Source organism: Triturus cristatus, chromosome 11 (assembly GCF_964204655.1).
Source record: "Triturus cristatus chromosome 11, aTriCri1.1, whole genome shotgun sequence".
NCBI lineage: Eukaryota > Metazoa > Chordata > Amphibia > Caudata > Salamandridae > Triturus > Triturus cristatus.
In genome coordinates, this window is record NC_140594.1 from 123,236,392 (window position 1) to 123,380,570 (window position 144,179).

Consider the following 144,179-nt stretch of genomic DNA (forward strand, 5'->3'; position numbering starts at 1 on the left):
ATGCATACATTTCTTTACTTTTTATTAACCAGCAGGTACAAAGAATATCATTAAAAAAACTAATTCACTACACTTCCCAAGAACCACTGGGAATAGGTATCCATACCCACCACTGTCCAATTTAAACAGTCCCATGTGTGTGTATATGTGACTTACTAGTAAATAAAATATGCCAATCATGGATAACCAATCAGAATTACAGTTTCATCAGAGAGCAGCACCAACTGGAACTTTAGCAGTGATAAAGTGCCCAGAGTACCAAAATCAGCAAAAACGAAGTACAATACACAGTCAAAAAATACAGGCGGTAGAGGCAAAAAAAAAAGATAGGGGAACCAGGCCTAGGATGCCAGGACTAAAACACATCCACTAACTTACTCATAGCTATACCAACATGTACTAACTCACCTTTATAGTCACTGAGACGAGCACATACTCTTCTATACAACCTCTCACAGACCCATTCACTCACATACTCACATTCAGCTACTCGCACACCCACCCACTCACCTATAGAGCCACTTACACACCCATTCCTGCACCCATACTATCACTCATGTACCCTGTTACTGACCTATAGACACTTATGTACCTGCTCAGTCACCCAATCAGCTACTTATGCACCCTCTCATTCACCATTTACAGCCACTGACACACCCACTCGCTCACCCATACAAAAACTCCCACAGCCAACCATGTATAGTCTCTCACATACCCTCTCACTCTTCTTTACACCACTGACACACCCACTCGAGTCACTCCCACAGCCACTTACCTTAGTATATATGTTTAACAATCAGCAACTTTTAGAAAACATTAAGAATCACTGGATGATGTCATCAATGAGGTCATTAGTGAGGTCACTGACCAAGTAATGAGTGATGTAATATGCGAGGTCAAAAGCAGCACATTGCTGGGCTCAAGTCATAGTTAGCTCAGCTAACTAGAACTGCTGAATTTTTATGGTTTGTACGAGTGTAATGCAAGCCTAACTATACCGTCCCTGTAACCTTGTTTTTTCTGTGTATATATATATGTACACTCCGTCACTCCTCGGCTTTCCTGCAAAGACGGAGACGGACCACGATGTCGTGCTTAAAAGATTTTTTTTATTGCCTTGCTCAGTCCTGACGCGTCTCAGCTCGGGGTGAGCCTTGATCACATGACACGGAGGTAAGCTTTTCACGCACTTTTAAAGTGACACTGCAATATGGGAAACATCACATGGTGACATAACATGGATAGACATAGGGAAGAGGTGTGGCGCCAGGGCGACCGACTCCGGAATCTGGGGATCACGGTTCGATCGCCGGCGGAAGATTAGCCCAGCACCATGTGTCTCTGGGCAATAGCTTGCTTAATCTTCCGAAGGCCCCCAGCGCCTAGAGACCCTTACGGGTGATTGTTCGCGCTTTACAATTGTGGATTATTATTATTATAGTAGAAACACTTCGATTTTTATCATCTTAAGTTTTTCCCAAAAGTTAGTGTATAATCTGATAAATGGCCACAATTGTGTACATTAGAATTATTGCTAAATGCTCCATTAATCAAATTAATTAACACGTTTTTCAATTTTTTGGCCTGACATGGATGCTGTAAAAGATTCAATCATACATCTGCTGCTGTTGTTGTTAGTATATCGGTTTCCACGTCTGTCATGATGTGTGCAATCTACTGTGTATTTATAAACCATAAATACACCATTAACAAGTGCTTATGAACTGTGATTACAAGGGCAAATGTGTTTTTTAAAATATATATATCTCCAAACCATGACCTCACACAAGAAAGATCCGAGCACACACAGGCCGGGGAGATCGACAGCTTTAATGAACAAGCATGGCACGTTTTGGCGTAAATGCCTTTATCAAATGCTCTAAAACAACCAGCGTTGCAAGTGTTGACTCTCTTAAACGGCACTGGCTGCGCTGTGATAGGCGGAGACCCAAAGGTAGGCGTTGCAGAGCCCCCCATCACAGCACTCCCGAGTTCGTGGGTGTGGGCGCCTCAGGTAAGTACCTCTTCCCCAGGTGGGTGGGGCTCACTGTTCCCCACACTTGTGACGATGACCCAAGTACCGCGCTGTCAGTCTCACATGCCCAACATCCTACCGCTTCTCTCCCCCCTTGTAGTCCGGACTGGAGTCAGTACCAACCAGTGTTGTTGCAGTCTCTCACCACGGGCTACGTCATTCCGGTCTTCTCCAAGAATGTTGAAAGTCCACCAAAATGCCACTCAGCCTGCCGCACTGCTTGTAGGATGGGCGCTCGAAGTGCTGCGTGGCCGCACACCAATGTCCAAACCATGACCTCCCACAAGAAAGATCCGAGCACACACAGGCATGGGAGACCGGCAGCTTTAATGAACGAGCATGACGTAAATGTGTGTGCGTGCACGCGCAGACCCCCCCCCCCCCCAAACGTTGCTTACTTCAGTTCTTGGAAAAACAAGCCACACTCTCAAATTACTTTCAATCAATCAGTAAAATTTGTATAGCGCGCTACTCACCCGTAAGGGTCTCAAGGCGCTGGGGGGGGGGGGGGGGGGGGGGGGGGTCGCTACTGCTCGAACAACCAGGTCTTGAGTTGTTTCCTGAAGGAGAGATGGTCCAGGGTCAGCCGTAGGTGAGTGGGGAGGGAGTTCTATGTCTTGGCTGCCAGGTAGGAGAAGGATCTTCCTCCAATGGTGGATTTCCGGAATCGTGGGACGGCGGCGAGGGCGAGGCTGGCGGATCGGAGCTGGCGGGTGGGTGTGTAGAATGTGAGGCGGCTGTTGAGGTACTTCGGGCCCATGTCGTGGAGAGCCTTGTGTGCATGGGTGAGGAGTCTGAACGTGATCCTCTTGTCGACGTGTAGCCAGTGCAGGTCCTTCAGGTGGGCCGAGATGTGGCTGCGGCGAGGGGTGTCCAGGATGAGTCGCGCTGAGGCGTTCTGAATGCGCTGGAGTCTCTTCCGGAGTTTGGCTGTGGTTCCAGCGCAGAGGGTGTTCCCGTAGTCCAGACGGCTGGTGACGAGGGCCTGGGTGACCGTCTTCCTGGTTTCGGTGGGGATCCACCGGAAGATCTTTCGGAGCATGCGCAGGGTGTTGAAGCAGGATGACAAGACGGCGTTCACTTGCTTGGTCATCGTGAGGGGGGAGTCCAGGATGAAGCCCAAGTTGCGTGCGTGGTCCGTTGGTTTGGGGGCGGTGCCCAGGGCAGGGGGCCACCAGGAGTCGTCCCAGGCGGAGGGAGATGGTCCGAGGATGAGGACTTCCGTCTTGTCTGAGTTCAGTTTCAGACGGCTGATCTTCATCCATTCTGCGACGTCTTTCATTCCTTCCTGGAGGTTGGCTTTGGCGGTGGTGGGGTCGTTGGTGAGGGAGAGGATCAGCTGGGTGTCGTCGGCGTAGGAGATGATGTTGAGGTTGTGTTGGCGTGTAATGGCTGCGAGGGGGCTCATGTAGACGTTGAAGAGGGTGGGGCTGAGTGAGGATCCTTGCGGAACGCCGCAGATGACTTCGGTGGCCGCGGATCGGAACGGGGGGAGGCGGACTCTCTGGGTTCTTCCGTCGAGGAACGAGATGATCCACTCCAGTGCCGCTCCTTCGATTCCGGTGTTGCTGAGGCGCTGTATCAGGGTGCGGTGGCATACGGTGTCAAAGGCTGCTGAGAGGTCCAGGAGGATGAGGGCAGCAGTTTCCCCGTTGTCGAGCAGGGACCTGATGTCGTCGGTGGCTGCGATGAGGGCGGTCTCGGTGCTGTGGTTTGCTCGGAAACCGGACTGTAAGGGGTCGAGGGATCCGTTGGTCTCGAGGAAGGCGGAGAGTTGTCTGTTGACGGTCTTCTCGATGACTTTGGCAGGAAAAGGGAGGAGTGAGATCGGGCGGAAGTTCTTGAGGTCCGTGGTGGGTTTCTTCAGGAGGGCGCTCAGCTCGGCATGTTTCCAGCTCTCCGGGAAGGTGGGGGATGCGAAGGAGCTGTTGATGATGTCCCGGAGTTGGGGTGCGATGATGGGAGTCGGCTTTGTTGAAGATGTGGTGTGGGCAGGGGTCGGTTGGGGAGCCGGAGTGGATAGTGTTCATCGTTCGAGTGGTGTCTTCGGTGCTGACTGAGGTCCAGGTGCAGTATTCTTTACTCTGCAAAAGCAGGAACAAAATATGGATGCTAAACTCTTCCCCCAAAATACTGGGCAGTCGTTTAGAAAATGTCCTACCCACTCTAATTCACCCTGACCAATCGGCCTTCAGGATACTGCACTTTAAGCGAGAAAGTGCAGAAAAAAAAAAAACATATCCCAGCAGCCCTTTTCTCACTAGATGCGGAGAAGGCCTTCGACCGCGTTGATTGGTCGTCCTTAAACCGCATGCTACACCAATTTAGTTTAACAAATCCTTCATAGGAATGGTGCAGTCCAATTATCACTCCCCCAGATCCCGAGTCCTGGTAAACTGAGAAGCCTCAGACTCTTTTCAACTCTCGCGGGGTACGAGACAGGGCTGCCTCCTAACCCCCTATGCTCTTCACTCTCTGTATCAAACCACTGGCAGCGTGGGTAAGGGCGAATCCAAGGGGTCATGTTTGGCACAGACGAACATAAAATGTAGCTTTTTGTGGACGATGTTCTGCTACCCATTACCGACCCACTGGTTTTGCTGCCGGCTATCAGGGGGAACTCAGCCCTTTTGAAAGGGACGCAGGATTCAAAGTAAATCTGTCTAAATCCTTCTCCCTCAACCTCACGCTGCCCCAAAAAATAATGGCTACAGTCGAGGAGACTTCCCCCTTTTGCTGTGTATGCAAAGAAAACACTTACCTGGGCATCAAAATCACCCTCAAACTCAGACCTTTATAAGGCTAACTACCCCTCCACCCCCTTTACTGGGACAGCTTAAATCTGACTTTAAAAAATGGGGATCTACATTTATTACTTGGATAGGCAGAACAAATGCAATTAAGATGAATGTCCTACCCCGTCACCTTTACCGCTTTCAGGACCTTCCGATTAATGTCGATAAAGAAATGTTCTCACAATTGAAGAAGAGGACAACTACATTTATTTGGAAGGGACAAAGGACTCGCTTATCCTAGCGGTTACTGATTAGACCATGCCGGGGGGGGGCGGCTGGCCCTTCAAGATTTCCTCGGGTATTACAAAGCTATCCAACAAAGGGGGCTGGCTGAGTGGTCACTCAAAGCCTCAGAGAAACACTGGCTCCATATGGACCAGCGGGCAGAACCATATGGGACGTCCCATGGAAGCAGAAGCAGGACAGACCGTCTAATGTATACCTCGGCACCCCCACAGCCACCACTCTTCAAGTATGGGATAATGTCACCAGGATGTTGCCTCCGAAGACCTTTCCATCCCCCTACACCCCCATTCATTTGAACCCAGCTTTCCCACCAGCATTTTTGGAGGGTTCCTTCGTTAAATGGAGGGTAGGTGGATGCCTCATGATATCCGATCTCTTCAAGCGGGGAGAACTGCTTACTTTTGCAGAGTGCGCAGGCCTTTTTAAATTACCACCCATAGAAGAATATCATTCTTTACAGCTCAAACACTGGGTGCAACAACCCCAGGTGCGGCTGGCCGTGACCAGACCTGCTCCCAATTGAGAAATTTGTCCAATCGGGCACTACATCTAAAGGCTGCATATCATATCTGTACGCTCTCATTTTAACAGTTGGTCCCCGGCCGGCTCCACGACACTGAAGATTTTGGGACACTATGCGGTCCAACCCCATAGGGGGGAAACAGTGGGGCTAGTTGTACAAAGATATAACCAAATATAACTGTTCCATGTTCTTAAGAGAAGCTCATTATAAAATTCTGTACAAATGGTATCTACACCCCCAGAAATTACACACTATATTCCCTAACATTTCAGATCAATGTTGGCGGGTTGTGGGCTGCTGGGAGACTTCCGTCATATCTGCTTGGATTGTCCCTCTATCCAAACTTTCTGGAAATAAATACTCTCTAAAATTAAACTTATTCTGGCATACCCAATCCCAAACACCATAGAAAACACTCTCCTGGGGGACCGGGACCGCAGTCTGAAATACCTAACCCCAGGGGACAGTTCCATTATGTGGCTATGCTTGGGAACAGTCAAGATGGCAATAGCCGCAGCATGGGGGAAAAAAAAAAAAAAAAGAGGCCCCTCCCTCATACAGTGGCATGCCCAACCGAGGTAGGCGAATGACGGACATAGTAGAGGAAACGCGGAGGGGCTTTGACTATGTCTGGAATCCCTTGGTGAGTTATCTGTCTGAAGGGCTGCCCCTGTTTTCCTGTAGACCCAGACTGCGAGCCCTCCACCTCTTTCAGATATAACAGATTGGGCGTCACCCTTGGCTCTCCTGGTGGTTGAGGCACCTTGAAACCAACAATGCCTCCGGCGGGATGAGACGCACTATCCCGCCAGGGTTTGGCATGGGAGACTCTTGAATGTGGCATGCCCGGATGGCGGTATCCGCCCTGTAACACCCCAGTCTCAGTTGGATCATTAGCACAAGCCACCACGGAATGGTTTAAGTGTTTCTGTTTTGTTTCCAAGTTATGTGGCTTTTATGGGCTCTCGAGCACAAACTGCAGGTGCAACCTGAAACATGTAAGCTTTGTAATTGAAGCGTCGTAGTGACAGACCTATCATAGCAGAGAAATGCTTCAAGACAAATGAGGTATGCTGAGAACTTGTGATCATGCTGCGTTTCCTTTGCGACATCTGTATCTCTTGGCATATGAACTGTGCTCGGTGGAGCTACAATTGAGTAGTTTTCTAAAACCAATAAAAGGATTTTGACATAAAATATTGTCCCCACACTGACACCCTGGGATGAATCCCGATTAGTCCAGATCTTGCATTAGTGGCCCTCGTAAGGTCATCATTATTCCTGTAAATATTTTAGCATCTAGACTGAACATAAAGATTGGGCAATACGAACCACACTGGGAGGAATTTTGCCTGGCTTGGAAATCTGTTATTGCAGCATCCAGTCATGAATACACCAGCGCTACCATCTCTCCAAAGGTGTAAACAATATAGCAACCAGAGTGACCAGTGATCTACAGATTTTAAAAAAAAGGCAGAGGTGCAGCTGTCTGGACCTGGTGCTTAACCCAGTTTCAATCAGTGTACAGTTCTGGCCACTCCTCCACTGCGGTTTCGTCTTTCAAGGCCTCAGCTGGTGATTGGATTTTTAATTTTTTGGCCATGATAGCATTCTAGGTACTCCTCCATTGGACTGCCCCCATTATACATGTTTTGGTACATGTCCCGAAAGAACTCAGCTATATTCTGCCCCATCCTCCCTGATCTCACAAACCCGCTCCATGACAGCTTTTAGCTTTGCGGCCAATGGCCTCACTTATCTGTTGCCCGACACAGAATTTTGTTTGTGTTTTGAAAAGAGCATATTCCGCCTAGTCTACATCTAGTCCTTGCACTTGGGATCGGACCACCATGACCTTGTACCAGAATTTCTTTCTTAAAGTGTGGTATAATGAAGAGATGCCTTGTTGTGGATGGCGTCTGATGGCGGATGGCCATAGACTGAAAGTGCCAAAAAGGCCAGTAGTAGCAGCAGCAAAATATTACAGCAGAGCAGCAGTTAATCAAACCAGCGAGTGTCTGCACTGTCTGTTATGGGGCCAAGCTGCACCTGGTTCACACGAAATGGAGACTGAGAGGGCTGTGCAGCTCCAGGATACTAGCAGTAACAAACACCCTTGCTTTACAGGTTAGGGATCAGGCTAGATTTGTGATCAATCTTGCTGCAGTGCGCCTTTAGCTACACCTGAGGGACCTCATGGGTAGAAGAGGGGAGTAAGTGTGGTGGCTGGAATAGAAGACAGTAGAGAGAGGACCACAACAGCAGTGGTGAATGAGAGGATTGGTCTCAATGACGGGTGGTGGTTTAATGTGGAGCACAAATCCCATGATTTGTTCCGCAGCTGTCAAACTCACCCTTGCATTTATTTTCCTTTGCAGTGTGAACGGTTATTTGCTTTGCCTGACATGCCCCCTCTCATGCACCTATCCATTTTCTTTTCATTAAGTACAAGCTAAGCATGATTAGTTAATACATACACATGAAAAATATGCTTTGATTTTAATTTGTGAAGATGCATTGTACTCATTTATAAACTACTCATTTACAATAGGTTAAACCTGCAACAAGATTTTCGTTGGCTGAGCTATCTTAGCTTTCTAGACCATACCCTTTGCCACAGACACTTTTACGATCAATGACAATGAAAGGTGGTAACAGTCACAAGAGTCTACAAGCTTTCATTGAATGGAGTATGAGGTGGACTTCCAAAAATCTGTTCCAAAACAAATGCACTGTGCAGGAAACAAAAAGCAAACATGCATCAGCAAGTTACATCTGATTTTCATTCCGACAGAGTATAATTTTGAAAGTTTGTGAGAATTTGCTAAAAAGCTATTAAAACAGACTCGGCCTCACCAGCCTCTGGCACGAGCCACACAAAATAAAATAAGAATCCCAAAATTAGACCATGTGAGTAACTGAACGAAATAGAGAACATTTTGTTTTGCAGATTTACTGAAATTGATGAATACAGATGTTATGACAGAATGTCCCAACAGTAGATGGCAAGTAATGTTGACAGTTTGTTGCCAAAGCTATTCCTCCCACCTAAGCAAGTTTATTGCCAAGCCTGGCTTCTGCTAGAGTCTCTGGCATGCAAAAACAAGAAGGTGATGATAACTTATTTCTTCACAATCTGAATGACATCTTCGTCTTCCATAGTATGATCTTTCCCAACCTTCTGTGGGTTATGTTTCACGGATGACCCCCACACCAGGGCACTGAAGGAGAAGAGGAGATTCAATCAAAATTGACATACATCCCACAAAAGTCAACTCATTAACTTATTTCTAAATCCGCTATGTAGACTCACCTACTACACACCTCCCTGTAAACATAAAATCTCCTGCATTTCAGAAGCAACCTTCCATACCCAAAGCCAGCTTCTGAGCAGCAGTACACAGTTCATCACAAAAAGTTATTTGCTTACATTCGTTCAGTACATATATACCAACATACCACAAAGCAGACTGGTCCAATGTTGATCTCAGATAAAAGACTCAATTGTTAAGTAAATATTTCCCACTTGGATTATAAACATCTGTAATTCAATGGCAAGCTACCCTTGGGGGAATGTGCGCCCTTTACAAATGCACATTAGGTTATTAAATATATGTACACGTACCACATGTGGACAGCAGAAAATCTGGCATGTCAACGTGGATTAAGAAATGGACTAATTATGTCAGAATACTATCTCATCACAATATTGGCGCATAAGCCCACAACGACGTGCATGTTTTTTGCACACGGTTTATGGGTAGATAGTAATACATACCAGTTTAACAAGCCACAGTCTAGTAAATCATCTCTGTTCGCCTATTTTACCATCTTATCATTACCAGTTTGCCATCACCAATCATTTAGTCTGGCTGAAAACTCAGTGAAGCATGGTACCACAATCATTGCAGAAGTCAACTATGGTTTTGTAGCCCTTTCTTCCCACTTGACGTGGTTCCAAGGCCCTTTCAAGGAGGTCAGAAAATGGCTACTGCAATTTCCTTGTAAGGTTGGCTGAAGTTAGTGAGGGATTGAAAATGTCAAGCCAATCTCTCGATACTCCAGGCCGAACACCAAAAATACAAAAAACATATCTTCAGAGAAAAATCCTCCTTTATCTGAGAACAACTGGACTGGTCCAAGAACAGTCCCAAAGAACTATTTATCATCATCAAGCAGCAAACCTCCTCTTTCCCTTAACATGCCATTAACAAATCAACCAAACGCAGTGAAGAATTTGCTAACTTTTTCTCTGAAAAAGTATCCAGTATTGAATTCTCTTGAGCCTCCCTCCCCGCTATCCTGCACTAAGAAGTTGTTCACAAAATACTTGGGCAAACATGAAGCAGACTTCGCAAATCTCAGACCCTCTCTCTGCGACACTTGTAATAAAGATCAGTCACATCATCTGTCCTCAATGGACCAAAATCATCATCTCCTCCCCATCAAGCGGCTCCATTCCGGCTTCCCTCAAACTCAGCCAAGTAACTCCCACCCCTAACAAAAAAGAAAGAAAAGAAAGAAAAAAAGAAAAAAAAAAAAAGACACCGACCCGAATGACCTTATTAACTACAGATCCATAACTAACCTCCCTCTCCTCGCAAAAACCATTGAAAAATGTGTGCTTGCACAACTCGACACCCAAATTTGTAAAATTCAACTTGCATGACACCTTCCAGTCGGGTTTCAGGAAAGGTTGCAGCACAGAAACTGCTATATTAAACGTCAGATCTACAAAGATCACTGGACGAAAAACAGGCATGCCTCCTAGTCCTCCTGATTTATCAGCCGCCTTTGAAACCATCAACCATGACATCCTCCTAAACACCCTCTCAAAGAGAGCAGGCATCAAAAGAACTGTCCTTCAGTGGTTCGCCCCTTTCCTAACCTAAACAAGGGCACACAGCTAATCAAATTCATCAATAAAATTTGGAATGCAAGCCAGTCTCATGAGGTGTCTCGCATGGGTCAACCCTGTCCCCTGCCCTATTAAACCTCTTGCAGTGAACCTGATACAAGCTATAATTGACCATCACCTTTTTACCGATGATACCCAACTACAAGAACATCTCGTCAGTCAGACATCCAGCACCAAATAGCAATCTACACACAGTTCACAGCCTTCTCCTGATTCTGCCTAAATCCAAGAAAGGGAACTTGCGCGCCAGCTCCTTCTCCAGGAATACGCCAGAATCTGAACCGCCCTACCTCAAGACTGGAGCGAAAATCTTTACCCAACTTCAAGACAAAATTTAAACTCCTACTCCTCAACAAATATTTGAACCCACCCTCCTAAAGCTTCCGACTCATCCATGCTGCCAACCACAAACATTAAAGACTAAGCCTCATTACCTATATGGCTTGGGACATCCATGGACACGCCTGAACTATTTCGCCCATCCGATCTACTGCACGCCATAGCCCACTGTATCTACCTCAAAAATGCCTTCATTTTTTGCTTACATACTGCCATTGTGTCCTTATACCTACCAAAATATGTACTGTTACTATACAATGTTAAAACATTATCTATATTTATAAACTGTTTCTACCTCAAAAACGTATCTGCTACAGATCCTAAACCTTTCTTGTGTTCCGTTTACATACTGCTATTTTGCTTTCATGTGTACCCTAATTATGTAAACCACTTAGAAATATACTATGCAACACTGAAGCGCTCTGATGTCTTCAGGTCCAGTTCGCACTATATAAAACTCTACAAATAAAATAAAAGTTTTAGATAAATATCGCAAACAAATCTATTGGATATAATAGTAATATAGCACAATTTCACAGAGTGGAAATGGTGCACAAGTATATTTAAAGAACATGCTTTTAAGTAAGAATAGGTGTAATCAACATCAGTAAAATAATTCTGTCAGGTTCCATCTTACAAGTGTTCAGCCTTACATGCGCACACAAACCCTCACAGGCACACTCAAAACATACTTGCATGAAATGCAGAATCCCTTCCACTCAAGTGCGCACACAAATACTTACTATTTAAAGTCTTTCATGAGACTTTTGTGGATCTTTGTGCAAAAGTCCTCCACGGTGGTCCTGGAGGATGGCAACACCACTGGTGAAGAATAGTCTGGTAATTGACCCTTGGGTTTTGTGTAGCTGAAACAAAGACATTTGGTCATTCTCACAGAATAGTTTTCAGTTCATTGTAAGTTAATTATTGCCCTGATCCTGGATTTCAATTCAAGACCGGAGGCTACTATTATGCAATAAACGTTTATCGCTGCCCCAACATGCAGCCCTTTAAAGAACATACAGTACATCATGAATAAAAACATTCCAAATAAGAACTTTCAAAACAGCATATGTGTAGGAAAGGAGGATCTGCTTTCATGGTCACCCCCACTTTATGCTGGTGTCATGTTTTGCTGTCTAGTCTGACTGGGATGCTGCTAATCAGGACCCCAGACTCTGTGCTTCTTCCCTAAATTGGACATTGTAAGTACTTAGGTACACTCCAGATTGGCTACTAATGTACCCTGATAAGTCTCTACTATATGGTACTAAGGTAGCCAGGGCATAGGTACATCAGGGGTTGCCCATGGGCTGAAGCATGAGTTTTGCTACCCATGGGAGACCACTCAAATTTGGACTACAGGGGAGACCACTCAAATTTGAACTATAGGGCTGCTATTGCAGCTTGTGTAAGCTGGCGCTTCCTTATATCTGATGTCACTGCACTTAAAACCTAAAAGTCACCCCTAAGGCAGGCCTTTCAATCCTGAAGGCAGGGTGCTTGATTCTAAGTGTGAGGTGGCCCTTCATGAGCAGGACATCCCTACAACCTTCGGAATCCATTCTCCCGGGTTGTAAGTGCATCATCCATTAAGATACAGAGTGGCCATGCGTCATTTTGCGATGACCATCTCTAAATACGCTGTAAGGAACCATGTCGTGTTTGGTATCAAACAATCTCTTCCGGGAGGCCCTCAGTGCTCCCGGTACCAGTCTTCTAGACCCGGACAGCAAGCTATGGCTGCTGCCGACCAGAGACACGATTCTCCCCTCCTTCTGCTGAGCCAAGCTTGAGCAGAGGAAGGCAGGACAATAGGTATGCTGTCACAGGGAGGTGTGACCACCTCCCAGATGGGACTTAGTGTATTGGGACAGGGTGGTCCAGCGCCACTCAGACTGCTTGAAGGGCACATTTGGTGCCCCCTTTGCATACTCCTTTCCAAACCAGTTCAGGGAGCTGTTGGCTCCCACTCTGGTGCGAAATAGGACAAAGGACATGAGAGTATCCTTCCAACTGCCCAGCCCTTCCTCTGGGAGGGACCCCTGAATCGTTCCAACCCTTTCCTTAGGGTACTTAAGGGCTTACCTGTGGGTGTGTCCCTAGATCCGTCATGGGACAAGAATCAGATCATATACCACTTCAACCGTCTGGGCACGCTGAACCTTGCTGGACTTTGCATTGGGAACAGAGACTGCAACTGGGAAGACTACTGTGGCTCCTGTTCTCATCGTCCTGCAAATCTGCTGCAACATCTGTCCCCGTGCTCTATACAGGTTCTTCACAAGGCCTGTGGACATCCAAGTCACATGAAGGAATCTCCCTTGGAGTGAAGGAGTCACTCCCTTGCATCAGCAGGGACCGCAACGCAGCTGACTGGTCTGCAGATCCTGGGCTTCCATGGACTTCGAAAGGTGCAACACAGGTGGTGGTTCTGCAATTCCTGAGGCCTGCACGGTCTTCACACTGAGTTTGAGGTCAGTATCCCTCGTCGGAACCGCAGGAACATGAACCCCTGTGCACCGTGTCGACTTTGCGCTGCCAAGGCTGGTTGACTCTCACCTTCAGAAATCTTCTGGCTCAAAGAAGCTCCAACCTCGAGCATCTCCTCCAGCCAAGATCTTTGCCTGCATTGCATCCTTTGCACCGTGGGCCTGCATCCTTTGGTGAGCTGCTCGAGGTCCTTTTGCGACTCCTATGCCTTCGGCCCGAGGATCTTCTTTGGCTCTAGTGGGCTTCCCTGCTTGCTCGGGGCCTGCTCTGACTTACCTGCTCATGGCGAGTCCCTTGGACCTTGCTGGTCCCGACACTGAACATTTTTCCTCACCTACGTTGATTGCCATTGCCAAGGCTTGTTGGTGCCCCTGCCGGACACTGACCCCATGGCTCTTGACATCCGACATGGAACAGCTCGTGCACGGCTCCTTGTCCTCCTCTGTGTGGCCTGGTCCGTACAGCTGCAACTTCAAGGACACAGTCAACTCACCTACATCCCAGACATCGGTGGGCATTGGTCTTCTGCGCCTCCTAGTCACTCCTGAGTGGCAGACTGTCCCCTCTGCTTGCAAGTACCTATCACCTTGAATCCACCTTTGGGTTCCATCAGACACTTTCACCTTCTTCGCCAGCGGCATCTTTTCCAAAATCCTCCATTGTGGTCTACGGCGGTTTCCAACATCATTTCACACCTATGCACCTGGCTTCCCTGGTGTAGGTTCCTGGGGTATCCATGGGTGGGGTGACTCTCCAACCTTCCATCTTCCACAGGATTTCTTTGGGGTCTGTTGGAAAGGGTCCTTCTTTTAAACTGCAAACTTGGGTGGTTCCTTGGGTCCCCGGCTCTTCTACGTCCATTCTTGACTTAGGTTGTGGTTCACATTCCACTATTTTAGTATATGGTTTGGTCTCCCCATTTGGGCCACTGTGTATTCTGTGCTACCTATGTATTCTATTGACAAAGTATTGTGTTTATATCTCTGGGTAGGAGATAAAATATTACATCAGCGAGTGTTAAAATATACCTATTTCACTTAACCTATACCATAAAACAAGCTGCTTTACACTCCTTCTGGACTAAGCCTGAAGGCTGCTCTCCACAGCTACCACTTAGAGAGCTTTCTAAGACCACTAAAATCACAAGAAGGGTTGTCTGGATTAGTGCAAGGTACTACACATACGTAAGTGAGCACTACATTCTATATACCTTCCTCTAACAACACTGACCACCCACCATTCGGGGGGAATGGTGGGTGGTCAGTGTCCTTCTCCACTGACTCCCCCCTTTATCTTATTGCTCAAACACTAACCAACAGACTGCAAACTCTCAGCTATGACAACCGCACATTTACGTCTCAAAGAGGATGTCTACGCCCTAAACTCCAGGACTCACCCCAATCTTACTGATTCATTTCGCCCTTGCTCCCATTACCTTTCCCATCACATCCGTTGGCACACTATCCCCCTCTGCAATCAAACTCACAGACCATTCAGTGCCGCTAGCTACCTCTACACTTCTGACCTTACGAACCTACTTAACTCCTACCTTTCTAAGCCTTTAATTACTGGTCTCCCTCTCCCCTACTCCAACATCCCAGTGATTATGGGCATTAACAGAACACCTTCCTCTCCCATCTCTCCTCGACCTCCAGCACAACCTACCGCCATCCACTCTTGCAAAACTGCCAATGTGCCGGTGATTATGGGCATTAACAGAATCCCTTCTTCTCCCATCCTCCTCGACCCCCAGCTCAACTTGCCTCCATCCACTCTTGTTAATGACCATCCCAATCCCCTTTCTTGCATGCTTGTTAATTGCCGTTGGGCAGTCCGACATGCTATGGAAATATCTGAAACCATTCTCAGTGAGTCTATCGACATCGCCTTCATGAGAGAAACCTTGCTCAATGAACACTCGATGGCTATCCTGGACTTACTTCGCCCTCCGGCTACACCATCATTAGGAAAGACAGACCCGACAGAATAGGGGGTGGACTAGCTATAATCTAAAAAATGAACTTCAAATCACTCTAAAAAACTCGGATCACTCAACTTTTGAATACCTTGGCGTTGAGCTCACCACTTCAGCGTTCTCCTCCGATTAGACTACACAACACCTGGTGAACCTCTTCTCTTTGCTGATGAATTTTCTGACCTTCTTTCACACTCCTCCCTTTCTGTCTCGAAAAATCTTTTCCTAGGAGACTTCAACATCCAGTGGAATATTCTCGAGGATCCCACTGTCAAGCGCCTCTACAACCTCCTAGAGAATCATGACCCGAAGCAACTTTGTCACAAACCTACCCATATCAAAGGGGCCACACTCGATGCCATAATTTCCAACACTGACTTGACCAGCCTTTCCAACATCATCCCTTCAGACTGGTCTGACCATCACCTCATCCTGTTTAAGATTGCTTCCAATGCCCCATTACCCCCTACTATTAATACCAAACACTGGAAGTGGACCAGAAACCTCAAATAAATCCCCCCGCTGTACTTGAATCTAAACTCCAAGCACAACTTTATCCCCCCCCCCCCCTCTCTCTCCCAAAATGCCAATGAATTAACAGATCACTTTAATAAGACCATTAGCGACGTCCTGGACCAAACTGCCCCTCTTAAACTTAAGCATCAAAGGAAAATTCAGTCCAAATCTTGGTTCAACCCGGAACTCAATCTCGAAAGACGACAACTTAGACTGGCTGAAAGAACATGGAGACCACACCCCTCTTCCGGTCATCTTGCTCTCCTCAGATCGGCTAGATCAGTTTACAAGAAACACTTTTTCACTGAAAAGGCAACCTTTTTCCGAGCCCAACTTGAGCGTACTAAAAATCGGCCCGGACATCTGTTTAACATTGTTAGAAAACAAACTTCATCCGCCCCTCCTGAGTTGATGGCCTCAACGGAGAGATGCGAGTAAATTGCTAACTTCCTCTCGGCCAAAATCGCCAAAATTGACCAATCCTTCCATCGGTTATGACCAGCTCCCCATATGCCCTTAACGTTACCAATGAGACGCCCCCCCTTACTAACTCCACCCCAACCACTTAATCCACCCACCACAAATTCCCCAGATGATAACCCTTCCAACTTACTGGCATAATTTCCGTCCTATGACGGAGCTCGAAGTGTTCAATATCATTTCTAAACTTAAGCCAACCTAGCATACCAAAGATCCTCTCCCTTCTAACCTTGCTCACAAACTTAATCACATCATTGCCCCATCTTGGATGAATATAATCAACTCCTACCCCGCCACTGGTTGCGTCCCTAACTCCCTTCAACTCGGTCAAATCACCCCTATTCTGAAAAACCCTACTGCCGATCCCAACGATCTCAAAAATCTCCGCCCTATCTCTAACCTCCCTCTTCTTTTTAAAGCCCTCAAAAATGTGCATTGCTCCAATTGGAGAAACACATAGGCAATTTCAATTTACTTGACTTCCTTCAATCCGGCTTCAGAAAAGGTTGCAGTACTGAAACCGCTATGCTAAACAACGTGGATGACATTCAATGTTACCTCGATAATGGAGAGTCCTGCCTTCTTATACTCCTTGACCCATCCGCAGTCTTTGATACTGTTAACCATTCTTCCTTATACTGCGCTTGGGGGGGGGGGGGGGGGGGGGGGCTTGGGGTAAAAATGAGCGCACGTCGCCCCGAATAGCGCTGTGGATAGACGATATTTACTGGCCTAGCCTGAGGAGGAGATTGCGGGTCTTAGAAGAAGGACAAGAAGAAGGACAAGCTGCACACACCGATGCCACCGCAGTAGGAGGGCGAGTGTAACGTTCGTCACAACCACACCTGAGGGACAGGGGCTTATGGCTGCCTGCCGTACAGACGAGGACGCATCCCAGTGACCCGGTCATTGCCCGGAGGCGGACTGTCACGCAGAGGCAGTCACTAGTAGTGTGCAACACAGTGATGAACTGGGGGTGTCACTGAGTTCCGCCAGAGGTGAGGTTGGACCCTCAACACCGCGCCTGCGTGGCAGTCGGTGTCACTTACAATGTATCCTGAAGGGATGCGACAGGACTCTGTCGGAGTGAAAGGCCAAGGGAGCATAACAGAAGACACCTTCTGGCTGGTGCTGGAGATTGGCTTGGTTGTGGGAGGTGCGCGCAACTGAGGCGAGGAGCGCTGTAGCGGCCCCCTTCAAGATCCTCCAGGAACAAAGGAGCATACGCGTCCGTTGTGACAATATGGGTCGCCCTAGGACCAAACAAACTGATGCAGCATCTATGGAAGACGCACACCTCGCACCTAGTAATGAACTCTCCAACAGTTCAGACAACAAAGTGGTGCCTCCCACAGGGAGCGATCAGCGCGGTGCCAAATTCAATGCAATTTTGAAAGAAATACGGGACTCCCGTGCCGTGATTGAAGCACAAATGGGGACACTATCCACTAATCTAAACTTGCTGCAAGCAGACCGTAAAAAACTAACGGACAGAGTGAAATCAAATAAATTAGCCCTGGATGATTTGATCCCGCAAGAAACCATGCACACCTCTCAGCTCGAACAATTTCAACGCCAATTGAAGGACTTACAAGACAGGGTGGATGACGCAGAAGGGAGATCCCGACGAAATGTCCGAATTCTTGGAATTCCGAAGCGCAGCGAAGGGCCTAACCCCACCCAGTTCATGGAAAACTGATTACGAGATGACGTACCGAAGGAGGGGCGAACGTCCCTCTACAGTGTGGAAAGAGCGCACCGAGTGCCCCCTAGACTGCCTCATCCGGGTGCTCCGCCAAGGTAACTGATAGCACGCATCCTGAACTATAAAGATCGCGACACGATCTTGCGGGCCGCTAGGGAGAATGCTCCTATACGCTTTGAGAACAAAATGATTTCCCTGTATCCAGATTTTGCTCTAGTGGTTCAGAAAGCCAGAGCCACCTTCCAGGAGGTAAAGAGGAACTTATGGGCATGCAATCTGAAGAATGCATTGCTTTTCCCGACCCAACTGAAAATTATATACGGGCAGAAATCCATCTTTTTCGACAACTCTGAAGAAGCGGCGGTTTGGCTAGAGATAACATTTACACCAGCGGCCTAACGGACCTCACTTCCGTCAAGTCAAATGCGTCGAACTCCCTCGTAGAGGGATGCCGGGATCCACATGGTGGAGAACAGACAAGTCATGGAAGCTACTGACACTGGCCCAACTCCGGAACAAATTACGAACAGTCAAAACGATGCTCTTTTAACGGCAGCGGCGCTGGCTGCCCATGATGCCCAAACTGCAACGACCTTGACGCAGTCCTCTGAATCGGAGGCTAGCTTGACATTGTTTCCGTCGATCACTGCACAAATTGCCAGAGACGACTAGAACTGTGTTTCGGGAATGTTCAGGAGTGGTAATGTATATGATATTCCGCAATATGCTCTATTGCTGATGGATATTTTGAGAGGGTCTAGTCACTACGAGCTGTAAAGGGGAAAGTATCGGCATATTAAGTTCATTTTTCTAATGTGCAGTGTAATGCCCGTTTGGAATAGGGCAGTTGCTGCCTCCTCCCCCCTAGCGACTGAACTATGGCATTTTTGGTTTACAGTTCATGTTGAATTTTTTTCCAGGTTTGGTCCTCTGCTGTTATATGGGGGAACCTAGTATTGGGGGGTTTAGTTAGTTATACACACTCGGCCTTCACACACATGGCACCTAAATAGGCTCAATAATTCACCTGCTGTGTGGAGATTATACCTCCTGCTTCCAAATGGCATCACATAACAAGTATACATACTGCACCTGGAACATAAGGGGCATGGGATCGATCCACAAGAGACACCATATTCTGGCACAGCTGAATAGAAGGAGAATTGATATAGCTTTCCTTCAGGAGACTCACCTTAATCATGACAAAGCGTCTAAGTTACAGAAGAAGTGGAGGGGGCAATTGTTTTCCATGTCCTAGTCTGCATTTGCTCGAGGGGCAGCGATCTGGGTTCGAAATAATATCCCCTTTAAGTTATTGGAGCAAAAAGTGGACCTATATGGAACATATGTATTGCTCCATGGCTTATTGGATGGGGCACACAGTTTTTGGGAGTATATATGCCCCGAATAGCGACCAAGATAGATATTTGGAAGCTCTTAGCGTGGTACTGACGGACTGGTCTGAGTACCACTGGGTGTTAGGGGGTGATTTTAATACAGTACTGGACATTGATCTGGACAGATCGCACCCCCCGTTGCGTGCATCCGAATGTAAAAAACAAGCAGAAGCGCTTAGGGGCTGGGCGGAGGGTACTACACAACGCATGGCGAGTGAAAAACCTGAGACATAAAGAATACTCCTTTTATTCCCCACCACACCGACTACATACACGCATAGACAGATTTTTCTGCACTTGGGCTTTAATGGGTTCTGTTAGCAAAGTGCTGCACATGGGCAAGACATTATCAGATCATAACCCGGAAGAGTTAATCCTCCAATGGGGTAAGATCCCAACCCCAATACTGACCTGGAAGTTACAACCCCTATTGCTGGAAGACCAGGTCTTCCGTAGCACGCTATTAGAGGAGATTGTTAATTATTTTTCCGAGAATAAAGGAACTGCTAGTACCTGTCAGCTGGAATGGGACGCCTTCAAAACAGTTTTAAGGGGAGTAGCAATTGGCACGAAAACGGGAGTCAGACTCGCTCTTATAGAACAGATCACGGAGATTGAAGGTAAACTGCATACACTAGAAGGGGAGGCAGCAGGAACAAATTTGCAATTGACGCAATTACAGGAGGCCAACATACAATATGCTGAGCTTCTGGAGGAACTGCGCACAGTAGATTATCGACTCTGCACGCAGAGACAACACACACAAGCAGATAGAGCAGGACCCCTACTGGCACAGTTGGTTAAAAATGCTCCCTCACCATCCCCTATTTTAGAAATCCATACTGAGGGTAATATAGTTAACACACAACTGAAAATCAACACTGCATTTAAGGACTACTATGCGCACTTATACAGGCAACCAGTAGGCCATAGCGACACAGACTTTGATACCTTCTTTGATGGGTTGCAATTGTCACAGCTTATACAACAGCATAGAGATGAACTAGCACAGCCGGTGACTGGAATGGAAATCCAACAGGCGATCAAGGCTTTACTGCGCAATAAAACCCCTGGCAACGACTGAATACCTGTCGAATTTTATGCGGTATACGCTGATTTGCTGGTGCCTCATTTACAGTGCCCGTATCACGAGTCGCTGGAAACAGGTATGCTCCCCTCCACTACTTTGCAGGCGACCGTGGTTTCACTATTCAAGCCTGGACGAGACAGCTCTGACATGTCGGGATATAGGCCCTTATCACTACTCAATTCGGACTATAAAATCTTAAGTAAGTTGTTGGCATATCAACTCTGCCAGCTTATCCCAAAACTGATACATACTGATCAATGCGGGTTCGTGCCAGGAAGGAGTACGGAATTTAACATCAGACGGTTGCATCAAATTATGTCCGGTACTCTCGGTATGGGGACAACAGAGGGTTGCATTTCACTCGACCTGCGACAGGCGTTCGACTCACTGCACTGGGATTACATGTTTTACGCCCTCTCTAGGTTTGGTTTACCAGCAGAATATATTAAATGGGTAAGATTATTATATACGAACACCACAACGCGTGCACGTACAGGACAGCATATCTCCCAACCGTACACTGCGGCTAGAGGTACCAGGCAAGGATGCCCGATTGTCGCCATTATTGTTTATCTTGGCACTGGAACCCCTTTTGCATAGACTCCGCTCCCTAATGGGGTGCAAGTGAATAGTGAGAGGTCACACAACACATTGTCTTTATGCAGATGACCTCATTTTAAATATGAAAGACACTGATATGAATTTCGAGCCTCTGCCCTCAACTTTTGCTCTTTTTCAGGAGTTTACTGGCCTCTCGATAAATGCCACCAAATCATATGCATATTTTTTCTACGACCCCACGCGTACTGGCCAGTTACATTTTAGTCAATGGAAGTTCAACATAGCGCCGGATACCTTTCGGTATTTGGGAATACAGATCTATCGAGATACAACTGATTTGTTAGATGGCAATCTGACTCGTGCGGTAAATGCTCTCAAGCCCCAGTTTAAGTTCTGGACCTCACTGCCTCTATCAGTGGCAGGGTGGGTCACCATAACCAAGATGGTGTTACTGCCACAACTGCTTTATTATTTCACCAATCTACCTATACTTGTACCAACGGGGATTTTTAAATTGCTGAATTCTTTAATGAGAGCTGATTTGGGGCACAGGACGCAGACGAATTGGCCTACTGAAGCTACAATTAAGTACAAAACAAGGAAGACTGGGGGTGCCGAACTTGAGGGCATACTGTTACGCTAGTCAGCTGCAATGGCTGGTGTATTGGTTAGCAGGTCGTAATTTGCAGGAATTAGATATGTCAAAATCGGGAATGGGACCGCGGAGATATCCACAGGCTCCTATTGCCCAGGGCCAAGATTCCACCATCGACACCACACCTATTACGAATAGCAATAACATATTGGAGACACGCCTTGAGATACACAAAGCGAACACCACCATATGCTCCTACCATCCCACTGCTGGGTATTCCCACACAGACAGGTGTAGTTACTAATCGTACCCTGCGGGCATGGGCTGACACGGGAATTACTACAATAGGGGCGGTTCGGATGGTGTCCTAATGTCACACGAAGCCTTCGTGCGTGAGCATGGAGCTTCCGATAGAATATTCCTATTACATGCAAGTATCTCTAGATTTATTCGGGATACATGGACCCAAGGGGGCATCGAACCTGCTACAAACACGTTACTTACTATGCAATACCTGATGGGACATGGGGCACACCTGACCAAATGGCTGTCTCAGGGTATCCATGACGTAGCGGCGATCTCGTTGCAACCACTCCGTGACAAATGGGTAAGAGACGTGGGCCGTGAATTTACAGACAAAGAATGGGACACCATAATAGGTTATACCAAGAAGGTGTCTCGTAATCCCAAATTTAAATTCATCCAATTGATGCTGCTACACAGAGCCTATCTGACCCCACGTAGACTATGCACCATATTTGCGGGAACGAGGGACACCTGCCCGCGATGTCACACACCCAACGTGGGGCTGATACACATGGTATGGGACTGCCCGAGATTAGGGCATTACTGGACGTCTGTATGTCAGATATTGAAGGACACTGCACCAGTGTGCAATAATGATTCAATGGAATATTGTATATTGGGCCTGGGGCCGCATGGGAAGAAGGGTAATCCAACACATAAGTTCTCTAACCTTGCGCTTCTCCTAGCTAAAAGGAACATTACAACACGTTGGAAAGCCACTAGGGCGCCATCCTTACAGGACTGGCATGCGGAAATGGTCAGATGGGGAAGAGCAAAAGTGGCTGAACTACAAAGAGAAGAGCATAGGGGTTTGCGAAAAACACCAATATCTATGGCTTGGAACACACTGATGGAGGAATATGCTGCGATTGACATACTATCATACTGAGAGAGCACAGTTGCACCTAGCCGGGCCCCGGATTAAAAGCGGTGATCACACATGTCAACAATGTCAGTGCTTTCAATCACAGAGAGAAATGGGGTGCAAACAGGAATGCATACGGAGAAACTGTGTACGCAGGAACATGATATGGGCATGTGAATATACTATTAATGGGAAGTGTTGGCTGGGTTCGCGGGAGGGTCGGGGAAGTTTGTTCTTATAAGTTAGTTATAAAATGAGAAGATTTGATTTTGGAAATTTAAAATGTTATACAATGGCTGATTTCTGTTGGTTGAGCGGGAGTCGTAAGACTGCACATTGTTTTAAAGCCATGTACCCACTCTATTGTACTCAAGAAATGAAACCATGTTAATTGCGCACTGTATAAGATCCTCCGAGATACTGTTGGGATCCGGTGTATAACTGATGTAAATGCACAAGACATGTGATGTACGAATAGAATGCTAACTTTGCCTTTTTCTTATATGGGTAACTGATGTACAAAATCAATTAAAAGAAAATTATTAAAACTAAATAAATAAAGTGGACTTTGAGCAAATGCAAGCATAGATATATGTATTTATAAAAATGTATGTTTGTAGGTGGCCCCACCAGTATTATTCTGTGGTCCAATGTGTGCACTCCCTAAAAGTTATCACTGACTGTCTTATCAATAATTTGAGCAATGAACCTATGGAAATGTCACTGTTCTAAAATGTACATCAATCATGGCAACAGAGTGCAGCACACCTTCCTGAAGGTGACCGAACTCCAATTACGAATCAAGTGCCCCCAGGACCTCATAAATGCGAAACGCAGCGGAAAGACCAGCGGGTCTTATTAACCCAGGCAAGCACAAAGGCATTATCTCGGTTACCTGTGCACCTTAACGGGGTTCCCAGCATTAAAAAATGTACATGCAAAAACTGTAAACAAAATGTGGTCCCACTGCCTCCAATTAAAATGCTCTGCGAGATGTAGGACTGAAACACTGTTAAGGATTGAATAATAAATCTCCAATGGAGGCAGTTGTGGTATCATGGAAATGTACAGTAAACCTAAGCTTTTGAGAAATGGCCTTCTAATAAACATGATTCCAGGTGCGCACGCTTACATATATCTATGAACAGAAGTGCGACTATCCCAATTGGCTTAGCCAGTAGGAGACAATCGTTACAGACAGCTTAAAAAAAAAAAAACAAAAAAAAAAAAAAAGGAAACTGTCGATACTTCCCTCAATGAAAATAGGTTTATGAGTTTTTTTGAGAGGAACATAAGTCATCCCTGAAGGAGGTGGTAGAAGCCATTCTCAGTAAGAGGAAACTGGATTCTCCTACTGAGGATTCTTTGGTTCTCTCAGGGGGAGGATACTCCTTTGGTTAGGGAAAGGAGGTAAGATCTCAAAAAAGACCAAACACATGACTAGTGAAGTTCTTTCCGTGGGCAGCCTGATCGCTTCAAAGGAGTGAGAACAATCTTTGGGTAGCCTGAGTGCTATAGATGACCCTGGTGTCCTTAGCGGCACAATTAGTAAGAGCAGCCATGTTGGTGCAATTAGTATGGGTGTCCCTCGCTGCACAAAAAGAATGAGTGACCTTCATGTCACAAGAGACTGCAGTTTCGAAACCGATAATGAGGAATACCCATTTGGAATGGAGTTTGAGGAAGAGGCTGACATATGTTTAATCCACTAGAGGCCTTAATTAATGATTTCCTCGATGAGGACCTGGACCAGCCTTCTAGTTCAAAGGCAATTAAAGACCCTTCGTGTGTGGAGAAGTTCAATCCTACCTGCATTACACACCTGAGGGTCAGAGTGGTGGCCTCTGGATCATGTAACGTCTTATCAAGTTTTGGATTTGCTAGTACCTTGATAAGGAGCCATGTAATCTAATGAGAGCTGAGTGTCCCAGGACATTTCTAGGTAGCATGTCAGGAATGACGCCTAATTTAGATCCAGAGTTGTTGACCTTCCTGTTTAAGACAGGGCGAGACTCTAGAAAGGTCTATGAGTGATGCCTTAAGTAGGATAAAGATAGAGTTTTAGACACTCTGGGACCACTGGCCAGAATACTGGATTTGACAGAGGAGGCCTCCTTTAAGGGCGTCCCTGTGGATGCGGAACTTCTCCGTGGCTATAGCCAACGGGCATCAGGCCTCCTCCGGAATGCCAATGCTGGATTAACTGCAGAGTTTAGGAGGGTTATTCTAATGAGAATAAACCCAAAGTTGGGACACCTTGCCAACCAGGAGACCCAAGGGGACCCGAATGGTCTACTCTTCGGAGAGAATTATATCAAGACACTAGGAAAATATATCTCAACTTTTCTGCCTTCAATAAGCACAATCTGATATGAGAAGCATGTTCAGCAATTGTGGCCATCAAAGGTCCCAGTACTACCAGCGGGGTTACGGAAGGAGTTTCCACGTGAACAGCAGTTTTACCGCAAAGAGGTCACTCGCATCGCTCACGAGGCAGCAGGGGCAGATTCCATGGATCCCAGGAGGAACTTTCCTTACATATAAATTGTTTGGAAAGGTTGGCCAGTTTGTACACTTTGATGAGCTTCAGAGCCACGCTAAAAAACAGTGCTGTATTGACCCAAACGGATAATTTTACAGCAGTATTTTATATCAATCGTTTAGTGGGTGCAAGATCAAAGCAACTTGCGGACCTGGCCAAAAAGATTTGATATTTCTGTTGGGAGTCAGACGATTCTATTGAAAACAGAGTTTATTCCTGGTCATCAGAACAAACTAGCAGATTCGAACTTGAGGTTTCTAAGGGATTTCAACGACTGGAAGCTGAATCCAGTGTTTTTCAAGTATTCTGTGGGGTCTGTTTCAGGTGGATCCATTTGTTAGACAGACCTTTCAGAGATCGTTATTACAGTTGGAGGACAGACACAAAGGCTTTTGCAGTGGATGTTTTGCTTCAGGTTTGGAATGAAGAGAATTGTTATGCGTTTCTTCCATTTGCGCTAATATAGAGGGTATTACTAAAGGTACGGAGGGAGCGATGCAGCATCGTCTTGGTTACTCAGTTTTGGAACACACAGGTGTGGTTTCCGGGAGTAATGGAGTTGGCATTAGAAATTCCATGATTGATTCCAGTGAATTCAGACCTTTTGGTAGGACAAAAAGGGGAAGAGCATTCTCTTGTGTTAGAAGGAAACATGAACCTTCTCCTATAGAGGATTTCATGAGATCTGGCAGATACTCAGGCCTTTTAGGAGAGGCTGAGAGCCTACTGTATACTCATGGGCACCAGGAACAAAAGAGAGATATAATATACAGGCGTATGGAGAAAGTGGTGTAGTTGGTACCTGGAACGGAATTTGGATCCTATGAAGGCTCGAGGTAGATCAAGCAAATGTCTGCACAGAATTGTTCAAATCAAGCCTCTCCTATAAAAAACTGTTAACTGTCACATGTCTGGTATGTCAGCAGGACATTCTCTAGTGAATGACTGCTATTGGCAGTGATACTTTGATCTGCAAGGTAATTAAGGGAGTAAGACATAGGCGTCCTCCTAGGGCTGGGTATGATTAATTATGGATCACTGGTTTTATTTTTGACCTGTTTGTCTCTTGGCCAGATAATTCCTATCTTTCAAGAAGACAGTTATTACTGGAGTTGGAGACTTTACTCTGTCTAATATCTTTTAGAAGAGTCTTGGATGTTAAGGCGTTTGAGGTCTGCAATAGGTCTTATTTTCTGGATGGGATTCACTTAGAGTTATGGAAGAGTATGGAAGATAACCAAAGCAATGTCTGGAAACATCTTTACCCCTCTATCACTTACTGTAGGAACCGGTGTGTTGTGAATTGCATGAAAGTTTACAAACTAAAAATGCTCGAGTTCAGACGAGATGGTGAGGATCAGTTATTGATTTCTTTTAGCAAACCCTATATAGCAGTATCTACAGCTACTATTTCAAGATGGGCCAAGAGTAGTGATGTCCAAAGCAGGGGTATTTTTGTCTAAATTCAGCGAACACTTCTCATGGTGCAACAGCCAGTAAAGTGTTCTGGGCAGGAAGTTCACTTGCACATATATTGAAAGCGGCAGACTGGTTGAGTGCTTCCACTTTTGCAAGCTTTTACTCTATGCTGTCGAGCATGTGAGCAGTGTGGCTCAGGGAAGCTTTAAAAACAATCATAATGGTAGCCTCCAGTCTTGTAATAAAATGGCGATTCTCCAATTACCATACAGAGAAACTCCCGATTTCATTAACGACAATGGAGGCTTGTCCGCGATTGTAGGACACAAGACTGAACGAAGGCGGCGAGTTAGCGAATTGGAGGCGGAGATACTGCACCTCGAGCGCGGGGTTTCGCATACCCCTACCCATGAGACCCAACAAATACTTAATGTCAAGAGACAGGACTATAGGCAACTGCTCTTGGAAGATGCCAACCAACGCGCCCTAGCTGCCCGGCACAGAATATATGAGCTGGGTGAACGCACCGGTAAATTGTTGGCATGGCTGGAACGTAAGGAATTGGCTGCGTGGTGGGTGGGCACTATCAAAAGGTCCGATGGTGAGCTAATCACGGACCCTCAACACATTGCCGAAACGTTTGCAAACTACTATGAGCAAATATATACTCCACCGCAGAACTCGCAGGCACGATGGGCGGCAGACCCCCTTGCCACTATTGACATGCGCTGTGTTTCCCAGCAAGATAAGGAGGCTCTGGAGGTGGACATTTCAATTGAGGAGATTCAAAAAGCCATTCGAGATGTCCGGTCTGGCAAGGCCATGGGCCCCAACGGACTCCCGATAGAACTCATGAAATCGATGGCTCTGAAGCTGGCGTCCCACTTGCTGAATTTATACAATGAGTGCTACGAGACTGGCGTCCTCCTACCCGACATCCGTACCGCCACCATAGTTGTTATCCGCAAACCCGGTAAACCAGAGGACGAGTGTGCATCATACCGACCCATTTCCTTGATCACAGTCGAGGCCAAGATTCTGGCCAATCGTCTGCTTCCATATCTCACTGCACTGATCCACCCGGACCAGTCGGGATTCATGCCAGGTCGTAATTCTGCTCGTAATCTGCGCCGTGTGCACGGGGCACTGGGCCGTGCTGCAACACTTCAAGAAGATGCACTCCTGCTTGCGCTCGATCCCAAAATGGCGTTTGATACGGTGGCGTGGGAGTATCTCTTCGCTGTCCTGGCCAGTGTGGGGGTTGGGTCCCCGGTTGATAGGGTGGATCCGACTGCTATACAACTCGCCTACGGCCCATGTGTCAGTAAACAATCACCGTTCGAGCTCCTTCTCCCTAGGCCGAGGCACGAGACAGGGCTGTCCACTGTCGCCGCTCCTTTTTGCCTTGGCACTTGAGCCACTCGCGGTCTGGATCCGGAGTGACCCTGAAATCAGGGGACTTAAATGGACGGCAGACCATGAAGACCGTATTTCTTTATATGCGGACGATATTTTGTTGAACCTGGCTTCCCCGGCGCGCTCGGTCCGTCAGGTACTCCATATTTTTAATATATTTGGGGCCCACTCGGGATACCAGATCAACTGGTCCAAATCGGGTTGTTGTGGGATACAGGGCCGCCGCGTATCGCCATGCAAAAACTGACAATGGGCTGGTACGACGGTGGGATCGGACTGCCGGACTTACGCCTTTACTACCAGGCAACACAGTTGATCGCAGTCAACCAGTGGGTGTTCGGGTCTCATGATGATCCTAGCTTCCGTACTGACCGCTGGCTTTTGGGGAAGGGAGGTTATAATAGGGCATTGTACTCAAGCCCCAAAAATTTGGGCCTGACTGGCCCCACGGCCCGGACGGTGGAAATATGGCACATGCTTCAGGGGCGCATGGGTTGGTATGGGCGGCTGCCAAAGGCCACCCCACTCTGGGAGCCGGATTGTCTGGGGAGACTGAGCACCTGCGCTGGTTTCGATAAATGGGACGTTATAGGTATCTCTACGGTGGGGGATGTATGGATTAAAGGCAAGAAGGCGTCCTTCACGGAGCTTCAGCTTAAATACCAGCTCACACCCTCAGAGTATTATCGATATCTTCAAATTAGCCATGCTATCGACGGCGCCCTCCCCGGTGGTGCACCCCTTCCAGACTCCTCTCCTTTGGAGGACAGACTGTTGCTGGACCCAATGGACCGCAGGGCCATCTCCTTGAGGTATAAAAAGTTGGTTAATAATCGTACTGATCCAATGCGGAAATTACGAGCCAGGTGGGAGACGGATTTGGGAGACATGGCTGACAAGGATTGGGTTGAAGCACTAGCTTCCCCTCGGGAGGTAGCAATACCGATGCGACTCCGCCTGGTTCAGCTCAAAGTGCTGCACCGTGTGTATTTTGATGCCGCACTGTTGTGTAAATTGGGAAGACGACCGGACGCGCTCTGCCTACGACAATGTCACCAGACTGGTACATTTCTACATATTCTATGGGCTTGCCCACTAATTCAGCAGTACTGGATAGAAGTCACCCGACAGATGGCGAGGTCCGTAGGTAAGCCCATCGCCCCCTCTCCTCAGCTCTGCCTCCTTAATGTGTGGGACGATATGGACCTTACCCAGGCGGAGCAGGAGTGGTCGGCGGTGGGATGGGCCATTGCTAAAAGGAATATTGCCCAGAAGTGGGGGGTAGCCACCATGCCGCTGCTGCGCGGGTGGGCCAATGATATGGATATAGCTATGGTGGCGGAGAAAACGGTCTACAAGAGTCGAGGCTGCCCTGGGAAGTGGGACCACAAGTGGGGCCGATGGAATAAGTATCGAGGGGACATCTGTATTTCTCCAATGGTGGAACTCAGAAGGGAGAGACAGGCTATCCTGGATAAAATGGGGACAAGTGCGGTGACCTGAACTCTTAACCTCTTCTGTGCCCATGACGAGATAGTCTCGTCATGGAGCACGGTCGCGCTGTGCCCATGACGAGACTATCTAGTCATGAAACCCACCCGCGTGGGAAACGCCCGGCACAGGAGGGGGAAAGGGCGTGGCACCGAAGGGGTTAAAGCCATCACTCGTATACTGAGTGCGGGGGGCCCCCTGATCCCAACATGTATATGTAACCACCTTTGCAATATGTTACTGACTGGTTTGTTTCAATGCTTACTGCCCTGGGGGTATCGCTTGTCGTCTCCAATGCCTGAATGTATACTTTGCCTGTGTAGGTGCCGATTAAGTGTCATGGATGCTGCTATGTTGTGGATTTTGTTCTCAATAAAAATGTTATAAAAAAATAATAATAATAAATTTAAAAAAAGACAATGGAGGCTAACTGTTATAACCTGTTGTGTTGTGTGCATCTTCCTCATTGCTACTCATATGTGCCCAACCACCACACCCATGCATTACTTTACAATGATTAAGTTGTAAGAGTTTTTGTGGATTATGCATTAATATTGCTTATGCGGATTATTAATCTTGTCCCTCACAGAGGTAATGAATATTTACTTGCATTCTTTCCTATTGGTATCACTTGATTTTTTTCCCCCAGAGAATTCTTTGCTGTGAGATTTTCACTAACCAAGCCAAGTGCAATTTTTGGAAATTTCCAGAACAAAGCAAAGTGGGATTTGTTGTTTTATTGAATCACAGCTTTAAGTGGAAGATACTTAGTTACCATGGAGCTATATGCAGGGGCATAACAAAGGCTCCCGCAGTGCAAGGGGGTGGGGCAGGCTAACCCATAGTGGAGGGGGGCCCCCTCAGCCCCTACTGATCTGAGTGTGAGGGGCCCCTTCAGCATATCTTGCAGGGAAGCCCCTCACGTTTTGTTAAGCCACTGGTTATATGCTTTTATTCACAATGTAGTGTATGTTCCTAAAAGAGCTGCATGTTGGGGCAGCATTAAAAGGTTATTGAATAATGTTAGCCTCCGAGGCCTTTAATGACATCAAGATTCTCTCTGTATGGTAATTGGAGACTCGCCATTCTCTTTCCACAAACCACTAACAGCTGCATGCCAGCTGTAACAATGCCAGACTGCGGGAGGCAAACCCCAGAGGATAGGAGTAGCCCGCAGATCTTAGCCAGTAGCCAGTCCCTCTCCTTTTTATAGACTTTTTTCAGACCCTGGTTTGGTACTGCAAGCCCAGGGCAAGCCTCATGTTGGCTCAACCAGTAAAAAACTTTCTATGCCAAGGTAAGTTATGAAGGCTTAGGCCGTGTCTAGTTTAAGTATTATAGTAATGTCAATTCATATCCAACCCTCCCGGTCCCAACTAATGTTAATATCATAACAGTTCAAACAGGCTGCACAACACCACCCTTAAACAGCTTGAGAATCCTATACTCACGAAGGACAGATACGTTACATATCCATCACCCAGTACTGTTCAAGTCCACAGAAAAACTACCAATCACCACTTGAACAGGCATGGAATAACTTAAGACATCCATCACATACCACTGGCCAACAGGGGACTCTAATTTAGTCCAGCACACTTGGCCCAAATAGCTACATACTAGGAAGGCTTCTTGACATCTCACACAATCATATGAGACAATAATAACAAAGTTAATCCCATAAGCTCTTCCCACCTCACCTTCCCCCCAACCAATGTCTGCTCGGGACCATAAACTGTAAACTAAAGATCTCAGAATGGACAACTGTACAGTAACTTACTCTGCATCAAGGGACATGCGGAGCTGCTTAAAGGTGAAAGGTTACAGAAAACCGTAAACTCTCACACTTCTTATATCACACTGCTTAGGGCTATGTCCTATAACACAATATCTTCACCTCAGTGGTCATCACACATGACATGGGGCACTTTCCACATAGGGTCAAAACTTAAACCGTACACAGTGTAGCCTGTTACTCATGTAGGCAAGTGCTTCAGCAACCCATCGAGGATAGAAACCATAATATAAATGTTACAATAACTTCACGCTACCAAACACTGAGATGGTGAGTCATAGGGGATTGTGTTGAAACTCATGAATAAATCAATTATTGATGGATTAATGATTTGGGCACCATGAAGGAAGGTGACCAATTGCCAATAACATTTTAATTCGATGTTTCAAGTGTCACCAAAAATCTTGACCAGGGGTGCTGGATGACATCCATTGGATAATTAGGAAGTGCTGAGACCCAAGAGCCTCGAAACAGCAGCATCTGATCAAGTATTTCAGTAACCTGGACAAAGCTACCATGTCTTTCACTCAACCATCTGAACAGAGCCAGAGTGAGACGTTCATTGATAGTCTGTGTTGGACTTGGCCCTTATTGTCCTAAAATTTTTCGCTTTTCCCCCTTGCCTTTTTACTGACATGGTGTGTCTGAACTGAAAATAATAAATGTTGTGCAATGGTTTACGCACCTTTATTTCCACCATTATAGAAATGCACCTTTGTAAAATGTCACTTTTAAAATGGACGCCATTTCTGTCTGCTTGTGCCGCCTGCCTGAGGTGGGTTGGCGGTCTAGTGTTTGAAGTGACAAGGTGCTCTACACTTCCCCCACAGTGACAGCTGAGGCTGGAACTGCCAGGGACCTTCTAGAAGCTTCCAGCCCTTTCTCGTAGTTGGGAGGAGGGGTGTATATGTAGAGCAGTAGAGATGACATGTGCTCAGACTGAACGTGGACTTGATTGAGAGGGGACACTCTGCCAGGTGGTACCGCCGCAAGGGCCTGTGTGCTGGCCCCTGAGCCCATCTGTACCCCTCTGCTGTCCACAGGGCCAGTGAGAACCTTTGCTGGAGTGAAGACTGCTATGTCAGGAGGAGAGCCACTTTATGGGAGATAACTGCTTCTAGGAGCTGCTGTCCTGTACTGATGAGTGCCCACTGTCTGCTGATCTTGCCCAGCCTGGCCTGCCTGCTCTGCTGCCCTAGCGCCTCGTGAGCGCTATACATTGACTGCCTGTATTCCCAGGAGGTGAGGAGTGTGGGCACTACTTCCTTGTGTGGAACTCTGGATCCTCGCCAGCTCCCTAGCGCCTGGGAGGCACTACTTTCCTGATTGCCAGAGGAGGAGCGGACGCCTGCAGCGTGGTGCTGTCATAGCGCTATATCTCCATCCCTAAAGAGAGGAGGAGCGTGGATCCTGCAGCTGACGTCTGATGAGGGAGCCCCCCTGCATGTTTCCCTAGCACCTCGTGGGCGCTATATGTTGAGTGACTGGGCTCTTCCTGCTGCCTAGCGCCTTGTGAGGACTGCAGCGCTATCCAAGCCCCTAAGAACTTTCCTGCCACCCAGCGTGGGCGCTACTCCCTCTGGTGGGACCCTGGGACTGTGAGCCATCTAGCGCCTCGTGAGTGCTGCTTCCAGCCCCTGCCCAGGAGAAGGTGCGTGGGTCCTGCAGCGCTGTGCTGCCAGAGTGCTATATTTGCATTGACTGTGCTCTGCTTGCTGTCTAGCGCCTCGTGAAGTGCTACAACTGTTTTCCAGCCCCCAGGACTCTTAGTCCTGCATCCCACGGACAGCGTTGCATTTATTTTGCACAACTGCCCCGCTGGACAGTGGGCAGCTGCCACGAGGGGCATATGGTTTGGGACGCATGGTGGGTTATACACCTAGGTGGTATTCCCATGACGCACTACGGATGTTTGGCATGATGTGTTTTCTGCACCATGTATGCTGATAAAATGCATAATGTGCTTTCACGCCTAAGGAAATACCCCAGGCACCTGTTTAGGCCTGCTCTGACTTACGCTAATATTATACCCACTGTTAATGGGATTTTTGCCTAATGTTTTTATTCTATGCCTGATGCCTTACACTGTTGGTAGGCCTGATGTTCACATTGAGGAGAGGTCCAAGGTACTTGTGTGGGTATGAAGTATAATGTGCTTATATGCATAATGTTATGCCCAAGGTTATGTTATGCCCAATGTGACGGATACCTCATGACTGATGCCTAATGATTTTGCTTTTATGCCTCAGGAGTTTAGGCCCAAGGTGACGTAAGCTGGTAGGCTGCATAATTGTGTTTCTATGGCTAAGAGTTATTTCTAGGTTTTTGCCTGAGCCAAGGTGGGTACGCCTAATGCTTTCATATTGATGATGCCTCTGTGCTCACATGCGTATGCCCTATGCTAATGTCTCTATGCCTAATGTTTTTCCCTAATGCCTACGGGGATCTTCCAACCCAGCAAGGTGGGAGAGGTGCTGAATAGCCCAGCTAGGTCCCAGGGAAGTGAGAGGGTTGTAGGGCCTCACGTCCTATCTACAGGAAGGAGTGAGACGGGGAGTTGTCCTGAGGTGCCCCAACCGCAGTCTCAGGGCCTGGAGAGTTCCATAAGGGAGCCCCAGGTTGGGAGCCTAGGCTGTCCAGATGTGCCGTCCAGTGAAGGGGATCCCCTAGTGTCAGGAGAACCAGGGGCGTCTGTAATCAGAGCTCCAGAGGTTTGGGGGTCTGCTCAGTCACAGGGTTTAGATCTTGGGCTGGGATGCCAGGTTCAGGGGCTGCCTGACCTGGAGGGAGGGGCACTTGTAATCAAAGTCCCTACCGGTTTGACTTCCAGGGGTACTTCTCCAGGTGGGAGGGTGCGGAACTCTGGGAGGGGGTGCAGAGGGAGGAAGGTCTTGCCTCTGGCACCGGCTCAGCCACAGGGCTTAGATCCTGGGTTGGGAGGCCAGGGACAGGTACTGCCTGACCTGGCGGGTGGGACATCTGTAAGCAGTGTCCCCCCAGAATTATCTTCCAGGGGTACTACTCCAGTTGGGAGGGTGCGGAACTCTGGGAGGGGGTGCAGAGGGAGGTCTCGCCTCTGGCACCGGTGCAGCTTAAGGGTTTAGACCCTAGGTTGGTGAATCAGTTGCAGGGTCAAGGCTCTGGACTGGGGAGAGAGTGGTGGTCTGAGGGTCCCTCGCATGGGAGGTGGGTGAGGAACCCAAGAAGGAGATGTAGGGGGAGGAGAGCCTCGCCCCTGATGGCTGGTCAGCCTGAGGGTGCGGACCCCAGGGACCAGTGGCAGTTTGGAACTGCAAGGAGGAGAAGGAGAGTGGCCAACGGGTACTACGGGCCTGGGGCTACTGCCCCCCACTCTGTGAGACCGCAAAGGCAAGAGACATCTGGATGGCCTAGGGGCCGGTCCTGGCCGCACCCGACTAGAGAGTGCCAGTGGGGTGACTTAGTTGGTCAAGGGAGGTTTGAGAGAGGGAACCATTGAGTTCCAGAGTGGCGGAGAACCTGCGGGTGCCCCTGCAGTTGCGGGCCTGCGCCCACGTTTTCTCGCCCCAAGCAGGGAAGCCCATCAAGGCATTGAACGGCCTATCCTGGCTTTTGGCTGGGAGGGGGTGGTGTTGGACTTGGCCCTTATTGTCCTAAAATTTTTCGCTTTTCCCCCCTAGCCTTTTTACTGACATGGTGTGTCTGAACTGAAAATAATAAATGTTGTGCAATGGTGTACGCACCTTTATTTCCACCATTGTAGAAATGCACCTTTGTAAAATGTCACTTTTAAAATGGACGCCATTTCTGTCTGCTTGTGCCGCCTTCCTGAGGTGGGTTGGGGGTCTAGTGTTTGAAGTGACAAGGTGCTCTACACTCCCCCCACAGTGACAGTTGAGGCTGGAACTGCCAGGGACCTTCTAGAAGCTTCCAGCCCTTTCTGGTAGTTGGGAGGAGGGGTGTATAGGTAGTGCAGTAGAGATGCTATGTGCTCAGACTGAACGTGGACTTGATTGAGAGGGGACACTCTGCCAGGTGGTACCGCCGCAAGGGCCTGTGTGCTGGCCCCTGAGCCCATTTGTTTCCCTCTACTGTCCACAGGGCCACTGAGAGACTCTGCTGGAGTGGAGACTGCTGTGCTAGCAGGATTGCCATCGTAATGGAGGATGACTGTTCTTGCCTTGCATTAACTGTCTCCTGGCCCCTAGCGCCTCGTAAGCGCTACATTTCAAGTGACTGGGCTCCTCCTGCTGTCTAACGCCTTCTGAGGGCTGCAGCGCTATCCCAGCCCCGATGGACTTTCCTGCTTCTTAGCGCCTCGTGGGCACTATTGTCTACATTGCCAGAGAAGAGGAGCACTGTCTGTTGTCCCTGGAGCTGTTGGGCCTCTCTAGCGCCTAGGGAGCGCTGCCTCAAGCACCTGCCCAAGAGAAGAAGGTGCGTGGGACCTGCTGCGCATGCTGCCAGGGAGAGCTGGTTATTGTCAATGCAGCGCTGTGCTGCCAGAGCGCTACTTTATTCTGGGGGTCCCTGGACTTGGGAGGACCCTAGCGCCTCGTGAGCGCTACAGCTGTGACCCAGAAGGAGGTGAGGAGCGTGGGCGCGACTTTCCTGTGTGCTGCATTTTAACCCCCCCCCCCCCCGGAGAAGGCCTTTGGGACTCCCCACGTTATTGCCAGAGAGAACCCTGCAGCCAACGAAGAAGCGGGAGCAGTGCGTGCTCCATTCCGGCTGCCCCCATCGCCTGCCAGCAGGATGGGGCCTATCGGGGCACAGTGCCGGTGCCCAGAGATTGCGCAAGGACTCCAGAGAGCCCGGTGAGTAGGTCTCAGTCCCAGCTTGGTGGGGGTGGTGTCGGGGCACATTGTCGGTGCTTGCCTCCCCCGGGTGCCGCTCTGAGGGCACCTTGGTGCCCGTGCTGACCTTACAGCAGCCCCGTCTGACAGCGGGCAGCTGCAACCTTGGGGAGCACTGTGAATTTCAGGGGTCCCGGAGTTGGGCTCCCAACTGCGCAGTGGTGCCAGTGCTTGTTTTTGGGCCTGACTCCCAGCTGCCCTGCGAGTGCGCAGGCAGCTGCAACGTATTGGGGGGCATTGTACTCCTCCGGAGAAGAGAGAGAGGAGTGAGAGACACTCCTGTCCTGCCCCAGCGCTTTGCTTTTTCTATTTTTGCAGCCGGCCCTGACTTTGCGGGACATAGGGCATTTGAGCCCCGGAGGGAGGCCAGTTGGCCTGGGGCCAGTTTCAGAGTGTTGTGCCCCCGATTGGGGTGAACAGTGTTTATGCTGGCGGGGCCTATTGCCCCATATGATTTATTGCATAATATTGTTGCCAATGCTAACCTGTTTAGGCCTAATGCAATTATGCCCATAAGGTTGATGCCTAATGTATTTCTCCCAATGCATTGATGCCAATAAGGTTTTTGGCATGCCCACTGCTGATGGTGTTTATGCAAATGTGTTGATGCTTACTGATAATGCCTCATGCTTCAAGCCTCATTTTAATATGACTATGCCTGATGCCTTACACTGTTGGTAGGCCTAATGCTCACATGTTTATGCCCACAGGTTTATGCCGAGTGATAATGCTTTTCTTTCCCTAATGCCTGCACTGCTGGTTTTATGAATACTGGGCCTATGACTCATGCATCATGCATTTATGCTCATGACGATGTCTCATGTGATGCTTTATGTTTATGCTTAAGGCTAGTTGCACTGTGGCTAAGTGCCTGATCTGGCCAGGAGGTACTGGCTGCTTTACGTTTATTACTGAGACTCGCATTTATTCTACCTGTGCTTGTGATGACTCTGGCAGCGGACCGATTGGCGCTGCCCTGTAAATAATCCCCATGTAAAGTACTACCCAGTGCCAGTTGGCACAATGTATATGCACCTGTGATGGTTCTACAAGGTGTTCTTGTGAGAAAGTGCCATCTTTCTTGCATGGTATGCCCCCACTTTTTGCTGAATTGATGAATGTACTTTGACTGAGTGTGCCCTGGACTCCTGCCAATCAGGTGCCCAGGGCCTATGTTCCTTCCCTAAAACAAACAAAACCCAAATTGGCAAACCCTGGCCACATGTCAGCCCCTGGTAAATGGTACCCTAGGTACCAAGGGCCTTGTGACCAGGGAAGGCCTCTAAGGGCTGCAGCACTCATTGTGCCACCATTAGAGGCCCTGTACCCTTACACACACACACTGCCTTTGCAGGCTGAGTGTTTGGGTGCAAGACAAAAACAAAGTCGACATGACACATCCCTATGTGCCATGCCCATCACCTACACTGCCATGGCATACATCAGCCACCCCTCTAGCTGGGTGCCTTATGCCAATGGTGTGGGCGCAGGAGCCCTGTGCCCCTACAGTACCCAGGTCCATTCCTATGCACTGTAAGTACAGTGCTGCCATTTAAGAGTACATGGTGCCGAGAGCTCGTCAAACACGAACTCCACAGCACCATAATGGCAACACTGAAGACTGAGAAGTTTGGTATCAAACTTCTCAGCACATTAAACCCACACTGATGCCAGTGTGGGATTTAATGTACCAAGCACCCCAGAGGGCATCTTAGAGATGCCCCCTTAAACCTAACCTACAATCCACGTCAGCTCAGATGCTGCCTAGGCTGCCACACAGCAGACATGTTGCTGGACCCCTGGGTGGGAGAGCCCCTGCTCTCCTGGGCCTGCAACAATGCACATCCTGGGCGAGGTGCTAAATCTCCTCCCCCAGGATGGGCAGGGGGAAGCTTCAAAGGCATGCCGCCTCTGTGAGCTTCCCCAGGCCACTGCAACCCCCCACTCTGGCGGGAAGCTTTGCCCGGAAACCCCAAATAAGGACAGGGGACGTGCCAGCCTGCCAACCCCACCCCTCAGGTGGGGGAGGCGAGGTGAAGCACATCTCTGGGCTCTCGCCATCTTGAAGATGGGAAGCCCTACCCTATCAGGACTAGGCTACTGCCCGCTTCCCACAGGAGAGGCGCAGGATAGGGGGTGTACCCACCCCAGGACAGGGACCCATTGGTCCCTGCCCTTCACCTACCTGTAACACCCCTAAATCCAGTATTTAGGGACACCCTGAACCTTCCTTCCCCAGATTCTAAACTACAAAGAAGAGCAAGAAGAAAGAAGACCTGCCCTGCAGCTGCTAAGAAGAGGAAGACACCAACTGCTTTGGCCCCAGCCCTACCAGCCTGTCGACCCTCGAACCTGCTCCTGCTCCAACCCGGCATCTCTTGTGGCCAGCAACCTCACAAACCCCGGAGGACCTGGCTACCTTTTGGCTCTAAGCCCCTGGGACTCTCATGAGTAGAGGCTCTACTCAATACCTACCTCTAATCCCTGGCAGCAGCCTGGAACCGCGAACCCAGCACACTCTGCACCAGCCAAGCCTGGCCACTGCCGGCGTGAACAAAGACCACGAGGACGACCCCACGGCGACTGTGACCCTGAATCCGGCACGCAAGGACCTCCTTCGACAGTCCTGAAGAAGCCTGCAGCCTCAGAAGAAGGTGCCCCCCTACTGCGATCAACAGAGGGTAAGATTTCCCAACACCAAAAGGCACCCCTGCACGCGGCGCCCCACGGCCCCCTGTGCCCAATCCAAGGGTACCTACCTATCCTCCAACTACCCAACTTACCTCTCGAAGTGATGGTGGCACCTGAAGAATCCTCGTCTCCGAGCTTGCAGTCTTTCTAAACCGGAAATTTCCCATTGAAATCAATTGAGCGCCCGAAGGCCCAAAAGCACCCTGCACCCAGCCGCCCGAGTGGCCCTGGCAGTGCAACCTCTACACCTACCTACTTCCCCACTTGCCCTGAGTAAGTGACCAGGAGCCCAGCTCCCACAGCCGCGTGGCTTGCCAGTTAGCAGCCACCAACAAAGGCCCCCCTATCCCTCATAGGATAACATTGGGCCTAACTCTCTCTGCACCCGGCCGCCCTAGAGTCGCTGAGGGTGAACCAACTGTACCTACCTGACCCTGGGGGACCCCTGAGTCTATGCCCAGAACCTCAACTCTGCCAGTCGAGTACTTACCTTTAAACCGATAACTTTATTTTCCTCATAGGGTAACATTGAGTGGCTTTTTCCTGAAATTTCTTCTAAGTGTGGACTTTTCAAATCTTAAAATATTCACCAAAAATCAGCCGAGTAACGAAAACGAAATTACTCACCTTCTCTTAGGTGAGCTCCCAGTGCTGGATCTTGGTGCCCAGCACTGACTCTGAAAAATACTTACAACTGTACTTACCCGTAACCAAATTTTCTTCGATAGGAAATCATTGACTGTTTTTCTGTGAAATTTCTTCTAAGTGTCAATTTCTGCAATCTTTAAATATTCTTTAAAAATCGTATAATATCTGAGACCGTAATTACTTACCTGTTTTGGATAAAGGTCCCAGTACTGAGTCTAGGCACCCAGTACTGGATTACAAAAGTAACGAGAACATACTGTACCTGCAACTTGAATTTTCTTCCATAGGGAATCATTGACTGTTTTCTTTGAAATATTTTCTAAGTGCCAACTTTTAAAATAGCTAAATATTGTTTAAAAATCATTACAGTAATTAAGTCGACTTTCATCACTTGATTCTAAGTACTGACCCAGGACTGAATCTAGGATCCAGTCCTGGAATTCCAAAAGTAATCCTAAAAAAACTTGAAATTTCCATTGAGCTCAATGCATTGTTGTGTTTAAAATAGAGTTGCCTATTGCAACCACTTGTAACTGTTTACAAAAGTCAATTGCATATTGCAAAAGTATTTATATAAAACATCTCATTCTGAGAAAGTATATTTTAAATCCAATTGCTGGTTCTAAAATAAAACAAGCATATATTTTTTATATATAAACCATTGGCATAGAGTTCAGTTATTGAGTGTGTGAGACCATTTGCTGACCGAGTGTGTACAACAAATGCTTTACACTGTCCTCTGATACTGCCTTACTGCTCGACCAAGCTACCACTTTAGAGAGTAAGGTTATATCTAACTTTAGCCTCTGTCAAACCCTGGGGGACTGTGGACTCTGTACCCCCTGTACCTATTAAGGAACAGTATATACAGAGCCACTTTCTCACAGTTCTGCATAATACACATGCCGTTTTTCTCACCTAAACTGGTGTGGTCTCTTTTTGTAGTGTGCCTCGTGTGTCGCCTGTGTGTGCTGCGTGGATGCTTAACACATTTCCTCAGGAGTTTGGCCCACCCGCTCTGCACCACGCTACCCCGTTTCTAACAGTCTGCAAGTGTTAGAAAATCAAGACTATGCAAGTAGATTTATTCATCTCTCAAAAGTTCTGACCACTAGCTTCAAAAACTCCAAATGGTTTAGGAAAAACATCTGCAGGGAAAGTGATAAAACATCACACTGAAAAGGGAAGCCAGGTTGGCATAGCAATCATCCATGTTCCAGGCCCTAGAGAAAAATAATATTTTCTTTGTCCTAACAAAAAAAAAAAAACTGCCACTGAATCCTCATGTTGTGCTTGCTGGTATAGGTCCTTTTGGAGACTCCCTACTCTGGTAGTCATTTACATGTGTGGTCTGCAAAAGGAGATACAGCTGTATGTACAGTTATCTCAGCCAAAATTCCTCTGCCATTCGGTGCACATAGACTGACACTCTGTACCACTTACATTCGCACCAGACGAAGGTAGTCCCATATCTTCTCCAGTAAGTCATCAAAATTCCAGCGGTGGTGAGCAGAGATGGGCACACAGTGTGGCACCTTGTAGATTATGTCCAGCTCCTCCAGGGAGATTTGATCAATCTTATTCAGCACATAAATACAGGGGATGTAAACTCTGCAAACACAAAAACCAAACAAGTTCATCAGTAGCTTATGAAATCATGGGGGAAGGGAGGAAGAAAGGTGAAAATATAAGGGCAGCATTGCATGGGTATTGAATGTGTCAGAAATGCTGAAACAATGTGAGAATGCAGAAAAGGAGACTAACAAAAGCTACACCTGAAGATCCAATGAACTGACACTAGTCGGCAAAAGCTATAAAGCTGCAAAAAACAAAGGAAAAATACATTTCAAAGAAAAAGTTGCTATATAGCAAACTTCTGTTGACAAAGATTTCTAACATGTCTATTTTCTTTAAGGATTTCTGTGAGAGTTACATCTCTTTCCGGCTACCTAAGAACACTACGATTACAGGCGGACGCAGTGCCTCCACAGTAAGCCCTGCTTAGAGTAGGTGAGGATGTGGGACTGTAGTGTTGTGCCATAACAGTGATCCAGTTTAGGAAATATACCAGTGGGTGGGGAGGGAGGCAGCCCAACATACAGATCCAGTTAAATCAATTAAATGAACCAGTGACAAGTCTGGACTGGGAACCATTCCTCAGCCCTGTAAACACCATGCCCAAAACTTGTGTGTCCAAGTAATTGGGATACACAGTGCCTGCAAATACATCAATAACTAGTGCACATTAATTTTGACAGAGCAGCCAGGCTGACATGAAAGACTAAACGGTACAAAGAAATCGCAAAGGCGGACATGGCACATTCTCATGATCAAAGAAAAAGCCTTTACACAAGGTCCACGCAATACTGAAATGTCTCTCAAGGATACAGTGAATCAGGGAACTGCTCCTGTAGAAACAAGCTTAAAGAAACTGCATTCAGAACATAGGGTGCTAGACATTTCCAAGCAGCTTTTTTTTTCTTTTTTTAACATGGTCACTGGTAACTGCCAATGCCATTCCATCTGACTACCTAATCGCAAGGAGTGATCGCACAGAAGGACGTGGTGGAGGAGTTGCAATTATCTATAAAAACTCACTCTCCTGCTCCCTACTCCCTAAATTGGCTTTGGAGAACTCGCAAAGCATGAGTTTTCTTCTTAAAACCTCCCCACAGTCATCTATCGCTGGGGTTCTGATTTACCGGCCACCGGGGCCGGCTAATGGTTTTTTAGAAGTTCTGCAGCCTGCCATCTCTCCCCTGGTTACTAAATATGAACACTGTTTAATTTTAGGGGACTTTAACATCCACATGGATGCGCCTCTCAACCCGGAGTCAATTGAACTGTTAGATTCCTTAAATATGCTTCATCTTTCTCCTTATGTGACCCATTCCACACATGACAAGGGTCACATATTAGACCAAGTTTTTTCTAATAAATCGATTGAAATGGATGCTCCCTCCCCCGTAGCTTGGTCCGATCATTACCTACTGACTTTTAGCATTAAAGATTCTTCCGCTACAACAGCCAAGTCTTATACACCCACGCACCAGTAGTTTCAGATCTTTTAAATCAATGACCACGGCGGCCGTAGGAACCTTTCTGAAATTACATCCCCCCCTCATTTAATGACAATCTGGCTGCTGACGTATCTTCTTTTGACAACTGGCTCGAATCTTGTGTGAATAATTTGGCCCCTTCCCAAATTCGTGTTGCTAACAGAGGTAGACCTACCGCACCATGGTTTACGGCTGACCTTAGGAAAATCAAAAGCCATTGTAAACATCTTGAAAGGACATGGCGACAGGGCTATGACTCCTGTGCAAAGCAAACTCATAAAAATGCATTAAAAGCATATTACTGCAAAATTCGCACAGCCAAAATGTCTTTCCTTAACCAAAAAATTGAGCAAGCTGGTAACAAATGTGGCGAACTTTTCAAAGTAGTGAAAGATTTTACTTCTCCTAATGTCATAAAAAACCCTTTTTCCCCTACCAAAGCTTGGACTGATGAGATTGCTTTATTTTTTTTCAATAAAATTTCTGTTATACAAGCCTCTTTTGATGCAACAAGCTCCAACTATGACACAAAGCTGGATCGGCTGCTCCAACAACCTCCCCCCACTATAAACCACCTAACACATCTCCCTGCCATTCCGTTGGAGAAATCTCTACATCTCTCCGCGCCCTGAAATCTGGCTCCCCTACCGATCCCTGTCCTGCAAAAATCTGGTATCGATTGCTGAGATAATCAACCCTGCTGTCAACAAGATATTGAATCTCTCACTTTCTATGGGGACTGTCCCGGAGCAATGGAAGCTGGGTAAAATTCTTTGTTGAAAAAACCCTCCGCTGACCCCTTGATAGCGAGTAATTATAGACCCATCTCACTGCTCCCTGTCTTATCCAAAACTTTAGAGAAGTATGTCAATCACATCCTCGGAGATTTCTTAGAATCCAACAACATCCTACACTCTAGCCAGTCTGGCTTCCGTGCTAATTTTAGCACTGAAACCGCTCTCCTTGAGGCCTCTGAATTAATTAAAGTCACTCTGGATAAGGGCGGACGAGCAGTGCTGGTCCTACTCGACTTATCTGCAGCTTTCGATACCGTACCCCATGACCTTCTCTTAGATCGTCTTTGGAGGTGCGGTATCGGGCACCTTGCCTTGCAGTGGTTTCGGGCCTATCTCACCGACAGCAAACTGTTTGGTCCCCTCCTTTTGAGGCCCGCATTCAAGCTATGATTGTTGGAGTCCCTCAGGGCTCCATCCTGAGCCCTACACTTTTTAATGTGTTTGTGGCTCTTCTGGCAACGTTGGTTGAATCATTCGGCGCCAGTATCGTCTCTTATGCAGACGATACTCAACTGCTATTTACATGTGCCAGAGATGAAGTCCTTGATGGGAATAATATTAAGCTCTGCATTTCAGCAGTCTTCAGTTGGTTTAACACCAATCACCTGAAATGCAATTCAGATAAATCTGAAATGATTTTCTTCGGCGGAGCGCCTGATGGAAATTGGCGTGACTGGTGGCCATCTAACATGCCCCCGCCCACCAATCTGGCTACCACGGTAAAGAACCTGGGGGTTAAATTGGACAGTAAACTCTCCATGAATGCCCAGGTCCAATCGGTGGTAGGCACATGCTTCGGTTTACTCAGGATGTTACAGAACTTTCTTCCCCTGCTTTCTCAATCTCACAGAAGGATAGTCGTGCAGGCCTTGAACCGGTCTCGTCTCGACTAGGTCAATGTTCTATATCTGGGTCTACCGGAATTTCTTCTTAATCGTCTCCAGGTGGCTCAGAATGCTGCTGCGCGGGCGATTTTTCTTGCTGACTGACGCACACATACTCTCCCCCCCCCCCCCCCCCCTTCTGAGAACACTACATTGGTTGCCAATACATAAAAGAATTTTCTTCAAGGCTCTGGTCCTTGCCTTTAAGGCTTCTCATAATATCGGCGCACCCTATTTAAGAGCTCGCTGTTTACACTACGTGCCTACACGTTTGTTGCGGTCCTCTTCTGCTCATCTGTTTCATACGCCCAGGTTCTATCTTTCACGACAGGGTGGCCACTCCTTTCAGGTTCTGGTATCTTCATTATGGAATAAACTCCCTATTGATCTGCGCCAGGAAAAGGATCTTCTGTGCTTCCGCCGCAAATTAAAGGCAATGCTGTTTTAATATTCTCTGTGGCCATTTCTTCAGCTGAATTGGTTTTGAGTTACGGGTCCTATGTCTAGCACCGGGACACTCCTGGGAGTAGCCGTGCGCTCAACAAATACCTAGTAACATAACAACTGCAAAGCACAAGCAGGCAGGCATACTAGGGTCTTGGTCACACACACACACACAAATGACTTGTGACACTACAGAAGCGGTAGGTACTGTCCAAAACAAGGAACCAAATATATAAAGGGCTGACACTTAATCTGTAACAAACAACTAGGTCTTAAGTTTTCTGAATACTTCCTGACCATAATTGAGAAAGTGAATTCTGCAAAAGGGAGACTTGCAATCTAAAAGCGGTCCATCCCACTTTTAGTATGGTAGGATAACACCATGGGGAAAGAACGCACTATTTTTCTTGGATTATATTTGCCAACATTTTCTCCTAGAAAAGTAGTGTTGAATCAATAAAAATCCAATGCAAGGGAAAGGCAGATTTAAAAAGCACTCTTATGGACTGGACCATACCTATGTCAATCAGACCACGATGGAAATGGGTTGTCCAGGTCAACGGTTTTACCTTCAGACTTGGTATCCAACTTCTGGGAAAGCTTGGCTGGCTTGTGGGCACCAGGTCTCTCTCAAGCCAGGTCTCCTGCATGGTCTAGTCTTAAGTCAGCTGGGCCCTCTTGAAGAGTCCTGCTTTTTGTATCCCTGAAACAGGTGAACAGGAGATCAATCACTTGACCCTTGGAGAACAGTTCCAGTGCTTCTGTGCCAGCAGGATTCCGTAATCCGAGAGTCCTTGTGCAAATCCTCTTACAAAAGAAGTCAGGATCCTTCATCCAGCAGGACCTTCTTCAGGTGGGGTCTTTCCAGCTCCATGAATGTTCAGAGGAGGTAGTGATGCTTGAGGTGCCAGATTTATTCTGTGCACTAGTCAGTGAGAGAAGAAATCTAGCACTGAATCCGAAGTATTTACTCACAGACGAACCACTTCCTTTTGCACTTCATCTTTGCCTTACAGTAAAATTATCCATGATCCCCTGCTTCAACATGTCAGGTCCCAGCTGTTAGCAGTCCAGCCTGTCCCGCACTTCATGGGCACTCCCCTGACAAGGTCAAATTGGTCTTCCCTTCTTCATCAGCTGGAGCCGGAGTGTCAAGGTAAGTCCAGTGGATTAGTAGGAGAATCGATTCCGGTCATCCCAAACTCAAAAGGAGCAAGTGCTAAAGCTGACCTTTGATCTGTTTACTGTTCCTGCCCAATCCCAGCTAGGTAATCCCTGTTAAGTGGTCATCAGTTAACACCCACTGGACTCCGAGACAAGACAGTGTTCTGAGCCAGGAATGTTAAATCTCAAGAATAGGCATAATGACTGTTAAATGGCCATTATATATGATTGGGGCTGGGCAGGGGGAAACGGATGTTAATCCTCCATCAGCCAGTAAAGTAATCAACTTGCCCCAGCTGGATGATACAAATGCCAGAATCTAATTTGGAGCACAGCCACAGAAAAATGATAAATCCTGAAGTGCCAGAAAGAGTGTTTATATGTAGAAAGCAATGCCAGATCTGTATTACCAAGGTACTGGTGGTCAGTGTAGTCTTAAAACCAAACTAAGGCTAAACTACTGTTTGGTGTACATATCACACAGCGTACAATACAGTAAAGCACATACCCTTTACAGTACATCACTACAGATGTACATACTCTGAATGCTCACTGTGGGCGCATAAATATGATATTTTCTTTATTTTTTTTCTCGGAGTTTAATATAGCGCAAACTTTACCCGAAGGTGTCAGAGCTGTACATGAGCACCAGTTGCACTACAGACGGACACATTTTATTGAACAAATGTTTCCCCTGTTGTGTCTTCTCCATGATTTCATGAGCCATGCTGCTGTACAAACTCTGGCTTTGGCACATAGGCCGGACAAGGGTAAAAGTCAGAGAACTGCTCGAGTTTGTTAAGCTTCCCCTATGCTTTCAAGAACTGAAGGAGCATGTAGATAAGAAAGATAACTGCAGATGTTGAAACCACACCTGTCCTCACACCGTGAGAATGTATTCATGATCTGCTAATATTCCGGTTTGATATTGTATAAGACTAAAACTTATGAAAACACCACTGTCTGCCCACACGTCTGATTTAGCCATTTCAATGTATGTCAATGTAGTTCAAGCAGTATATAAAGATTGTGCCAGGTCTGTTTGTCAGAGGATACTTGGTAACCAATAGCTTTGCGTCTCTCCGGCTTAAGCTTAAATAAATATATCTCCACAGCTTTGACTGCAGTCTCTCATTTAACAGATAAGTGTACCTAATTTGTGCGTTCACACAACTCATACTAAAAGGCTTCCCAGGTCATCACTGATCTATGAAGGGCCTCCTCTGCAACACGCTACCAGTGCACAGATACCAGGCTGAGTTAGAAGGTAGCCTCACTAGCTCAGTCCACACGCGTGTACGCGTTTTCACATGCAACCAGTGCGGAGCCTCTAACATAAGCAGACCTTTATCTTGAAAGGTTGACACTAGCATTTAGCACTCAATCCATTTTGACAGAGCTAGAGAGAATGGAACTTGTGAGACTCACTGATGGGTGAAGTCCACACACACAGATTAAATGGTTTGGAAACCCTTTCACACAAATAATTATAGGGAAAATACAGAACCTTGTATTAGGGTACAAGACATCTGTGGAATATGCAACTGAGAAAATAAACAAAAGATTTTGAATTATCACCCTTTAATTAAAAGAGAACTCAATCGTAAACATTTAATTATTTTTCACACAAATTACAATAAAAAAATGTAAATACTGTTCCAGTGTACATTTCTAAGTAGTACGTATGCAAAGAGTCTAGTTTCATGATTTTACTTTTTTCATCTTTCCGCAACATTTTATGGGATGTACTACGTTATGGAGCACTCTTTTCTTTTCTAAACCGTGCATCCTGGTGGTAACAGACTCTCTACATACCTGTTCCCTTCAACCACATCTATGAGGTCATCAGCAGTGGCATCACTCCGTAGGGTAACATCAGCATTATGAATTTTATACTCTGCTAGAATGCTCTTCACGGTCTCATTATCCAACTCCGACTGAGTACACTGTGGGTTTCAAAAATAGAAAAGGTTACCAAATTTACAGCTGATGGGGGAGGCACGGGGATGAGGGAGCCATGCTATGCCTCGTAAAAAAAAGTGCTTACCAACCACACACACACATTCTTGACCATGGATGGAGGATTTCCTTAAAAAATTAACATCTGTAAACATTTCAGCCCTCAAGAAGAGGCTTAAATCACTGGTAATGGTTTGCGTTACACCGCAAAAACACATATTGGACACATTTATTCGACTAACCAAAAACTGTATGCTAAAGAAATATTTGTGGTGAGAAGCTTATCAACTGGATCATCTTGCAAAAACATATTTGGCTGTTGAACTATACAATGCTAGCCTTTAATTCCTTTAATTTTAATCTAGGCTTATGATCCAGAGGCTACACCCATATGGAGAAGATCAGACACAAGCACAGAACCCAAAACTGAGCAAAGAAAGTATGCATTTACCACAATGGAGACTGCTTAACACCTCCCTCCCCCCAAACCTACCGTAACATTAATGCTCCTTTCTACTAAGTGCAGTGGCGAAAATTCCCTTCACAAGACATAAGATTGCAAGTACACATTCAGGAAATAGGAGCAATATCACATTTAGTAATTAAGTGTCTAGGCCCTGCCTGCGGAGGAAGCAGAACCAGGCACTGAAGGGTGATCCTAGGGGGTCCTGCTGCAGGAATCGGGGCAAAGTCACTAGGAGTCAGAGTGAGCACTAAATCAGAGCAAAAAAACACAGGACATGTAGGTTCCTGCAGGGACCAACCCGCTAAGAGGGGCCCGCCTCCCACATGAGACTATGGACCGAAACAGGAGAGAAGGGGCTTGATGTATGGCAGGGCCACCAGTATTATGCGGCTGCAGCTTTTTTCCTCATAATTAAGAATTTGCCGTATTTGCCACATAATCTTTCATCTGCTGCATAATCTGCTGAATGTATACCCCCCCTCCTCTCCCAAAAAATATTCTAGCTTAAATGGATCAAAAGTTACTAATAACGCAGTGACCTGTTCACAAGCAGAGGAAGGCTCTTTGCAACAGTTAACTAGTCATCTTTAATTTTCTTATTTCTGTATTTTCTTGTTGAACTGATACTAATGATGTGAAATATTCGCACAGACAGTATTGCCATGTGTAACAATGACAAAATAATTACTCAATACTATCGAAACAATTTGCCGCATAATTTAGTCAACCCTGGTGAACAATTTGGTGCTTCCCTGCTGCTTAATTCCAGTAGCTCTAGTGTATGGCCAGAGGGAAAGCTAACTCAAACAGAAAGCCTGACCACAGTAGGTAGAGAAAACCCCCCACCGAACTTCCCATGTTATGGAGGCGCACTGTCTCCCGCTAAAAATCTGTCACATCTGAGACAAGTGTATTTTTTGTTTATTACCAGGTAATATAGTTTCAAGTTTTGAAATGTTAGTTGTACAGGGGGATAGGATGTGGAATGGGAGGGCACATGCATGTTTATGGAGCTGGAACTACCATACCAAGAGCACTGACCAAGTGACTGTTCTTAGGGTGAGTGTAAGGAAACCAGAAATACAAGATGTACTCCTCAATACAAAACGCTCCCAGCACATGCAGGAATTGGTGGGAATAGCTTTCTTTCAGGAGACACAGCGAACTAGACAGAACATGCCAACCTGGCTAAGAAATGGAGAGGAGAGACAATCATTCCCCCAATTCAAGGGGAGGGTGATAAAGGGTATTTTCCTGGCCTCCCATGTTATGTCACTTGTGCTGACAGATAAATAAGACAGATATATCCATGCGTCTGCTCAAACATACAACAACCACCACTGACAATACCAATAGACCTGGCTTTAAATTAATATTGTCCGGTTATGTGAAGCATTACAAGTAAACAGCATTGGAATAGATCTGTATTTATGTGGAAGCAAAGAACTAGAGAAAAATATTGGGGGTAGTCAGGTGATAGTTGCACTGGAAAGCCAGACCCTAAAACACTTGTGGGTTAATGAATGCCCTCCTCTGATCTGTGATGCTGCTGGAGAAAAACAATGTAAATTATCTAGCTACTTACAACACTTTAATAGCATTCTAATGTCATGTGTGAGCACATGTCATGTGAATTTTCACGTTAAGGCAGCTGCATAATTAAACAAAATGATCACAGCTTTGCAGAAGACAACCACTTTATTTGTGGAAGCACACAACCCCTGCCCAATCAAATCATTTACTCCTGGCTCTCAAAATGAGAGCGGAGCCAAAACCCCGCTTTAGTGAGCCTCACATAATTGTCTGCTGCTCTGTCAAGCCAGATCATGAAAACTGAATGCCGGGGTAGACAACCCAATAGTATGGGTGGGCGACTTCAACAATGCAATATCTGGAAACTCATGTAGACAACCAGCCCGGATGGGAAAGACTTCTAGATCGACAGCATGTCTTAAAGACTTAATAGAAACAATGGATCTAGCCGATATATGGAGGGAACAACATCCACAAGACGAAGAATTCACATTCTGTTCACCCTCGTACATCTCTTATACTAGGACTAACTATGTATTTATGTCAAAGAATCAGCTGAGGGATGTTCAGACACCTACTACTTGGACATATTACTATCAGATCACTGGCTACATTGCCAACTAGAGAAACATCAGATCCGAGCCTCCACATGGTTTGTGAGAGTGGAAGCACTATCAGACAAGACATTTTGCGAAAACATGACCAATTCTGAGTAGGCGGACAAAAAACTGGAATAAAGCCTTAACTAGTTCACTAGAGTGGAACACATTGAAATCAACCTATAGACCATAGGAGAACACAGGAAGGGTGCATAATTCCACAGTTGAAAGTTAATAAAGCATTCCACGTCAACTTAGAAATTCTATACAAACAAATTAATGTGATGGCCCACAAAAGTTGAGTCCTACCGGACGAAACAAACTTTTCCTAACAGTAGAACAATGACAACACCAGATTCCCTCAATCAATCATAGGATTTGTAAAGCATGGCTAATCACCCGGGAGGGTATCCTGGTACTGAGAAAATGGCAGTTGCCAAAAGATCAGTTGAACAGCCAGGTCTTGAGTGCCTTCCTGAATTCCTGGAGAGGTAGTGGTCCAGAGGTGCAGCGGAGGGTCGTTCAGGATTTCGTTGCGAGTAAGTCCTCCACTATTGCTCTGGCAAATGTGAGGGGTGTGAGCAAGGGATAGGGATGCAGATCGCATGTGTCTAGAGGGTTGGTGAAAGTTCATGCGGTAGTTGATGTAGACTGGACTTTGGTTGTGCAGGGCCTTGTAGGTGTGGATAACCATCTTGAATTGGCATCTCTTCTGTACAGGGGAGCCAGTGGAGTTTCCTGAGGTCAGGTCTGTTTGGGGAGGTTGAGGAGGAGTCTGGCCACTGAGTTCTGAATAGTCTGAAGTCTCCTAAGGAGGTGGATGGGGATTTCTGTGTAGTGTGTTGCCATAGTCCAGATGGCTGGTAATTAGGGCCTGGGTGACGGTGCTTCTGGTGTTAATGGGGAGCCACTTGAAGATCTTCCGTAGCATGCTAAGTGTGTGAAAGCAAACAGAGGACAATGCATTGATCTGGGATTTCATGGTTAGCTTGCTGTCTAGTATCATGCTGAGGTTTCTTGAATGGTTAGTCGGTGTGAGTTGGGGCTCCTAATTCCACTGGTGACCACAAGTCATTTCACGGGGTGGGGTTGTTGAGAACAACAGCACTTCCATTTTGTCCTGGTTGAGTTTCAGGAAGTTTTTATCCAGTCAGCGACGCTTGTAATACATCTGCGGAAGTTAGCCCTTGTTGTGGAGGGGTCTCATCTAATTAGGATACGAAGTTTAATACGTGGACTCGGACTATGTTGGCCAGGAGTCATGTAGGTGATGTTGGAGAGTGGGGTGAGGAAAGCAGCAAATTAGGTCTTTGGGCTTGCAGGTGAATGGTTGAAGACAGACTCTCTGGTTTCTTCCGGTAAGGAAGGAGGCGATCCACTTGAGGGAGTTGCCTTGAATTACAATGTGATGTAGCCTCTTGCTCAGGCTGTGGTGGGATACGGCGTTGAATGCTGCAGAGACGTAGGAGGATCAGAGCCGCCGTTTCTTTTTAGTCGAGGAGAGTTCTGATGTTGCCAGTGGCTGCATTCAAGGTGGTTTGAGTGTTGTGGTTGTAGCAGAATCCGGTTTGGGAGGTGTGAGAAGATGAATGTTCTCCAGGTATTGCGTGAGATGGTGATTGATGGCCTTTTCCAGGACTTTGGCGGGGAAGGTAAGCAAGGAGGTGGGCCTATAGTTTTTTAGGTTACTGGGGTCGGCAATAGGTTTCTTGAGAAGGGGTTTTACTTCTGCATGTTTACATCTTTCAGGGAAAGAGGCTAAGATGAGGGAGGCGTTGAAGAGGGTGGCAAACTCTCTGCTGATCCTGTTGCTTCCAAGGTTGAAGATGTAAAAATGTGGTGCAGACAGGAGTCCAAGGGGGCTCCGCAGTGGACAGAGTTCAAGATGGCTGTGGTGTCCTGTGGGGCGAGCTGGTACCAGTTGGTGCGTAGGAGGTCCGGGTGGCTCCTGTTGGTGCGTGGTGGAAGAAGTCCGAGGTGGTGGGCTGGGGTTTGAAGCTTTTGTAGATGGTGGAGATCTTGTCCTGGAAGAAGTCTGCCAATTTGTCACTAAGCTCTTGTGATGCTGTTTTCAGTGGTGGTGGGGTTGGAGAACTGACTATCTTGAAGAGTTATTTGCTATGGTTGGAGCTGGCTTTAATGCAGCCTGCAAGGCTGTCCTTTTTAGTTTCTCTCAGAAGCCAGTGGTAGTGATTGAGAGCAGTCTTAAAGGTGGTCCGGTCTGTGGGATCCTTGCAAGTGCGCCATTTCTTTCTAGTTGCTTACAATCTGGTTTCGCAGCTCTCAGATCTTTGTTGTACCATCTGACCTGTTTGGTGGAGTGGATCTCCTGCATCTGCTGGGACTGATGGGGAGCAATGATATCGGCAGTGTCAGTGATCCGGGTGGATCCTGCTAACTAAAGAGGAACTGGCAGCCGCACTATAATAAATGAAGATGGGGAAAACTCCAGGCCTAGACAGCAGTAGAGTGGGGCATCCTTCAAGGAACAATGACCGAAGCATCAATAGCTGTAGTCCTTAACCAAACGGCCCTCAAGACTGTCAATCACATAGGCCACTCTCGATCACTATAGACACCAAGATACTCAGCAGCGTGCTAGCCAACTGAATATTAACAGTAGTCTCAGACCGGATACATCCCCATCTTTTGAGATTCACTCCAAAACGCTGCATAATGTACAATCTATGGACTAGCGCACATGCAGTATTCCCAAGAGCATATAAAGGGTGAATAAGCGATAGTCGCCGTTGATAATAAGGCCTTTGATAGAATAGGCTCAGAGCTTCCTCTTCAGAGGAATAGAAAAAAGAAATTTCACCAAGCTTATACGAGTAAAACGTATATAATGAACCTAAACCAGTGTGTTAAAAAACATAAAAAGGTAAGTAAATATCACAGCTGGACACTGGACCTTTGTCCACTGTCACTATTGTTGTTCCCTCTAGTAATGGAGCCACCATCACAAGCCTCTAGAAACAGTCTGCGTGACTAGGATATTCAGACAGGGGGCATTACTTGCCTAATTTTGTAATTTGCGGATGATACCTTACTAGCTTTAAGGAACCCAATAACTGTGGCGCCAAGAACTCTGCAGCTAATGAAAGAATTCAGTGCAGTTTCTGGCCTGCACATAAATTTGAATTAATACAGATTATTCCCATTAGGGTGAAGATCACAAGAGGTAAAAATCACCCTGGGTCTACAATCGTGGGACATAGCGATAAAGGACTTTGGAATAAAAGTAACTCGAACCCCAGAAAAAAGGTATACCTAAATGTTGACAGGGTAGACATGAATACAAGACATCAGCAGGACTTGAAAAGTCATAAAAAAGGCTACCAGACCTGCAAGTCCAGTCACTTGAGAGAATCTTTTCAACCCAACTGTAATGCACTTGACCCATACACTAGTCTCAAATGGTGTGATCCTAGGCAAATATTTTATTTCACCGACTCGCCTTTTTATTCATCATCATATACAAGAGCACCTTTAAATTTGTAAGTTCAGCATGTCTGCTGTACAAAAGCTCTTTTGTGTGATTTAATATACTAAACCTTTGCACCATGGATATTCAAAATATAGCCCACATGATCCCGGACTTGCCTCTTAGTTCACTAATAGCATTGTCAGGGGGGGGGGGGGGGTATTCGAGAAGGTTTCTCAGTTTATATTTCAAAACTCACTTTTAATAAATATTAGTATAACATGATGTGATAACACTGATGTACAGAAAGACTTTCAATGAAATAGAAACAAACTTTCCCACTCGAATGCAGTTTTACTGATAAATGACATCTGTGAAAATAGGGTTTCAGCAAATTTGCACATTCTCAAAGTATTTAGATTTTTATTTATCCTATTAAAATCTTTGTTTCTATCACACTTCAGAATTTCAAAAACATGCTTCCCTAATTAAATATATTTATTTTTATATATTTGTACAATTAATTTACAAGCTATTTAAATAATTTAAAAGCTATTTAAATACTGTGTGCCGAGCATGATTGAAAGTTCACTTTAAAAAAGCCTGCAACTCTGCTGCAAGAGAAAGATAAGTAAACACCAGTCTCCAGGGTAAAATAAGCAGCAATTTGTTAGAAGACATAAGTAGTCATTTTAACTAATCCTTGAATGCACAGCAAATCTGACAAGATAAAAACAAGATTTAAAGACCGGTTTATTGCTTATTCAGTTGAACAGAACACCTGTTCTTTACCAGCTCAAACTCTCTCGCCAGACTGGGCAAGTAGGCCTTAAAACAGTTCACACTGAAAAAATATGACTTGCCATAGTAAGTGGGCGCATATATTTCTCGAGGCCTGATCAGATAGAAGAAAGTCGTTTTCCAGCTTGAAGGATTTTCTAGATTCACATGCGGCACATTATTCTGCCATCTAGAGGTTGGGTGTACAATAGTCCTTTGTAGTCCCTCTTTCTTTTTTTTTGCGTGGGCGTGGTTGATTCTCCAACCACTTGGTGCTATGTCATCCTTGAGAGATGTCAGACATATACCCCGGAAGCGTTGACATAGTTGCCATTGCCAGATTCATATTTTGCCCTTCTTGCAGACCTTGATCTGTTAATTTCCTCAGCTTTTGTGTTTTTTTTTGTATTGGTTAGCATATACACCTCCCTTGGTAGAGGCGGATAGGTCGCATGTGAATCCAGAAAAATTCAAGCTGAAAACCTATTCCTACTAGTAAAATAACTATTTTGTTTTGCTGTGTGCATCTTTTCTGGATTCACAAGCTGTGCATTGATTATATAGCGGTATTCTGTTTCATGGGTTGGCTGGCTTCTCTGTAGTACTTGTTTTCAAACATTTTTTTAGTACTCTTTAGCCCACTGGTGCCTCCTTGTTGGCTTGGATGTCCACACAGTAATGTTTTGTGAAAGAGTGTACAGACAACCATGTGGCTGCAGCACAAATATCTTCCAGCGCCACCCTTCCTAGGAAGGGCAGGGGTGCTCTCTTTTTCTTGTCGAGTGTGCCTGTGGTTTCTCCTTTATGGTTACACCTGCTGCCTTGTGGCAAGTGTTGGATTGTCTGGACTATCCATCTTACAATAATATTAGGGACCATGTTTGCCCCGGTTCGTATAGGTAAAACAATTGTTCTTTCAAGATAATACACTATTGCTGGTCTTGCATCTAATGTGTATAGCTACTGTTCTGCCCGTGTCTTTGTATGTTGGCAAAAGGCTAGCAGGTGGATGGACCAAATGACAATGCAACCCCGATATCATTTTTGGTATGACCCTTGGATTTGTTTGCATTACCATCTTGTCATACATACAGAACTTGGACTATGATTGCTTCAGGACTGTAGACAAGATTACAATCTTCCTACCATTAAAGACAGTAATGCCAACTGTGATTTTATGTTTCTCAACTCTTTTTGTAAGCAGGTATTGCTCCCATGTCTCACTGTGTATGCCTGCATCATCCTCGCATCCTGGGTAAATGTTAGGTTGATATATACAGAGTTCTATTTTACCACGATTTGGAGCACGTTCTGTGCTGTACATTAGTCTTATCAATAACTAGATCTTAACAGTCATTTCAAGCCCCTTTCTCTCAAACTTACAGTGGCGGTGAGGTTGACGCCTCCTTTGTCCTTCTTCTTGAAACCAATGTTTGGAGGTTGCTTGTTCAGACGTATTCCAAAACCCTCAAGTTCATTCTCAATTATCTTCTTGTGTCCTAGTGGCTTTAGTACATCCAGTACAATGAGAATCAGGTTACATGTGCGGGCAACTGTGGAAAGAAACGGGAAGTAACAGATCGAGGAGATGAAGTGGGAGCAATGATAAAGAAGCTGACAGAACACCAATACCTCGCCTGAAAAATCATACCACGATGCCCTACAATCACTAATATTTAAGTCACATGTCAGCATCTCAAATCCCCCAGACACTATTTTGACCAAGAAAATCTGAGGTGGATTGACCCTTGAGTCTAGAAAATGCTAAGCTAGCGTTGAGCTGCATTGAAAAATTCTCACTTTGATTCAATTACTGAAAATGCATAGGCTAGTTGGTACCTCAACACAAGAGAAAGTAACATCAACTGCTTCTAAGTGCAAGAGGCCACAAACAAAAGGCAAGTGAAAAAGATGTCCATTGTACAATTCAAGAACGATTGCCCAATGTATTATTTAATTAAATACAAGTGTCTACATGTTGACTTGCAGGCACTTTGTATGCAGTAAGTCTACTCTGGATTTTAGCACATGCTGTTAGAAGCAATTTATACCCCAACCTGTGTGGCTGTTTTTTTGTACCAGACGGCCAAAAAGACCACAAAGAAAATAGGGGGTATCTGCCAAGTAGAGAGTCCCCAGACATAGCCGAAAGGCTTCTTTGAACAGGGATGTTTCCATATAGGGCTAGAACTACTACGCACAGGTGGTGCTGGACATCTGGATTTTAGATAATCTAATGGTATGGTCCAGACTCCAAACATCTTGATGTTTTCTTGCACACTGGTTTCTCTTTAATTTAGTTGGTACACTGATCTTGGACATGCAGTAGTGAGAAGGGATGAACCTTCTGAATCCGCCAAGTGCTCAGGCCCCATAGGATTTGAATGTCAAGCAAACAATGATGCACTTGACTCTCCACTCCACTGGGATCCATTTGGGTACCCTCATGGCAGGAGTTAAAGGATTCATGATCGTTAGGATAAGGCAAAGCACTGAACCCCAATTTTGTATCAGTCAGCGCAGCTATAGGTCCTTTTGTGAGATACACCTTGTTAAATAATACATGCAGGACAGGGCCACTGCTCTGTAGTCCAATCAGTGGCATGCCCCCAACTTGTGGAATCTATCAGAGCATCATGAACTGTGGTTTAGTACTACTTACCAACCAATGATTTTAAAGAGAAATGCTGAAGTGAGAAAAGAACCAAAATGAGTAGTTCTTTTGGGCACAGTATTTGGACTGCTTGTGACGCCTGAGGTCAACTCAAATGGTATCACGTTTCTGTTATGTTGTACCGACTAGGGACATTTCACATCCTCCGGTGTATTATAGTATCCTCAGCATACATTTGGAATTGAAGTGGATGTCAGAGCAAATCCACCAGCGAACTCGAGGATGTTGAATAGTTGAGAGGGCAGGGTCTCATCCTGGAGTACCCTGTAGGTGTCTATCTTTATTGGGAACAATGACGATCCAAGTAGACTGGTTAGAAATGAACAAAATAACTGATTCCTCAAACCCACTTAGGAGTAAGACTAGGAGACCTCATGGTCCACCGTATGGCAGGCTGTGGCTAGATTGAGAAAAGTTTGCCCATCGACATGTGGTAAAGGGCCTTCTCTTGTAATAGCCAAAGTAACCTCAGCTAACCTGTACCCTTTATTGGCAGTTATAAAGTAGTTGGCATGCCTTAAATTCTTTAAGGCTTCTGAGAAAATTCCCTGGGTGATTTTGCTGGCAAGGGAATGTTTGTGACAGGCAACATTTAGATGGGGGTCCCGGACATTTCTTTAGCACAGGAGTAACTATGTAATGCCCTAGTGCCTGAGGGGGGGGGGGGGGTAGGGAACAGTTGCTTCAGCAAGATTGGAGATTTCCGTCTTCGTCTGGCCTGAATAACCTAAGAGGTGATCATGAACTAACACTGTCAATGAAGTCATGATCTAGGGTAGATTGGGCACCGATTTTCATCTGCCCAGAAGCATTCTCAAATTTCAATATTTTTGTTTTTCAATAAACTTGGCTTGTCAAATAGAGAGGGGGCGCCACCATTAAGAGTATTGGTGATGCTAGTGTGCAGGCTAGAAAAGAGAAAATAGACATTGGCATCCTCTGGTGGTGGGGCACTTACAGTTTTATAGCTTGGAATCTCATGTGCACTGTGAGTCAGTCTAGGACAGAAACAGAGAAATGCTTCCTGGGCATTTCAATACCTATTAGGAAGCAACCCAACTAAACCCGTGCTTCGAGAGCAGCCGCAGGGGCTAGCACCTTTTCAGAAGAGATCAGGCCCAAGCATGACCTGCATTGTGTACTGGGCCACTGACTGATTGCTTGAAGCCAAAGAATCAAAGTTGCATGGGACAAACTGTGGATTTATCATCTAGTATATCTACCTACAAGTCATAGTCTTTCATAGGAATGACAATATAGAATGGGCTTGGTGCCCAAATTAAACCTGGATATCTACTCCAGGAACTGACATTTGTCAATGTGATAAAGTGCACCCTGAGATATATCATAAGCATTCAGTAAGTCTGAGTCCGGGGTGCCCAGGAACTCAGTCCTTTAGATGATCACAAAACTCAGTGGCAACTTACAATATCCTTTTAATGTACAATGGTTGCATTTTCTTGGTGACTATCAAACATACGTTCGCTTACTCGGTACCAGTTCTTTGGATAGCTGTAACTGGGTATTTTCAAGGAGAGCCTGCATCTTAAAATACCAGGTCTTCCTGTGTGAAAAGCAGCAGATGAGTTCACAGTGTTCTTAAGTTATTCTGGGTTGAGTCTTAGTTCAGAGCAAGACAGTGAATCCCCTTAAGGGTGAGGCCTGGTCTAGACTCGCCATTAGACCCTTAATGACTTGAGCTTGTGGCAGCCTCTCAGAACATTGTAGATTCTTTTTATTTGCCACCACAACAGTTCTGTTTCTTAAGGGGCCCCTGATAAAGTGGATACACTGTGACGGAATAACCTGACTTACAGTTTCCCGCATAACTGACATCTCCACATAACACTCAACATGCCTAAAATCTCACATCTTGAAAGTGGCTTGCAATCACTATTATTACATGGACTGTATGTGATAGTATAGGTATCAAAAGCATCCATGTTCAGTGAGAGAATGCTACATCTAAAGCTCAAGGTTAGAATTAAATGAATGGAAACTCTTCTCACCAGCAATGACTTGTCTGCCTCTGCCTTTTCCATCTTTGGCACCTTCAATGATCCCTGGCAGATCAAGAAGCTGGATACATTGGGAAGAAAATTGGGAAAATTCAGTCAGGGCAATGAAATAGTCTCGAAATAATGGCGAGCAAGCATCAAAAAATAAATGATCTTGGGCCAAACCTTTATCACCACCTTATCGAAGCATGCACTAAGCAGAATTCCACCTCAAAGTCTGGGAAGTATGCACCAACAAATGACCAGGTCGCAAACAGCTGTGCAAGGCAGACAGCCAAGCCAGTGAGCACATCCAGTCCTGCTTGCTTGCAATTTTTGATGGCTGCTGGATTCCAATTTAACTTGGACCACAAGTGCTACACATCTTAACTATATAATGGCCCATTTCTTGAGCCTATAGTATATACCTATTTCAACTGGTTCACCTCCCAGTTGTGGCACATCCTAGAAATCCTTGCTCCTAGAGGCCACAGCACCCATCATGTGGATCACAAACTTAAGAGGAGTCCTTACTGTCATCCACGAGCACACTAGTAAGCAAGTGAGATACAACCTAATAGAGCTACTCATGCCACTTACCACTCTAACCCAGACCGCCACTTGCCATCTCATTTACATGTCTTCTGGCCAGAACAAGAAATTAATTGGCTAGTTCTCTTATCTCCTCACTACCTCATCTATCGAGAATGCCTACACAAACTAACTGGGCGACTTAACCCTCCCAGATAAAGCAACGTTGGGGAAGAAATTACTAAGGCCACATTCTGCGCCAAGTCTTCTCAACTCTAAACAATTCAATGCAAACAACCCACATCCTTGCACTGAAAGAAATACCTTGACATACCTATCTCCCTGCTCAAAGTCGAACCAACAAACCAAGGTCAACCGAGAAGTGAACACCAAATCATCAAATCCTTTTACAGCCATGCCACTAAGTCTGACGTGTACATCTTTCTAAAGGACTACAAACATTTTTCTGGGAAAAAACACACTCCAACTAAAAAACACAAGTGCAAGCTAAAATCTTCATCAACCTGGTACTCCAAAGACCTCGCCGGCAACAAATGCTATTCATGCCAACAGGAATGAAAAATAGAAAAGAAAACAGAAACTCAATTTCCTCACTCCATTGAAATCCCTCTGCGCAACACGAGGACCACGTCGCACAAAGCAAAGCACTATAACTACCCCATCAATAAAGCTGCCAACAAAAGCGCAATTCTTTTTAAGACAATCAAGCAATGCATCAACCCATTGGCAGACACTCCTATCCCTCACTCTACAAACAAGTGCAATTCCATCAAAAATACCATGAGTGAAAAAATACAGAAGAGCCAACAGAACCTCAACACCACCACGTCTGCTTCTCCTCTTGGACCCATCTCTTCTCATAGCATCCTACAATGGTCATCCTTCAACGCTCCATTGCGCCGACATTACTGAATATCCTCAAAGCCCACCTCCTATGTAGAGAATGTCTTACAATCATCCTTCATTAAAGCTCTCTCCAGAGAAGCACACTCACCCCTACTGATAATTGTTTACGCCTCACTCACTCAAGGTATCTTCTCAGAGGCTTTAACTAGAGGCCAGATCCTCCACTCCTGAACTAAACTGCACTACACCCTGATGACATCACCCATCGCTCAACAACCCTTCATCTTCAAGATCAAAAAAGCAGTCTATACTCAACTAGTACAGAACATCAACACTATTCATCTTCTCCACGACTCCCAATCTTGTTTTAGACCGTGCTACAGCAGAGACAACTACCATACACATCATTGACATCACCCTCAAACAGAAATGACACTGACCACTATTTCTGTATTTTGCTTGATATCTCAGCTACCTGCAACACAGTCGACTAGTCTATCCTCGGCCACACCCTGAAGTTTTGAATGGGATTCACTGGCAAGGCACTTCAATAGTTCTCATCATATCTTTCCAAATGACACCAATTCATTCACATTAGGACCTCCAGATCCCCATCAGGTGCAGAGTCCCCCAGAGTTCCATACTGTTCCCAACCAATCTTCAACCGCTACATTGAGCCTCGTTCAGCCCCACTCACCAATAACGTCATCAGTATTAACCAATTTGCTGACGATGGACAACTGCATTTCAAAGTCTCCTCTGCTCCACACATTCAACAATTCAAACACTGCCATCCAGACCTGGATTTCCAGCCCCTACCTGAAGCTCAGCCTCACCAAGAACAAGCAATACATAGTACAGACCTGGCTCAATGAAATAAACCTGATTATCTATTGCCAAATCACTTAGATTAACCCTGGACAACAACCTTCCTCAAGAAACATATGGCCAAGAAGAGAAAGAGGGCATGGTAAGAGCTCCTCCTACTAAAGAAATTTAAGGCATTGCTCCCCGAAAGCGACTTCAGTACTGCCGTTCAGACCATCCTACTCCTATAATTGAATGGTGGAAATATTCTGCACCCTGGCCTCTCAGGCTCTACACGGGCCCTCTTAAAGGATGCCTACACTACTAAGCACTGCTAAGCCAGGGCCAGAAGAAATAGGATTATGGCACCCCATCCTGATAGAACTCCTGTTTCCCCTTACTGTTGCAGACTATCTTCAAAGCCAGCTGCATCATTTCCAATGCTATCACGACCTTCACCCCTGCCTATCTAGCGGACATGTTTAGCAACTCTGGTGTCTTTCAGCATATCCACAGACGTGACATGATCATATTGGAGACAAAGAAGTGTGTAAAAAAATACATACACCAAAGAAACAGTGGTTTCCCTATCTATTCATTCAGGATTTGAAATGACATCCCAATATCCATCAGGTCTGCCCCTACCCAGCTTTAATTTAGGTAAGAGATGAAGACATGCCTATTTAATACATCATAAACCAGTTAGTGGTGGGGGGCGTGGCCTGACGCCGATGGAGTGAGCAGCGCTGCTTGGAGGTCCTCTCGGCCTACCCGTGCCCAGCGCCATCCTGATGTCCCCGAGACCAGCTCGAGGGCCCTAATCATCCCTTCCGCGCTGTCAAACCACAGCAGAGTTACCAGCTGGAGTGGCGCATTCCGGGGCTGAGGGGATAATGCTACAAGATGTGGATGAGAAGAGCGAGCGTCCGCCGGAGTGAAGATGGCGACAGCCGCTCTGCTCTAACTACAGAAAGAAGGGAGGAGACGCGGCTGCAGCAAGTGGGGCTAGAAGGAAACTGGACCGCCCCAGAGCGAATGAGACCCGCTGCTGCAGCTGGTGGCACTGTGGCTGCTTCCACAGCACGGGAGAAGCCGTCCTTGAGAGGCCCTGCTGGGCGAAGACATGACAAGTCCCAGACCGCGCGGTACAGTCTAGCTGAGAATGCTGCAGTGAGAAATATAGCAGGCCATGGACCATAGAACCTGGAGGCGATGGACGCAAGGGGATGCTGAATTCCTCGGGTAGCGAAAGGTACTGGTACAACTCCCACTCCAGCCCTTCCCTTGCCTTCTGTGCCTAGGAGCAGCTAGCACAGTGAATGAGGGTTGTGGGCTGCATCCGGCCTGCTCAGGGGCCTTGTTAACAGACCCAGGAGAACAACCGGAAAAGATAATCGCCCCACCGGAGGCTCCTGAAAAAAGTGTGGCCACAAGACTGACTAATGGCTGTGCTGGCGAGAGTGGACCTGGGGGGCACTGGCTGAGGTCTGGCGAGGTCCCCATTTGGGACACTTTCCTGAGCTGGGAGAGGAGAGTGGGCTGGCAGCGAGTTATACAGTGGACTATGCAAGGGTTGGGCAGACTGCGGGCCTACTTGAGACACTCTTGTGGACCCTCGCCATGAGACTGCCGCAGCACGAGGCTGGGACGCCCCTGTCTGACTACGCACTGTGATCCTTTCTGCCCTCGGAGTATCCAACCCATAGGTGAATATCTGCCCACCTGTATGGAGCTTGCCCCAGCCATTGGTCACTGCTTTTGAGGGACAGTTGAAGACAACTAACCTCATTGGTTTGAAGGTGCTAGTAATACTGGAGGACAGGAATGCGGGGAGTCGGTGTCTCCTGGCTTTGTCTCACCATGAGGAAATATGGTGAAGTACGCCCGTAGGTTGTAGCAGGACCCCAGGGGTGTGGCTAATCTACTGGGTGCAGTGGAGGATGTGTCTCCGCCTGAGGGGCCCTCTGGAGATTCCATACTACTAACGGGCTGCTCATCAATGCCCAACAAAGGATTACCAACAAATTACAGATGGTGCAAAACGCCGCTGCCAGATTAATAACAGGCACCCCCAAACGCAACTCAATTTCCCCAGTGGTCCGGAGTCTGCACTGGCTACCAATAACAAGCCGCATCAAGTTTAAAGCCCTCTGCATTGCCTTTAAGGCAATCCACAACACGGGACCAGACTTTCTAAAAAAGGCCTTCTGTACCCATGTGCCTAATCGAACCCTATGCTCCTCCACTGCCAACATGCTGAGGGTTCCCCGCACCTACAAGGCATCCTGGGGTGACAAAATATTCACCATTGCCATTTCCAAACTATGGAATTCCCTCCCCCTTTGCATTAAAACTTGTCCAACGCTACCTGCCTTCAGGAAACTGATAAAAACCTGGCTTTTTAACCAATGAGCTCCACACTAAACCTCTACTGTCTGCAGTCCGTAGCGCCGAGACACCCTCGGGTATTTGCGCGCTCTATAAATCGCTCAAATAAATAAATAAATAAAAATAAATACATGGCTGGATGGCATTAATTTCAGCCATTAATCTGCATGTCTTGACTGTTTGGGATGAAGGAGTGGGGTCAATTGCATCACAAGTAACTGCACTCAAGCGCCTGGAGGTGGGCCAATGTCCACTAAGGTACTTTGTGAGAGGGCTGATAGTGCCCTTATCTACATTAGGGAGATCAGGCTCCTTATTATGAGCCCACTTCTGGTTCTCCATCAGGGTTCTACTAATGACTGGTGCACTAAACTCAAAACTATTTAAAAGTATGCCCTGCGCCATTATAATTGATCCTTAGACCCTCACGGGTGACCAGTAGCCCTGCTCTACAAATCTACTGATTGATTTATGTGACGCCATTAAGAAATACTATTCTTTCATTTAGTAGACAAAAAACACAAAATAAGTCATAAAAACGGGACTCTATAACCGTAAAGGAGCATCCTGACTCCTTGGATCTCTGCAGCCTCCACACTTAATAAATTACTCAGAAGTCACAGACAATGAAGGAGATAATCATCTCATAAGCACAAGACTTAATAAATAAAAAAATGTATATATATATATATATATATATATATATATAGCTATATAGCTTTGGTACAGAAAATTAATCATTGCTGTACCAATAGTCAGGTTTCAGGATCATCTTACATTGGCGGTGGCAACAACCTTCTCCCAACCCACTCAAAAGATTCTTGAAGTGCAAATAAGTTCCACCTCCATCAAGTTTTGAATAATCATCCACATGATTTCTTCTAGACCCTCAGAGGAAGCACCCTCAAAATCAGGATGCCACTCATGATTTAAAGATGTGAAAGAGTAGATGACTGGACACAGACATTTGTTTAATGCTGGGTCATACAGATATAGATGTGATAGCTTGAAGGACTATTGTCCTGATGGTTGCACACTCCCAGTTATTGTTCAGCCCATGGTAGCACATAGTTTCACTATGAACCCACAACTTCTATATAATATTTTACTTTAAAGCAAGTATCTCTTTGAAAAAGTCCTTTTCATGGCTCTTCTACACAAACTGCAAAATCAACGAAATCCAACTGCTTTATGGTTCAGAACCACAGTCAGGAATGACAGATTACTGAGCCAAACAAGTACCTTCCAATGTCTAAAGGGGGTGGAGGGGATCTTTCCTAGACTACTCTAAGCTTTCCATAGACCTGATTCACCTAATGTTATTTGAAGGGCAATCACAAAGATCCCCACCAAAAAAGGTCAATGTTCATAATACTCTGTACATAAGAATGCAGCCTTAGCTAGCATCATTCATAACTTGAATAAACGATGACAACTCTGACCAAAAGCATCACCTACACCCAACGCTAGTAAGCCTCTCTTACAAGCTGGAAGTAAGGAAGAGCTTAACTAAGAGAGCACTCTACTTGAAGTTAGTTGCTTTTCATATCAAAAATCAACTCTCTAATTGCAGCTCAACTAACAGATACATTTTAAAACTGCTTTGGCATAGTTGCTGGTTCCAGACTGAAACAAGCATTTGCAATGCAATAGGTCTCGCAATTGCGAGATTTTGAGCTATTGGCATTGTAAATGACAACGCCTTTTATTTATGTGTTTAAAAAACCTACAATAATAAAAAAGCATTGTCATTTACAATACAGATAGGTCAAAGTTTATAAAATGCGAGACCTGTTCTATTGCAAATGCTTGTTTTAAAGCGCCCTATAAAGCATTTTCACGCTAATAGAGGCCACGCCCCTTTGTTTGGATGTGGGGCTTCTAAAGAAAGGTCCGCTGCAAAAGGAAGGGTCGTACTGGGAATATTTTCCGAGCTATGGAGTTGCAGAAATGTTTTGCAAATACGAAAAAAAAATCCGATTGAACCTCATGTAACTTTTCTGGTTACTTATTTTAGATTCTAAAATATGATTCTGGGTAAAAAAACATTACATGGATTGGGGGGTTGGTTGAAGGTGATCTAATGTGTCATGTAAGTGTCAGTAAAAACATGGGACACCGCATAGTGTCAACTATATTTAAAGATGTACTCCCTGAAAAAAACATTAAAACACTTCACTATCAAATCCCTTATTCAAAAATGTCTCCAAAACTAGACAAAAAAAGAGCTGTTGCACTTAGATTGTCCCTCTTCAGTGTCCTGGTCTAATGGCAGTGTCATTTGTGATATTTCCATAGAGAGAGTGACACACATCTGTCAGCGAGGTTATAAACACCACATACTCCCCGTGTCCTGTCTGAATTATACCCAACTATCCAGGCCCTCTACACAAATTTTATTTGATCACTTTTGTCTTAGTTGTTGTTATTTAACCTATTCACAAGAAAGCTTAGTGAATCACTAATCTTTTTTCTGCAAGTAAGTGGTCTTTCTGCTGAGAACAAGTAACAAAGCAGAAGGACAACACTTACCTAGAGAAAATGTGCCCCGAATTATACCCAGAACTTAAAGTTTAATTCACAGATAAGGCACGAATAACGCACAACTACCCATCAAAAAAGCGTGGCATTTGAGCCATGAGATAATTACCATCTCGCACGAGGTTAACCAACTCACCCACACACACACAAAGCTTCTTTGCAAGGCCCATGAGAAATGGTAGTGCTATGCTACTCAGCCACTAAAAGTGTAACAGCTCTAGTCAGAGGTACAAGTACTCTCCACTAAAGTAAGGCAGTCTTGAGCAAAGTGTTGGTATTTTGTGGATGAACATTCAGCAGGCACACTGAGAAGTGCTGGTACTGTTCCATTAAACGTAGATTGGGCCTGTTGTACTAAAAGAATATGCTACTTACCAGTATGCATCTGTTCTTGGCATGTAGAGCTGCAGATCTACACACTGTGCATAGATCGCCATCTGGTGTTGGGCCCTGATGTTGCAGTTGTTTTTCTCTTGGAACGTCTTTGGAAGTCACGAGGTATGCGACTCCTCTTTTGGATCATATTGCGCATGGGCTTCGGCTCCATCCTCAGATTGTTTTTCGCCAGCAGGGAAATGATGGAGCTTTAAAGAAACAGGAAAGATGCCCATGTGTGCTGTATCTAAATAAGATAAAACTGGAACAGATAAAGGTAGCCGGGGAGGCGGGTTGGCGTTTGTAGATCTGCAGCTCTACATGCCAAGAACAGATGGATACTGGTAAGTAGCATATTCCGTTCGAGGCATATGAGCTGCAGATTACACACTGTGCATAGATTGTGTAGGAGTACCCCGTCCTAGCGGCGACCACCAGTATCTGTTGCAGTTGTCTGAAACAGTGTTTTGAGGACAGCCAGGCCCACACAAGCTTGTTGCTTAGGTTGCACATCTACATAATATTGTTTAGTGAAAGTGTGCGGTGTAGACCATGTAGCTACTTCGCAGATATAATCTAAGGGGATGTTCCCTAAAAATGCCATGGAAGCCCCTATTTTACATGTAAAGTGGGCTTTAGGGGGAACAGATAGCGTTCGTTTTGCTTTGTGGTAGCAAATCTGTATGCATTTAACAATCCACCTAGCTATCCCATATTTGGAGATGGGGTTGCCTTTGTGTGGTGGTGAGAAAGACACGAATAGTTGTTTGGTCTTGCGAAAGGGTTGTGTTCTCTCGATGTAGTAGAGTAAAGCTCTTTTGACGTCTAGGGTGTGTAGAGCTCTTTCTGCAATGGTTTGTGGCTGCGAGAAGAATACGGGCAGTTCCACAGACTGATTGAGGTGAAATGGAGAAATGACTTTAGGAAGGAATTTTGGATTAGTGCGGAGAACAACTTTATTATGATGCATTTGCAGAAAAGGTTCTTGAATGGTGAGGGCTTGTATCTCACTGACCCTTCTGTGGGAAGTAATGGCTACAAGGAAAGCTGTTTTCCATGTTAAAAATTGAAGCTCACCTTTATGTAGAGGTTCAAATGGAGGCCCCATTAGTCTTGTGAGAACGATGTTTAGGTTCCACACGGTTGAGGGTGGCACTCTAGGGGGAATTATTTTCTTGAGGCCTTCCATGAAGGCTTTTATGGCAGGTACTCTAAAGAGTGATAGATGTTGTCTATTTTGTAGATGCGCTGCTAAGGCAGCAAGGTGTAGTCTAATAGACGTGTAGGCTAGGTTGCATCTTTGTAGGTGTAGTAAGTAGCCTATGATGTGTTGGATAGACACATCTAAGGGATTGACATTATTGTTGCGACAATAAATCACGAAACGTTTCTACTTGGCTGTGTAGCAAGCTCTAGTGGTAGGTCGTCTAGCTTCTTTAATGACGTTTCAACAGTCAGCAGTCAGGGGGGGGGGGGGGTTCTGGGGGTAATTAAGGTATCCAAATTCTAGGATTTCAGGAGCCTGATCGAAAGGTTGAGCTGAGCCCGGGTGTTTGATCTCTCCATGGTTCTGGGTTAAGAGGTGTGGAGAGCGGTGTAATTTTTGGTGCGGAACTACGGAGAGTTCCAGCACTGTGGTGTACCACGGTTGTCTGGCCCAAGTTGGAGCAACTAGAATGAGAGTTAGGGAATGTTGCTGTAGTTTGCGCACCACTAATGGAAAGTGGGAGAGGCGGAAAAGCGTACGCAAATCTGCCTGACCAGTTCATCCATATCGCATTGCCTTTGGACAATGGGTGTGGATGTCTGGCGGCGAAGCTTGGGCATTTGGCGTTTTCGTGGGTGGCGAAGGTCTATTTGTGGTTGCCCCCACATTTGAAAGAATGGTTGAAGAACTTGTGGATGAAGTTCCCATTCGTGGATTTGTTGAGTTTGACGGCTCAACAGATCTGCAATGGTGTTTTGGACTCCTGGGATATGTTGTGAGGTATGGCCCACCTCCATATGGTCTGTGCTAGCTGAGAGAGCTGCAGAGTGTGTGCCGCCCTGTTTTTGGATGTAGTACATTGCTGTCATGTTGTCTGTGCGGACAGCCTTGTCTAAGATGTGGGTTTGAAAGGCTTTCAGGGCTAGAAATATGGCCAGTAACTCCAGATGGTTGATGTGGAGTATCTTTTTTTGAGGTGTCCACCTGCCCTGCATGGTGTGATGTAGTAGATGAGCTCCCCAGCCAGAGAGCGATGCGTCCGCTGTTAGAACTATGAGGAACCGGCTCAAGGAACGGTCGCCCTTTGGAAAGGTTTTTGGTGGTCCACCACTTACAGAGAGCGATGGGCACGACCGTCTACCAACACCAGATTTGTTAGTTGACCTTGAGCATGGTTCCATTGGCGTGCTAGGCACTCTTGGAGAGGACGTATCTGGAGTCTTGCATGAGGTACTATGAATATGCAAGAGGCCATCATCCCTATAAGATGCATAAACACTCGGGCTGGAAGAGAGTGTTGAGGTTGAAATTTGGGGTGAAGAGCTTTTATGCTTGCTATCCTGGCAGGGCTGGGGTAGGCTAACGTTTTTGAGGTGTTAGGAAGTCGTTGTGGGAGAGCAGAGGAAGCACCTGCTGGAGTGTGACCATGTGAAAATGGTCTGAGTGTATGTATTGGTTTGGGGGTCTGAGGTCCAGAATGGGCCTGAGAGAGCCGTCCTTCTTTGGTATGAGAAAATATAGGGAGTAGACTCCCTTGTTTTGTTGGTGGGCAGGAACTGGTTCTATTGCATTTTTTTGTAGGAAGGAGATTACCTCCTGCTTCAGAAGTGACAAATGTTCCTGTGACATTGGGCGCTGTTTGGGTGGAATGGTTGAGGAGGGGGGGGGGGGTAGGGTAGATGTTAGCTCTAGACAGTAGCCTGATTGGATTATTTGTTGCACCCATCTGTCTGAGGTGATGGTAGCCCAGACAGGAAGGAAATTGTGGAGTCTGCCCCCGACTGGAGCGGAATAGTCTGGGGGAAGTGGAGGGAAGTCACTGGGTAGGGGTGGAGGCAGAGCGGGAGGTGTTAGTTTTGCCTCTGCCTTTCTTATTGTTACCTCTGTAACTGCCTCTTTGATAACCCCTAGTGAAGGTGGATTGGGTAGGGGTTTTGTGGGAAGTGGAGGCGCTGTCGGAGTAGCCGCCTCTGGTATTGGTTCTAAAGGAGGAACGGCGAAAGGAGCGCCTGGGAGCTTGCGACTGCAAGGCTCCCATAGATTTTGCCGTGTTTGTGTCCTCCTTCAGTTTTTCGAGGGCTATATCGACACTAGGACCAAACAGATGTTTCTCATCAAAGTGGTGGTTGATGATGGAACTTTGAACCTCAGGTTTGAACCCGGAGATGCGTAGCCAGGCATACCTACGCAGAAGGGTGCTGGTATTTATTGCCCTGGAGGCGGTGTCAGCTGCATCGAGGGCACAACGGATGGAAGTGTTTGTGATGGTTTTACCCTCGACTCAATTAGTTGGCTTTATGTTTATATTTGTCAGGGAGGTGTTGCATGATTGACTCCATCTCATCATAATGTGCCCTGTCATATCTGGCTAGGAGCGCTTGTGTGTTAGCAATACGCCAGATGTTGGCCGCCTGGGACGCTGTCCGTATGCCAGAGGAAGGGTAAAGATAGTCCTGCAGGATGTTAGGGACGTCTGAGATGTTGTAGTCGTCCCATGGGTCTGGGGAGCCTGTAGGAGTAGGGTCCCCGGTTGGTTGTCCGCCCCATCCACTGTGTCGTATATAATATCATCATCATCCTCATCTGGCGATGGTGTAGGAGAATGATGTGGTGGGGGAGGAGAAGGAGGTGGAGGAGGTGGTGAAGGAATCCTCAAAGGGGAGGTGGCAAAGTCTCTCCTTTTTGGTGGTGGAGCTGGTGCAGGCTTGTCCAGTGGCTTTTGGCTTCGAGGTCTGGGAGTCCAGGCTTTTTGGCTTCTTGCTCTGCTCCGAGGGTGTTATTGGTGCTGAGAAGCCGATGCTAGTCTTTGGCGCCGAGAGCTTCGGTGTCAAGCTCGGCACGGACGAGGAAAGGGGCGTTTTCTTTTTCAGTGTCCATGAGGTTTTCTCTGCACCAAGGGTAGGCTGGCCCGAGCTGCCTGAAGGCTTGAGGGGCTTCTTAACCGGGCCCGAAAGCGAGGTATGGGAAGCAGTCTTTTGGTGCATACCTAGGCCTGAAGGCGAAGGCGTGACCGAAGCCTTTTTGAATGGCGTGGAGGGGGGGGTTTAGGGTCGGGGTCGACGTCTGTACTCGCGCCCCTCTGTGCCGGAGTGATGTCCTCGACGTCGGAGTCGTCAGCTTCGGAGGCGCTGACGAGGCCTTCTTCGGTGTGCTGTTCCAGGACATCGACACCTTCTTCAAAGATGTCGTCTGGGATCGAAGTCGACGAGTGAGCCATTGTTCTCCTTGCTAGTCGGTCCCGAATCCTCGTCTTCGATCGGAAGGAGGCGCAAGCTGGACAGTCCCTTGCCTCGTGTTCTGGGGAGAGGCAGAGGTTGCACACCTCATGGAGATCGGTGTGGGGAAACTACGACCCACATCGAGGACACTTCTTAAATGGAGTCCTTTCCATCAGCCAGGACAGGAGCCCAGGTAGGCCAGAAGGCCTTCGTCGACGACCGGAATTGAAGTCTTAGATTGTTGAGTCGCGTCGAGTGTTAGAGAACGCGATCGAGACAATACCGTCGAAGGGGGGAGGATTGCGCGCCGAACAGGAAAACTGGAACGGTTCTGAACTGGAGCGCGAAGAACACATCAGAGCCCGATGGCGGAAAAAAAACAATCTGGGGATGGAGCCGAAGCCCATGCGCAATATGATCCAAAGGAGGAGTCACATACCTCGTGACTTCCAAAGACTTTCCAAGAGAAAAACAACTGCAACATCCGGATGGCGATCTATGCACAGCATGTAGATCTGCAGCTCATATGCCTCGAACAGAACGTTCTTCTAAAGGTTGAGCAAACTTGCTTTGAAGTACTCCTAAAACCACATCACGTGTATGTGGCACCCCTCGTGCCTGGTCTGTGGTGTTACATGCACGTCGCACTCCTCCCGCCTGGTCTGTGGTGTTACATGCATGTGCATTTCGCACTCCTTGCGCCAGGTCTGTGGTGTTACATGCATGTCGCACTCCTCGCGCTTGGTCTTGTGTTGCATGCTACACGTGCAGGGCGCGTGCAGCAGCTGAGGGGCTGTGGAGCCCGTGCCGGCAGCCGCTCTTCCTGCCTTTTACCTCGTGTCTGCGCAGGCGCAGTGCCCCGAGCCTGGAGCAGGAGGAGACAGGGCGGGATTCAGACGCACGCGATTGGTTGGCTGGGAGGCCTGTGATTGGATCCTTCAAACGGAGAGCGGAGTTCAGTCAGAGTCCCGGAGAGGAAGAGACATGGAAGAGAGAGAGACTGCAAACCAATGAGGGACAGAGGAGGACAGTGAGGGAAAGAGGACAAGACAGTGAGGGACAGAGGACAAGACAGTGAGGGACAGAGGACAAGACAGTGAGGGACAGAGGACAAGACAGTGAGGGACAGAGGAGGGTGAAGGGCAGTGAGGGACAGAGGAGGGAGAAGGAGGACAGTGAGGGACAGAGGAGGGAGAAGAAGGATAGTGAGGGACAGAGGAGGGAGAAGAAGGACAGTGAGGGACAGAGAACAAGACCGTGAGGGACAGAGGAGGGAGAAGAATGACAGTGAGGGACAGAGGAGAGAGGGGAAGGGCAGAGAGGGACAGAACAAGGACAGAGGAGGGAGAAGGAGGACAGTGGGGGACAGAGGAGAGAGAGAAGGACAGTGAGGGACCGAGGAGGGAGAAGGACAGTGAGGGACAGAGGAGAAGGACAGTGGAGCGTGAAGTACAGTGAGGGACAGAGGAGAAGGACAGTGAGGGACAGAGGAGGTAAAAGAAGGACAGTGAGGGACAGAGGAGGGAGAAGGACAGTGAAGGGTAGAGGATGGAGAAGAAGGTCAGTGAGGGACAGAGGGGAGAGAGAGAGAGAGAGAGAGAGGACAGTAAAGGGTAGAGGAGGGAGAAGGACAGTGAGGGACAGAGGAGGGAGAAGAAGAACAGTGAGGGACAGAGGAGGGAAAGAGGACAGTGCGGAACAGAGTTGGACAGTGAGGAGCAGAGTGAGGTAGAAGGACAGTGAGGGACAGAGGAGGTAGAAGGACAGTGAGGGACAGAGGAGGTAGAAGGACAGTGAGGGACAGAGGAGGGAGAAGGAGGACAGTGCAGAACAGAGTTGGACAGTGAGGAGCAGAGTGAGGTAGAAGGACAGTGAGGGACAGAGGAGGTAGAAGGACAGTGAGGGACAGAGGAGGTAGAAGGACAGTGAGGGACAGAGGAGGGAGAAGGAGGACATTGAGGGGCAGAGGAGGGAAGAAGGAGGACAGTGAGGAGCAGAGGAGGGAAGAAGGAGGACAGTGAGGAGCAGAGGAGGGAAGAAGGAGGACAGTGAGGAGCAGAGGAGGGAAGAAGGAGGACAGTGAGGAGCAGAGGAGGGAAGAAGGAGGACAGTGAGGAACAGAGGAGGGAGAAGAAGGACAGTGAGGAGCAGAGGAGGGAGAAGAAGGACAGTGAGGAGCAGAGGAGGGAGAAGAAGGACAGTGAAGAACAGAGGAGGGCAGAAAGACAGTGAGGAACGGATGGGTGGACAGTGAGGAACAGAGTTGGACAGTGAGGAACAGAGTGAGGTAGAAAATGGACAGTGAGTGGTAGAGAGAGGTGACCGGCTGTCCTAGGAGGGGCTGCCTGGGGCCCTCTGGGGGAGCGGAGGTCCTGAACCCCACAGGTCACTCACGCCCCCTCCCCCAAAAGAGGGCAGAGCTCCCAGAACAAGAGGTGGCGCCTGGAAGAGGCCTTGAGTCAGGTAGGGAGCCTTGAGATAAGAGGCCTGTGAGGTAAAAATAAGGGCCCGTGTGATGAGGGCGGGACGAAACCAGCCCCACAGGCTGAAGGGCAGGGGTGCTCCTGCCCCTCTGGTGAAAGGCCTGGTTGGCCCCATGTGATGGGGGATGGGGGGGGGGGAAGGGTGGGGGGGGATGACCCCGTCCCCACATGCCGTAGGGAGTCTTCCTGCCCCTCTGGTGTAAGGCCTGCTGGTGACGTGTGGTAAAAGCTGGCAGGGGCCCTGCGTGGTAAAGTCCAGAGTGTAGAAACAGTAAAGCCTGTGTGTCATGGGTGTCCTGGCCGCGGCCCTCACTCCCACTGGGTAACAAGGCCTCGAGCCCTGACCTGCCCCCAAGAGCCGTCGGAGACCCTCCTGAAGGAAGCGCCATGGACGGAGCCTTTAGAGCTCAGCACTTCTACCTTCACCCTGTGTTTGTGCGCATCCATTTTCCCGGCCCTTAGACCTTATTATAACCCGCGGCCCTGCTGGCTGCGGAAGGAAGTGTTTTATTCCCCACTCTCTGCACTCTGGGATACATGCTTTTCGCTAAGGATGGAGTTTCCGGTGGTAAAAGCCCCCTGGGGCATGTCTGTGTGGTAAAGTCACTGGCTTAAGATCCTGCATCACCAGTGGATGTGAAACGACCCTGTGGTAAAAGGTGCAAATATCATGTGGTAAAATGTGGCGGGTGCTGCACCCCCTGCTGTAAAAAAATCCAAATATGATGTGGTAAATGTGGTAAAGTATCTTGGTGCTGCACCCCTGCTGTAAAGGATGTAAATATGTGGTAAAATGTGGCGGTGCTTCACCCCCTGCTGTAAAGGATGCAAATATGTGGTAAATGTGGCGGGTGCCGCACGCACTGCTGTAAAGGATGCAAATATTATGTGGTAAACCATGGTGGGTGCACCCCCTCCCCCTGTGCGGTAAAAATAGACCGTGTTTGCTGCAGCCCCCCCTTGAAGATGGCCGCCCATGGTCCACGCCCGTGGCTGCTGCCCTCCTTTGTAAACTTGTTGATTCTCTGCGGAGATGTTTCTGCACGGGACACTCAGCGTTCACTCATGGCTTGCTATCGTCTGGGAAAGAGATATGCGGCAAACATTTGTGGTAACGTGTTATGTGGCAAACCAACAATCATTTGTGTGAAAGTTTTATGTGGCAAACCAAGGCAAACATTTGTGTGGTGAAAGTTTGCTATTTTAAGGTCCTTTATGGTAAAAAAAAAAGTCCCATGCCTCTACCGAGCTCCCTTCCCTTTTACACACTCCACGCCCCAGCCCAGCTCCTTTTTCCACAGAGAACTGTTATTAAAATGCGATGCATTTCGTCTCTTGTCTTCTTATCTTTATGGGGCCATGTGTTTCTAATTAGCGTGGAGGCGCGCACTGCCCCCGACCTCTCAAAGGAAAACAATCTTGACGAAAGAAAGATTTTTTTTCCTTTGAGAGGTCGGGGGCAGTGCGCTCCTCCACGCTAATTAGAAACACATGGCCCCATAAAGATAATAAAGTGCTTTGCGACAGCAGTAAAGCAGGCGACTCATCCGGATGGGCCGGACCAAAAGGCGAAAGGGAGGCAACTCAAACAGCTCATTTCCAATGGCAGGCCACCGTTTAGCATAAACGGTGACGCCAGCCAATGGAAATGAGGGGAGGGCTTAAAGCCCTTTTCTGAAATCCCCCTCTCAAAATTTCTTGCCAGCAAGCAGCGCATGCACTGCAACGCAGGCGAAGCACTACGTACGTTTCTTCAAGCAACTAACAGGGGAGATCATGTACCTAGCAGCAAGCAAACAGATTTTGCCACATCTGTTTAGCAAACACTCTTACCTGTATCTTGGCTCCTTTGTATCGCACAACACCAGGCACTGTTGTCAGAGTGGTGAACTCATATGCTGCGACTTCCGAGTACACCCCAGCCAGGTTACTCAACAGGGTGGACTTCCCCACAGATGGGAAACCCACAAATCCAATTCTTGCATCTCCGGTCTTTGCAACATCAAAGCCTGGAAGATTTAAATCATGTTTAAGGACACAAAAGGGCCTGTGAATGTGGTTTCCAACAAATTCTTATCACAGATGACCTCAGATTATTACAAAAATTAAGGCGAAAAGCACATTACTTACTAAATTCCCAAATTATGAACAAAAACAAGCCTACTTTAACCACTGTCCGGGATGCATCATTGTCGCAGTCACAAATAACTACCAACACAGGAGCTAACAAGTCAGTCGCCAACCCAGCACCAATGTAAACTAACATATTTGAAGCTCTGCTGAACCTGCATCTGTCAACCATTCAAGTCCTTGGACTATTTCTGCACCAAGAGCTTCCACAAATCCTAAGGAAATGCCTGCAGTTCTTTACGCTACAAACACATCACTCTTTAAATGTAACAGAGGTCAGCTAAAAGTGTGTGCTGCAGTGAATATTTGCTACCTATCAGTCGCAGTCCCCAAGCTACACACCCAATCAACGTGGTAAATCCACTGGCTGTGATGGTTTCCCAACTGAATTTTATCTACCCTATCAGAATATATTTGAATCACATCTACTAGCCATTTACCCAGAGTCAAAAGAGAAGGGGTCTCTACCCACCAATGCCAAAAGGTGACAACAGCGACACTGCAGGAATAAAATAGAGGCCTGTGTTATGCTGCAACCTCTCACCAGCTATCAATGCTGAACTTCGACTGAAAAATACTAGGCAAATAACTAGTGGGCAGAATAACCTATTTTGTCTTTTTACCTGACACAAAAAATCCCAATCAATGGTGTGTTATAAAAGTTCATGAACATACCAAGTTTGTTTCACGTTCTTTATAACCCTGTACATGCAACAGAATGGCAGCCGTAGCTGCCAGACATGGAGAAATCCTTTGACACGCCTAATTGCAGGCCTAAAAAAAAAAAAACCTGCAGGTCTAGTAACTTGAATAATCAACTCGACCTAGCTGTATTTACTTGACCCATAAACTGGTCTCAAATTGTCCGATTGTATTTTTCAGAACTGCCGTTTGTCATGATCACATTTGAGAGCACCTTGAAATATGTGGGTTCAGAATTTCTCTTGTAAAAAAACCGTGTTTGATTAAACAGACTAAACGTTTGCTCCATGTATAAGAATCTATCTACATAAAGGGTACACGTGATCTGACATGCATCTCACTCATAGCATTGCCATCAGGGCAGGGGGTCAGGAGCGTTTCTCAGTTCATGTTTAAAAACTCACTTTGAATATATATTGCTAAAGCATGATGGTGTAACGCACAACATTTACAGACAGTACATTTCCCACGGGAATGGCCAAAACCTCTCTCAACATGCATTTTACTGATGAAACTACATAGTGTATAAACAAACATTCATAATTTGCACAACGCCAAGTAAGGTGCTCAGATTTTTTTTCATCCTATTAAAATACTTTTTTTCATCACAGATAATTACAAAAAAATGGGCTTTCATAACTATTGAAACATTTTGAAGTGTTTGAACAGTTCACGTTTTCGCTATTTGAATGTTGCGAGTTAGAAAAAAAAACTGCCACCCTACAGCCTTTCGTTTCACACACTTTGTATAGCACCTCAGACAGTTCACTTTACAAAATCCTGGAACTCTTCCGTCTGTTTAAGAAAAGTAATTTTAACAAGATGTAAAAGGACTTCTGACCTCTGCCTCTATACACAGAGCAGATGTGACAAGATAAATACAAGATTTAAAGGCATCTTTAGTGCTCCTTCACTTTTAAGTGAACAGAACACCTGCTCTGTGTCAGCAGGCCCTAAATATGAGCTATTTAAATACAAAATCTGATTCACCACACCGAGTGGGCAAGTCGATTTTCACAAGGCCAGTGTGAGGGGGGAGGGGGGTCTTTACAAGTTTACAGTTGTAAGGAAATGCCTCTTTTTGTATGGTTAAACCAACAAGTTTTTCGAATGATGCTGCCGGGTTTTGCACTGAGAATGCATTGAGATCTGCTAATCAGACCTCAGTGCCCTGAATTTTAAGTGCATGTCAAATTGGTTGTACCCAATTGGAAATGGCTAACTTACCTGTAGACCCCTAGTATATGGTACCCAGGGCATTTAAGTAGGAGTACCACCCCAGGGTTTGCAGCAGTGGCTGTGCCACCCTCGCGGTCCCCAAGTACGAGTCCCCCAGTCGTGCACTGCTAGCCCAACTTTGCCATTAAAAGCAATGGCACAGCCACTACTTCCTCTGTACATCTGTGTAAGTCATGCCTCTGGCAGGCTACCGAGCCCTAAGGCAGGGTGTAACATATGAAACAGGCACAACATGTAGTTAGCATGTCCTAAACATGCGAAAACACAGTTTCTACTATGGAAAGACTGTTTCCCATTTGACGAACACAGGATTACACGCGGACACTTCAGCTGGACGGCCAAAGTGGGCACTCCATGGTATCAAACAACTTGTTACATTAAGCTTGACTTGCATTTCAAGTCGAAATTAATGTAACTTCTTGCAGTGTGCAGCTTTTACAAAGCTGACACCTTGTTGCCTTTAAAACTCCTGTGCCTTCCCAGGCACACGTGGAGCTTGTTCTAGCAGTCAGCTTTCTGCCCACCAAGAAACACATGCCAACAACTCTCAGGAAGGTGAGCCGTGAGGCATTGCAGGCCAGGGAGGCGTTAACCAGTGCTTAATTTGAAAGTAAAAAAAATGTGTGCCAGGGCTCTCATCAGGAGGCCACTGCAACTTACACCACCCATTGCTACTGCCATGCTGCCAATGATAGTACCAACACAACTACTACCCATCCCACTCCTGCAAGTGTGACAATTTAGACTGCCAGGCCACCAAACCTAAAAGAATGGATTGGGCCTCAGGTAACAGTCATTTCTAATGTATATTGAATTAATAATTAACTGCTGTCGTCATCATCTCTACATTAGCCAGACAGTACCACCTTGTGGCGGACTGTCACAAGCACTGAAGTTGACAATTAAGTGCCAGTGCCAAGCAACTGAAGCTACTGGCTAAAATTAAGCACAGTTGTTACCTCCCTTCTGCAGGAAGCCACTTGGGTGTTAGCCACAAAAGGCAGGCTTCAAAAGGAGAAGCCTCCTTTAAAAAAAAATGCGTCACAATAGGAGGGCGGCCCCATTGTTTAGGCAGGCAGGCCGGCAAGGGGAGAAAGGAGACCAGTTGCCAAGCAGGTTTTCCCAGGGGCGTGTAACCCTGACGTAGCCACACACCAGGGGCAGGCAAGTAAGGTCTGAACACCGAGCGAGGGGTCTCACCATCTTGAGAGTGGTCAGAATGGTGCATCCTGGGATAGCCAGATGCCACACTCCGCAGGAAATGATCACCAGGTGGGAGGGATCCTGGTAACCCATTGGCTACAAAACAAATACTGCCTAGGGCCATTTTCCAAGCATAAAGAGGGAACCCCTGGCACCCAGACCTCAGATCTCGACTGACTCAGAAGAACCTCAGAAGGACCTCATCAAGGGACCAGCAAAGAGACTGAACCAATGAGGACTGGACCTGCTGGCTAACGAAGAAAGAGATTGAGCCTGCTGTGTCCTTCTCAAGGAGAAGCAGTCTCCAGAGCCCAGTCAAACCAAGAGACTCCAAGGGCAAGCCGACTGCCCTCTTGTTCGCAGCACAGGGACACGACAGCTGAAGAAGCCTGATGGGGCAAATTAGTAGCACAAAGTCTTCAAGCTGCTACCGCCGCCGTGCAGCACCAAGGGCCAGATTCCAACGCACAAAGTTGCACCGGAGTTCCCCGAGCCAGGGAGTGCTGTCTGAGAGTTGCTGGGATCTCAGAAGGAGAGGTAGCAATCAATGAAAGATTGGCCTGTGACCGCGACATTAGGAGACTGGTAATACAGGGCCGACAAGACGGCTGGAGAGGACCTCATGGGACGTCAACCCTGCAACAAGGGCCCCTTCACCATCTTCGTGGACTGAGGAATCCCCGCAGGATGACCCCCGGTTCAATCCATAGCATCCGTGGAACATCTTCAGCATCCTTCATCCCTTCCATCAGCACCACTCCATAGGAAGCCCGTACAACAAGGACAAGGTAACTGAACTGCTACAAGACTGCTTCTTCTGTGGAGGTAACTGTTTCCAAGGACCTCGCTAATCCCCCTGACTAGGAACCTGCTGGAGCTGGTCACCAAAAGAACTTCCACCTGACTGCATTGATACTTAGAAACATTTTAAAAGAAAACTTGTGGAAGTGGCAAATTCGTTAAATTTTCAGAGGCTTGTTTGCAGTTGAGTGAAAATGCTTTCATTTATTAACTCTAAAATCCATATTCCGGAACCATGCGGTAGGTCTACAGTCTTATAAAAATATAGTCTATTTTTATAAATTCGTGTCAAATTTCTTGAGTGCTATGTCGATTTCTTCTTCAATTGTTTTGGTGCCGTTTAAACGTGCAAGCCTTGCTGCTCAGTGTCACACCTACCCACAGTTGAGCTGAAGGTTTGAGGGACAAAACCTAAGGGTCCTAAAGGGGTTGGTAAGTGTATTAAAAGGTGAGGTTGCACAACCACACCATAGAATACCCCTCATTTTCTCACAGATGACTTTGAGGCGACAGGATGCCAACAGCCAGGGTGTAAAGCAGCACATTTTATCCTAAACTCCTGCGGAGTGCAGAGAGGAATGAGGCAGTAATGCCTATAACCTACACGGTGTTTAAGGTCTCACCTACCAAACAGTGCAAGCTGTCAGCTTGTAAAATGACCGACAGTCAGCTTACAGTGGACTTAGAGTCCTCCCATTGATTACCAATGGTTGGCTACATTGTGACTCATTTGCTGCTTTTTAGGTCTCGCCTGCGAACGCAGCGCGAAGCGCTGCACGCAAGCGAGATCTATTGTTGCTGACTTGCCTCGGAAGTGGGACAGGAGATGTGCACGCGCAGGCTTTTGGCGGATTTGAGTTGGTGTACGCGCCTACAGCCACGCGGCGTGCACATCTCCTGTCCCGCTTCCCTCGCAAGCCAGCTTGCAGTTTCACTTTCGTCAACACGCACGTCCTAGGCAGCCTCATGCTATTTAATATTTTTTTTTAAATGCGCACGCGCGCTCCAAGCACTTACCGTCTCTTGTTGGGACTCTGCGCTGCTCCTCTGCTTTTCCTGCCGGTCACTGCAGCAACACGCGGGGCTCCGTTTTGCTCACAGGAGCCCCGCCTGAAATCCTGCTTTGTCCACACCATGCACCATTCACGAAGGCGGGGTGGGCTCCCGCCGGACTTCCTGTATTGTTTGGCGGCCCCCTCCCTGGGCCGCACGAGCCGCGCAGCACTCATTAAAAGTCCGGCGGTGTTGAAGTCCTCACACGCCGCTACTGGGCACGAGCTGCAGAACACGCAAAAATTACATGTACCGCGCATGCGTGGGCAGCCCTCGCAGGTCTTCTCCCCGGCCCGGATGTGGAGCTGCTTTCTCTTTGGCTTGTTGACATTCCTAGTGGTGCCAGAGACGGATGAAAGGGGGCTTCCTCGACTTCAATTCATTAAATCCCAGTCGCGTGCGTGCAGGTTTGTCTGTGGTTAAAGAGAGCGAGGGAGGACGCGCTGCTGTCATGGCATTACAAAGGGGTACGTGCTTTGAATAACTTGTTTTCCTTGCATTCTTGTGTTTAATTTTTTTCGACCCTCACAGCCGGAAGAATGTGGTGTCAGCAGGTCGGGGGTGGGGACATAGCATGTTCCAAGCTGTGGATCCTTCTAGTTTTTATATTGCCTGTGACTCCCAAGCCAAGAGAACCTTTCAATATCGGGTCAGAAGGGCAGAATATTTTATATCATCATTGAAGGCATGATCCGGGGTGCGCAGGAGTGTAAGCAGGACAGAGCATAGACAATGAACCGCAGGGCCCACCCTTGACTGCATATGCTCACCTCTGTGGCACTGTGGTCCGAACTGCCTGACGTTCCCCACTGCTGCCCTCACCGCATGCACGAGGTGCCTTGAGTTTAAACTTTAAAACTGCTTCCCTTTAAAATGCAAAGCGAGTCCTCGCGGATGTTTCTATTGCTGGGGGCAAAATAAAATACGGCGGCCTCCCCGAGCATGAGTCAACAGCACGTTGCAAAGGAGCTGCGAGCTCTGCATAAAGAGTGGCAGGAAATCCATGCTCCGGGTCCCAAGAGCTGATTTGCTTTCTACACACAACATAGCAGGGCAGGGCCTCCAGCTTGTACGTGCAGACCCAAAGCTATGCCGAATCCCGTCTGATTTGCTTCTAAAGACCCGAGGGCAGGCAGCAAGCCTGCTGCTTTCAGTTATGCATAGAAAGTGCTTATAAACAGTAAATCAGCATAATGCCGGGCAATTTACTTCAAACTTGATAACATATGGTACTGTGTATTGAGGGGTGCCCGGTGCTCGCAGGGTCCAGTCGCATCAGACAGACCTTCAGTCAGTCCTGTCTTTTTAGTCAACAGACCGTTATGATTTAAGGCACATATGCATGGACACTGGCGAAGGATGACCAAATTATGTGTCAGGGTTAAATAAATTATGTGGCAAGGAAAAATAAATGTGGTGTAATGTGGTACATTTTACTTGATTATTGTGTCTTTTAATAGCCGTTAACACAATCTGAGCAAAGTTTTCATCTCATTATTACCAGTTTAACACACAAATGCAACAATGAGCAACACAAAGGTGACCAGTCAACCTCTGTCTTGAGCCTTCCACTCCGTGGCACCATGCGTTGCCGAGTTTTTAATAACTCTTGATCCATTTGAGGTAGAAACAGATTTACTTTAGTTAAAATGTGCAAATTATGAAGCAGCTGATGGATAAGGTGGCAAATGCAGCAAATACATAAATTTGAGGAAAACACCAAGGTTACAAAATCGCATAAGATACGTAAAGTAGTATGAGGATATATATGTAGAAGGTAGTGAGTCGTAGCATGGGAGCCTCAAGAGAGGTCTGCTGTGGTTGGTTCTCTCCAAATGACAGAGTCCTCATCCAAGGTGATTTAAGCGCAACACCCCAGGGCAGTTTCTTGCTGTTCTGAGAACTCAACTGGACTTTCTATGTTGCCAATGAAAACGGAACTGGGCATGTCCACTACCTTTAATCTCAAGAGCCTTCAGTATGTTGTAGTTGGGGTTCTGGTCAACTGGAAATGGGATGGGCAAGCAACCCTCCCCCCCGCATATCTGCTACACAAGCTGCATAACATCATAACTGTGCTGTACGCAGCACACTGCACACTGCTGCACGCCGCACACTGCTGCACGCCGCACACTGCTGCACGCCGCACACTGCTGCACGCCGCACACTGCTGCACGCCGCACACTGCTTTTATGCAAGTTTATGCTACTGACATTGTAAATGACAATGCCTTTTATTTGTTTTAAAACCTAAACATAAATAAAAGGCATTGTAATTTTACAATGCCAATAGCTCAAACTCTTATAAATGCGAGACCTATTGCATTGCAAATGCTTGTTATTTGTTAGCCTGTGCTGCTCGTCTTCCCCCCTGGAGCATGGCCACATTATTTGTGTCCTTCCTGCACTTAATAGTCAGGCACTACTTTTTGGATATGTACTCCATACGGCTGCATGTGTTTTCCAGCCCCTCATGGACTCAACGTCATGCTGTGTTGCTCTCCCGCCTGTGTGCTTCCCCCCACCCTCTTGCACTTGCCCACAGGCGCCTTAGCCACCTGTGTTGCTTTCTCACCTGTGTGCTTCTTCAGCACCACAGCTCTGAATCGCTCTCCCACCTGCGTGCTTCTCTTCTCACTGCGCTCCATGTTGCACTCGCCCAGATCTTACCCAGCTCTGTGTTGTTTCTGCCCTGTCCTCCATGTTGCTTCCACCACCTGCAAAATTACGTGGCTGCTACACAAGCTCTTTTTCCTCTCCTATTTAGCTATGCTGCCCAGCAGCTGTAAAAAGACATTAGCAAAGCCAATAGGTCCAACAGGCGAGATCTAGTAGCTTTACCAATGCTTGTTGCCTTGGCTAAAGGAACGGATGTAGAAGGGAAAAACAGATTAATCACACTTAAGCCACCCACACATACTATCCCTGTATGTGGATGTATTGGTGCGTGGCAGACTGGGGAGGGGTAGATTGGGTCTGATTGGGGTGAGGTAGTTTGGGGCAGGTTGGTATAGATTGGGGCAAGGTACACTGGGAGGAGGTAAACTGTGGTAGGATAGGTAGGGCAGATTGGGGTACCGTAGATTAGCGTGGCACAGAATGGGGTAGACTGGCGTGTGGTAGTTTGGAGTGAGGTAGATTAGAGTGTGGTGGATTGGAGGGGGTAGGTGGTGTAAATTGAGTAGGGTATGTTGGGGTGGGATGGATTGGGTAGACAAGTAGTTGGAGTGGGCTAGGTTGGAGTAGATTGGAGTGGGGTAGACCGGGGAAGATTGGAAGGGGTAGATTGGTGTAGGTTATAGTATAGTAGACTGGAGTGGGGTAGATTGGGGGTAAAAAGGAGTGGGTTTGATTTGGGTAAATTGGAGTAGGGTAGACTGGAGTGGGAAAGATGGGGTATATGGAGTGGGGTAGATTGGGGTAGGTTGAGTGGGGTAGATTGAGACGAGGTAGAATGGGGCGGGAAGTTTGGGTGGGGTACATTATGGTAGACTGGAGTTTGAATAAATTGGGGTAGGATGGGTGGGGTAAATTGTAGTGGAACAGATTGTAGTGGGATAGGTGGGGTAGTCTGGAGTGGAACAGTATGAGGTAAATTGGGTGAGGTAGATTGCGGCATGGTAGATTATGGTGGGGTAGATTGGGTGGGGTATATTGGAGTGGGGTAGATTGAAGTAGATTGGCGTGGGGTAGATTAGTGTTGGGTAGATTTGGAGTCTGGTACATTTGGTAGACTGGAATGGGTAGGTTGGGTGAGGATACATTGGGGTAGACTGGAATGGGGTAGATTTGAGTAGAGTGAAGTGGGGTAGAGTGGAGTGAGGTAGATTGGGGCAGCCTGAAGTGTTGTGGAGTAAGGTGGATTGAAGTAGAGTAGATGGGGTAGATTGGGGCAGACTAAAGTGGGGAGTAGTAGGGTAGATTGGAGTGGGGTGATCGGAGTTTGATGCGATGAAGAAGCGGAGCAGTAGCACTTGGAAGAAAGAGACATTTAGATGGGCAAGCAGTAGTGCGATGAAGACAGAAAGGCAGCAGTGCCATGAAGTAGTGGGAGCATTATTGCTATGAAGTGTACTTTTCTCTCTATTATCAACAGCTGTGTAGCCAATTTGTTTAAAAAAAAGTATTTAAAAAAAGAGACTTCAGGTACAGGAAACATTTATGCAATTGCAAGTACACGTAGAAAACCCAACTATCCAGTTGCAAATGCACAGCAGCTGTTTGAAATGTAGGTATTGTTAATTAAACCTTTATTTTGTGTAATTTTTTGTCCCTGCATAAAAGTTGCGTTGCTTACAAGTCCGTAACTGCAACGTCTAGAAAGCCGCTCAAGCGTTAATTTGCAAGACCATAATGCCATGGGCTCTAATTGCCAGTTTAAGATGCTTCCTCCTTTTTAAGTCTCGCCTGACCCAGCGCATGCGCTGGTCTGGCGAGACTTTTTGAGAGGGATCCAAAAAGTGCTACCAGGCCAGCCTAGAGCTACAGTGCATGTGCGCGGGGCCGCGCGTGCCGCGCTGGACCGAGATTACTTTCACGGCCGCCTGCCGCTTTGATGTTTGATAGCGATCACTTTCGCGGCCGTTTGGCATAGCCAATAGGTCTCGCTTTTGGGGTCTTATAAGTATTTAGTTATGCAACTGTTGCATGGCTAAACACTTATAAGGTCCCAAAGGCGAGACCTATTGGCTATGCCAATGCTTGTTATTTGTCTTTTCTCCACACCAGCGATATGTTTGAAAGTTAACAGCGCAGAGTGGATGGGTAGTGGGCCCTAGTTTTAACAAGCATTTACAATGCAACGGTCTCGGCATTGGTAAAGTTAGAGCTATTGGCATTGCTCATGACAATGCCGTTTCTTTAAATGTTTTAAAAACAAAAACAAACAAAAATAATGTCATGAGCAATGCCAATAGCTCTAACTTTACCAATGCCGAGACCATTGCATTGTAAATGCTTGTTTTATTTCCTATTAGTTTGCCTTTCCTTGGCGGTCCACCCCTCTCATTAGCCTGTTGCGGTTTCTTCCTATGACATTCTCCTCCTTCATGCTCATAGACACTGTTGTGTGTACTCCTGTGGTGGAAATGCAAAACCAATTCAGAGTTCGGCATCGCCACAGTTCCTGTGATTCCCGTGTCTCCCAGTGCCATCCAATAACCGCACAAACTATGAAGTGTGTTGCCAACTGTTTAAACAAATAATTTGATTTCAATTAGCCTGCACGCTATCATATGTAACATATTAATATGCACACACTTAGCATCTCCCATCATCCCTAAACACAACTGCCGTGCAGTTCGTTTTCGTTTGACCTGCTAAGTCTGGCCATCTGTAGATGTGCACCTGCCACACGACCACGGGTAACCAGATGTAAAAGGATAATAAATGGGGAAATTGCTAACGAGAGTATTAGCACGTGTCAGTCCCCCCAAAAGTAAATTTCACTGTTTTGCATTATTTAATTCCCCAAATATAAGGCTGGTGTTAATAAGCTTTTTACTATCTGCTTTCAACAGTTTTGGGTTTCTCTGAGGCACTATGTCGGTATTAATACATCATTGAGTATTCATTCAGGTCAATGTTTTATTTAACTTAAGAATTGTGAAAAATGGGAGCATCGAACCACAATGTAGGTTGCAACATATGGCGAGCCACTGAGTCCGGAAGAACAAGGTCTGCTTAAGAGAAGAATCACTTGAATCTCTATATGAGCGACAACACTTTATCATGACCATGATGTGATGTTATGACACAGGAACGATAACAAACAGTACAGGGATAGCGACGATAGAGGACAACATGCGCAACATTTAGGAAGGCTGCGATCATACAGACAATCGTGCACCTTTTTGCATACAAGAAATTCAAACCACGCATACATACGTGCGATGACAGGACAAGAAACACACAATAACACGTGAAAGCAACAACGAAAGTGACAATCCTTTCAGTTGCAGACCCCAAACCATGCAACCCTGTATCACTAACTTCGGAAGCAGACTTATTTGGGATTTAGAAAAAATAAAAAAGGTCTTACCCATTCACACAACCAGTCAAACCAAAACACTTTAAACAATTGCTTCCTTTGCTTTTAAGTATGATCAATGATGTATGTACCCCTTAACCAGACCAGGCGAATGTTATCTTCGCATTTAGAGATTACTTTTTCACCCACCTGGAATTTTTTTTAATCTCAGCATAAAGGAGTTTTCCCCAGTCCAATAACGCGTTCTTCTACCTCCCGGGGCGTTGATGCACCATTCTGTTCTCTTCTTGTGCCACTAAATACCCATCTGTTCCTCTTAACGGACTATTAAAGCTGCTGCAGATACGCCTGTCTCTTTCTCGAGCTATTGAACCGGTTTACAATCATACCTGCCGTGACTCACACTGTTACGACCGGTTACAGTCTTGCATGCCCTTTTCTTGGGATATTACGGTTGCCTCCTACCCAAGAACTGTTTCTTCTCAGGCTGTTGCTTGCCACTGTCCTGTCTGCTACATTCTCGTGCACTCAGTGCTGCTGGAGCAATGTAAGCCTCTTCCCTGGACAACCAATGCAGATCTGGACTGTCTGTCCAAATGGCATGCAATTAACGGAGGTTAAAGGCCGCACTATCCCCATCTCACCCATGCCCCCAACTTACCTCAGTCGCCTCGGCCGGTGTGAGCCCCTGTCAGGTTCAGGGAAAGCTTGACTCTTAGCAGTGGGACAGGAATCCCCACTCACCGGCCATCTTGAACATCCGGCTCGACGACGTGTACATCTATACGTCACTCACCCGGCGTTATTGCGTCACGCGAAGCACCCCGGCCTTGAAAGGATGCTTCTGCCCTTCGATTGGGATCGCATCTATTTAGCGACAGTTTTAAGTATTCCTCAGCAGTAACCCTAAGTGCATGAAGGAAATAAGACTGCGAACTGTCCGGGTCGCTCTGTCTGTAGACATAAAAGAAGGGCTACGATGGACTGGTTCTTGCAGGGGAACTGGGTGGCTCACTGGGAATGAAGCTACTAGATTGTCTTATTTGTTTTTTTTTTTTAAAAAGGATTGTAAGAATTTCCAAATTACGCCAAGTACACGTCGGTTCCAAACATTTTATGAGAGTTTTTAAAATCCAGTACGCCATAGAAAGTTTTGTAATTATTATATCTTATTTACAATACTATCATTATAAAAAGTCCGATTAATTTATTTTTTTAAATTGTGTTGCTCCGGCTATAATATTACAAAAAACTATTTCTGGCGTTTGTTTGGTTGCTCGCGCCCTTATTATTACGAAACTAGTCCATACTAAGATGGCCGTTGCTTTCGCTGAAGTTTGTTAAAGGGAATTCAACCTCTCACCCCTTTCCATCTAGGCTGTCCCTACAAGGCCTTAAGTTTCCTGTTCGAAAACGTCCGCTCGTTTTTACGTGTCTTCTAGAAACAGTGTCTCCATGTTTAAAGTCCTCTGTCTATGCCCATACATGTACTCAGGGACAGCTGGAAGAGGACGTACCTAATTAAGTTCTACGGACGCGCAATTCAGTTTTTCTGTAATCGGAACCGACTGCTATGAGCGAGAGCATCTTAATGTTTTTTTTGTTTAGCGAGTTTAGTCTTGTGTTCTCAGAAGAATGCTTTAAGTGTATTACGCCAGTTTGTGGGGGAATCGGAGAATGTTGATGTAAAAGCTCACGGCTTAATCAATATTTAGCATACAGAGTAAGAGCAGGGAGAGAGGACGCCAGGAACACCACCGCCTTTCTCCGAGGCAGAGCAGAAATGCCTCGGAGAAACGCAGCGTCCTTTTCGGATTCGGGGGCGTGTTTGTCTTTTCTCTCCTCCAGCCATTGGCTGGAGGAGAGAATGAGACTTCTTGCAAAAAACACGCCCCCCGATCCGAAAAGGACGGGGCATGATCGGAGTGACGGGACCTCTTCTCCAGTGGCTGGCCAGCATTCAAGAGGCCAGCCAATGGAGAACAGGGGAGAAGAGGGGCGGGTTCAAGCCCCTCTTCTCCAAAACATTAAATCTCTCGACTTCCGGTTCTGCCTTCGGCAGACCAGATGGTCCCGAGACCTAAAAACCACTCACTTTAATGGAAAAAAAATCAAACAAAAAAAATCAGATTAGGACTTTTTATACTGTTCCGTTTGGTTTTTGTTGTACTGCATGTTCTGCCTGAAAACCATTGCAAATCCTCCCTTGCTTCTCTCCCGAGTGTGAAGGGGAGACAAACGCAGCAATTGAGAAGGAGGGTGTGGGAGGCTGGGGGAGTAACACAGAATACCGAAAGTAGCAAGCACGTATGCAGGGCTTAAACACAATGAAAGGGTGGTGGGTGGTAAATACAAACAGACGGGACAGAAGAGGGGGAGACAGAAAAGCACCGATGGGGAGGGAATACAAAGCAGCACGAATGGGGGTGGGTAGGAAGGGAAAGGAGCGAGTGAAAACACAAGCACTCGTATGTAGTGCTTAAACACAATTTAAAAGTAGCTCCAAAAATAGGAGCAATGGATGGACACAAGTTCTCGGTAGTCCATGCTCTAGAGGAGGGCCAAACACAAGGAGAGGCGTGACGCATTCATGGCATGACAAATGGAAATGAAGGATATGACTGCAACGTAAAAGCGAACAAATGGTAAGCTAGGGACAGGCTGTAGCCAACTATGAGCAACATGTTTAGAAGAGACATCAATGCGCAGTGTAGCCAAGACCTAAAAAAATAAACATGCCCCGTTTTCACTTCTCCCACAGGCCTAATAGGAGGACGGCACTCTCCCTGATTTGGCCCTAAGGTGGAAGCCACGCCTATTTAGGTACCTAGTCGGTTCAGATATACTGTGGAAATGCAGACCCCATTGAAGGGAATGCAGTCACAGTAATGACGAAAATTAAAGACTCCATTTAGTTCTGGAAGAAACTACCACTATTTGTATTGGGCAGAATATGCCTTTCTAAGATGAATGAACTACTTTGCAACAATAACGAGTAAACTTGTCAAAGTTCTTCACATAATTACATGTGCAACTGACCATATTGATATGGAGTGCAGGCTTGCATGGAGCGGCACTGCAAACACTACACCTGTCCAGCTCGTACGGAGGACTGGGGGCACCAGACTGTGAAAAGTACTCTGTCGGCATAGCTAAGTGGCCGTCTGAATGCAAACAGCCTGAATAGGTCTGAGGACCTCTGCACCACGTGTCTCTGACCAGAATATCAATGGACAGTGCTCCTAAACTGCTACGAGGGAGCTAAGCAAAGCTTCACATGTACTAAAACCGCAAAACCACACACTCCAAACCTCCACCTATGGTTTTACCGGATATAAAAAACACTTTCCAAAACTGATGTGGCTAAATGGCATAGATTAAACATCCTGACATTGAGAGACCTGCTCTCGAATGGGACTGTGCAAACATTTGAATACGACAATCCTATGAAATATTAATATGACAATTCCTGAAGCATAGCACCCTCACCATCGGGCAATACGTAGGGTATGTGCTGATGTGGAGCCTCCAACACATGCTCCTGACACAAACACGGAAAAAGCAACGCATGCAAAAGTTACAAACAGTGAAATATCGCAACATAAAACAAACATCGGGGACTGTCCCGACAACTCTCAGACATACATTGGAGGCAGTTTTGGATATTGAAATTACCAATGCTGAATGAGTCAATCTAGTGGAATTGCCCTTTTGAGTGTTGAAAACCAATAGGTTTAAATATATCCTATTTTACATCCTCCACAGGGCATCCTTATTCCTGATGTGATCAAACAAGCATTGGCATAGCCAATAGGTCTAGCCTTTGAGACCTTATATGTGTTTAGCAACAGCTATTTGGCTTTGCCAATATGTTTACGCTATGTTGTAGAGTAGTGTTGCTGCTGTACAGCAGTGTGAAGTTAAGCATTTTTGTCACCTTATATGTAATTAAGTTATGTATAATTGAACAACCGTATTAAAAAGAATTTAGCAAAAAAATAAATCGTGTTTTTTTCCTTGGGAAAATATTTTTAAAAGAAGTGTGTGCAAGAGAGGATAAGATGGTCAGAAACCGATAACAAGCATGAGAGCGGGATTGAGGAAGAGGACAGGAAGGAAGCCGAGATTGTTAGGCAGACAAATCGGGAAGAGGAAACTTGGAAGAGAAAGAGGAATAGGAATTAGAGGGAGGGAGCAGTGTAAAAACCTACATGCACCAGATGAAATTTATAAAATAAAAAGCACAAAACGTTTCTCTGGTCCAGTTTAGATCTTTAATAACTCTCGCAAAAAAGACATCACTCTGTTCAGAATGATTTTCTAGTTAACTGAGGAAAGGGGACAGTTTAAAAGTAGCTTAGACTTTAATCAAGACCTTGCTTGACAATGCAGAACATAGAGGTATACAATACATTACTGACTTTTTTCTTTTGCCTTTGTAGTGCGATTGACAAGCTGTTTTCCCCTATGTTCGAAGTATCTCAAGTAACATGTGGTGCGTATGAGTTTATGTGCGTAATTGGTTTTATATGCAAGGTTTACTTTTTTCCTGTGCGAGTGTGCGGTGTGTTCATGCTGTACACTGTCATGTACAAATGGCATTGTGTGATTTAGATTTGTAAGTGCGGGTGGGTGTTGAGTAATTTGCGTTTGTGTTGTGTATGTGCAGGAATGGGTGTGCGTGTTTTACTGTGAGTATCTGCTTCCACTATATAAGCTTTTGTTGCTGCGGTGTGCGCATAGGTGATCTGCGTTGTTTTTATTGTGAAGCAAGTGTTAATGGAATATGTATTTGTACATGCTGTTTTGCCTTTTCCTGGCTAATCAGTGTTTGTGTTTTGAGTGAGGGAAGTGCACACAAGTGTGATGTGGAGTACTTATCTCCAATAAATGAGTTTGACACAATGGTTTCGTGTTTGTATGATTTAGGGGGTGATGTGTAGAAAGGGGGTGATGTGTAGAAAGGAAGTGCAGGAGAGCGACAGAGTTGCCGAAACACACCTGGTCAGATAGTTTTTCTTGTAATCCGTTGTTTTGGCAAGCATGCCGCCGAAAGTTACACGAAGGAGTAGTGGTGAAGCGAGCAGGTACTGGATTGTTAATAGGGCAGTGACGGGGACAAAGAAACCTTCAGATTCATGGTTTCTTGAAAACAAAATACCTGGATGTTAAACAGTTTAATGTTTGTGTGACTTAGGGTGAAAAAGCATGTCACACTTTCAGAACACATATGGTGAGGCCGTGAAGTGACCACAATAATTTATTATCGTATCAGCTTTGCCGGGGCAGTTTCGTGTGTATGCGACGGGCAGTGTGTTTTAAACTCCCTGGAGGCCTGCTATGCCTGCTCCTTCACTGCTCCTGTTTGAATCGTTTTTTCAGTACAAAAGCACGAATTACAAAACATGCTGCGCAGGGACACAGACGCAGGCGAGAGATAGCATGTGTGGACAGGTGCTAAAAGCACAGAGGTGAGAGCGTGATGTGGAGAGCATACAAATTCATGGCTGAGATGGCAAAATAAACATAACCAGTGGAAGGACTTCAGGGAATGAGCAGAGAGAAGAGCATGGGAATCCTTCGCGCTAACAAAGGAGAAGAAAGGAAATGCAAGTGATGATGCAGCCAAGCAATAGGCAGGCTTTAAGCCCCTTGCATGTAAACTAAAAGCATGCAGCCATTAGGAGAATTCTGAATGCTTATATGCTCTTGGCAGGAGGGGCGAGAGAATCAAGGGAGCAATTATTTTGGGGAAAGGGCTTGCTCCAGCGTTAATGTTCTCTCTCAGTGCAACACAAGCATACACTTCCTGGCATTCAATTTCTGAAATGTACCTCAAAAACCGAGGCAAAATACTAAACAAGTTCTGGTAAAAGTAACCCCAGAATCCACACAGATGTGGCGCCTTATAGAAGCCAAGAATAACAAGCAGCTTCAAGTAATTACATTGGCTCAACGCTCTCAGAAACAATGCTCCGTTTAGGTTAACAAAAGACACAAACGTTTACCTTTTCATCATACCAAACAGCAGTGGCCTTTGTTAAGATTGTCTTCACTGATCTCAGCATGTTCGCTCTAGCAGAACTGTGGCTAAGAGTGACAATGTTTCCTGAGATACGGCCATACCACACTACAGTGAGATGCATCAATAGCTCTCCCACTTAGACACGAATGATTGGGGTCTCGGCCTGGATACAGATCGTCCCGAACTGGGAGGCTACCTAAAGGAGCAGACAGCTGTGAAGCTTCCTTTGCTGGGAGGCGGTGCCAATCTTGGTGCCCTGGAGGTCCTGCGCAGCCTGCTAGACAATGCCTAAAACAAGACGGAGCAGCAGAGGAGCCACATTCTGGCCCTCAATACTCTTGCCTCAAACGGCAGAGATCTGAAGCCGACCCCACAGGGAAAAAAAGAGCCGGACGGCACTTGGCAGCTTGTACAACTACTGCGGTTGTCCCTTGGGGTAGGCATGTGGTACGGTCTTGGACAGCGACCAATCTGAGGCGATACAACACTATGACATCGGGTAAATGCTGCAACGATCAGTGGAGTCTCCGGATAAACAATGTGAGCCCGAAGTGCATTGGATGACCCCCCCCCATGTGAGGTGGATGGCACATCCTGGCCTCCGGTTGCCATTGCTGTGACTGCACCCGGCAGGGAAAGCTGAGTGAGACTGTGAAGGGCGGTTAACATTGCTCCCACCTAGCAGACGATAAAATGTAGATTACTCACTGCTTGTGGTGCCTGGGTGGAGGTGTCTGTGTGTTGCAGGGAGGCCGCGAGTCCCAATGTTTTCGCCATACGGCAGCTGTTGATCCCTGGGGGGTGGGACGCTTGTGTGTGTTTCAACTTAAAGCTACAAAACAAGATAATTACATTGTGCTCGGGGAAGTGGTTGTTTTCATGATTCACAAACGAGCTGTGAAAGTGCTCCCAAAGTATCCTAAATGCTATTAAGAATAAGAGCACATGTAACAGGGGTAGTCCGTATGGGAGGTTACAAAAGTCCAAAAGGAGGGACTAGTAAGCCATTTCACTAATCGAAAGCCGGAATTTACGAAGGACAGTAGGAGGAACCAATTAAAAAGATGGGTGGTGCTTGAAACCCATATTGTTGATACAGCATGTCTCAAAGAGACAGCGTGCATGCGCTGCCTAGGAGAGACCTAAAAAGAAGAAAACTGAAAAAAAAAAACAATTTGCGGACATGGCCACGATCCTTGTGAAAAGACACAAAGCTATATCTTGGAAGTAGACAGTGGCACCACAATAAGCAACCAGAATTAAAGCATTATCAGAAACTGCACAGGCTAAGAATACAGCCATAACCACACAAATTAGGTGGGCCACACGAAAACGACCAGTTGGACAAGCACCTACTCACACTGGCCCCTAAAAACACAATAAACCTGCATGAATGACTCATGCCACATGCTTACCACTCAACCTCCCTTGATGGTGTGAAGTAAGATATCTGGAATGTATACACAGCACAAAAATGAACCCTCTGACCTAGGCATTCTCTACCCACATTACTTTTATATAAATGCACACAAAATTAGGAAAGAATGAAGTGTATGATCATAACAAGGAGAAACAAGATTATAATACTAGTTGGGTCTGGAGAGAATAAAAGCCGACATAAAAGATATTTTCCAGCTTCCCAAAACTATAAAGTCTTTAAAGAGTTCATTTTATATGCTTAGCATGTTAATTGTGCTGTGTAATATAATTGGCAACATGATCATGACTAACTGCTGTGACCGAATGCAGACTGAGTTGCTTAATAAATTAAAGTGATTTAAAAAAAATCACAGAACTATATCCAATTAAATATTGTTCAGTCCAGATTGAACTGAAAAACTCTTAGTAAGAGGTCAATCTTCATCATAGTAGCTCATCTCTGGAATGCACTGTGTCCACATCCAAAGAATCAAACTAGTCTGGTAACATGAAAAAAAAACATCTAAAATAAAATCTCTTCAAACAAGCCTTCCCAACCATCCATGGCTCCTGAATGCAGTCTGACCCCCAACGAACACTGAGGCTAAAATATCAGGACGCAAAAACCCCCACAACTTCAACTGCAGTTCTAGACAGGATAGGGATTTTGAATCAACTTGCATGTGCTGTTAACACTTTTATTTAGCATAAAGTGACAATTCGTCACCAGTCAGCGCTTTACAAACCCAGTAAAGAAAGAAAAAAAAATAACAAACCTTCTCCCGGCCCTCCACCACCACCTCCTTTTGGAGTTATTAGCTCCCTGCGAAGTTTGGCCAGGCGAGCTTTCAACAGCCCCAGGTGGTGAGCTGTGGCCTTGTTCTTCTGCGTACGGGCCATCTGCGAAGAGTCAATGACAAATATTTAAATTACAAATTAAATTTTTAGCTGGCACAAGCTGGATGAAAGGGTGGAATAACATTCTACAGGAACCTAGAGAAATAGCAAATACTATGGTGAGCATTCTGATACATAAGAAAGGGAGGCCCACTTAGGAAAACCGTAAAACAGCAGACGTGAGAAGATAGGTCCAAACATAAATAAGCTGTATATTTCTCAACAGTTCATACTACTAGTTTTTTAGGTCTCGCCTACGCAGCGCGCGTGAGCTGAATAGGAGACCTTTAGCCGTCGTACAGCTCTTTTTCCAAGCACATACTCGTGCTTGTGGCGGCATACAACTTGCAGGAGTACGCAGCAGCGCGCCACAAGTGTCCTTTGAAAAAGAGCTAACAACTGCTGCTTAGCGCGCGCACTCCCCCCACCCCTCCCACTTGTTTACTTCTTCAAGGCTCAAGCCCGCCCAGCTGCAAGAATGTCTCCTGTGTGTGCGCGCGTGCACTCCCCCCACCCCTCCCACTTGTTTACTTCTTCAAGCCTCAAGGCTCAATCCCGCCCAGCTGCAAGAGTTGTCTCCTGTACCGGTATTCCATTTTGCAATTTCTATAAAATTGTGCTATGCGCTGCGAAATGGTTTACGCGAAATAATTATCTACAGAAATTTACTTAAACAGCAAGTTGTTAAGCCTTCTATTCCAGGACCAAATGGCTCAGTGCGTTTTAAAATGCACCGTTTCCCAGAAAATGACCCTCCAACGCCTCTTCCGCTTAGCCCCTTTCCCACCCGAAGTTTGGTTTTAGGTGCGCATCTGCTGACTTTAATTCCATTCCGGAATTAAAACGCAGCTGCTTTACAACATGTAACACTTTAAAAATGTAAACATTTCTTCTATGGCGTCTTAGAGCTGAGATGATGCTCGACCGTGACTCAGCAAGGTGGGCTCCGAGAGGCGTCTCTGCTCAGATCCTCTAGTCCAACTCCACCCTGCTTTAACTCTTCTCCGGCCGCATTTCTTTCTCCACCCTTCCCTTTCTTCTCCCCCTCATCTATGCTCTCCGCTCCCCTTTAACGAGCTTTCTTTTTATCCACCCCTTTCTTTCCCTCTTATCTTTGTTTCCCTTTTCAATACCCATACCACTCCTCTTGCCTGCAGGGCCTTAATTAGGGCAGTTTAGGTGTTAGTGGTGTCTTCCGGGAGGTTGTGCCGTGGGTGTGACTGAGGTATAAACTAGCCCGGTGAGAGGAAGCAGACGGGCGGACTTTGGGCAACTGCGAAACATTAAACTGTTGCATGGCTAATAGAATTTTGTTGCGCTACTTACAGTGAGCCTATTCTCTACATAATGGCACATTCTTGATGCTCATTTGGCTTTTCCTCCTTCACGGTGGCCCAGATTTACGTGCATTGAGCTTGATATGGGGAATTTTAATTCTTCCTTCTTTATGGCCCATAATTATCGATTATTGAGTTAACTTCCACAATCATTAGTGGACCTGCTTATTGTGAAGCGATTACTACATGCAGTGATTCTCACATGGTGCTTCTTTACTTGTAGAATCCACTATCCCTTAGTGGATCCTCCGAGCAACTACCTGGGTGGCTCACCCCTGGCACCCTTAATTTTTGCATACTTCCTACCTCTTGATGAGACCCTACGCCATTTCCTGGACCCGTACACACACATGCTTCCTCCACCCTCTCCCTCCACCCTCTCTCTCTCTTCCTCCACCCTCTCTCTCCCCCACACTCTCCCCCTGCCACACTCTCCCCCTCCCACACCCTAGCTCTACCACACCCTAGCTCTACTACACTCACACACTCCCCCCTCACACACTCCCCCCCTCACACTCTCTACACACACACCTCTCTCTCTACACACACCTCTCTCTCTCTCTACACACACCTCTCTCTCTACACACACCTCTCTCTACACACCTCTCTCTCTCCACACCTCTCTCTCTCCACACCTCTCTCTCTCCACACCTCTCTCTCTCTACACCTCTCTCTCTCTACACCTCTCTCTCTCTCTCCACACCCCTCTATTTCTAGAGACCTCTCTCTCTCTACACACCTCTCTCTCTCTCTACACACCTCTCTCTCTCTCTCTACACACCTCTCTCTCTCTCTCTACACCCCTCTCTCTCTCTCTATACACCCCTCTCTCTCTATACACACCTCTCTCTCTATACACACACCTCTCTCTCTATACACACCTCTCTCTCTATACACACCTCTCTCTCTATACACACCTCTCTCTCTATACACACCTCTCTCTATACACACCTCTCTCTATACACACCTCTCTCTATACACACCTCTCTCTCTCTCTATACACACCTCTCCCTCTCTCTCTCTATATATACACACACCTCTCTCTCTCTCTCTATATATATATATATATATATACACACACCTCTCTCTCTCTCTCTATACACACCTCTCTCTCTCTCTCTTTATGCACACCTCTCTCTCTCTCTATACACACCTCTCTCTCTCTCTCTATATATACACACCTCTCTTTCTCTCTCTCTATACACACCTACCTCTCTCTCTCTCTATATACACACCTCTCTCTCTCTCTCTCTATACACACCTCTCTCTCTCTCTCTCTCTATACACACCTCTCTCTCTATACACACCTCTCTCTCTCTCTCTATGCACACCTCTCTCTCTCTATGCACACCTCTCTCTCTCTATGCACACCTCTCTCTCTCTCTCTCTCTCTCTCTCTATACACACCTCTCTCTCGCTCTCTATACACACCTCTCTCTCGCTCTCTATACACACCTCTCTCGCTCTCTATACACACCTCTCTCTCGCTCTCTATACACACCTCTCTCTCGCTCTCTATACACACACCTCTCTCTCGCTCTCTATACACACACCTCTCTCTCGCTCTCTATACACACCTCTCTCTCGCTCTCTATACACACACCGCTCTCTATACACACACCTCTCTCTCTCTATATACACACACCTCTCTCTCTATATATATATATATATATACACACCTCTCTCTATATACACACCTCTCTCTATATATATATATATATATATATATATACACACACACCTCTCTCTATATATATATATATATATATATACACACACACACCTCTCTCTCTATACACACCTCTCTCTCTCTATACACACCTCTCTCTCTCTATACACACCTCTCTCTCTCTATCTCTAAGTGGCAGCCGGAGCCCGATAGCACTGCTTGGCCTTTTAAAAAAAAAAAAAAAAAAGCATTGGCATAGCCAATAGGTCTCGCCTTTGGGGCCTTATAAGTGTTTAACCATGCAACAGTTAATGTTGTTGCACCAAGAATATTGTGCTGCATAACTAAATACTTAGGTCCCAAAAGCGAGACCTATTGGCTATGCCAATGCTCGTTTCCTATAACATCTGTATTAAAGCATCAATACCCCAAGTATCATGCCCCTGAAGTCTGTAGTCCAGAATTTTTAATTTCCATTGAGCGGTTCACCCATTCACTGTTTTGCACAATGTGTACGCATATATTGGGGAGAAAGGGCACACTCCTTTACTCGTTCACCTCAAAGTATTGCTCATCTAAGTGGCTTCTCGCCCCCCTCAAGTTGTAAAATGTTTTGTTCCAAGGTGAAATGTCACTCCACCCCCACCACCCACAGCAAACTTGCCAGTGTGGCCTACCTGAAGGCTACATGCTAAAATATGTTCTAGGAGCACCCCATGACCCAGTCTTTAACTCTGGCATCTCTCATTTAGTCCAATACTGCCAGTCTCCTTCCTGTTTAGTTTGCCTCACTGTGGGCCTCTTCTCTTTCTTGAGGCAATTCCCGAATATCTTGTCTACACCTCCTTAATGAACACTATATTTACACCTCTGGCTCTCAAGGGCCCTTGCCAATGGAAGGGTCCACCTTCATGGAGGCCTCAATTATCTCACTGGTTCCAACAATGGAACACGGCACGGTTCACCGAGGCATCCTTCTTGGCATATAAACACAGACCTTCGGGGAACCGTCACTTCAACGACTCTACCACTGGGGGCTGGTCCTCCCTCACTGAAAGATGCTCTCCATCTCCTGAGTCCAGACACCTCACTCCATATCGTAAGTGACCTTTTTTGGTACCCCCGTCCATCACTTGAGACCTATCTTTCCCCAAACTCAGGGATTGTCCAGGTATCCCTCTCAGGAACTCTGAAATAACTCTCTCTCCCTTCACCTTCCAGGTCTAGATCTCGTTCAGTGAACCCACGCCCTGGCAGAGTTATTGAACTCTAACCTAGCAAAAGGGAAAGCGACATGCAAAAGTTCAAGTTCCCAACCGTGAGCAGTTCCATACATTTCTTTGCATACTCATTGTCAGTTACTTGACTTTTGCTGTTCAAATTTACTTTCATGCCTCCCTAAATGTAGCCACTGACAACGAATACCTTGTCGCCGTCTTCTATACCCCCAACTTGGCTGAGGTGCTGTTCCAGTTCACAAGCATGTCTCCCTTGCCTGTCTCCCTCCCGGACTCGTCATTGCATTTCAGTCCCCTCCCGAGCCGCTAACTATGCCTGTTCTCCTTCCCCGCCCCACAGGTACCTCGGCCTCTATCTCCGCTATCTTCGCCAGGGTCCCGCTCATGGTGCCGGTTCAGGGAGGCCCGAGGCAGTCCGAAAGAACGAGACCAGAAGCCGGTGAGCGGCCGAAAAAAGACTGAAACACGCAGGCGCGAGCGCGAATCCTGGCAGAACTAAGCTAATTAGGCATGTTTTGCATGCGTGCTTCCGTCACGCGCAGCACAGTGGAAATTGATCCCGCCTCTCACCGAGCGCCAATAGAAACAATCTACGTAAAAACCCACACATATGCCTAAAGAAGAGCTAGAAAGCTAACTTGTCTCCTGGGATGTGCAAATGGCTGGCGTAATTCCATCAATTAAAAAACTGAATTACAGGGAGAGGATGTGGTCCGTCCGCTTAAACTGCCGACTTTGGTGCTGGAAACCAGAGTTCGAGCCTCGAGGTCGTGTCCACATCCTGTGATTCTGGGCAAATCACTTAATCTCCCCATACCTGAATGTGTAATGTAAGTGCTCATGTAATGCGCTCCAATACCTTCGGGTCGAGTTCGCGCTACATAAATATGCAACAAAATAGAGAAACCCGACTGGTATAAAATGCATACATGCCAACATTCTAGAAGAAGAAAGTGGGATTTAAAAAAAAAAATAATCGACAGAATGTATTTATCTATTGACTTCTATTGAGGCCTGAATCAAAAACAAGCATTGAAAATGCAACAGGTCTCGCCTTTGGTTAAGTTAAAGTCATTTGCTTTGCTAATGGTATTATGTATAGAAAAGCAAATGGCGTTAACTTAATAGAAGGCGAGACCTATTGCATTTTTAATGCTTGTTTAAATTTCTACACCACTGTTGGACTTGGAAACGTGCACGTGCATGCATTTTGTGTAATCGAAATCTTTTGTGCAATACCGAACACTTCCCTTGGCAAGTTCACGAGTTAATTTACATTTGTGAGCACCTCATCATGAACGTTTGTGGCAGGGATGAATGACTGCATTATTGTTGCCAAGGAATAGATGTGAATTCTATGAAATAATCTCTGGTTCCTCGGGCATTCACAGTTTCAGTTATTGTCACAAGCTGCCTGCTGTATTGACATTTGAGCACCACCTCCTTAACCTGCAAGGCCTGAGAGACTGTGACACTCACTTCTATTGATATCATTTCAGTGGAACAGCTGGCACCTCTGGAAAAGGCGCGTAACAGCCAATATATCAGCAGTGAGACGTCATTGACTTGCTGGTTCAAGCTAGCCCCGGCTCCCTGACTGATGTGTTCTCCTCGGGTGATTTCAAACATGACTGGGAGGAGTGCCTGTGGCGCGTTTCTGAGAAAAAGACTGCAGCATCTGAGGGGTACTGAACATGTTCCGAGGGGGTGAAATTGTGACAGTAGGAAGGAAGAAGAAAGACTGTACTGAGAGTCTCTTTTCTTTAGAAAGGCGAATGGCCAGGACACTGGCAAGGCTCCAAGCAACAGGTGACATGGGGGGGGAATGAATTTCCACCTCTTAGCCACTAGCAAGTTGGTCCTCCTCCATTGTATAAGGAGCGACCAAGAAATACATCAAACTCTTGCCAGGAGGAGTCTCCTGAGTCTGAAACTTTACTGGAGGCAAAGGGATACTTGTCTCAGTTTGCCAAAGATACATAGTGGAGACTGGTTTAACTAATGGTTGCAAGTGATGGGCATCAGAACTCATTTTTGGGGAGCAGGATTTATTTTTCACCATCAGACTTTGATACAAAGCAAGTGAAGAAAGAGAGAAAAAAGGGAGACAAAAGGAGGAACAAATAGATAGTAAATCAATGACAAGGTTGGAAAGAAGGGATGAAAAAGAACCTGCACGTGCGAGATAAATAGAAAGGGAAGGCAGGGTGGTGGATGCAAGAGGCACGAGGGGAATATTTGTTCTACTTACACAGAATCCCAACGATAGCCAGAAGTGGATAAAATATCTTCTGCAGATACACCATCCAGTAAGTGTCAGCCATTGCTATCCTCTTTTCAAAGATTAGCACCAACAGCCGCCTCTTGTGCTCTATCAATAGTTCAAATCTTGGGTGCCTCCGGCGTCACTGGACAGGGCCTTGTCATGGCGGCCCATTCCCTACGGCCCCTGCCGGCGCTGCCTGCCACAGAGCGTGAGCTGCCAAGTGAAACAGGGAAAGAAGGGAACCTCGCAGGGCACTCAAGCGCGGGAGGTGGGCAGAGCCGAGCTCTTTAGGTCTCTTTGCCCAATCTACGTCAGTTGACAAACCCTGAGTGGCACTGTTATTTTCCTTGAGAGTGCAATATGTCACATTATCTCCATCATGAATCTGCCGGCCCATATGTAATTTGACTTTGCACAGATGCATGAATATTGCTTTAACGACATATGCAATATGAAGGCAGTTTATGGTCCACATTTAGTGTTCCTGGATAACATGCTGATTGCAGAGTTAAAGCCCAGCTCGGCTATCGCTGGCAGAATGAAGTGCTCCGTGATAAATAACGCTGCAAGAGGAAGAGCACTGACAGGCACGTATTGTGACCGGCACATACCTAGGGCTCAGATTATTCTGTTCATTACTTCAAACGTTACAGATCTATCTATCGCTGGCAGAATGAAGTGCTCCGTGATAAATAACGCTGCAAGAGGAAGAGCACTGACAGGCACGTATTGTGACCGGCACATACCTAGGGCTCAGATTATTCTGTTCATTACTTCAAACGTTACAGATCTATCAACAATCTAAACTATGAAGGTGATTGGCATGCTTTGGAATCAACATGTGGTGAAGGTTGCCATGGTCTTGTGAAAATCTGGCACATGTCTAGATTCGGAAACATCGCACTGCTGAGGAGCAGATTTGTACCAACGTTTAGACAATCGGAAAAAAGCAACACGTTTCACTATAGTTCCGCCAGCCCAGTCGCAGGCCCCATCCACGTCGCAGGCAGACTTGCCTGACTTCTGGGCGGCCGCGGCTGGGCAGCAGCAGCGGCAATCTCAGGCGGCAAATGAGGGGTAGGCTCCCTCGGTGTAGAAATAAAGTTAGCATGTGGGGTGGGCACCCGCTAGGGCTCACAAAAGTGGGGTGGGCACCCACATTAATTTATAAGGTAAAATGGTACCTGCGGTGCTCGCTTCCTGGATGCAGCTTTATTGTTCCGCGTGTGCGGGAATGGCGATGGCAGAGGGGGTGGAGTCTCGCCACGCCTGGCTGAGCTGATAAGGCACGGTCCGCTTTCACTTTCGTCCTTCACGAAAGCTTTCTTGTCATTATGGGGCCATATGTTTGAAACACATGGCCCCATAAAGATAATAAAAGCTTTTACCACAAACGTAAAGCAACCAAGCTAGTCCAACTGGGACGGCTCTAAAAGAGAAAACTGTACGTCACTAGACGCTCTTTTCCAATGGCTGGCCACCGTTTAGCATAAACGGTGACACCAGCCAATGGAAAAGAGGGGCGGGGCTTAAAGCCCACTAGGGAAATCTACCCTAACTCATTAAATCTCGCCAGCAAGGATGCGCATGTCTGCGCAGTCTACACCAGGCGAGACCTAACAATACCCAGCCCATCCATCCCCCACCCACACTGGCAGCCCAGTCCTGCCAAGACATGCCCCATTCTAGCATTCGCGACAAGAATTTTCAATTTGCACCAAACTTTTACGCCTCAACACTGAAAAGTCAACAGCCCATACATGCCCACATTTTAGGACAGGGACGTGAGAGATTTAAAATAAAAAATCGGGAGAATGAAAATTTCCGATTGACTTCTATTGTAGAAAATGCAATTTCAGGCGGGAGACAGCTAAAATAAAATTCGGTAGTCTCCTGCCTGAATAGGGTCTATTGGCATGTCTGCCAGCCGTCACAGCTTGAGGATCTTCTCTGTTTTTCACTTTTCCTGAGCCCTATCTCAAATATATTCTAGCGATGATTGCTGCTAACTGTACCCTTGCAAAGCTCTCTGATGCCCTCCGTCCGTGTTTCAGCTGCAGAAAATCATGAATTAACAAACACGTCCCGTCCTATGACGTACGTAGAAAGGAATAATTCTATGTCAGGTCCGGAGGTGAGGATTATGCATTACTTTCTTCACTCTTTATTAACCGCACGTTCAAAGATAAAGTAAAAACACAACACTGAAACTACAAGTTCCATGAACACTAGGAGTAACCAAGGCCACCAATAGTCCAATCACATAACAGTCGGATAGTCCATATAATACTGGTGATGTTGTAGTCCTCTTTCTTCACTGCTGCCTCGTCAGTTAAGCCCCTTCATTCCTTCTTCCTGACTTAGGTGGATAGATCTAGGGATTGTTTGACGATTGTGTGCATTTACGATTAACTTTGTAGGTGTGGGACATGATCTGCGAGGGCTCCTTTCACAGCGGCTTCATTCCGCTTCAAAATCCGTGCAGTAGGCTTTTGCCCAAACACGTCTTCTTTCTTGAACCCGCGTGGGTGCCCTAGGTGGCATACTATCGCGCTTCCAGTGCATTACCATCGCACCACAGAGCAGCTAGGAGCGCTCCGGAGGTCGCGTTGCGCTTGGGGGAATTGAGCGCCCTCCCGCTCATGCTTGCTTCCTTCCCAACCCTCGCCTGACACCGCACTGTGGTACAAATGAAAGGCTTAGCTAAAATAGAAAAACATTTTTTTTCACTTGCCTTGTTTCCTTCCTCTTAACAGGTTATTTTTAGTGCTGTTTATGACTGTCTGGTCAAGAAGTTTAAAGAGCACCAGCGAGGGGGATGCCCTCATTAAATCTCAGGGCATAATTTTTCGTGCTCTTACCCTCCATAAACTATGCAGTCCCAGTATTGCCCAAGGGTGTACCTAGGGACCCTAGGGATATTCAGATGGTTTCCACCACCACCTGGGCCTGAGATAAGCTGAGACGACTCACAGGCTCCCCTACACTATACTCCTCAGCTCTGCCTGTCCCTAATGCTCGCTGGCTGCCCTTCACCGGTGAGAAGCTGGTGCAGCGCGCGCTGGCAAATTTGACATCTCCAAACTGAGTGATCTGTACCCTAATAGGCACATCTTCTCGGTTGCAGAGTGTGAGAGGGTAGTCCGAAACACGGACAGAGTCTCACCCTATTCCGATCGTGCTGACCCGGGTACGGTCGTGAGACGGGAAGGGTTAACTGCAGTACCCCCCTCATCCCTACAGGAAGAAGGAACTGGCTGGGGAAAGGCCAGCGAATGGGCAGCGAGTGACGGACAGGAAGAGGCAGGGCAACCGGCCTTAAGGAGGACGACGTGGGAGGAGGAGGTGTTGTGGAGGCGGAACCCGGAAGACACGGAGCCAAGCAGGGAAGCGACGGATCAACGCATGGAGGAGGAACCGTCAGAGGACTGGAAGATCGAGGAAACAGCAACGGGAGAGGAAGACATCGGGGAGGACGCGGAGAACTGGTCCGAAGATTGGTGGACGCCCCCGGAGGACGCTGAGAAGCCGACGCAACTCAGGAGAGTTACGGCAAATGCGGTGAGTGACAAAGAAGGGAATGGAGAAGTCGCGGGTGAGGGAGAAGGGGGGCTCCAAGGGGCAGCGCACCTAACTTGAGCCTAGAGTGGAACCCCTTACCGTCCACAAAGCACCTACTCGTGAACATGGTTATTTTGTGTGTATACGTTCCGGTATTTGAAGGGTGCTAACCACGCGTTGTTGTTCCAGTAATGTTAGTAGGGCTAATATCACATCCTTTGTTAAAGTCCCTTCAGCCCCGCACCTCTTGAATGGTTGTTTGTTTTCGCTTTCTTTCCCCTGGCATTCCGTTTTGACGGCTGGGTTGAAAAGGGGAGAAGATATCCCTTAACCTAGACCCATTCCAGGCTGAGAATAGAAAGCCCGGAGTATCCTGAAATAGACTCACAGAGGTGGTCTAGTATCAGAGGTTATAATATTTTTTTCTCTTTTTTTTAAACCTACACTTTGGGTGTGGTGACGGTAGACCATATGAGAGATAGGCCAGTCCACTTACCACGCTTTTCTTCTTTTGGACAGACTCTGGGGAGACGTCATCCAGGTCTTGGCCTACGAAGATCTCTAGGAGAAGAAGTGACACAAGAAGAGCCATGCAGAAACCATCAACAGGAACATCTACACAATCTCGAGCTTAAAGACCACCATTGCTTCTTGGCTTATTCAATAAAAATCTCAAAATTCAACCACCAATCAGGCCTCCTAGATTTTGTTTCCGCCCATCCCTCCGACACAGAGGATGCCCGCTTTCGCGATGCCACTTTTATGGACCGATTCGTGCTGGGTCGGATTCATTCGGCCCTCCGTGCCACACTACCTAGTTTCCCCATTGAACCTGACTTGTTCGCTCCACTATCGCTCGTCATCGACAATGAAAACGGGGTTCATCTTACATCTAAGCTATATAGGGCATGCTCTGGGTGGGTCTCAGTTAATGACGACAAGATTCGAAAGCACTGGGAAGATGATTTAGGTCACCCCATCACAGATGACCAGTGGGCCAAAAGCTGCGCAGTCACAAAGGAAGTCTCACTCAACAGCAGGCACAAACTACTACACTTTAAGTTTTTACGCAGAACATACATCACCCCTGATCGAGCCCATAGACTGGATCCATCCAGACCCCACACCTGTCGCAAATGCAACGCCCCACATGCTGACTTTGCACACCTTACATGGAACTGCCTGAAACTACAGTCCTATTGGGAGACGGTGCACCTTACACTTGGCTCCATGATCAAACTGTCCCTCATTCCCACCCCCTAAGTGGCATTACTAGGATATGTGTTAAATTTCCCAAAGGGGTCAGGAGGTTTGAGTCACTCAGTCTGCTGTTGGCCAAAAGAGAAATAGCTATCCACTGGGGTCGTAGGACAGCTCCCATTCTGCACGTTTATTTGAATAGTTTTGCCCACTGTAACGTTAACAGTGAAACGTACTCCAGCACACTGCCTAGCTCTTCCCGTCCTTAGGACATCTGGGGTCCATACAGGTCCTATGTGGACAGTACCCGACGAGCTTCAGACTCACAAATGGAACGGGGCATTGTTCCCACGGGGTGGGATGACCTGCTTCGACACTTTCAGATGCTTACTTTTCCCTATTTTGCTGTGCCCTTAATTGTGTTTGACTTTGTATTCCTGGATCTAACCTATGGTGGGGGGTCCGGGGCAGAACTAATGACCCGATGCCGAGAGACGGTGGCTCTCTCACCGGTGGGAGGGCTGGCCTCTGGGACTGTACTTCAAGGTTATTGCAGATTTGCTTTCTCCAGTCAATAGATGCTGTGTTGATTATTGTGCTGATATTTATGCTCCAATGTATCGCGCCCAATGTTATGATGATGACTGTGAACAACCATGTCGGTATTGTTAAGATGTACTAAATGGTAAAAAAAGTTTAAAAAAAAAATAACTATGCAGTCCCAGCGAGACCACGATTACGCACCCTCACTTTCCTCTGAGAAGGAATGGCCCCTCCAACAGCACCTTCTTGCAGGGTTGGACAAGCTCCTCTCCAGTGCCATTTCCCATGCGCTAGACCCCCTTCAGGAGAGCGTTGATAAACTCTCCGCCCAGGTCTTCAAGGGCATGGGGATACTGGGAGACGGGGGGGCTGGGCCTGGTGGGGTGACCCCGGTTCCCCTATTTAAAGCTGCCAAGCATGATGCGGGGTGCCTTGAGGGCTTTAGCCGACTGACTGAAGTCTTTTATAAGAGTGTGCAAATGCTCAAGGAAGCACCCTACCGGGAGGAGGACATATGCGAAGTATCCAGCGATGATGTCGCAACAGACTTCGACCCCGAAGAGGGGTTCACCGGCATGGGGGAGGGTGATATTGAGGACAAACAGGGTTCCTCTGATGAGACCCAGGACTCGGGCAGGTTTTGGCGCCCGCACTCATCCAACTCTGACCCGTGTGAGGGGGACGGTGCCCCTCCAGACATATTCGATCCTGAGGGTATTTATAGATCGCGTTCTGTGGAGTGGGTGACTGACAGGAAGGTGGCTGAGTAAGTGGGTAACAAGATTAGACAGCCACTAAGCAAGGAAGTGAGGGCCCGCCTCAGTGCGGAATCCCACGACCATCATTGGCCGACAAGGTCCCAGCAACCCCTGAGATTGAGCTCAAGATGTGCACCTTCTTCAGCAAAAATTTTGAGGGATCCCAAGAGGGGATTGACAGATCTTGGAGAGCTTGCATGGACAAGCTTCTGGATGTGGTGTGGCCTTTGACAAAGATCATAGAGCTAGCAGAATGGGCAAAACAGTCAGGGCAACCTATAACCATGGACGATGTGGCAGGGTGGGCGCAGAGGGTGGTCTGCCTCCTTGGCAATGCCAACTGCACCCTCTCCGCAGAACGTCGTTGTTCCCTAATACTGAAAATAGACCCTAAGTAGGGGGAACTCTCGTGCTCAGAGGCAAGTCCCGTAGCCCATGGCTCACTCTTCGGCGACCCCTTTGTTAAGGAGCTAGGGAAGTTTGTGTCAACGTTTTCTGCACTTGACAAGGCCCAGGCGTCGATGAAGAAGATCTTCCCTGGGTAGGTTTTTGGCGGGGCCGGAAGAGGCAAGGGGCTGCTCTTCCAGCCGCCAATCCTATCAAGGCCCTAACAGAGCCCAGGCCAGATGGAACAACGGCTGGCAGGGCGGCCGGCCAGCAGGGAACCTTCTACCCCTCCTGCGGCAAAATAGTAAGAAACAACCACGGAGGGGCCTACAACAACACTAGTGGATACAATGATAAGCATCAGTCTGTTAGCACCTCTTAGTTTGGGAGGGAGACTAAGAATGTTTTCTCACAAATGGATGGAGATCACGTCAAACCTTTGGGTTCTGGAGACTGTAAGAGGGTACCACATAGAGTTCTACGGAACCCCGGTCCAAGCAGTAAAACCCCGTCCCCGTTTTTTTTCCTCTCAGGATGAATCCTTCATAGATCTGGAGGTTCAGGACCTTCTGGCAATGGGGGCAATATGTCATTCCGAGCTACACCCCAGAGGCTTCCTAAGCAACCTGTTTTTAGTGGAAAAGAAAAACAAGGGCTTCCGCCACGTCATCAACCTCAGGTCCTTCAACAAGTGGCTGGTATACCGCCACTTCAAGATGGAGGGGATTCATCTCCTCAGAGATCTACTGCTCCTGGATAGCACATCTTGACCTCAAAGATGCCTACCTGTCTGTCCCCATCCTTCCCCACAATGCAGGTTTCTCCAATTCAAGTGGAGGGGGGCAAGTCTTCGAATTCTGGACTCTCCCGTTCGGCCTGTCATCAGCACCCTGGTGCTTTACCAAACTCCTCAAACCAGTGGTGGAGCATCAACGGACCCTGGGCATCAGGCTGATTATTCATTTGGACGACATCCTATTGATGGATCAGTCCCGAGACCGACAGATGACTCACCTAAACACCACCATAACTCTTCTCCAGAGTTTAGGGTTCATTATCAACCAACAGAAGGCGGACCTGGTCCCGCAACAGAGCATGATATTCTTGGGCTTCCATATCGATTCCAGGGCAACAACCCTGAATCTACCGGAGCACAAGATTACCAAGATCAAGAAGGAGCTGAGGAAGTTTCTCAGATGGGACAGAATCTTTTTACGTCAGCTGGCCAGGATTGTTGGTTTGTTATCATCCTCATTACAGGCCATCTTCCCGTGGCTGCTACACTACAGAGCCCTGCAGAGGCTCAAGGCATCCCATCTCCAGAGGGGGCTCACTTACTCCGAATTAGTGTCGCTGACGCAGGAAGCTAGGATGGAGCTCCAGTGGTGGATCGAACACATGGAAGCATGGAATGGTCGGGCAATCATTGGCTCACAACCGGACCTGGTGATAGAATCGGATGCCAGTCGCCTCAGTTGGGGTGCCAGATGCGGATCGATCTCCATGGGAAGCAGATGGACAGAGGAGGAACTAGCTCTCCACATCAACGATCTAGAGCTTCCAGCGGGCTCTTTCGCTATTCGATCCCTTACGAGTGATAGAGTATCGTGCTGTGTGCTTCTACGGATGGACAACATGACAGCTGTGCAGTATATCAACTGTCTGCGTGGTACCCAATCCAGAGCCCTAGCGGAGCTTGCTAAGGACTTCTGGCACTACTGCCTCCAACGTCAGATTTCTGTGATGGCGGAATATCTCCCAGGGGTGCAGAACTCCGTAGCGGACTGGAACTCCAGACACTTCAGAGATGCCAGCGACTGGAGGATCGACACAAAAATATTTCGGGCACTGATGGCACTTCGGGGACCATGCCAAGTGGACCTGTTTGCCTCCAGATGGAACGCTCAACTGTCCTGATACTTCAGCTGGAGACCAGACCCAGGGGCGGAGGCGGTAGATGCCTTACTTCAAGATTCGTCAGTGGAACCGGCCTATGCCTTCCATCTTTTTCTCTTCATCCAGTGGGTGGCAGCGCAAGCCCGGCACCAGAGAGCCTTGCTAATCCTGGTCACTCCGATCTGGCAATCGCAAGCGTGGTTACCCTCTCTCCTTGAACTGGCGTGGGCTGCCCGGTACGACTTCCATAATATAAAGAGATTCTGTTGGACCCTCTGGGCCAGCTCCACCCATTGGTTCTCTAGGGCCGTCTCCAGCTCTTGGCATGGAGGATTTCAGGCAACGCTGGCAAGACATCAGACTTTCGCAGGGGGCTGAATTCCTTATCCAACAGGCTTGGGCCCCGGGAACCACCAAGTGGTATAGATCGGCTGGGAGGAGATGGGTTTGTTGGTGTGTGGAGGGACACTTGGATCCCGTGGGCACCAGACATAGTGAATTTCTTGGTGGGACTTTTCCAGGAAAAATTGACTTATTGTACCATCAATTCCTTCAGAACGGCTATTTCAGCTGGTCATACACATGTGAATAATGTTCCAGTGGGGGAACACCCCTGGGTAAATAAGCTCCTCAAAGGCATCAGGATTTCCCGTCCCCCAGAACCTCGCTATGCGGGTCTTTGGGACTCCAACCTAGTCCTTCGCCTGTTGTCATCTTGGCAGGACAATCAATATCTGTCAAGGAAGGAAATATCTGTAAAGTTGGCAATGTTGCTCTGCCTCATCTCGTGCAAGAGATCTTCAGATGTGAGAGCATTAGCTCTATCTGCTAGAATCTTTACCCCGAAAGGGGTTACATTCAACATCTCAAAGAGGACAAAGAGGACAAAGAGGAGTACCAGGCCGATATCCTATCCAGCTTTTCCTGAGTATCCTAAGTTGTGTGTGGTCAGATGCCTGAAGGCCTAAATGACATGACACTGGAGGTACAACCTCCAGGGGAACGACAACTGCGGATTGCCAATAAAAAAAACTTCAAGGCTGTCATCCTCGACCATTGTCAGGTGGGTGAGATGGATCATGGCTGAGGCCGGCATCAATACTAGTGAGTTTGGGGCACACTCCACTAGAGGGGCTATGTCCAGGTAGGGGGCAGATTGGAAGATATCATGAATATGGTGGATTGGTCCTCTGATTCCACTTTTCTAAAACGTTTTACTTTAAACCAATCCATGACGCAGCCGCTCTGGTGGTAAGTAAGCTTTAAAAGTGCATAATCCTCGCCTCCGGTCCTGACATAGAATGAAAAATTTCCTAGTTAACATGGAGGAAAGTTTCAATTCTATTAAGGACGCGGAGGAGACGATTATACCCCCACACCCCTCCCGGCATGCTCTCTCTATGCCTCCCTCCCTATGGGGACTTACGCAATGACCTACATGGATTCTACAGATTAGAGAAAGGGATCGTGTGATTATCAGGGAAGTACTGGAACTTTATGTAACTACTATGGATTATTGGTATGCCCGTGGCTTAATATTGACAATGTTCAGACGCCAACCAGTTTTTATATTGTACGTCAATGTCTAATGTGAGATAATGGAACTCCTTGGACTCATTTGATAATCATTATCATGTCCAGTGATATTCTCATGGTATTCGATTTTTGTTCCTGAATGTTGAATACAATGGTAAGAATCAACAAAGAGAGAGACTTTAACCTTTTATCCGTATCTTCATAGGTTCGGAATCTAAAATGGAATAAGGTCCAGCTGGCTTAACTTCCTTCAGTGAAGAAGAGGAAGGACTACAAATGCAAAAACAACAGTTGATGGACAGAATGCAGAACAATGTCATACATTCACCCCAGTACAGAGATCTGGGCCTAAATCCATCGTTTGTTTGCTCACCATGCCATTCCAGTTTGAACCTAGCCATATGCAAATCAGTCTTGACCCTGTGCCTCATGGGAACAGTCCAGCCCGAACTGCCAAGCCAGGTCCTCCCTGGACTGGAACAAAGAATCCAAGGACCGGTTTCACCCCTCTTCAGCCAGGATAGCTTGATTCCAGTGACATGGAGAGCACAGGACTCCTGTCTGAGCATACCCGTCCCACTCGGGGTGACAAATGCAAAAACAACAGTTGATGGACAGAATGCAGAACAATGTCACACATTCACCCCAGTACAGAGATCTGGGCCTAAATCCATCGATTTTTTGCTCACCATGCCATTCCAGTTTGAACCTAGCCATATGCAAATTAGTCTTGACCCTGTGCCTCATGGGAACAGTCCAGCCTGAACTGCCAAGCCAGGTCTTCCCTGGACTGGAACCAAGCATCCTAGGACCGGTTTCGGGGTTTCACCCCTCTTCAGCCAGGAAAGCTTGACTCCAGTGGCATGGAGAGCACAGGACTCATGTCTGAGCATACCCATCCCACTCGGGGTGACAAATGCAAAAACAACAGGTGATGGACAGAATAATAATAATAATAATAATACAGAAGCTTATAGAGCGCGACAGCTACCCCAGACAGGGGCGTCCCGGCGCTAAACCTCAGGCACTGCAGCAATCGAAAAGGGAAGAGAGCCACCTCAAGTGTGTTAATCTGATTTGAACAGCCAGGTCTTCAGGGCCTTCCGGAAGCCAAGTTCTGTGTAGCCTGACGAAGGTAGCCTGGCAAGGAGTTCCACAGTGTGGATGCTCTAACCGTGAAGGTTCTCCCACCCAGGCGAGATTTCCTAAAGTGGAAGGATTGTAGCAGGTTTTGGGAGTTTGAACGCAACGCGCGGGTCTGTTTGTAGGGGCGCAATCTTTCTTTCAGATAGCTCGGGCATTTACCGCTTGGAGCCCTGTAAGCCAAGGTCATGGCCTTAAAAACGATTCTCTTCTCTACTGGAAGCCAGTGGATTTTCAGAAGATGCGGAGAGACATGGTCTCGAAAAGGCAGACGGCAGATGCAGAACAATGTCATACATTCACACCAGTACAGAGATCTGGGCCTAAATCCATCGTTTTTTTGCTCACCATGCCATTCCAGTTTGAACCTAGCCATATGCAAATCAGTCTTGACCCTGTGCCTCATGGGAACAGTCCAGCCTGAACTGCCAAGCCAGGTCTTCCCTGGACTGGAACCAAGCATCCTAGGACCGGTTTCGGGGTTTCACCCCTCTTCAGCCAGGATAGCTTGAGTCCAGTGGCATGGAGAGCATGGGACTCACGTCTGAGCATACCCATCCCTAAAACGGAATAAGGTCCAGCTGGCTTAACTTTCTTCAGTGAAGAAGAGGAAGGACTACGACATCACCAGTATTATATGAGCTATCTGACTGTTATGTGATTGGACTATTGGTGGCCTTGGTTACTCCTAGTGTTCATGGGAGTTGTAGTTTTAGCGTTGTGTTTTTACTTTATCTTTGAACGTGCTGTTAATAAAGAGTGAAGAAAGTAATGCATAATCCTCGCCTCCGCATCCTTAATAGAATTCAAACTTTCCTTCATGTGAACTAGTACATGTTTCATTTTTCTCTTTCTCTACTCTTCAATTTTCAGCAGCCAATCATATGAAACTTTTTCAAAACAATACATTTCCAATGACCACATCATAGTCACATGATCAACCATAGAGTCATAGCCCTGTATACCCTTCTTGCAGTAATACATCTTCCTCTTTCTTTACTCCAGGCCAAGGTAAAACAGTTACACAGTAGGAGACCCTGTAACAACAGGATCATTAACCAACTGAGAACGTCACCATCAGCCCCAACAGGAGCTTAACTTGAAGACCTTGGCTACGTGGGAAATGAATTCCTCCATCGGAAACATAAGGAAACGATCATCTGAAAGCGAACTCCAGAACCAGTAAAGGCAGTTTTCCAAAATTTTGGAATGCTGTCAAAAGACGAATCAAGGAAGTTATTTCTCCCTTATTGTTCCAATAACATGACCTCTTGATCCAGAAAACTAGATTAAACAATGTTATTTTAAGACTGAGTTTGTAGAAAACAAAATGTTCTACTCTGGATTTAATTAAGAAGTAACTTTGGTGTCCTTGCAGTTTAAGCAACCCAGCAAATAATTAACTCCTCCAAGATTTATGACTTCTAAGGGCATATATGTGCGCCACATGTGCACACATTCATATTTCAGGGGTGTAACAGGGTGTCCTTTTGGCAGCCTTGCACCCTTGAAATTGTATTCGCAATATGCGAGTAGCTATTGGGTACTCGCAAATTGCGAATGTCTTCCCATTCATTCCTATGGCCCTCTAGGCCCATAGGAATGAATGGGAAGGTATTCCTTAATTGCAATTTGCAATTAAGGAATATGTAGGAATCGTAATTATTATTGCGAAACCTACACATACATTGCATTTTGCGAGTCCTTAATCGCGATTCGGTAAAAATCACTATTAAGAACTCGCAAACTACAATGATGAAACATCTGCCCCAAAGAACCAACTTTCACTCAACTCAGTGTGCTATAGGACACCAGTGGGTGTTAACTCTCAATCTTGAAAGGGAATGTCTTGGGAGTCTCCAGTAGGCTGGCGGTCATCCCGCGCCTTATGCGTAACGAGACCAGAGAGTCAGATTGTGCACAAGCCCACCTGTTACCTTTAGTCCAGAGGAATGGGTGAAGTAGATTCACTTAGCCCTGTCTGGATTACACAGTTTATATTTAGGCCCTAGCTGCAATCACTCTGAATGACTTGTGAGTCCATAGTGTTTGGTGAGTGTAGTGTTTAGTGGACTTCCTTCAGACAGTTTCTTTACGAACTCCGTGGCCTGGTGCAGGACATTAAAATGTGGTGCTTGCCATCCAGGACTACCTTTAATCGTGCAAGGTACAGCATGGCATACTATATGTTCACACGGAAGATCGTTTTCTTCACTGAAAAGAGAGAGATAGAATTTCCCTCAAACTATATTCTCCCCTTCTTACGTACCAATGTCAACATCTTGTCCCTATCTCTAATACTGGGTAGGTGCACAATTTTGGGCCAAGCAGGAATTCTGGGAGGGTGTTTAGCGGCCAGTGACTGTGAGCTCTCCCCACCTCTAGGAGTCACCAAAAAGCCACTCGGCCGAAGACAGTCAGCATCAATTTTTCAACGTAGTCCTCCATTTTACCCGTGCCGGTGGACTCTAGTACACCAAGAATGCACACCTTGAGTGCACTTCTAGGTCCTCATTTTTGGCTGCAATAACATGCAGAACTTTCTCCATATTGAACAAAGTCTTTGCTGTTGTTTTCTACCTTCAAGATTCTCTGCTTCACTTCTTTCAAACTGGTTTCATGTTTTTATAACTTGCAACATATAGTCAGGACCGGTTTTAGGATTTTTGGGGCACTGGGCTAAGAGGAATATGCAATTTACATAAGTGACACCTTCAGGGGTCTGGAAGCTGCTTTGTACAGACTTTTCCAGGGCCACAGCTCCCTTCTCTGCCACCTACAAGCACCTCTTTCACAGCTCATATCGGGTTGAAGGTGTGAGAATAGCTTGGGGGCTGAGAGTTAAAACTGTGCAGATGGTGAAGTGCTGACAATGGGTGCCCCACAGTGTCTCTCAATGGGCAGCCAGGCAGAAGGCCTTGTTGTGTGTCGATTTAGATACCGTATATAGGTTTCACGATTTATGTCCTTATATAGGCACAATTCGCATTGCCCATATTTAGGCATAGAAATCCCACCCTTATTTAAGCATTATCCATGCTAACCAAATGCAGGCATGGCCACCTACATCCGTTCATCTACGTCACAACGAGTTCTTGGAAAACCAGACTCTTAAGCCTTTAGGACTTCCCCTTGCTTGGATATTGATTTCTCCAAGAACTCATTTATTATGCATGAACATCTATACCTTAGGGGTTCATTCATGACGTTCTTCTGCCCGACTTTTACGTCAATACTGGCATTCCTAAACACCTTCAAGGTATAAATATACCTTCACTTACCATGGCAAACCACGGTTCGGCTGCCTACTTCCACGACGCGGCTCGCCACGGCAAGTTCGGAAGGAAGTCAAGTCCTCGCAGAGAATCCAGCTCCAGTGTTTCTGACTCCCCTTGCGGGGTGTTAGAGATCGAGACTCGGAAAGAGATTCCAACCTCACTCATTCTAAGGTATGGAGTGGACTAGAACCTAGAGCAGACGTCTTCAAACTGTGGGGCGCGCCCCCTGGGGGTCCGTGGCGGCATTCTCAGGGAGGTGCAAATGTCTTAGAAAAGTGTAAATGAAGATGGCCTGGAAGCGCAAGCGTATTCATTTATTTGTCCCGTTTCAAGGCTATCTTCATTTACACGCAGCCAAAGGGCTATAAAAATGCATGGGAACTGATTTTAATTGGTATGGGGCAGAGGTCAGTCGGTGTGTTGCCAGGGTCAATTACAGGCCTACAAAGAACAAAAAAATATTCAGTAGCTGGTTTTTAAATTTTTTTTTTTTCAACTTTACGTTAACTGCATTTAAAATAAGACACACACAAATTAATTAGTGGGAAAGGCACTCGTAAGGGATGAAATCTCAGTTGGTTAATGCAATTGCTGCAGATGTCTGTGTGTGTGAGAGAGTCAGAATTAAATCCTGCTTGGTGCAGTGGGGAATAGTGATTTTGTTTTATAATGCTACAAGGTCCCTGTTTTTGGCAGGAAGCACTGTGAGTGTCATTATTTTAAAAATGTTACTACACACAGCTTAAGACAGGCTGCAGCAATGATTTAGGCTCGAATTTACAAAGACTTTGCGTAAAGTTTGTGTTACTTTTTTTAAACAAACCTAACGCAAAGTGTATTGGTGTTAACAATCCAGTGCAAATCACAATTTGCACTGGATTGTACCCAAATGTAATACAAGGCTGCGCAGCGCCACTGTAGGGACAAGATTTACTAATGCTTTGCAACAGGTTTGTGTTACTTTTGGGATGCAAACCTGATGCAAAGTGTTTGCTTGGGATTTACTATCCAAAGCAAGTCAGGATTTGAATTGGATAGTTTCCCAAAGTAACAGAAAGTCTTACTACATGCAGCCTTAAATTACTTTGCATCAAGGGTTCGTTTCATGGGTAGCACATGGGTGTCTTTGCAAAAGAGACATCACGGCTCATTCCTTGCTAGCATTAGTGCATAGGGAACCCTTGCTGCAGAAGGGACACAGTGTGGGAGCAATTTTTTCGGAAAGGTATAGAGAGCCTGTGTCAAGACTGGAGTGATGGCCAGGCACAGTGGGGAAAGGGGTGAAAGAGGAACATGTGACCGCCTGCTACTAAGGAATGCATATATCATTAGTGAAGCAACTATGAGGAGTAGTGTTTGTTGGTCAATTTCTGTTTCTGTTTCTGTTTCAAGCATTTACTCTTTTATAAGTTTCACATTACTGTTGGTTATGAGCGGCAGAAAAAGTACCCCTGAAATGGTGTCACATGCTCAAACCTCTGTGCTCAGCCCTGCTCCTCCAGCTTTTCCTGTTCTTGCCATAAAGTTTTGGAGGGGGGCCTGAATTCAAAATATTTAGCTTAGGGGGGCTTAGCGCAACAAAGTTTGAAGACCTCTGACCTAGAGGGACTTTTGGCAAATCTTGGCAACTATAGCTAAACTAGACTATAGACAAACAGCACCTACTTCTTACCTCGTACTACACTTAGGTTAGGCACACTGGGGTAGAACTAGCTAGAAGCATCAGATGAGTATTAACATTTTAGCCTGTGTTATTTATGTATGTATTTTTATGAATATCTGTCATAGTTACAAACCGTGCCATTGCAGTATTATTTTATCTTACTGCTAACGCTGTACATATTATACTTCACATTCTGTCTTACGATTGTAGCAGTTCATATCTCTTGCACGAGAAATAAGACTGTTCAATAAACCCTATACTTAAAAAACCTTCGCTTGACCCGGCAAAACTGGAAAACATTCGGCCAATATCCCTCCTTCCTTGGGTAGCTAAGATCGCAGAGGCTCATGTTAATAACATATTAATGAGATTCCTGAACTCCAATAACATCTTGGATCCCACTCAGAATGGTTTCCCCTCCGGTCACAGCATGGAGACTGCTCTCCTTGCTGAGACAGAACATCTGCGGACCATCCTCGATTCCGGGTCACACGGCGGCACTGATCCTGCTTGATCTAAGTGCCACATTTGACACGGTTTCGCATGAGATCCTGCAACAGCGTCTGGAGGAAGCTGGTGTTGTGGGCAAAGCACTACAATGGTTCAGGTCGTTTCTGACAGAGAGATCATTCCGAGTGTCGGCCCCCCCGTTTCTTTCCCAGGCTCATTCCATCGGTCAGGGGGTGCCTCAGGGCTCTGCACTGAGCCCCGTATTGTTTAGTCTATATGAGCAGCCTCTTGCAACGGTGGCCAGGAATATGGGCCTCACCATGGTCTCGTATGTAGATGATACGCAGCTGGTGGTGGCCCTCTCTGAGGGTTCCACACAGGAGGCTTCTAAGTTTAGGAGTGGTCTGGCCGCTGTTGCGGAGTGGATGACCAAAAACTGCCTCCAGTTGAACGCTAATAAAATGGAGGTATTGTTGGTGGGGAAGGACAGGAGCCATTGGAGTGAGCAATGGTGGCCTAACGCTCTTGGTAGTACCCCACCCCTAAGTTGGCGGTTAAGAACTTGGGGGTATGGATGGACTCTACCCTCAGTTTCCAAGAGCATACAAAAAAGTTGCTGGTACCCTGTTTTGGCCTTCTTCAGGGACTTAGGCCTCTATTGAAGTTCTTTGACCCACCTACGCACCAGCTGATTGTTCAATCAGCCATTCTATCCAGACTAGACTATGCTAGTTCGCTCTTTCTGGGGGCTAATCAGGCTGAGGTAATGCGATTGCAGCATATCCAAAATACTGCCGCCAGAGCCCTGTTGGGGCTCCCGCGTAATTGTTTGTCTACTGGTGCCATCCGGAGGTTACATTGGCTACCCATGGCCAAGCGGATCCAATTTAAGGCTCTCTGCCTATCTTTTAAGATCTTGAAGCTTGCATCGCCCAGCCTCCTAGTTAACCTGCTAGCCCCGTATGTCCCAACTCGCCAGTTACGCTCCCTGGGGCAGCATCTGGTTACAGTGCCCCGTATGAAGCGCCTTCAGGCCAGGGGTCGATCCTTTCGTTGCTTGGCAGCCAAGCTATGGAATTCCTGGCCTCTCCAGATTCGTAGCATGGATCACCTGCTGGACTTTAGGAAAGCTATCAAAACTTTTCTTTTTCCCTTGGCCTAGTCATTTCCTGTCTTTTTGTATTTTCCTCGCGCCTACCTGCTTTGTTTCTTAGCCCTGATCCTTCTGACGCTGGCAGCGCCGGGACGCCTCTTTGCTGAGGCAGCTGTGCGCTATATAAACTCAGATAACGTAACATATTGAAACGCCCGTCTATCTATTTCTGTGTAACTCTGTAGAAACAAAGCATGCACGATTGACTGAGTGAAACTGTTATCTATTGTTTCCACGATTCTGAGATTGTTCTGATTCTAAGGGAAACAAAGTTGTCATGTTTATGCGGTTGTCAGAAACGAATCCCTTCATGATTATTCGAGAAGTTTTCTAGTGATCTCTGAGTTAGCTGGCACACACAAGAAATTAAGTTTAATGTACTCGATAGAGACATACTGACCTCAGTCCTATGTCAAAACTATAGTGTATATTATTCCAATGTGCAGAGCCTATCAGGGATATAGGAACTACACTACAGCCTAATTGCAGGACACACCTGCAAAATGCATCCCCTTGCAACTGGCACAAGAAGAAGTGTCCCCCTCCCCTAGGCCTCCCTACATCATCCCTGAGAGGCCCAGGGAGGGGGCCCCATCCTGTAAGCCCACACTGCAAACAGACACCTTTCTTCAATGCGATCGGCAGGGGCACAAGAGGTTTGGTGGTGTGTTGCACTGGTGCAGGGCCCCATGCTGGTGGGCTGAGTGTCAGGCCATGGGCAGCTGCCCACACCGCCCATGCCTTGCGCCGGCCCTGCATATAGTCCAGACGGGCATTAAGAATGTCCATTTTGAACCCTACCAGTTATTCTGAAGAAACTCTTTTTTATGGACCTGCAGCGACTACTTGCTTCTCTCATATGGGGAAACAAGAGACATAGGGTGATGATTGACACTCTATATGCCGCGCTGGAGGACGGGGGACTAGGGACGCCCAACCATTAGATTTACTACGCTGCTGCGCAGCTCCAGTGGCTGATGCGTTGGTTGGGGGACCTCAAAAGTCATGAACGGGAAATGATCAGGCTTGATTTCAATGGCAGGTCAATGTTTGAGCGGTTCCTGTGCTCTCCCTCTGTTTGTGGCATTCCTGATGTGCTACTGAGGGTGGCTGCCTGGGGTTGGAGGAAATATATACAAGGCTGAATGAGGGGGGCGCCCTACATTTCTGGGTCTCCTTCTGTGAGTTCTGCTTCTTTGTAAACAATTGGCACTTTTACTCATGAACTTTGCATTACTTGTACAGGACTGCAGACACTTCTAAAATTATTTCTCTTAACCCCTTAACTGCCGGGCCTTTCCCCCAAGTGCTGAGCCCTTTTTTGGCTATCTGTAGTAGTTCGCGATTAGGCCTCTGTAACTTTTTGACCACATAAGGTATCCACGCCAAATTTGTGTCCTATTCTTCCAATATCATGAGGATTCAAAAGGTATCCAGGGTTTGTGGATTCCCCTGGAGGGGTCCCAGAAATTAGCCACAATACAGAAAAAGTTTTCTTTTTTGGGAAAAATGGGAAAAAAGTGCTGCAAATGAAAGCGTCTGGGTTTTCCCCTGCAAATGGTATCAAAAAAGGGTTTGTGGGGCTGAAATCACAATTTTCCCAGCTTTTAGAGAATGACAGACTTTTGTCAGAAAACCCAACATTTTTACACAGTTTTGGCATTTTTCTGGGACATAGCCTATTTTTGCTATTTTGTGTGCTTTCAACCTCCTTCCAGTTAATCGTAGAAATGGGTATGAAAGCAATAATGGATCCTGGAAAGCTATACATTTTAGAAAAGTAAACAAAATGCTGAATTCAGCAAGGGGTCATTTGTGTAAATCCATCAAGGTTTCTGTATAGAAACTAACAGTTAATTATAGGACAAATGGAAAATTAGTTGAAAAAAACAGCCTTTTATGTCAAAGTTTTCACCTCTAACTTCTTCTAATTATGACATCTCTTTGAAAGCAATATACCGTTACATCCACTGGACCTTATTGGTTGTGGGGATATATAGGACTTGTAGGTTCACCAAGAACCCGATGAACCCGGAGTCAAAAACTGAGCAGTGTCTTGCAATGGTTTTTTTATTAAGTACTGGGTATCTAGCAATTATTCTGGGAAAATGTATACATGGAAAATTCGGTATGAAAGACTCCTATGCATTTCTGAAATGAGAACAAAATATAGAGTTTAGAAACAGTAGATATTTGCCCATTTCCGAAATTGGGAATACTCATACTAGCATGTGAATTATTGGTCATTTTTCAAAAAGATTATTTTTTTTACATATTGTCTATCATTTGGAAGGCAGAAATGCATCGAAAGTCAATAGGTAATAACAGTTGCTTTACAAATCTGAATTACCCTAAGTCTCCTGATAAAAATGGTACCTCACTTGTGTGGGTAGGCATAGTGCCCACGGCAGGAAACGGCTCAAAACGCAACATGAACACACCACATTTTCACTATGAAAAATTACCCTTTTTTTTGCAAAGTGCCTAGCTGTAGTTTTTGAACACTAGCTCTGCCGGCACCCAGGGAAACCTAGCAAACCTATACATTTTTGAAAACTAGACACTCAGGGGTGACTTGACTGGCTCTCACTAGGTTCTAATTCTCAGAATCCCTTGCAAACCTAAACAATTGTCCAAAAAACCCATATTTTCCTCACATTTCTGTGGTGGAATGTTCTGGAATCTGCGTGGATCCACACATTTTTGCCCACCCCACATTCCCCAAAGTCTTCCGAGAAAAATGGTACCTCACTTGTGTAGGTAGGCCTAGCGCCTACAACAGGAAACAGCGCAAAACGCAACGTGGACACATCACAATTTCACAGTGAAAAATGACCCTTTTTTGGCAAAGTGCCTAGTTGTAGCTTTTGAACCCTAGCTCTGCCGGCACCTAGGGCAACCTAGCAAACCTATACATTTGCTAGGCTCCCACCAGGTTCTGTTACCCAGAATCCATTGCAAACCTAAAAATTGTCCAAAAAAACAGATTTTCTTCACATTTCTGTGGTGGAAAGTTCTGGAATCTGCGTGGATCCACAAAATTCCACCCACCCCGCGTTCCCCAAAGTCTTCCGAGAAAATTGTACCTCACTTGTGTGGGAGGCCCAAGTACCCACGACAGGAAATGGCCGGAAACGCAACGTGGACACACCACATTTTCCAAGTGAAAACTGACCCTTTTTTTGCAAAGTGCCTAGCTGTAGTTTTTTAACCCTAGCTCTGCCGGCACCTAGGGAAACCTAGCAAACCTATACATTTTTGAAAAGTAGACACCCAGGGGAGTCCAGGATGGAGTGACTTGGCTGGCTCTCACCAGGTTCTGTTATGCAGAATCCATTGCAAATCTAAACAATTGTCCAAAAAAACCCCACATTTTTTCACATTTCTGTGGTGGAAAGTTCTGGAATCTGCGTGGATCCACAAAATTCCACCCACCCCCGCGTTCCCCAAAGTCTTTCAAGAAAAATGGTACCTCACTTGTGTGGGAGGTCCAAGTACCCACCACAGGAAACGGCCGGAAACGCAACGTGGACGCACCACGTTTTCCAAGTGAAAACTGACCCTTTTTTTGCAAAGTGCCTAGCTGTAGTTTTTTAACCCTAGCTCTGCCGGCACCTAGGGAAACCTAGCAAACCTATACATTTTTTAAAAGTAGACACCCAGGGAGTCCAGGATGGAGTGACTTGGCTGGCTCTCACCAGGTTCTGTTACGCAGAATCCATTGCAAATCTAAACAATTGTCCAAAAAAACACATTTTTTCACATTTCTGTGGTGGAAAGTTCTGGAATCTGCGTGGATCCACAAAATTCCACCCACCCCCGCGTTCCCCAAAGTCTTTCAAGAAAAATGGTACCTCACTTGTGTGGGAGGTCCAAGAACCCGCGGCAGGAAACGGCCAAAACGCAACGTGGACACACCACATTTTCGCAGTGAAAACTGACCCTTTTTTTGCAAAGTGCCTAGCTGTAGATTTTGAACCCAAGCTCTGCTGCCACCTAGGGAAACCTAGCAAACCTATACATCTTTGAAAACTAGACACCCAGGGGAATCCAGGATGGGGTGACTTGGTTGGCTCTCGCCAGGTTCTGTTACCCATAATCCATTGCAAACCTAAAAAATTGTCCCAAAAAACAAATTTTCTTCACATTTCTGTGGTGGAAAGTTCTGGAATCTGCGTGGATCCACAAAATTCCACCCACCCCGCGTTCCCCAAAGTCTTCTGAGAAAAATGGTACCTCACTTGTGTGAGAGGACCAAGTACCCGCGACAGGAAACGTCCGGAAACGCAACGTGGACACACCACATTTTCACCGTGAAAATGGACCCTTTTTTTGCCAAGTGCCTAGCTGTAGATTTTGAACCCTAGCTCTGCCGGCACCTAGGGAAACCTAGCAAACCTATACATTTTTAAAAGTAGACACCCAGAGGAATCCAGGATGGGGTGACTTGACTGGCTCTCACCAGGTTTTGTTACCCAGAATCCATTGCAAACCTAAAAAAGTGTAAAAAAAAACACATTTTCTTCACATTTCTGTGGTGTAAAGTTCTAGAATCTGCGTGGATCCACAAAATTCCACCCACCCCGCGTTCCCCAAAGTCTTCCGAGAAAAATGGTACCGTCTCATTGCACTCATTGACAACGAAGCAAAGTATTTTGCGGGAGTGCTGCTAAACTCACTTAGGGCATGGGCTGATGAAAACTCCATAATTCCCCCGAATCAAACAGGTTTCACAATAAACACCGGTACCTCAGTCAATCTCATGACCCTCTCATGCTTAATTGACCAAGCGAAATTCTGCTCTTGTTCACTTTATCTGGGGTTTATTGACTACCAAGCGGCTTTTGACAATGTCAACAGAAGTAAACTATGGCAGAAGCTGTCCAGTTTCAACATTCCAGAGGCCCTTCTAAGAGCCATACAACTCCTACACCAGGACACATGGGTCAGAATTAAGATCGGGGACGGCTCAAGACTGTCTCGCCCGATTCCGACGGAAAAAGGACTCAAACAGGGTTGTGTCTTGGCCCCAACACTTTTTAACCTATTTCTAGCTGACCTCCCTGAAGCTCTTAACAAGGTCAACTCCCACGCTCCCAAACTATCTGGCTTGCCGCTGACAAATCTACTATATGCTGATGACGTGGTACTGTTAAGTAAAACAAAGATCGGAATGCAAAGACTTCTGGATGCTACTTCCGACTATTCAAACGACAATGAGCTTCGCATCAACAACAGGAAGACGAAAATTTTAGCGGTGCACTCAAGGAAAGCTAAGAAACTGTCTTGGGCTTTGAATAACAAAAGCATTGTCGAATCAAATTGCCAAAGGTACCTTAGAATCACTTTCAACAACAATGGAAAATACAAATCCCAACTAGAAGAGCAAAAAAGGAAGGGTACGGCACTCGCTTTTGCAATCGGACTAATTCAAAAGAAACTACAAGGCCCTACTCTTGCACCCACACTTCAGGTGGCTCAGGCAAAAATCATTCCTACCCTAACTTACGGCAGTGAAGCCTTAAAAGGATTGGGAAGTGACCATCTGGACAAAATAATTACTAAGATCTACAGGTCTGTGTTCAAATTACCAAACCATACATCACCGGCACAAATTAGGTTGGAATTTGGCATCTGCAAACAACGATTGGCCAGAGCCATGTCTTTTCTCGTGTGCTGTCACAAATTGAGGTTATCAAAGGAGGGAAGTTTAGGACACCATTTGTGGGCCAGCATTGACAACAACTCATGGCGAGCAGGACATGAATACTGGTCAAAAGGCTTAAAAACCCTGTGCCTAAACGACCTCTGGATCCTGCACGCCAGTCAGATGGAATTTAAAAGGCTAGCGAAAATCAGCACCAAACAATTATCAATAGTGGAAGACAAAGCCAGCCTTGCCAAAAGAAGTCATGGGTGGATGACCCTTCAATCCTATGCCTTGCTAATTCCACAGCCGTAACTTACTATATCGTTTAGTGCTCGGATGAAACTAAGTTTTTTAAAACTGAGACTGGGAGTTATTAACCTGTTGACTCACTGGCCAAAATGGAAAAGAGAACATGGAAAAGTTCAGTGCCGACTTTGCGGGACCCACAAAGAAGACATCATACACATCATATGCCTGTGCCCCCTATTATTGACAGAGAGACGGGCTCTACTCAAGCATCATTGGAATAGAAACATGATTAGAAGCTGTAGAGCAGCAGTTTTGGCCTGTTTCGATCCTAGGAACACTAAATTAAATTGTGCCCTAGTAAGATTTATGGAGCGCGCTGCAAAAAAACATACTGAGCTGCCCAGAGTCTGCGACCCCCCTTTGGAATAATGCTGCCAAATTTTTACTTGCTGTTGCTGGCTTTTTATGAATATGACTTTTTAAACTGAAGTTTTATTTGGTATTATCCATACATATTGACTTTTAATGAATTCACCATTCTAAATGCAACCTTGAACCTTTTAAATGTTTGTACTTGCAATGGTTTACTTTTAAATCACGCAATAAAGATATATACCACTAAAAAAAAAAAAAAAAAAAAAAAAGGGTGGGAGGCTCAAGTACCCGCAACAGGAAACGTCCGGAAACGCAACGTGGACACACCACATTTTCACAGTGAAAATGGACCGTTTTTTTGCAAAGTGCCTAGCCGTAGATTTTGGACCTTAGCTCTGCCAGCACCTAGGGAAACCTAGCAAACCTATACATTTTTGAAAAGTAGACACCCAGGGGAATCCAGGATGGGGTGACTTGGCTGGCTCTCACCAGGTTTTGTTACCCAGAATCCATTGCAAACCTACAAAATTGTCAAAAAAACCACATTTTCTTCACATTTCTGTGGTGGAAAAATCTGGAATCTGCGTGGATCCACACAATTCCACCCACCCCGCGTTCCCCAAAGTCTTCCGAGAAAAATGGTACCTCACTTGTGTGGGAGGCCCAAGTATCCGCAACAGGAAACGGACAGAAACGCAACATGGACACACCACATTTTCACAGTGAAAATTGACCCTTTTTGCAAAGTGCCTAGCTGTAGATTTTGAACCCTAGCTCTGCCGGCACGTAGGGAAACCTAGCAAACCTATACCTTTTTTGAAAAGTAGACACCCAGGGGAATCCAGGCTGAGATGACTTGGCTGGCTCTCACCAGGTTCTGTTACCCAGAATCCATTGCAAACCTAAAAAATTGTCCAAAAAAACAAATTTTCTTCACATTTCTGTGGTGGAAAGTTCTGGAATCTGCGTGGATCCACAAAATTCCACCCACCCCGTGTTTCCCAAAGTCTTCCGAGAAAAATGGTACCTCACTTGTGTGAGAGGACCAAGTACCCGCAACAGGAAACGTCCGGAAACGCAACGTGGACACACCACATTTTCACAGTGAAAATGGACCGTTTTTTTGCAAAGTGCCTAGCTGTAGATTTTGGACCTTAGCTCTGCCGGCACCTAGGAAAACCTAGCAAACCTATACATTTTTGAAAAGTAGACACCCAGGGAAATCCAGGATGGGGTGACTTGGCTGGCTGTCACCAGGTTTTGTTACCCAGAATCCATTGCAAACCTACAAAATTGTCAAAAAAAACACATTTTCTTCACATTTCTGTGGTGGAAAGTTCTGGAATCTGCGTGGATCCACAAAATTCCACCCACCCCGCGTTCCCCAAAGTCTTCTGAGAAAATGGTACCTCACTTGTGTGGGAGGCCCAAGTATCCGCAACAGGAAACGGACAGAAACGCAACATGGACACACCACATTTTCACAGTGAAAATGGACCCTTTTTTGCAAAGTGCCTAGCTGTAGATTTTGAACCCTAGCTCTGCCGGCACCTAGGGAAACCTAGCAAACCTATTACCTTTTTTGAAAAGTAGACACCCAGGGGAATCCAGGATGAGATGACTTGGCTGGCTCTCACCAGGTTCTGTTACCCAGAATCCATTGCAAACCTAAAAAATTGTCAAAAAAAACAAATTTTCTTCACATTTCTGTGGTGGAAAGTTCTGGAATCTGCGTGGATCCACAAAATTCCACCCACCCCGTGTTCCCCAAAGTCTTCCGAGAAAAATGGTACCTCACTTGTGTGAGAGGACCAAGTACCCGCGACAGGAAACGGCCAGAAACGCAACGTGGACACAACACATTTTCACAGTGAAAATGGACCCTTTTTTTGCAAAGTGCCTAGCTGTAGATTTTGAACCCTAGCTCTGCCGGCACCTAGGGAAACCTAGCAAACCTATATATTTTTTAAAAGTAGACACCCAGAGGAATCCAGGATGGGGTGACTTGACTGCCTCTCACCAGGTTCTGTTACCCAGAATCCATTGCAAACCTAAAAAATTGTCCAAAAAAAGACATTTTCTTCACATTTCTGTGGTGGAAAGTTCTGGAATCTGCGTGAAACCACAAAATTCCACCTACCCCACGTTCCCCAAAGTCTTCTGAGATAAATGGTACCTCACTTGTGTGAGAGGACCAAGTACCCGCGACAGGAAACGTCCGGAAACGCAACATGGACACACCATATTTTCACAGTGAAAATGGACCGTTTTTTCCTGCACTCTGGGTTGCTCTAACCTGTTACGGGTGTCCTGCTGCACAGACTGTGCTGGCAAAGGTACAGCACGACTGACATCGTCTCCTTCAGAACCGCTGGACGATGAGTCATCGGATGGAACTGCGCTGACTGAAAAATCACTCCCAGATTCGGCTCCATTGTCCTCCCCCTCAGATGCTGTCTCAGTATCTGCTGTCTCAGTCTCTGATCCTGCCTCAGAGCTGGACTCCAGAACCAGATTAAGGGCCTGGGCAGCATTCATCCAACGATAGGCCATCTCTGCTAGTGGCTCAAACTATCCTTTTAAAACACTATCCTGCGTAGAAGGCAGAAAGGTTGTTGGTTTTAAAGTGTATGTGGGTGTGTGTATGAATGAAGTGTTTAACAGTCAATAATGACGAAGTCACCTTACCTTTGCGAAATCCGTACACTCTCCAAAAAGACTAAGAAAAAGAGAGAAAAAAGACACAGTATTACTTTACTTTGCCACATACTCATCATCGCAGCCTTTTAGCACTGGTGGAAGCCAGTGTGACCATCATTTTGGTGTCAAGATGCCTACGGGTCTACGTATGCTTTCCAATTGCACTCTATGACCTCCTTTGATTCGCCCACTACCATCCTTGCAAACGTGCCCCTCATCTCTCCATAGCCCCTCTCACAAAAATACATTTCATCTGTTTAAAAGTGTTTCTACTGCGTGGCTTCACTAATCCACTTAGCTATCCACATAATACAGAACTGTTCTTTCCACATGTCCTTTATGGCGTCAAAACTGCCGCTAGACAAAAGTCAGATATCTCTATCTAACAGGATTTTTTTTTTGTACTCTGCAGCAGTACCCCACTTTACTGCCTTTCATGCAACTTCAAAGAGACACAATATAGTTCTTTCACAGTCTCATATTTTCAGCACTGGGAAATCGCTCTGTAAATATATATATATATATATATATATATATATATATATATATATACATATATATCAAACAAATAATTCCCAATGTCAGCACGCTCAATACCAGGTGCAGGCAGCAACGGGTAGAATCATTACCCGATATTTAAATTCAGCAACACAAAGGATGCCGCATTCCAGAGACCAGTTTCAGAGTTGCTTTATTTTCACCACCAATACAACCAGTCATGGTGACAATAAAGCAACCCTGAAACCAATCTTTGGAGTGCGGCATCCTTTGTGTTTCTGAATATATTTACACACACACACACACACATATATATATATATATATATGGATGCAAATCGCCGCTGCCAGTGCCTTCCTCAGACACAGAAAGGAAGAGCGGACCCAGAAGAATTGTGCCAATCAATGTGCTTTATTTAATTGCCCAGCCAGTCCGTCATAACGCGTTTCGACCCCCACTCGGGTCTTGATCACATGACACATTGCTAACGGAGGAAGTGGTATTTAAAGTAGTTTACAGGAAGTGGCCTTCAAGTGATATGACATCAGCATAGACAGAGAAGAAATACTGAAACATAATCGTATATACATTGCCTTTTGTGTCAAAGATACACAGAAACCTATCAAAGCATAAATATATAATAAATATAAATACATATAAAAATATATAAATATATAAAAAACCTGAATGTATAAAAAAGATTTTTCTGTGTTTATCAATCTTATAATCCGTATGCGTGATAACAAATATAGGCATGATGCGACATCAATAAATATTGAAAATCTTAGGTTTCTAAATAGAAATTCCTAAATTCATCGCATTATTTTCAGTTTGTCTTATGTCAATTTGCTGCCACCACTTTCATAAACAATGTAATAATCACTAATTTTTTATATAGAATAATGCCCAAGTGGGCCATTGTTTTACGCCACTGTCCTCAATACTAAACCTTAAAATGTAACCACTTAAAAGAGTTATGTGCAAAATAGTGCAAGACTATTTTGTTTAAATATCTATAAAAAAAAAGAATTTTTTTCATCTTTTCAATGTGATTCGAGGAAATGCCAGATAATTTCCCCATTAAAAAAAGTTACAATGATAAGTGGGATTTATATTCTTATTTATCATTTCTGTTTGTTAATAGTAATTACTTTACTTCCTCAGATCTCATTTATCCCATCCTTTATCACTGTATATAAAAAAAGCTGTCATGTATCTCATATCAGTCATAATGTGAGCCCACATTAATAAGAGTTTAGAAAAGGCTATAAGCAGGTAAAAAAGTCTTCGCTAGCATTCAATCCAGCCGGACTTTTTGTATTGAGCTCCAAAATATAACGCGTCTCCAAAAGGCGTAATTTACCTTCACGATTGCCACCGCGTTTCATTGGTGGGACCGTGTCTTTTACATAATAGTGGAGAAAATTAGGGTTACTATCATGTGACAACTCAAAATGCCTAGCGACAGGATATGCCTGATCCTTGCCTGTAATAGCCCTAATGTGCTGGAGTATCCTCTTGTGGGCCGATAACCTGGTGCTACCCACATATCTCAGCCCACATGGACACTCCAGCACATATACAGCAAATTCAGTCTTGCATGTCAATCTTTTCATTATCAGGATGGGTTCAGATTTAAAGGGACTATTGTAATGAGTCTTATTGTGTCCAAATTTGCAAGCCTTACGAGTAAAACACTTCTTAAAACCTTTGATTTGTGCCATCCAAGTTATTGGAGTGGCCATTTCGGGGCTATTGCTAACTAACCTGTTGCTCATCGAAGGTGATTTTCTGAAGGTTAAAGATGGTTTATTTGCCCCTCCTCCATCTCAAGGGTGTGTCAAACATCTCACGTTTATCCTGCCAGGCACACAGCATGCTGGTAGTTGGAGTCCTCTAGGGTTGCCTATTAAGTAATTAAGGCAAACTGGGGAGAGAGCATTTGGTTCATTGGGACATCACTTGGTGTTGGGTTTGCCTTAATTACTTAATAGGCAACCCTAGAGGACTCCAACTACCAGCATGCTGTGTGCCTGGCAGGATAAACGCGAGATGTTTGACACACCCTTGAGATGGAGGAGGGGCAAGTAATAACCTGACTGGGAGTGGTCATTATAACATCTTTGTTTGACCCCCAAGGACAATGAGGAGCCCATGGAACCGGCACTGAAGAAAGCCAATCAATGCTGAAACGCGTCTGCCAAAAGCGTTTCATGGACCTGTGTCACCGCGTGCAAGAAATTCAATAAAGCAATAAAGCCGCTTTCTGCACTCCGGAGCTGTGTCGTGCTTTCTATCTACTGGGGAGAGAGCATTTGGTTTATATATATATATATATGTATATATATATATATATATATATATATATATTCACTGAAAAAACCATAGGTTTCAGGGGTGTTATAGTTAGCTGGACTTTTCACTTGTACAAAACCATTGAAATTCCCCCGTTATAGTTAGTTCAGCTAACTATAACTCGCGCGCCCGCAATGCACTGCTGATGACGTCACATATTACATCACTCATGACATGGTCAGTGACATCACTCATGACATCACTGATGACATCTCAAATGACATCACTGATGACATCACTGATGACATCATCCTTGTGATAGAGTGGCAGACCTCCTCTCACCCTAATATAACCTTTGATACACACATTCAAAAATAGAGACTAAACTTTTCAAAACAATGATCATACCAATACCAGTTACAACAACCTCTTCAGTAATTCTAAGATCCACATACACATCCACTCATTCACCAACAGTCCTATACAGTCACTCATACATGTACTTGATAGAGATCAGGGTGTGTATAATATTCCCACTACCACAGATAGAGTAATCTCACAGTTACACGCACATACATTCATCATACGCTAGGGCCCATTTCACTAACATACGCTCAAATACTCTACCAGCAATAACCTGTGGAAAGAAAACTCCTAGTCACCCTGCATCTATATCGAGGTCGATAAGACCTGGTTATTGAGACTGTCCATAAACATAATCTATACAACCTATACGGCAATAATCAAAATATAATACACAATAATTGACAAGAAATAATATCCAACACCATGTTCAAATTATATTGCTTTATCTAAAATTAGTCAAATGAAAATCAAGCAGAATAAATCATTTTTCTCATAGTTACCTATTCTAGCTAAATGTCAGAACGGGTCAGGACAAGTCTCTCGGTAAAGTCTCTCAAGACGAAGTCCCTTCAGCATCAATCTTCAGCAGCGCAGATTCGGTACGCGGCAAAGGCAAATGGCAAGTGGCAAGACCCTCTCTAGTCTAACAATTCTTATACTGAATCGAACAAAAAAAAGATACATAGAAAAGTTGTAATGTCCGCTGGACCGCTGAGCAGAGCGAGAAGGAAAGGATGTAACATTGCTACATTCGAAAATCTCCGCTCAGGAAAAATCACAAAATAAAGACTACGGAACAGGAACCAAGAATCACAAATGTATCTTGTTAGTTCTACTTCTCCTCGGCAATGAGACCAATGCTCAGAGTCTTTCTCTAAGGCTCCTTTGTTTTCCCAAGGCTGCCAAGGACGTTCCATTTCACTCGAAGATTACCCAGGCTGCTGATGTCCTCACGGAAAATTTCACAAGGCAAGCAAGGACTGTGGTCAGCTGACTTCAGGACCATATTCAGCAGGGCTCTCTCCCATCACAGTTTTCTACTTTCAAATCGAGGCCAGGCTTACAAAATCGGCCATCTTTGACTAGGCCACCATAGGCCACAATAGACCATCTTAATTAAAAGAAACAAAAACAACGTTACCACAGCATAGTGATTAAACAGTGTTAACCCCACTAATACCCTTATGTGAATGCATCTATCTAGCACTTGCAACATAGAAAAGCATTAATTCGGAAAGCGTTTTGTGCTCAAAAATAAACAGCACATAGCAACGTTTAAACATGAAAACACACACGTTATTGTTAAACAGCACATTTATGCGCACCCACGTGTAACTCTCTCTTATTAGGACAAACGGATTGATTAATATAAACACACTTGCACAAGACAAATAATTAATTATTAGTAATTAGAAAATTAATATGACAAATAGACATGCCAGAGCTTCAAAAACCAACGAATTTTCAAACAGAAAACTCTGCTCCAGCAATCCCCCCTTTGGTGATTTTATCACCAAATAAACCCAAAAAAAAATGTGTGAAAATTTAGTCCCATTTTAGGAGAAATCGGAAATGTCTTTTTCCCCTTACACAACATTACACACCAGTCACTCTTTCATTATCCCTTTTTGTCTCTAAGTAAACACTCTCCCTCAATTCTTCTAATTCAATTTCTTGAGGTTCTCTGTTCAACCTCTTGTTTTTCTTCTCTTTATTTAATTTCTTCTTCCCTCCCCTGTTTTTACAACACACACACACTAATCTTATTATCAATAAAGCAACAATTATACAAGTTAAAGGAAACAATATTCTACCTATAATAGTACTACCTATTTTTGCAATAAAATCCTTAACAGCTATCATTTTATTAGCTATTTTAGTCCATAAATTCTCAGCTTCAAGTGGTACTAATTCTTCATGCAAATCAGTAATATTTTTGATATAGACCTTCAGGTCTTTGCTTTCGTCTGGAATGTAAGTGCAACAATGTTGAACTTTCAGCATTCCACAGACTCCACCCTCCTTGGCCAATAGAATATCAAGGGCAAGTCGATTTTGCATAGACATGGCACGTACGGCACTTAATTCCGTATTCACCAAAAGAAACCCTCCAGCGGTATTTGTCGATAAGCGATCAACCACTGTGGACAGTTTCCGAATTCCATAAGCATTCAAAGAAATTCCCACTGCTGGAATCAAAACTCCAAAAATATCACCCACTATTTCAGACCAAGTTTCTCTCTTAAAACGCATTAGTAAATTAATATGTTCTACATCTGTTATTTTATCTATATGAAAAATCTTTGGAAAAACCAGGCCCACATAACACGTGCCATACCAATGGTCAGGCAACTTGTAATAAGCCTTGTTCCCACAAACATAGTATACTCCTGGAAAAATGGTATCTTCTCCACCTCTGAAACCCCAACCTGTTGCAATGAAGTATGTATCATGGCACTCACTAGTCCCAACAAAATATGTATCATATTGGGATTTCCTTCTTGTAATGCAAAGTTTACCCTTCTGCGGTGCATCTAAAGCTAAAGTTGGACTAGCCCCATTCTTCAACTCTTTTCCCATCTCAATGTCCCAGATTGTCTCACTCACTTTATATTTTCCTGCTTTCTCCTGCATGTTCAATCTCCTTTCCTCTACCATATCCAGGAAAGCTTTCTCCTCTCCTTTCAGACTGCAAGTTAAATTATTCTTAAAAATGTAATCTAATGTTAGTCCTTTTTCTTCAATAAAAAATTTCACCAAAAGTGTTAGCTTCTTTAGCTGGATTCAGCTCTTTGTTCATTGGCAAGTGCCCAAAAATACTATCTCTGTTAGACATCTTATAATCTACTTTCCCTAACAAATAAAAAACACTACTTAAAATACTACAAGAAATACCATATGTAGCTGGTAAATGATGATAAGTAACACCCTCTGAAACGGATGCAGGTAATTGCATACAAACGTAGCAATCCCTCACTTCCATTGTTTTCACATATTCATATAACAATTTTGAAAAAACATTACTAGAAAAGTTATTAATTGACCTATCTTTGTGTATGTAAGTATTACTAATTCTAATTGGAACTACTTTTTTCGAATTCTTCTCTACATTAGTCACATTCTCTGTATGCATCTCAAACTCTACTTTAAAAGTAACTAATAAAACTAAAACACCCCATAAAAGCATTAATAATCCAGTACAGCAGCAGCACATTCTACACCACCTTTTAAAGAAGGCACATCTATTTCGATTATCCTCTATGTTAGCCATTTTACTACTTTAGTTTAACCTCTACTACTCCACTACTGAAATTGGAACTCTTAAATTCTTCAGCAATTCTTCAGCTTTCAGTTTTTCCAAATGATCCTTTCGTTCCCTTAATCCAAGTGAATCCTTCCTTTATTCAGTTTGGAAACTTGTCATTTTTCACTTCAATTTCTTCAACATCAAATTGTATTAGATCTCCAACATCAAAATCCTCAGTACTCGACTCTTCTCCAATGTCAGTCAAGAGTACTTTCAGAATTTCACCAGTATCTTCCTCAACCACTTCTCTCAAGATCTCTTCCGGATTATCTCGAGTCACTGTTTCTTCTTTTCCTCCTTCAGACAGTGCCACATAAGACCATTCCGGTGATCTGTACTTTTGGTTGGGTCTTCTTACTCTTTTTATTTCTACTGGTTCTTTTGATTCCTTTGATTCTTCTCCTTCAGCTTTTGAACTTTGACTCGATACTTCATTCACTTGTTCAGCTTTCGATGTACTTGCTCTTATTATTTTGTATTTCAGCCTCTTAACTCTGTTGTTAGGCCAACGATCTCCTTTTATCACCTTTTTCGGCTTTATTTCTTTATTACTTCTTTCTCCAATCCAAGTTCTCTTTCTCAGAACTCGACCCTCTGTTTGTTCATTCTCATCATCCAATTCTGTTTCAAGTGCCTCTTGTTTCCGTTTTCTAGCAGCTTTCTTCTTTTCCACAGATTTTTTCACCACTGTTTGAGATTTCCCTACTTCTGTCCCTCCTCGAGTCTCCGACACGCAATCTTCTTGCTGTCTACTTGTCCCTTCACCTAGCTCATCAAGAATGTTCCCTACACCTCCTCGGGGGTCTTCCGCAATCTGTCCCTCTCTATCTTCTTCTGACCCTACTTCTTCAAGTATAATCTCAAGTGGTTCTTCAATCTCCTCCTCTTCTGATTCAGGAGTAGTCTCTGTGAAATTTCTCTTTTCTTTTCTTTTTCCTTCACTGCTTTTTGAAAATTCAGGCTCTCTTACAGAATCTGATCTCTTCTCTGATACTCGCAGTGGTTCATTCGAAGCTTTTCCTACTTCTTTCCCCACTGATTCTGTATCTTCATCATCACTGGAATCTGACTCTTCAAAATACTCTTTACCAGTCCCTTCTTTTGGGTTTGGAACTCTCAGAGTATGACTTGCATGTACCCAGTGTCTCACTCCAGCACACTTTACTGCAGTCGTCGTAGTCAGAATAACTTGTCTCGGCCTTCCCCACCTTGGAACCAAGCAATTTCTTCTTCTGTGTACTTTAATCCTCACCCAGTCTCCTGGACTCAAATCATGGGCTTGCTTCTTCTCAAGTGTGGTAGCTTCTTCTCCAACCTGGTGAAACACAGAATGAACTGCGTCAGCCAGGCCTTTACAGTAATCCAAAATCATGTCATCAGTTATTGTCACCAACTTATTGACAGGCACGAATGCATGGCGCATTGCACGTCCCATGATTATTTCATGAGGACTCAAGCCAGTAGTTCTATCTGGAGTAGATCTAATAGTCATCAGCACTAGAGGTAAAACATCTAGCCATTTCATGCCAGTGGCTAAGCACATCTTTCCAATCCTGTTCTTGATTGTGCCATTAATCTGCTCAACCACACCAGAAGCCTCTGGTCGGTATGCACAATGTAGCTTCTGCTGTATTTTCAATGCTTCACAAATCAAACCCATGAGTTCATTTTGAAAGTGTCCACCTCTATCAGACTCAACTGTTACTGGAAACCCGTACCTAGGAATCAACTCCCTTAACAGTAACTTTGCCACTGTTATTCCATCATTTCTTCTAGTCGGGTAAGCTTCCACCCACCTTGAAAACAAACAGACTACCACTAGAACATACCTCAGTCTGTTTACTTGGGGCATTTCAATGAAATCAATCTGCATTCTTGTAAAAGGACCTCCTTCTCTGCCTATTGTTCCCAGACTCACCACTGTCTTTTTCCCAGTGTTAAATTGCTGACAAACCAAACACCTTTGACAGATGCTTTCTGCAATTGTCCTGAACTTTGCATTGTACCAGGTCTGTTTAAATGACCTAACCATCGCATCCCTCCCCAAATGTCCCTGGCCATGATACATTCTTGCCATTGACGACAAAATGGAGTTAGGCATTACTGGTCTGCCATCTCTGTAAACCCAAACATGGTCTGTTTCTCTTGGAGCACATCCTGCCTTAATCCAATCTTTTTTCTCTTCCTCTCCTGCCTCATCTTGCAACTGTTTCACTTCATCCCAGGTTTCTAAGACATTAGTAAACATCACAGAGAGAAAAGACATTTCCCCTTCTCGGTCCCTATTAATGGACTGATTTGTCTTGGCACAGTATTGCGCAACATCATTGGCGTAACGGTTTCCAACCGTGATAAAATCTTCTCCTGGTCCATGGGCAGCACATTTTACAACTGCTAACTCTTTAGGCAGCTGTATCGCCTCAAGCAATTTACCAATCATTTCAGCATTCTTTATTGGAGTTCCACTCGATGTCAAGAAACCTCTTTGTAGCCAAAGCTGGCCAAAATCATGCACCACTCCAAATCCATACTGACTATCAGTCAACACAGTCGTCCTCAAATCTTTCCCAATTTCACAAGCTTTTGTCAATGCTATCAATTCAGCAACTTGCGCAGACTTCACTCCTTTCAATGGTGATGCTTCCATGACCTCTGAAACTTTACACACCGCATATGCTGCACATAGCACACCATCATCATTTCTCAGGCATGATCCATCCACAAACAACACATGATCACTCTCATGCAAGGGAAGATCCCTTCTGTCTGGTCTCGGTTTTGTACAGTACTCAAGCACATCCAAACAATCATGATCATCTTCCATTTTCACACCCACATTTTCAATATCCGGCAAGAGTGTCGCTGGATTCACATTCACACATCTCTCAAGAGTCACATTTGATGCTCCCAGAATCACTTTTTCATATTTAGTCAACCGACTATGTGACATGTACTGTGTTCTGCTTCTTGTCAAAAGAATTGCCACATTGTGAGGTACGAATACCCTTACAGGATATCCCATTATGATTCCTTCACTTTGTTCCAGACTCCTGCATGTTGCAGCCACAGATTTCAGACAACCTGGTAAACCCACAGCTACAGGGTCAAGTGTCGATGAGAAGTACGCAATAGGCCTTCTCAGTAATCCATGTTTCTGAATTAACACTGAAAGTGCACATCCATTTCTCTCACTGCAGTACAGCTCAAACTCCTTTTCGTAGTCAGGCATACCCAAAGCTGGAGCCTCACACATTTTACTTTTGAGCTCTTCAAATGCTGCCATTTGTTCTGCATCTAGATCCAATGGATCTGTCATCTTACTTTTTGTCAGTTTAATCAGTGGCTTTGCTATCAAGGAAAAATTAATTATCCACTGACGACAATAACCCACCATACCCAGGAACATTCTTACTTCTCTCTGGGTTTTTGGGGCTTTCATTTCTCTGATTATTCTGATCCTGTCATCCGTCACTTTTCTCAGACCCTTTTCAATATTGTGTCCAAGATAATGCACCTCTTTCTTGCAAAATTGCAATTTGGCTGGAGATACCTTTAACCCTCCATCTGCCAGATGATTCAGTAAAGCTATGGTATCTACTTCACAAGCTTCACGTGTCTTTGATGCCACAAGTAGGTCATCAATGTACTGCACTAGTACTGAGCTCTCAGGCATGATCAAACTCTCCAACGATTTCTTCAATAACTGATTGAATATCGAAGGACTCTCCGTATACCCCTGTGGGATTCGACACCATGCTAAGATACGCTGGCCAAACCTAAATGCAAAAATCGGCTGGCTATCATGATGTAATGGAATTGAAAAGAACGCATGACACAAATCAATTACTGTATACCACTCGGCATCATGTGGAATTTGATACAGGATCACTGATGGATTTGGCACAATAGGACAACATGCCACCACAATTTGATTAACTTTTCTCAAATCCTGTACGATTCTAAATTTCCCATTAGGCTTTTTTAGTCCCATTATCGGTGAATTACACGGACTACTCAGTAGTTCTCTCAGGACTCCCTGCTGAATCATTTTCTCAATTATAGGAGTTATCCCTTCAATTATTTCTGGTGTCATTTTGTATTGAGGAATGTTAGGATATGTAATTCCCTCTTTTACTGCAATTTTCACTGGATCTACATTATTCATCAATCCCACATCCTCTCCAGTAAAATCCCAAACTGTCCTTTTCACTGTGTCTCTCAGCTCTCGAGGCAAATCCTCCGGATTAAACACAGCAAATGCACCAATTAACTCACTTTCTCTATTCTCTAGAGTCACTCGGTACAAAACATCCTCATCTGGTGTCTCAAAGGCTATCCCATCCGGTGTACAAAAAATTGTGCAGTTCATCTTGCACAACAAGTCCCTACCTAACAGGTTCACTGGACTCGTGTCACAGACAATGAATCTGTGCATGTCTGAAAATTTCCCTATCTGTACTCTTACTGGTTCAGTAAGACGTGTTCTGATTTGCGTATTGGCTACACCAACTACTTGGATTGCTTCATCCAAGAGAGGAAGATTTCTAACATCTGTTGACCTGACAGTTGATCTTGTCGCACCTGTGTCTACCAAAAAAGTAACACTCTCCTCATTTATTTTCCCATCCACAAATGGTCCTGCCTGGTCTATTTCTAGAGTTGCACCAAGTATGCACTCTTCTTCCTCTCCTCGGCACCGTCAATAATCACCCTCAGATTCACTCCCTTCACTCTTTAACAAGTACTGTTGTACCTTGTTTGAACGTCTTGGTTTGTTTACCTGTTCATCATTGTAGAATCCTGAATCCTGATTATACTTTTGTAACCCTTTATTCTGCGGCAAGGGCGGTTTTGGCTCTTGACTCTGCTGTCTCACAACTTTCTGTTGTTGCTGCTGTTGATTATTTCCTTCATTCTGCACCTGTTGATTTAAGGATTTATTCTCATTACTCACTAATGGTGGATTAGGACACTCCGATCTCCAATGCCCCAATTGGCCACAGTTGTGACAAGGAAACTTTTTTTTCGCTTCCTCAAGACTTCCTTTTCCTTTCCCTGCATATCTAGGTCTATTCCCTGCATTATTTCCTGGATTATTCGCCTGTTCCATTAACTGTGCTTCCTGTCTTTCTGCAACTTTCACTTGTGCCCACATTGCTTTCTCTTTCAGCTTTCTTTGTTTCGCTTCAATTTCATCACTGAAGTATTTTGCATGTCTCAGAATCTCATCTACTTTCTTACTCTGCCAATCCACTGTATGCTCACGAATTCTCTCACCAATTTCAGGTCTAAGGCCATATACAAATCTGTATACAAAATGACTCAAATCTTTGTCACCCAGGTGTTCATCTCCACTGAATTGTTTAAATGCTAGTATCAGCCTCTCGTAAAAAGCATGAACTGATTCTTTCGCTTCCTGTTGTGTTCGATCTATCTTTACCCAGTCTGTCTCTTTTGCAGGAACTTTACTCTTCAGGTATACCATCACCTGATCATACTTTCTCATTACCTCTGGATCTGGTGCCCCTGTTCTTGGGTCTCTTGGATATTCCTCAGTAGGCCAACTCACAACTATTTTACACTCAGTCCACAAGTCTGCTGGAACAATTATATCAAACAGACTATTCAGGTCAACCCACAGCACTTTTGACAATTTCACAAACCTATCTACCTGCCTATACCACTCGACGGGCTTTTCTCTCAATCGAGGGAAATCATTCGTGAATGATAAAATATCCTGTCTAGTCCATGGAACATGTACATATCCTCCTCCAGGTATTTCTCTCATAGGATAATTATCCACTGGTTTCTCCTTTTCTCTCACTGGAAATGCTGAATAAGTTGTTCTATCTTCAGCTTCATCTCTTTTCTTATACCACCTATCCTTCCACTTTTCTACATCACCCCATCTTCGCAATAATGCTACCATTTCCTTAATCTGTCCTGTTCTACCAGTAGCATTCAAATTCTCAATATCCTTCTCTGTAAAATCCATCCTGTAGGTTTTTTGTAAAGCTTTCACTTTATCAATGTCAACTCCCTGCTCATTCGCTATTGCTCTTAGCCTGTCATGTGTATTTCTTGCTCTCCAGGTAATGTTCTTACACATGAACATTAGTTCACCATCATGATGACTCTTCAGAATTTCTGTTGGAACTGTTCCTGTAACAAGCTCTTCTAGTTCTACACGTAACCTAGCCACATCAATTACTTGTGAATCTTTATCCTTTTTCTGTAGAACTTTCATCCAATCATTCAAATCTTCAACTGTTATTTCAGCAGTTTTTCTCACTGGAACCACTCTCTTCTGCGGTTCTAAAATTGGCATCCCTGAACAACTAGCTTCACTAGCATCTAATATTTCACTACATGTGTCATGTCTTGATTGTCTCAGGTCACTTCTTTCTGCTCTTTTGCCTGAATCTCCTGAAGGACCAACTGAATTTGTCAAATTATTCCCAACATATGGAATCACCAGTCCATTTTCACCTGTCCTCTGTTTGTCAAACACAGGCATAACCGGACCTATTGTTACAGGCACCGTAACAGCTTCCAGATTCTTCGTTAACTCCCTAATCTTCTCAGTCAATTCTGTTGTAGTTCTGGCTAATTGTCTGGCATTCTCATCAAGGTAGTGATCACTTCTTACCTCAGGTGTCTCATTTTCTGTCTCACTGACACAAACTGTATCTCTTATCGGAGAAACAACTGGTGTACTTTTATCCGGTTCTGGTCTATATGGAGGTGGTCTCTTGTAAATCATGTCATTCAAGACCTCATCCTCATACTCATTAACTCCATATTTTCTCATTTCTGACTCAGGAACCCTTTCTGCTCCTCCTTCAACTGTTCTCATCGGATATAATCCCTCTGACATACTAACATCTCGCCACCTTTTCATTCGATCATGATGAGTCTCACGATCATGTCTTCTCCCAAACATGTACCTGTAGTACCCTCCAGATCTCTGTTTTTCTCGCTCATGTACTTCCTCTTCCCATTCCACTAAAGCCTCGAACTGTGTAGGTCTTGGTTTCGGGTCTAAACATAACATCTTTTCCCGTAAATTTCTCAACACGGCCAGATTAAATGAACCATGTTCTGGAAATGCTAGAACACCATCTTCTTTAGTATACCCAACCCAATTCTCCAACCATATACAGGTATGAAACCCATGTCTTGCAGCCATGAAGGATGCAGGTGTTTTCGGTGGAGGTAACAACTCACCCTCTCTTGTTTTAACATCTTTATCCTTGTTAAACCACTTTTTAATTTTACCAAAAAATGTTTTCTTCTTTTTCTCTTCTTGGTAATACATTTTAGCGTTTACCAAAAAAAACTTTTCTACTCTTTCCGTATTATAAATATACAATACGAATTTTCAACCAATAGCAGCGCGACTCACACTAATGCACCAATCCTGGAGCGTCTACATCACTAAATAGCTCTTCCAATCCTTGCGCAGCTCACACTAACGCACCAATCCTAGCGCAAACACTATTCTGATCCACTATCCAATCAGAGCGCGGTCTTTCTGACGTCAACAGTCGCTGCAGTCGCTTGTCTCCTGTCTTCTGTCACTCGTCTACCCCTCCTTTACAAAATCTTTTCAGTAGACTTTGTGTCAAAATTTCTACAAAATCTATTAGTTACAACATAAAAACATCTCCATTGTCTGCTTCGCTAACCACAGAATAGTAAAAGAGAATCTATTTCACAAGAAATCTCTCATTGACACAGTAGCACTTCCTCTACTCTGCCCTTCTAACATACATTCATTAACTGTTTCCTCTAGGACTTGTCCAAAGAGTCTTACAATCAACTAAATGTACGAACATTCACGCACATTCATACAAGGAAATATAGTACATACACACAGAATCCTGCTTCCCGAGAACAGACAATCTGCTCCACTACAGAATTATAACATACATCAACTAAACAGCTTTCCTCTGTTCAGTTTCTCAAATAAGCTCAGAGAATACCTATTATTTCTCCCGCGATAAGCTTTAACGGTAATCCTTACGGATCCCTGGGACTTAAGACCAGAGTTTCACAGATAACCTTCACTATCATACACACTCCTTATATACCAGAAATATCTAATAGTAACATACGACGATGTCACTGATTCCGAACCCAGACAATGTGACGCGCAACTTCAATTGTCACACGTTATTCCTTACAATTCCGTCTTTCCCGAGAGCAGCATATACTTCCCTCTGCCCTACTACGGAACTGCTACCAGCTCCCAAGTTCCAGAAGCACTACATATAACTCAACATTACGACTCCAACATATAGTATTAGTACATATACCAACATCAACCAATAATCAATAATCGATAAGCTAATGTACATGCAATCTTATCAGATCAAGACAATCATCAATAACCATCCTCTGCTACCAGGAAATTGATAGAGATCAGGGTGTGTATAATATTCCCACTACCACAGATAGAGTAATCTCACAGTTACACGCACATACATTCATCATACGCTAGGGCCCATTTCACTAACATACGCTCAAATACTCTACCAGCAATAACCTGTGGAAAGAAAACTCCTAGTCACCCTGCATCTATATCGAGGTCGATAAGACCTGGTTATTGAGACTGTCCATAAACATAATCTATACAACCTATACGGCAATAATCAAAATATAATACACAATAATTGACAAGAAATAATATCCAACACCATGTTCAAATTATATTGCTTTATCTAAAATTAGTCAAATGAAAATCAAGCAGAATAAATCATTTTTCTCATAGTTACCTATTCTAGCTAAATGTCAGAACGGGTCAGGACAAGTCTCTCGGTAAAGTCTCTCAAGACGAAGTCCCTTCAGCATCAATCTTCAGCAGCGCAGATTCGGTACGCGGCAAAGGCAAATGGCAAGTGGCAAGACCCTCTCTAGGCTAACAATTCTTATACTGAATCGAACAAAAGAAAGATACATGGAAAAGTTGTAATGTCCGCTGGACCGCTGAGCAGAGCGAGAAGGAAAGGATGTAACATTGCTACATTCGAAAATCTCCGCTCAGGAAAAATCACAAAATAAAGACTACGGAACAGGAACCAAGAATCACAAATGTATCTTGTTAGTTCTACTTCTCCTCGGCAATGAGACCAATGCTCAGAGTCTTTCTCTAAGGCTCCTTTGTTTTCCCAAGGCTGCCAAGGACGTTCCATTTCACTCGAAGATTACCCAGGCTGCTGATGTCCTCACGGAAAATTTCACAAGGCAAGCAAGGACTGTGGTCAGCTGACTTCAGGACCATATTCAGCAGGGCTCTCTCCCATCACAGTTTTCTACTTTCAAATCG

At 45.8% G+C, this 144,179-nt stretch overlaps 1 protein-coding gene across 1 annotated transcript; it reads right to left on the reverse strand.

Annotated features, from left to right (window-relative positions):
* Positions 1 to 8,081: 8,081 nt before the first annotated feature.
* On the reverse strand, positions 8,082 to 100,122 carry DRG1 (developmentally regulated GTP binding protein 1). Its single transcript, XM_085636227.1, has 9 exons — positions 99,922 to 100,122; positions 95,213 to 95,336; positions 75,710 to 75,885; positions 59,472 to 59,541; positions 56,172 to 56,341; positions 47,840 to 47,970; positions 41,120 to 41,287; positions 11,600 to 11,722; positions 8,082 to 8,820 (listed from the first exon to the last, which is right to left on the reverse strand). The coding sequence occupies exons 1-9, from the start codon at positions 99,961 to 99,963 to the stop codon at positions 8,721 to 8,723; spliced, it is 1,104 nt and encodes a 367-aa protein (XP_085492353.1). The 5' UTR covers positions 99,964 to 100,122; the 3' UTR covers positions 8,082 to 8,720.
* Between the last annotated feature and the right edge of the window lie 44,057 nt (positions 100,123 to 144,179).

Bases quoted from the DNA above. Each gene is read 5' to 3' on its own strand.
- DRG1 (XM_085636227.1), bottom strand. From the start codon at position 99,963: ATGAGCGGGACCCTGGCGAAGATAGCGGAGATAGAGGCCGAG. The intron at 56,342-59,471 runs GTGAGAAGAGTT...TTCTTTCCACAG, and splicing joins AGGCAGACAAGTCATTGCTG to TTGCCCGCACATGTAACCTG. The intron at 47,971-56,171 runs GTAAGTTTGAGA...TGAAACCCACAG, and splicing joins GCGTCAACCTCACCGCCACT to TGTACTCAGTCGGAGTTGGA.